This window comes from Sinohyriopsis cumingii, chromosome 11 (assembly GCF_028554795.1).
Source record: "Sinohyriopsis cumingii isolate HCF-2022 chromosome 11, ASM2855479v2, whole genome shotgun sequence".
NCBI classification, from domain to species: Eukaryota; Metazoa; Mollusca; class Bivalvia; order Unionida; family Unionidae; genus Sinohyriopsis; species Sinohyriopsis cumingii.
This window is the reverse complement of record NC_142971.1, coordinates 55,052,582-55,196,760: the sequence shown is the minus strand read 5'-3', so window position 1 is coordinate 55,196,760 and position 144,179 is coordinate 55,052,582. Positions and strand designations below refer to the sequence as shown.

Genomic DNA, 144,179 nt, shown 5'->3' with positions numbered 1-144,179 from the left:
TCTGATGAAGATGGGGATATCATGTGAGCCTGTCTGATGATGATGATGGGGACATCAAGAATCAGCTGAGCTGCTCCTTTTTGAAGCCTGTGAATTCTGTCTATTTGGGAATTAATATAATTTCCCCATAGCGTTGAACATTTGTCAATCATATGAAGTATATAAGCATTGTGGTAAAGAATTCTGGAGTCCTTTGTCAGGTACTTTTTTAGTTTACTATGCAATTAAATTTTGGAAGTGAGGGACCTATACACATTGCCTACTTGTTTTTCCCACTTACGATGTATGTCCGTGATTATTCCTAATAGCTTCCCATTGTTTATATTTTCATCTGCCTTATTTTTAGTGTACACTGATGTACCTTCTTTAGCTTTGCAAGTTTTGAGATGTTCCCACAAGCATGCATTTTGTCTTAAATGACTCAATTATTTTCATCTTATTTTTTTTTACCATTCCTCATTTTTGATGTTAGGTCTGAGCTTAGTTTGCATTCCAGGGTATAGACATTGCTACTTAATGAAGAAATTGTTGCATCATCTGCAAACATGCTAGTATTTGTATGTTGAGTATAGAGTGAAAGGTCATTGATAAATAAGAGAAGGGACTCAGTACCGAGCCTCAGGGAACACAATGCCTTATGTAATAGGGGGTAGAGTGGATATTTCCCATAGTAACTTGTTGCTTCCTATCACGTAAATATGAACTAAACCAATTTAAAGAGATTGACACAATTAGTTGCATGAACTAATTGTCCCTGTAAGGTTCTGTTACATACAGAGCATATAGTTGCACTCCCAGTACAAAAAATATAATTGATAATAAGATACATTTATATGTGGACATAAAATAAACAAAATAGTTTGTAAGAACATGCTTCATGTATATTGTTGTTGTTGTTGTTGTAGGGTTTAACGCCATTTTTCAGCACATGATAGGCTATACATGGCGGCCAGTATTAATGGTGGAGGAAGAACCCGGGAAAACCCCAGAAAGAACCACCAACCCATGAGAAGCTACTGGCAAGCTTTCTCACATACCCACATTAGCCGAATCCGAGACTCGAACCCACACAGACAGAGGTGAGATGGCAGTGATCCGTAACGGAGAGCACTTTAGACCACTTGGCCACTTGGGGCCCCACTTCATGTATACACAGTACAAAAAATTATTGATAATAAAATACATTTGTATATAACAAACAAAATACTTTGTAAGAACATGCCTCATGTATATACAGTACAAAACATTATTGATAATAAAATACATTTATATATAACAAACAAAATACTTTGTAAGAACATGCTTCATGTACGTATAGTACAAAAACAGTGTGACAACAACATGGAAGGTTTGAAAATTTAAACTTTCAGTTGTATTATATTTCTTAATTCATAGTTTCATAATTGGAACCACTGAGTTAAATTGTAATTAAATACATTTATATTTTGTACATTCTGTAATTGCCTTTCAAATCTATTCCAAATTAGTGGCCTTGAATATTGAAAATGTTTCCAAAACAGTTCTTATTTGGTTTTCAACCTGATCTTGTAATGTTGTCCTCTAATTAGCATTAAATGTCACTCAGCTGTTCTTGACAGCAAACATAATCAGACATGCCACACCGGACTAGAAGTGAGATAATACACCAACAAGGCATGCCACCCCAGGTTAGAAGTGAGATAATACACCAACAAGATATGCCACACCAGACTAGAAGTGAGATAATACACCAATAAGGCATGCCACCCCAGGTTAGAAGTGAGATAATACACCAACAAGACATGCCACACTGGACAAGAAGTGAGATAATACACCAAACAGGCATGACACACAGGACTAGAAGTGAGATAATACACCAACAAGGCATGATGCCCCAGGTTCAGGTTAGAAGTGAGATAATACACCAACAAGGCATGCCACACCAGACTAGAAGTGAGATAATACACCAACAAGGCATGCCACACCAGACTAGAAGTGAGATAATACACCAACAAGGCATACCACACAAGGCTAGAAGATAATACACCAACAAGGCATACCACACCAGGCTAGAAGATAATACAACAATAAGGCATGCCATACCAGGCTAGAAGTGAGATAATACACCAACAAGACATGCCATACCAGGCTAGAAGTGAGATAATACACCAACAAGACATGCCACACTGGACTAGAAGTGAGATAATACACCAACAAGACATGCCACCCCAGGTTAGAAGTGAGATAATACACCAACAAGACATGCCACACTGGACAAAAAGTGAGATAATACACCAAACAGGCATGACACACTGGACTAGAAGTGAGATAATACACCAATAAGGCATGCCACACCAGACTAGAAGTGAGATAATACACCAACAAGGCATACCACACCAGGCTAGAAGATAATACACCAATAAGGCATGCCATGCCAGGCTAGAAGTGAGATAATATACCAACAAAACATGCCATACCAGGCTAGAAGTGAGATAATACACCAACAAGACATGCCACACTGGACTAGAAGTGAGATAATACACCAACAAGACATGCCACCCCAGGTTAGAAGTGAGATAATACACCAACAAGACATGCCACACTGGACAAGAAGTGAGATAATACACCAAACAGGCATGACACACTGGACTAGAAGTGAGATAATACACCAATAAGGCATGCCACACCAGACTAGAAGTGAGATAATACACCAACAAGACATGTCATACCAGACTAGAAGTGAGATACTACACCAACAAGGCATGCCACACCAGACTAGAAGTGAGATAATACACCAACAAGACATGCCACACCAGACTAGAAGTGAGATACTACACCAACAAGGCATGCCACACCAGACTAGAAGTGAGATAGTACACCAACAAGGCATGCCACACCAGACTGGAAGTAAGATAGTACACCAACAAGGCATACAACACCAGGCTAGAAGATAATACACCAATAAGGCATGCCACACCAGGCTAGAAGTGAGATAATACACCAACAAGACATGCCACACCAGACTAGAAGTGAGATAATACACCAACAAGGCATGCCACCCCAGGTTAGAAGTGAGATAATACACCAACAAGACATGCCACACTGGACTAGAAATGAGATAATACACCAACAAGGCATGCCACCCCAGGTTAGAAGTGAGATAATACACTAAGAAGACATGCCACACTGGACAAGAAGTGAGATAATACACCAGACAGGCATGCCACACTGGACTAGAAGTGAGATAATACACCAATAAGGCATGCCACACCAGACTAGAAGTGAGATAATACACCAACAAGGCATACCACACCAGGCTAGAAGATAATACACCAATCAGGCATGCCATACCAGGCTAGAAGTGAGATAATACACCAACAAGACATGCTGCACTAGACTAGAAGTGAAATAATACACCAACAGCTGGTTTATGCTACACCTACACTACATATTTGTTAATAGCTATGACAAAAATACTCTCATGACAGTCTTGTCTCCCCTTCACAACTGTACTGATGTTCTGTATTTAATAAATAGTACAGATCACCTTCTGGAGTTATTCTTAGAAAACAGATAACATGGTGGCAAGACTGAAATTGTCAGGACAAATTTGACTTTTCAAGATCTGAAACCTGGCAAAAGTGGTTTCAGTGTTTTTTATGCTTTTGGCAGGCAGCTGGACTTAGTGAAAAAAGAAAGAAATTGAATTGGATACCTTGACTTACTCCATTGGAAATGAAGCTGATGACATCTGGTTTTTGTTTAACCTGACAGAGGAAGATCAAAAGAAGTTGAAGCCCATGACAGATTCATATCTAGGCTATTTCATTCCAATGAGGAATGCACTCTTTGAAAGGGTAAAATTTAATCATATGTTATGCATATTTGATTTAGTTTGATTTTGTTTGCTTGTTAGTTTTAATGTTTTTATATATTCCATTACATGCTATTGTAATGTAACTTTATTTACTGGATTTGACATTGTCCAGAAATTCAGTTCAGTTCTGAATGACCTGACTGTTATTGGTAAAGACCTAATAATAGAAACACTGTATCTAGTTTCTAATCTTGATTCAGAACCAGTGATAGTTTTGGTAAACAACCTTTTTATATTTATTTTAATTCTTTCTCAGAGTAAGTATATTAAGTGGCATCAAGGCCATTGTTATGTTTAGGCTGCTACAAAATGCAACAAGAAAAGAGTAAAGACAACAAGCTTTGTAAAATTTAACAAATAATTTATTTCCCACAAAAACAAGGTGAAAATAAGAAAAAGAACTTATGGTTCTATAACAATCCAAAAACAATTCAAGAATAATCCAAAAGTTAAAAATAGAAATAATAGTAATAAAATGTCCAAATGAAAATGAGTTTGAACCCCAATGAAATCCCAAATGAAAGGCAATGATGTTTGCTGTGGTCAGGGTCGTACTGATGTGTCAACAGTTCTTTGTTGAATAACAGAAAATAATATTCCAGTCTTTGAATTCTGTGTAAATTTCTATAACTGTCTTGTCCAAGAATTAATTTAGAGCACAAGTATTTCCAGGGAAAAATAATCTCTTGAAATAAATAAAATAATTGAAGAAAACAAAATAATTAGCCAAAACAAACCTGGTCACAACATAAAAGACTTGGACTTCTCCAGTGTTAAGGCACAGAATAATTATTTTTTCTCAATACATCAATAATAAATCTAGCTACGACACAAAACTGATACCCGGATGTGGGTCAGCCCTTTGGAGAAACCAGAGTTTGAAACAATTGCTACATGTTATTGTCACATATGGCCTCGATTTCACTTTATGAATTTTACTGTGAGATCTTTTTTTTTAAAGTTGCTTACTTAAACTCTTACTGATTCTGAATCAATTTCAGGAACTAGGTAAGCATCCAATACTAAGTTTATATTTTCAGTGTTTACGAAAACCAGTCAGCTCAAACTGGACGGTATTTCTTGAAAATGTCAAATCCAGTAAATAAAGTTACATTATTGTACCATGTAATGGAATTTTAAAAAAAATTATAACTAACAAACAAACAATGAAATTAAATCAAATATAAATTAAGTCAAATATACATAACACTTCTCTCATAAAGAAAAAGACAGATTTACATAATAAAGCTTTCTTTTTACCATATATTAATTAGAATTATACAAAGTATACATAAAATAATACATTTCTATACACGGGAAAGTGCATTTGCTATAAATTATATTTTCCCTTGATGTGCCTGATGTCAATATTATATTCATGCAACAACAAAAACTCCACCTTAGTAGTCTTTGATTTTTTTATTTTCCATCTTGCTGATGAAAGTAAGGGGGTTGTGATCACTAAACACAATAATCGAAGAAGGAGCTAACTAATATAAACTTCAAAATGTTGTAATGCAGTATCAAAGCCAAACATTGCTTCTCGATTGTTGGTGCTTATTTAATTTTGTAGAAAAAAATAACACACTGGATGATCAACACCATTTTCGTCTTCTTGAACCAATACTGCCTTAACCCCCACATCACTTGAATCAACAGATAGTTTAAACGATTTGCTGAAATTTGGAGCTGTAAAAACTCGTGCGCTTTTAAGTATGTTTTAAGTTATCAAAAGCCACCTGACACTTTTCAGTCCAAAGGAACTTGATTTTCGTGCTTAATAAATTTGTTGGGGGTTCAACACTTATGGAAAAATTGGAACAAACTTTCCGATAGTATCCAGCCATACCGAACAATTCGCATCAGTTGCTTTATACTAACAGGCACAGGGACTTCAGAGATAGCGTTGACCTTAGCATCTATGAGTTTAACTTGTCCGTGTCCCACAATATATCCTAGAAGTGATTTACTGGCACGGCAAAACTCACTTTTGGATAAATCAAACCTGCATCTGTCAAAGAATTTTCGAATTATTGCTAAATGTTCTTTCCAGGTGTCGTTGTAGATGATGACAGCATCAATGTAAGCATCACAATTATCTAGACCAGAAGTAATAGAAATGAATCTGGTTTAGTCACACTGTTCACCTTCCTATAATCAGTGCACATACGGAAAGTTTTATCTGGTTTTAGAACAAGTATATATGGTGAACTCCAGTCACTTTTACTGGGCTCTATGAAATCATTCTCCAGCAAATACTGAATTTCTTTTCTCAAGTATTCCTCTTTGAGAGGGTTCATCCTGTACGGGTGTTGTTTCACAGGTTTGGAATTTACAATTTCAACGTCATGGAACATGTAAGAACAGCTGGAAATAAGTACTCATATTTAAATAATAACTGTTTAAGTTTATTCCTTTCTTGCTGTTGCAAATGTGAAAGTCAGTAGAGACCGATTTAATTCCTTCGCTTAAATCCTCACTGATTGGGACAGGTACAACTAAATTAACTGCATGATTAACCTGGCTATCTCTCTCAATATACTGGTACTCCTTTAATTTACTTACATCCCTGGAGTAGTATTATTATAATATAACTAATTCATTTTCTTCTTAACTTTGTAAGGGCCGTAATTCCTAATCTGAAGAAAATTCTGAAACCGGATTAACATGCACTGATACAATCAAATGACCAGGAGGAATTTCCGGAGAAAAGTTATAAAGAATATAATCCTGGATTGCTAGCGACCCCCATGTTTGTTTGGATTTTTCAAGTGGGGAACTAGCACCCGCTATATCTACCATCTGCAGCATCACAAACGAGATTCTCATATAAAGTCGATGTGATATTTACAATACCCGGTGATATAAGACGACCAACACCATCTGAATCATTGTTATGTTTGAAAAACATTGCTGATATAGATTCATTTTTTATTTTCCCAATGCCGCGGTGATCCGGAGTAAATATTCATCGATGACTTTATCGAGATCTTGTTTTATCGTATTATCATCCATTGCTGGAAATTTGAAAGTTGGCAAATCCGCTTCTGTGATCTTATAATTCTCAAGGAAGATTTTCTTAGCCTCTACCTCCTTTTCTAGGGTATTAAAAGGAAAAAAAAATAGTAGTTTTTTTATTATATCGAGACCCTTATTTCTTTATTAAAATATCATGTTTAAAGTTTATGTCAGATACAATATGGTTTAGATGTTTCGCTTCAATAATGTCACTGATGTCTGTGGATCTTGCTGAAAACTTACGTACGTGTCGCTGAAACAACACGCGTAGATAACTTAGTTTGCTGTGATATTCATGCATTAGCTCATCAAATAACTCTTTACTGATAATCACCACTTCAATATTGAAAGTGACTGAAGTTTCTGATTCTCTGCTATAGAACCACCGAGTAGGTAGTGATTTCGGATCAGTGTTATATCGCTCCGCAGTTATCACTGTCCGATATCTCCAAGTATAACTGATTCTAGACTTTGGAACATTTATAACGTCTAATTGTCTGTCTGATAATTGGATTTATGTGGTTGTGGTGGTAGTCCAGACGTTGGTGATGCCGCTAAAGGCCATCCCAACATAGTTCTGATCGAAGACATATATGTCAATGGCATAGTCTGGTATTGATATTTCAACTGCCGGACTGAGTGTTGGTTCGTGGACCGTTATGCAATCTTTGATTCTTTTTCCGTTATTAAATCGATTCTGGGTTGAAGCTCATCGTTGATCTGCTCGATTTGATAGCTTCCTGTAGGTATTCCAACGACGTCCATTCGGGCGTCCCACCATCCTGGTTCCCTTGCGCGAATCCCTGTGAATTGTTAGTTGGTGATCAATCAAATAATTTTGCTCTGATATTTGGCCAACTGTTTTAAACTTCCAATTCTGACAGCGCGATTTCTAAACTTCGATGTGATCCTGATGATCATGAGGGTGCTTGTATTGGGGTAGGAAAACTAATATCAAATTTCAGCTGTGCTGATGATGCTGATATCATGGTGGTTATTGGTGGTGTTGTAGTCATGCTGTTATTTCAGCGGTCATTATTATTTGCACAGTTTCTAGATGTGGTGGTGGCGACCGTTGGTCGCTTGTCGATGACGTCAACATCGGAGACATTAATGACTCATGCACCTTATGATAAATATTACTCATTGCAATAAAGGTGGCACTCTACAGTTTCGTATTTTGCATAGAGTTAAACTATTTTAAAAAGACCTTGTCCATCTTAGGTATTGTTCAAAGAATCTTTAATTCCTTTAATGTTGGCGTATGACTGATGGGTGTAATATGGGTTATAGAGTATACAGCTTCGCCTTACTCCAGATGTGCATCTTTAAAAAATCTGTTAGCTTCACTTGGTCATTTTTACTTCTAGACTTCAGAGGTAAATTGTAAATAAAGAGCCAATAACTTTTTTGCATTATATATATATTTGGTAATTCATCCATTGCACTTTCAATAATTGGTATTGTCTAGTCTGGCAAAATTAATTTTCCCTATTTTAATAGCTGCTAAAGATAGTGTGATCTAGACTAATTCAGGATGACTTTTTTTTAGCACAAGGGAGCAGTCATTTTAGTTATCATTGTCCTAAGATTATGTACAATTTCCATTAGTTCAATATCTAAAGAAATGTCATCCACATTACATCAAAAGTAGCATAGAGTCGTGTCAACATCCTATCCACTGTGAATGTTTCAAATGCAAACAACTTCACCTTACATACGTCACACTCTCAAAAGTACATAATAACTGGTGAGCGCCCCCACCCCTTTAGTTGGATATTACACTGTCGTTCAGCCACGAAAATATCATTGATGATAGCTGCGCATGCGCGTGGACTGCTTTTAATAGTTCATTATGTGTGTTCATGTAATTTGACAACCGCACACGTTGACAGTTTCTTCGCGATGATGTTAAGAATACCAGCAACACCGGCGATAACGGCAACACCAATTCCTATTCATGGGCGCCCGCATGACCTTTTTGTAGGAGGGGTCAGTCAGTCACGGCCAGAAACTGAAGCTAATATTTACTAAGCGTTTTGAACAGAATGTTGTGACATATTTTCAGCTTCAATTGCATCATTAAACTAGTCAGAATATGCAGTATGATTTTTTAAAAAAATTTTGTTGGGGTGGGGGGTGGTTACGTGACCCCACGACCTATGCTGCGGGTGCCCATGTTCCTATTACTGGCACTATCACTTACGTCGCTGATAATGTACCAATTAACGTCACTGTTCCAGCACTACCGCAGATACTGTGTATACATCATTGTCGATGATACGGCTGTGGTGTGTGTTTTTTTTGCTTTGTCGATGATAGTTTTCAGCGATGCTTGCCACATGCTTGTTCATACCTGAAGGACTTTGTGAAACTGTGAAGATCCGTGTTGCAGCTCATTATATGAATGACAAGTAAACTATTGGGACGTTTCTGCGACAAATTCCAGACACCAACAATACGTCGCTGTGGTTATTGTTTCTCTTCGGGATCCAATATAAATATTTCCTCGGTATTTTGATTTAACACGCCTGACACGATTCCAGAATATCTATCGGTTGAAAGACACCTTGGATACCTTGTAAATATCCTAAATTTCGCAGAACTGAACACTGAAAACCTGTACACGCCAATGACCTGAGCGGTATGTTTGATTGTTTTTTTGTTTTTTTTGCTTTGATCATATCAATGTATACAACTACCCCTTAACACTGGGAACTATTTTAACTACGCCAACTTAGGCCAGTACAACTATGGTTTCCAGGCACATTTCGCCAGTACAACTGCATCGCTTTTGCCACCATGGCGACAGAAACGGTATCTGCCGAGTCCCTTCTTATTGATTACATTTTGTAATTTACCGGTTTCCTACCATAAATACTGCTACTGCAGTCACACATCAATGTACACCACTAGATTTGAATATGGACTTTGTTATTCCAGGGACACTCATTAGGTTTCGACCTGAAATCACTACTAGTGAACCATGGCGTCATGGAAACTCACTAACACTTCACTCAGTGACGTTTGTTCTTAGTAACTGATTAATTATTGCAGGCTAAGGAATATTTATATTGCACCGAATTCCAATAATCAGACAAGTAAAAACAAAAATTAAAGAATTCCTTAAAACGGGGCACCATAAGCAAATGCACATACTCCAAATTTATTACACTACAGTGTGGTTATCATACTGAGATCGCAGCGTGGTTAATTTATCAATAACTGCGGCGTCTGTTGGCAACGTATTTCTTTGTTGCGGCGTCATCGTCTGATACTGGTTCTAAAAGAACAATTTTATTTCTGTTAATGTTGAGTTCACCGGTCATTGTGTCACCGGTTTTAGCAACATGTTTATTGATCTCGTTTCTGATCCACTGATATATTTTAAAAATTCTTTTGGTGGTGTCATTCCGTATGAATCAAAATAAACAACACTTCCTGGATCAACAGCACAGGCAACCCAGTGAGTACCTGGGCCGGAATTTCCATCGAGATTAATGGTACCAGTTTCGATGCTATTTCGTTGTTTTGATAATTGATCTCGCATGAAAACACCTCTGAACATTTTTTAAAATGTTAAATCGCAGAGCAGCATCAAGTAAATAAAAATTTAACATGGGGAGTTTCAGCGAAACTCCTGGTAGTCTTAGACCTCGTCCCCCCTCTTTTTTTGTTGAGGTCTTTAGACCATGTCCTATGGCTTTTTTCAATGTCATCCAAACAGCAGTTCCAACAGCACCAATCACAGATGCTTTTTCAACAGCTGGAGCTGCAGCGGCACTCAATGCTCTATAGCTGCAAGAAGTGGAAATATGCCACCAGTATTTATTGTATCGTTGATCGCATTTGCAGAAAGATTATCTAATACCCGTCTCTGATCACATATACTCATTTAAGTGCCTGAGCTGAAGTTCTGTCAGCGATAATTTATTTGGCCCTTGCAATGCTGTGGATTTCAGTAATATTATTATTCCAGAATTCTTTTTTTGACGCTGATTGTAGCTTTTTAGGCTGACCAAGTGTCAGAGTATCATTTATGTGTTGATACGACATTTATACAACATTATGTATGATTTAACTGTGGATCGCTTGCTATCGAATTACATGTTTTACACAGGTGCACCACCGACCCTCATTCGTCCACCAACACTTTTGAGCTGCATTGTTTTGTCTGATAATATTACAGCGATTGCTCTATAACCACCAGCTGGAAGTCATGCTACACGAGATCGAAAATGTATGTCAAAGAAAGACTGTCTGGAAAAAAAAGTGTCCCAGTGAAAAATAATAGATTGATATACATGGATCGGAAATAATGTTGTGAAATCTCGCTGAGATATCTGCAAACCATAATCAATATTCTGATCACGCCCTGTAAAAGTCATCAAACTATAATAAGCACATGCAACATGATTGTTATCAAATTTCAATAACACTTCTTCGGATTGATCTTCATGTCCATTTATTCTCAAAGAAACTTCAGTAACCCCTAGCATGTCAAACACCATTTGATTTCGCTCATGTGAATCTCCTTGGGCGTTATGCTGAAGCGCTATGAATACATGCTTTGGTGCTGAAACTCCCTGCTGTGATGTTATCTGCAATGTGGATAACCGAGCAACATCACTTTTAATAATATCTGTGGTCATCATCAACCATGGCAGCGTTGATTTACTACCACTATCCATAAAAGAGAGCAGCCATTGTTCTTCAGTCAGCGATGGTGTCATTGTTGGAATTCAGAACAAAAGTTTTGTCAGTCGTACTTTACCGTTATCAACCGCGGCTGGATACCAGATTGCGTCGATGTCGGTAGCTTTTCGAACTAGTACCACCATGTGTTTTGCACCGAAGATAACTTTTCTCACGTTACGACAGAATCCAAAGATTTATTACTGTGGAATTACACAAGAAGTTTCTTCATCACCACTTCACATTGATTTACGTGCTTAGAATGCCTGGTTGAAATTTTCATTCGTCAACGCGATTACAGATTCACTGGCGTTCATTGTCGTGTTACTGTTCTTGGAGTGATCAGTGGTATCTTTGGAAAACTTCATTGGTGATGTCACAATACCGGACGTTGGTAACAATGTAGCAAGGGACTGACCTGACGCGCTACTCTAGGGAGAGACAAATACAGGAGAGGTATAGATATATGCAACACATACAACTATAAAATTTACTTTAAAAACGTTTTTGGCAATAAAGCAAATCTTTTCAAGGCATGTGAGTGGCCCTGAAAAAGGCCTTTGGTTTTCTTCTTATAATTTCTTATATTCCTGCACCAGCTTCTTATTTTCTGTCCTACACTCTTTGTATTCTTTTCCTCTTCCTGTTTTTCCTTTTCCTCTTCCTGTTCCTTTTCAAAGTTTTAATTCCACTTCCTTATTCTTCTTCTATGCTCTTTATCCTCCTTTTCTTCTTTTTCCTCCTTTTTAATTTCTCTTAACCTTTCCTTTGCCTTCCTTTTATTATTATTCACCATTTTGAGACGTGGTAAGTCTCACCAACATCTCCTCCGCCACCCCAATATAATGATAATAATAACAATAATAATAATAATAATAATGAGGACTTTGTATAGCGCCTAATGTTTAGAAGCTCTAAGCACTTTACAATATTAGACAACACCTATAAGATAAAAAAAAAACATATAATGCTATGATTACAAAAATAAACACCATGAAATTAGAAAACATTAAAAAAACATGCTGAGAATATTTAAGGTAGGAAACATTATTCAGTCTTTAAGTTTGTTCTTGCAGTCGAAATAAGTGAGTTTTGAAAGCCCTCTTGAATGTGATCACTGTGTCTTTGTGTCTAAGTTCAGTGGGCAATTCATTACCCTTTGCTGGGCCCTGGTATGCAAAAGAACGCTGTCCATATGACTTTGTTTTCATAGTGGGAATAATGAGTATACGATTGTAAGAAGAGGAGCGTAAGTATCTTGCTGGAGTATACACATGTGTGAGGTCGGATAGGTATGTTGGACTAGAGTCCGACAGTGAAACGTAGCACAGAGAACAAATTTTGTGTTTGATTCTGGATTGAATGGATAGCCAGTGTAGGATACAGATCAGCGGGGAGGTGTGCTCTGATCGTGGTACTCTAAGTATGACCCGAGCAGCTGTGTTTTGAATATCATCAACCACTTCTTGCAGCTTGTTCATTTTGTCCAAATTATTACTTGCCATCTTCTTTGGGTGTTCAATGTTGAATGACGCAAATGATGACTACTTGAATTTACTTTTGTCCAGCACTGACGTGAAGAAAAACGCCCTTTACCCCCAAATTCACATAGTATCTACTATCCACACAAATGTAGGCGAACGCAAACCCCAAAATGTACTATCCACACACGGTATGAAGAAGATAAGAACAATCACAGATATACTATCCACACATGGGAAGAAGAAAAAACTATTACATACTATCCACAAACCCCAGAATATACTATCCACACAAATAAACCCCAAATATCTGCTATCCTCACAAACGTACGCGAAAGCATACAAACACACACACATACTCACGTCAGGAAAGGAGTCAGTGTTTATAATCACACTACACCATATTGACACAAACTAGCAACTTGAACAGTCTCTTTTCTAGTGATTTGGTTAGCACTGAGAAGGGCTATTGTTTTGAACTCCAAATGCACCTGGTTAATGATGACACCTCCCAGGCTGGGCACCACAGACACAAAGTCGACTCAAATCGTTGATTTGAGTGGTTTGAAGCGCAGAAGGGGGATGAGTGGCCTCATCATCCTAGGTTTCACTTTGTGGAATAGTGAATTCTTCCCTCCTCCTACGCTACACCCACGAATGATGAGGTTGTGGTGCTGGTAGTGGCTGCGGTGCACGTACTGGTTGTTGTGGCTGCGGCTATAGATGACCTCGTACTGGTCGTGGAGGAATCCGCACTTCAGGCTTGACCTCACACAGAGGCCTTATCATGAGGTGAGGCAGGATTCTTTCTTCCTTCTCTTCTTCAAGCCTGGTACTGTTATGTATATTTGATTTGCTTGTATCTGATTTACCGGTAATATATATTTATTTCAATCAGTTTTATTTATTTTTTATATTTTCCATTACACGATATTATAATGTAAATTTATTCACTAGAGATGATTCTGTTTTCAGAAAATAGTTTGAATTTGACTGTTAGCTTATAAACACCAGGTGTTGATCTAAATCCTGACCTTTCAGAATTTGTAGCAACCATTGTAAACAAGTTCTATTTTAGTTGTTTTCTAGGTCATGATGGGACTTTGTCTTTAAGATATAAACATTTTTAAAATTATTTCTTAAAATAAAATGACTGGTTTTCGTCAGGGTCACACTGGGTAAACGTGATCTGTAACAAATACTTGGTTCTATAACCTTCCAGATAATGATCATGTGACTCATTACGTTTTAGAAAGATCGTATAACCCATGTTTTAGAGAATTAATCTCAGTAGAAGCTGGGTCGTTAAGCTGTTAGCTGTATGTTGTGCTGTTTGAAGTTATTTCAAATTGCTTGGTTTGGAGTTTTCAAATTACTTGGTTTCAAACGGATTAATTCTGTTATTTTTCTGAAAAATACGTGTGCTCGTGTAATAAAGTGGAACAAGCACAGCTTTTTATAAATATTTTTTCAGCTATAAGAAACCGGAGTGATAGTTCTTGTTTTTACAAGGAACTGTAGACTTCAACACTACAGATTGCAGCATACGTCATCGTCTTCTATCTTGGATTCTCATCGGGATTCAAACGTGAAATCAGTAGAACATATTGTTATCAGGATTACTAAAATGTTATTCTTGGATTAATTTTGGTTTTAATTCTATAAAACCGTAAGTTGATATTTTATCATTTTTACAGAATTTTTCCAGGGAAATAAATTATTGTATTTTTTCAAAGCTTGTTATTTTCACTCTTTCTTGTGTTACTGTTTATTCGAGCATAAAGATGTGACATAAGAAATTGGGGTAGCTCGTCCCGGATTAATTTGAATTTTGGATAGAATATTTAAGAAAACTTTGTTTTTTGAAATTTGAATTACCTGTGTGTTTGAAATCATAATGAAGTCGGCAAGCTTTTTCTAAAATGTCATCAAAAGTGGAAATCTTTCTTTCTAATCCTACCCAGGAACAATTAGATCTTTTCAAAAAGGACGATTGTATTCAACTTGCCAGAAAATACGATCTTTCTGAAGTAAAGGCTTTCTTAACGAAACAGGAAATAAGAAATAGTTTGGTTCAGTATTTGGTATAAAAAATGTCTTGGATAAAAGTGCTTTGGATTGTTTCAGTAAGTCTGTATTAGACCCTGACATATAAATGAAGGAATTAGAATTAAAATACACGATGGAATTGAAGTTGAGGAAACTGGAGCTTCAGAAAGAAGGTGAAAAACAAATGCAAATGTACAATGACATTAGGTCTTATCTTGACGAGCATCAGATTGAAATCTTGGGAAATGCTGCAAGAGCTGCTGATGAGTATTCTTTAACTCATAAAGTTCCTTTTGTAAATAAGACTTACTCTCAACAGTCTTTTGGCAGAAAAGTATTTCAGCCTAACACAAGCCCCTCTAAAACTAAAAAATGGCACAATTTCTAAAAATCAAACTTTAGAGAAGCTTGCTTCAAGATCATTGTCTCTTCCTACGTGTACCCTATTGCAAGAAAAAAGGACACGTTATTTCTGATTGCTAAAAATTTAAAAATAAGCATCAGAATCAAGACACACATATTCCAAATGTTTTATTTCTAAGAGGTCAAGCTGACAGTCATGTATTGAAAGCAATACAATTTTTGGGTCTAATAAACCCCAGTCTGATTTGATCATTGAGAATGATGAACCATTCATATAGAAAGGTTCTATATCAATCTTGGGTGATTCGGCCAATCCTATTCCTATTAACATTTTAAGGGACACAGGGGTTTCTCAATGTCTCTTGTTGTCAGGTACTTTGCCTTTTAACGAGAAGTCTTGTTCTAATGAGAGTGCTCTTAATCAGGGAGTAGAGTGCGGCTTAGTTAATGTTCCTCTCCATTGTGTAAATTTGTCAACAGACTTAGTCTCAGGACTCGTGACAGTCGGAACGGTCTGTTTTACCCGTTCAGGGCAACTCCCTAGCTGGAGACAAGATTGTGGTTAATTCACTTGTAACTGACAAGCCTTGCTTGGATCAGAAAGTCGATCAATTGAAAAAGAATTCCTTATGTATTTCCAGCTTGTGCAGTTACCAGAGCTATGACAAAGAAAGCTCTTGAGAATGATGTTGATAAGGAAAGTATTCCTTTAGCTGACACGTGTATTTGTCAGGTTTTTGATGAGGTCACGTTCACTCCTTGTTTGGATCAGTCAGAAGGTATTGATCACAGTGATCATCTTTTAACGATTCATTCTCTTTATTCTAATCAGAGTAATAAACGACAATCACTTGTCGTTGAACGGGAAAAAGATCATGAGATCTCCTGTTTGCTTCAGAAGGCCAATAATGAAACCGAAGCTACTGAAGTTCCTGTCTTTATTTCATTAAAAAGGGAATATTTTTGAGAAAACGAAGACCTCCCGAGGTACCTGCTGATGACGAATGGTCAGTGAACTATCAAATTGCAGATCCGAAACCTTTCAGACAGGAAATACTTAGTTTGGCCCATGAAACTCCATTGGTTGGTCATTTAGGGATCAATAAAACCTATCACAAGATCTGAACTCACTTCTATTTACCAGAAATCAAGTGATGTTGGTAAATACTGCAGATCTTGTTATACCTGTCAAATGGTAGGAAAACCAAATAAGAAAAGCCCCAAGGCTCATCTACAACATATTCCTGCCTTTGACGAACCATTCAGTAGAATTACGGTAGATTGTGTTGGTCCTTTACCTAAGACCAAGTCAGGTAACCAATACATGTTGACCATTATGTGTGCGTCGACAAGGTTTCCAGAGGCAATTCCTTGAAGAATATAAAATCTAAAACAATAGTAAAAGCTTTGATAGTTTTTTTTAATACTCATTTTGGCTTTTCCAAATCCGTAGTCTGATCAAGGTTCAAATTTCATGTCTGGAATTTTCCAAGTCGATCCAATTGAAAAAGAATTCCCTGATGTATTTCCAGCTTGTGCAGTAACCAGAGCTATGACAAAGAAAGCTCTTGAGAATGATGTTCATAAGGAAAGTATCCTAATTTTCCAGCTAGTTATGCATTAATTAGGCATTCAACAATTCAAATGTTCTGCCTATCACCAGAGAGCCAAGGGACATTAGAAAGATTCAATCAGACTTTGAAAAATATGATTTGATCATATTGTTCTGATACACGTAAAGATTGGGATGAATGCATTCATTTACTATTGTTTGCTGTTAGGGAATAAGTTCAAGAATATTGAGGTTTCAGTCCCTTGGAACTGGTTTTTGGACAGACCGTGCATGGACCATTGAAGTCATTGAAAAAGAAACTTCTTTCTAATGAAGAATCTGAAATTAATCTTCTGGATTAAATTTTCTAATTTTAAATACAAGTTGTCAAAGGTTAATGAATAAATTATTTAAATTACATCATCAATACTCCTGAGAGGCGTAAACAAAAACAACTGTCACATTAACATGCCAAAAGAGTATACTGAAAGAGATAGCCTGGTTAAAGATGCAATTATTTAGTTGTACATGTCCCACTCTGTAAAGATTTAAGTGAAGGAATATCATCGGATTCTACTGACATTGGAGTGACAAATCTTCGGAATTCAGAAATTAAGAATGATCTGGACCAGAAATTTTCACATTTGCAAGAGCAAGAAAGAAATGAATTTAAACAGTTATTATTTGAATATGAGCACTTATTTCCAGATGTACCTACAAGGACAAACACAATTTTCCATGATGCTGAAATTGTAAATTCCAAACCTGTGAAAGAACACCCATACAGGATGAACCCTCTCAAACAGGAATACTTGAAAAAAGAAACTCAATATTTGCTGGAGAATGATTTTATAGAGCCCGGTAAAAGTGACTGCAGCTCACCATGCATCCTTGTTCCAAAACCAGATAAATCTTTTGTTATGTGTACTGATCTTAGGAAAGTGAACAGTGTGACTAAACCAGATTCATTCCCATTACCAAGAATCGATGACTGTATTGATAAGATCGGGAATGCCAAGTATGTCACCAAATTTGACCTTCTGAAAGGATTTTGGCAGATTCCACTAACGGAAAGAGCAAAGGAAATTTTGGCATTCATGACTCTAGATGGACTTTACCAATATAAAGTAATGTCGTTTGGGACGAAAGGGTTACCGTGTACATTTCAACGTCTCATGAATATGATTACCTCTGGTCTAGACAATTGTGATGCTTACATCGATGATGTCATCATCTACAACGACACCTGTAGAGAACATTTAGCAACCATTCGGACTTACAGATGTATGTTTGATAATTAATTTATCTAAAAGTGAGTTTTGCCGTGCTAGCGTTACATTTCTGAGACACGTCGTGGGGCATGGACAAGTTAAACCTATGGATGCTAGGTTTAAGATTATCTTTGAATTTCCTGTGCCTGTTAATAAAAAGCATCTGATGCGATTTTTGGGTATGGCCAGATACTATCGTAAATTTTGTTCCAATTTTTTTATAATGATGAACCCCTAACAAATTTACTGAGTAAGAAAAACAAGTTCCTTTGGACTGAAAAATGTCAGGAGGCTTTTGACAAGTTGAAAGCCATACTTAAAAGTTCACGAGTTCTTACAGCTCCAAACTTCAGCCAATCTTTTAATCTGTTGATGCAAGTGATGTCGGGGTTGGATCAGTTTTGATTCAAGAAGATCAAAGTGGTATTGATTATCCAGTGTGCTATTTTTCTAAGAAATTAAATAAGCATCAAAGGAATTATTAAACGATCAAGAATGAATGTTTGGCTTTGATATTGGCATTACCACCTTTTGAAGTTTACATTAGTTCAGCTCCTTCCTCGATTATTGTATTTAGTGACCACAACCCCACTACTTTCATCGGCCAGATGAAAATTAAAAATCAAAAACTATTAAGGTAGAGTATGCTGTTATAGGAATCTAATCTTGACATCAGGCACATCAAGGGAAAATATAATTTAATAGCAGACTCACTTTCCTGTGTATAAAAATGTATTATTTCATGTACACTGTGTAATTTATGAGTTCTTTTAACCTTATGAATAATTACGCTGTGGTAAAAGAAAGCTTTATGTATAAATCTTTTTCTTTATGGGGGAAGTGTTGTGTATATTTGATTTGCTTGTATCTGATTTAATATCTATTTATTTCAATTTAATTGTTTGTCAGTTTAAAAAAAAATTATTTTTCATTACATGATATTATAATGTAAATTTATTCACTAGAGATAATTCTGTTTTCAGAAAATAGTTTGACCTTGACTGTTAGATTACAAACACCAGGTGTTGATCTAAATCCTGACCTTGTTTCAGAATTTGTAGCAACCATCGTAAACAAATTCTATTTTATTTTAATGTCGTTTTCGAGGTCATGATGGGTCTTTAAGATGTAAACAATTGAAACAATTATTTCTAAAAGTACAATGATTGGTTATTGCCAGTTTCACACTGGATAAACGTGATCCGTAACAGGTACTTGCTTCTATAACCTTCCAGAAGATGATCATGGGACCCTTTGTTTACGTTTTAGAAAGACCATATACCCTACATTTTGGAGAATTAATCCCAGTAGAAGCTGGGCTGTTAAACTGTTAGTTGTACGTTGTGCTGTCTGGAGTTATTTAAAATTACTTGGTTTGGAGTTATTTAAAATTACTTAGATTCAAAAGGATTAATTCTGTTATTTTTCTGGAAAATACGTGTGCTCATGTAAACAAGCACAGTTGTTTTTTTATATAAAAAGTTATTCAGCTTCAAGAAACCAGAGTGATAGTTCTTGTTTTCACAAGGAACTGTAGACTTCAACACTACAAACTGCCGCATACGTCATCGTCTGCCTTCTTGGATTTTCCCTCGGGATTCGAACGTGAAATCAGTAGAACATTTTGTTATTAGGAGTACTAAAATTTTATTCTTGGATTAATTTTGGATTTGATTCTATAAAAACGTAAGTTCATAGTTTTTCATTTTTACAGAATTTTTCCAGGGAAATAAATTATTGTATATTTTCCAAAGCTTGTTGTTTTCACTCTTTCTTGTGTTACTTTTTAAACAAGTGACATAAGAGCTACTTTCCTGGATTGCCTCCATGGCCAAATCATCCAGGGGCATTTGGAGTTCAAGCATTCTTCGTGGACTGATGAACGATTTCTGTGTATATTTATGAAGCGAGGACGTGAAGGAAAACATCCCCTATTACCAAAACTCACAAGACCAATATTATCACAAAACATAGAACTAGCCGACCTAAAAAACAAACACTTTTTTTTAATTACAAACACTAACTATGAACAAAAACACAGAATATATTTGACAAGCTACAGAAAAGAAGTGCTTATAGACAAGTAGTATGATAATAGCAGCATTGTTGGCTACTTATCTACCAATAGTCTTTTAATCCACATGACTATCCTTTTGCATTTACGTCTCAAGGTGACGTTTGCAAATCTGTGTGTTGGCAAGCAGTGTGTGTGTGTGTGTGTGTGGGTGGGTGGGGTGGGGTGGGGTGGGCAAAAGGCCTGGACCTTCATTAGAAACAAAATTAATTACAAAACTATTATTAATATTTTCATAATTACAGTCGCCAAAATGTAAGCTTCTATCATGCATTAACCTTACTAGTTGGCTTAAAAAATGTGGGCTTTTCAAGACCCTTTCCTCTGTCTCTATCAGCAGTTAGTGGAATTCTTTATTAAAAAAAACCCCAATGATCTGTACATTTTATTTCAAAATGAGAAAAGTCAGAGAATTCCGTAAAAGGTTTTTGCGGGTTTAATGTTGAAATGATAAAATGATAAATAACGTGTCTGTCATTCACTACTTTATTTTGCAAGCTTATCAAGAATAATGCTGATCTTACTTATTTAAAAGGTATTACTGAAACTAGGAAAAATTGGCATTGATATTGAACCCTATTTATGATACATGTATACTGATCTTAAGATACATTCAGGACGATTTCTCTCTTCATGTATTATGAAAAAGGCTTAATGACATGGGCGCCCGCAGCATAGGTCAAGGGGGTAACGTGAACTCCCTTGGAAACCATACTGCAAACATATATATAAATTCCAGCAAGTTTAATTATGCAAATGAAGCTGAAAATATGTCGTAAGATTCTGTTCAAAATGCGTAGTAAATATCAGCTTTAGTTTCAGACTGCTTACTATACTAATTACACAACTCGCCCAGCCGTGACTGACTCACCCACCCCACCCCACAAAAAATCCTGCAGGCACCCATGCTTGAGGATGTTTAATGTGCAACATATGTCATCAAATGATTTGGAAAACTGGTGCATGGATCTCTGGTTTGTGAAGGGTTTCCCTTTACCCTCAGATGTGCTTCAGAATCCCCGACATTAATTATAATGACCCCCAGTTTTGACATGAATGGGAATTTTGACTCCCAATCTTGCACTGCTAAGTCATACACAACTTCTGCAAATTAAAATCCGATTATTATTGAAGAATAATGTTGATTTTACTTTTAAAAGTTACTAAAATATTGAAGTGAATGTAATATTTACCTCTGTGCTAGAGAGTTAAAGCAGGATCATGTACTTTTGAAAATATCTCATACCTGGTTAGTAGTCTCTATTTGTGGTTAGATGGCAGGCTGATGTTTACATCCTGGTGTGAAGATCTGCCCTTTGTACAAGTCAGACATGTTTCTTTTGATCTTAGATTATCTCCATTTCCCGTGTTATTTATTTCTCAGATATGACTAGTATAATATCATTTTAAAAAACTCTCTTTTTTCAAATCTTAATTTAAACTTAATTTTTAATTGAAAAAGTATCAGGAACAATGAAATAAGTGAGTTAAAATTTGTGGCAATTCATGTTTCAATGTACTGAAAGCATACTAATGTAAATATCATTTATTCATCTTACATATATGTGTAAAGTTGCTTACAAAAAGAACATGGTGCACATTTTATATTCAGATTCATCTTTAAACTCTCATTTCCCCCCACAAATTTCCTTAAATATGCAAATAATCTAAATACACACACACTCTCTTTCCTTTCTCACCCTCATATGATCGCTTCGGTGGCCTAGTGGTTAGAGCATCCACCTCGGATACGGGAGGTCGTGGGTTTGATCCCCAGCCGAGTCATATCAAAGACTTTAAAAAATGGTACTAACATTAAGAGGTTAGTGTTATGACTGGTCGGCCTGGTGTCAGGATAATGTGACTGAGTGTTACTGTCATGACTGGTCGGCCTGGTGTCAGGATAATGTGACTGGGTGGGACATCATGCTACATGTCTGCGGCATGATGCCCCGGTGCTAGACATCACTATAAACTGCCATACTGCAGACATTGTAGCGATATGACTGAAAAATTGTTAAAGATAGGTTAAAAATCCAAATCGCACACACACACACACACACACACACACACACACCCTCATATGGACACACGCTCATTCATACACAATAAACCAACATGCAATATGAAATCAATGGGTAATGTACTTAATGATGCTCAGAGAAAATCATTCTCATTATCTCTGAAGCCACTGGATATACTGAGTTTGAAAGAAATTCCTAGGTATTGGAAACTTCTTCTGAATAATTCCTTCGTTTGGAAATTGCATGTTGTTTGGAAGACATGGACTTCAGATGGGGAGTGTTACCAGGTAGCTTTCATCAGAAGAGTGTAAATTGAAGCATAGTTGTTCGATATCCCGTACATTAACTTAACTTTTCCAAAAGGGATTTGGTCTTCAACACATTAACCCCTGGAGGTTTTTGTCATTTTCGCCTGAAAATTGAGTAGGAAACACATTTTGAAAACTATTTCTGAATAGATCCAAAATCACCAAATCCCAGGTGATCTTTCAATAACATATTGCCTAGTTGTGTTAGAAACATCGTTTTTTATTGACTATTTGGCTCGCGCATGAGGAGAAGGGTAAAAGTTGGAGTTCTTTTTTTTCTTTTGTTTTGCTGCTAAACGGAGCCATTATTTTTGTATCGAGACCACTCTTTATTACAAATGGCCATCTTATCCTACTTTTTGCATTGGCTCATCTGTCGGTTTGCTGTTCATACCGGTTTGCCTTAGACCTTAGACCAAAAGGCGCATTTCCGAACACAAAATCGGATTCCGACCACGGGCGAATTTTGGTAGTTAAAAGTCAGGTCCAAAAAATTAGTTTTTTTTATATCTGTATTTTGTAGTGCAACTAGATATTCCAGATTATTTGGTATCATTGTAGATCTATTCTGTCTAACTTTCTATAATACCACCCACCTTAGTGTATCCAGAGGCGTAGCTGGGGGGGGGGGGGCAGGGGGGTACATATGTCCCCGGGCGCCAAGGTAAAGGGGCGCCAAAATGAGGCTTACAACGTTACATTATAATAAGTAAACAAGGGTAATATTCAAAAATGTGATTCAACGGGGAGGGGGCTGGGGCGCCAATTTTATAGTTCGTCCCCGGGCGCAAAATATCATAGCTACGCCTCTGAGTGTATCATGCATGACCATAATACTACAGAGCTTGGCAGTAGGCTACTACCTCCTGCCACGTTAACTCGTCGTTTCGGGTTAATGTGTTAACAAAGATTTTTTTTCTTTTTTTTACAAATCGTCAAGGAATTGCTACATCTGTAATTTATATGCAATGTTGATGCACAAGTCATTAAATACGCAAGGAATATTAAAAAATTGGGTGACGTCATTAAAATGCACTGTTTAACACATTAATCCCTGGAAGATTTTGTCATTTTCGCCTGAAAATTGAGCAGGAAACACATTTTGAAAGCTATTTCTGAATAGATCCGAAAACACCAAATCCCAGGTGATCTTTGAATAGTATACTGCCTAGATGAAATCCGGACACAAAATCGGATTCTGACCACGGGTGAATTTTGGGTAAATAAAAGTCATGCCCAAAAAATGAGTTTTTTTTTTTAAATCTGTATTTTGTAATGCAACTAGATATTTCTGATTATATGGTATCATTGTAGAGTTAGATCTATCTTTCTATAATACCACCCACTTTAGTGTATTATACATGACCATGATGCTACAGAGCTTGGCAGTAGGCTACTACCTCCTGCCACGTTAACTCATTGCTAGGGGTTAATGTGTTAATAGGTGTAACAATTTGTTTAAATTTACCATACAAGTTTTCTCTGTTTTCAGTTTGGATAGATATTAACTCAAATACTCTTTTCTGAACATGTGATAATTTTGCTATGTTTTTATCATTTGAATTACCCCATACTGTCAATAGGGTTGTATGTAACTGTTATAATATAGTGACCTGTACTTTCGTGGAGAAAATGTCTTACCCTAGTGTGAAGCCATAAAACTAAATTAACTTTTATGGAAATATTTTACATGTTCAGACATGGTAGATTAATATCTACAGTCTATATGTTGAACCAAAAACAAGAGAAAAAATTTGGAACTGCAGAGATATACAGTCTATATTTTGAGCCAAAAACGAGTGTAAAGTTGGAATTTCAGAGTTGAACACAGAACAATTACAGAAGAAGATAAAAAAAGGTGGAAGTGTTAGATCACTTTTTTACCCTAGCTTTTGCATGAAACGATTCTAGAACTGTGCTGTACCAATATCCTGACAAAACTGCAAAGTCAGTGAATAACATTATCATCAAGAAGGAAAATACAATGAATCAACTGAACAAACTACACATCAGCAAGCCACCTGGCCCTGATCTGATCCATTCAAGACTTGTACAGAAAATTCAGGAAATTAAGTCTACACCCTTGACCTATATCTTTCATCTATTGGTACAAGATGGTACCCTACCTGAAATCTTGATGAAAATCAACACAACACCCATTCATGAAATGAGAGTCCAAAGGAAAAAGAAAACTATCAACCAGTTTGCTTGATGTACTTAATGTGCAAAATGATAGATATACAAGTTGTCTTAGCTGATAATTTCAAGAACACAGACTACGATCGAGACTTTATGGTGCAAAATAACTGTTACTAGTAGTTCAAGACTGGAGCAATATCCTTAATATTGGTAGTTACCTATATTTTTGCAAGACTTTTGATAATGTTTGTCACAATCTTATTAAAATCATGGGTGGAATATTGTATGGAGAGCTACTGATGGTAATTAATCAAAACACCACTCTTTCATGAAGCTTATTTAGTAAGCTGAAAATATAAACATACTGAAAATGTGAATAAAATTTATCAGTCCCAGCCTTTTGTTTCAAGACAAGCTGTAAAAATGGACATTAAAACACATCTAGTGCTCTCCAGTGCTATACATGTACCATAATACATTTCAAAACATCATAAGATAGGATGAAAAAGAATACTAATGCCATTTTGTCTCAAACTAATGTAAACATGTGTGCAGATATGAATGTTGTTTTCTTCATATGACCAATCAGGTTTTGCTCACATACACAAGTTCATTACTTAGTATTTCAGTTATCCTGACAATCAACCTGATTTCTGCATAAAAAGGTGGAAATTATGACACAATAATTCCAGGTGGAATTTACACATGGAGTTCATGCACAAGCATGAGAAAAATGCATTTGTATCCGCAAGTTTAACATGTCAGTGCCACTACAAAATGGTGCATAGGAAAGTCAATGTTCGAAAGATAATTTCTGAATGAAGTTTTTCACTTTTATAATTAGTTCAATTTATAATTTAAATATTAAAGGACTGTCTCATGGCACAAGAAACATGACTTGAACTTCAAGTCATGTTTTCAAGCCATCAGACAATCATTTCATATTTAAATTATAAATTTTTTTTCTACATTTATAAACAGTGCAATCTATATTTATTTGCTAATCTATAACTTTATTGCTAAAAAAAAATATTTTTACAAATTCGTTTTTGAAGTCTTGTAGCAAATGTGGTCACGCACAAAATAGCAAAGGGAGATAATTCAGGTTGGAAATATCGTTTTATTAATATTTATGGTGCTGCCTTGTTTTTACAAATGGAATCACCTAACTTGTGTCATGCTGGATTTACAATGCTTTTTGTGGATTACTTTCAAACTACTGTCCATACAGTCATGTTATAATGGCAAATGGGTGATTCCAATTCATTCTTATAGGAAAGGCATGAAAATAATTTTGGCATAATAAATTGATGACATTTTATATTTCAACCCTACCACCTAGAAACTGTATTGACAACCTTGCATATTAAATATATATCAAAGATCTTCACCCTTCTAATATTCTGCAATTTTCCTGCTACAGTGACAGGATTTCAAAGGCCTGTGATTTTACCCTGCTACAGTAATAGTATTTCAAAGGCCTGTGATTTTACCCTGCCACAGTGACAGTATTTCAAAGGTCTGTGAGTTTACCCTGCCACAGTGACACTATTTCAAAGGCCTGTTATTTTACCCTGCCACAGTGACACTATTTCAGAGGCCTGTGATTTTACCCTGCCACAGTGACAGTATTTCAAAGGCCTGTGATTTTACCCTGCCACAGTGACAGTATTTCTAAGGTCTGTGATTTTACCCTGCCACAGTGACAGTATTTCAAAGGTCTGTGATTTTACCCTGCCACAGTGACAGTATTTCAAAGGTCTGTGATTTTACCCTGCCACAGTGACAGTATTTCAAAGGCCTGTGATTTTACCCTGCCAATCCCTTGAAACTTCTACTTACTCAAAACATACCGTGTCTATTTCACTACTGAATGATTCATTCTACTTTTAACCACATTATGCTTATAAATCATCAAAATGCACAAAAATACTATTTCTTTCATAAATTGCCCCTCTTTAGGGAACATTCTCAGCTTTTTATAAATTACAAATGGGGCTTGCAGAATTTCTACCCTGAATTTTGATTTGTAGTGTTACGAGTCGATGGTCTTAAAATAAGTAACAGAAAAGAAAACAAGCTTTGTCAGATTTAAAAAATAATTTATTTCCCCAGAATACAAAGTGAAAATGAAAAAAAAAGAACTTAGCAGTATTGCAAATTAAATCCCAAAATTATCTAAGAATTACAGACACAAGTCTTAATAATTTAAAGTCCTGAATAAAACTCAGTACAAGTCCAGAAAGAAATCCAAAAACTGAAGGCAATGACATGTCTGTTATAGCTTATAGTGTTGATGTGCCAAAATTCTTTTGTTGAATCACAGTAATATAATTCCAGGTTTGAATTCAGTATACATTCCAGTGAATGTCTTTATCCAAGAATTTTATCAGAGCACTGTAGCGAAAATAATCACTTGAATTCAATAATTTGAAGAAACAAAATTCATCCCAACTGGACATAATATAATACAACTTGAAAGTGCTAGACATTAAAGCACAAATGGCCAAGTACTCACAATTACAAGATTATATAGTTCCCTACTTGACCTCAGGTCACAATTAGCATTTTCTATAAATAAAAACCCCACTACCTAATGGAAAATAACCATCAAGAACGATCTTGATGTTTACAAAATCAAAATCATAACCTGTAAAATTTACTTAGGAAATAACAAAACTTTACCCAAATAGACATATTTACTTCTATTATAATGATCCTGATATTAAGCTATACACAGAGAGAATAATTTAGCTATATACATGTATTAGTTGCTTACAATGAAAAAATGAAAAAAAAACGTATATCAGGTCAAGCAGAAATGAACTCAATTTTGGACAAGGTCGAGTCCAACATACAAGGTTACATTACAATAGCATGTAATAAATAAGATAAAACTAACAAAGCAAATCTAATACATGTATACATAACAACAGTAGACCCACAATCTGTCACATAGTTCACGCAGTGAAATCAGCTCACTACAGTACATAGATCATTGAAAGTAAAAGCAAAGAGCTCTTCGAGGTTACGAACAAACACATGACATGGAATAAATGTACCTAAATTGCAACTAACTTCTCTCCAGTCGACCTTCTGGACCTTGTTTGCAAATTTTATCTATGATAAAGTACAATCCATTAAGTAGCACTAAGAATTACTTGAAATTTCATGATCAATCATCGGTTACATCAACCGATCGATCATTATTAACTGATTATATGACAGAAATGATTAAAGTAGTGTATCAATATTAGCTAGGATCTAACTGATAATTAAAAAATGTAATGGGACTTAATTATTTAGGATTGTTTTTTTGTTATATTTATTTAAATTACATTTTTTAATCAAAATTGTGCTCATTTGTTTATAAAATGAAAAATAAAAAGCAATGTATCAAAATTCTGTGTATTTGTTTATAATATCACAACTCTATACTATATAAAATAAATAACAGAAAATGGTGAAAACAACAATCAAATTTAACAAATAATTTATTTCCTTATGACACAAATGAAATGTAAAAATAACTTAAATTATTGTGAATTAAATCCCAAATAATTCAAGAATTCTAACACAAGCCTTAATGAATAAAGTTCTGAATAAATTAGAGGTATTTCAAATAATTTCCAGTGCTAACGGTATTGATGTGCCTGCAGTCTCTAACGTGCTCACATACCAATGGCCTGCATTATAATGCTGTACAGTTTTTTGTTGAATCACAGTAATATATAGTCAGGTGTTTCCTCTTTTGTTTCTTTCGAAGACTATTATATAGCACTTTGTATTACCTGAGAAGAATAATTGTAGTAAAAATTTTTCACCCAAATCAAAATACTGAACACATGAATGATTGATTTCTGCCCAGATGTTATCACAGGAATGCATTTTTAGATTATGTAAAAAAAAACCTAAGACACAAAATAATTACCTGATGAGGGCCAGAAGTTCATTTCTAGAACAATGTAAGTTATAAGGTTCGTTACTAAAATTATACTAATGAACATGATAAACAATGTCCTTGAATCATACTAAGATAATGATCATAATATTTAACCTACACTCACAGAGAAATATAAACTCTGTAAGAATTGTTTACAGGCTAAAAAAACCCAAATCAATCATTCTGGTCAGGTGGACCATAAACTTGATTTGGCCACGGTCAGCAACAAAACAAAATTTTACATAACCTGTATCAATCATCTAATGAATTAAAAAAAAAAAATATGCTTAACAATAACAAGACCATAAGAACAGGTGAAAAGGTAAAATAACTTGTCAAATAAATGATGTAATGACTGGATAGTACATACATGATTAAAACCACTTCATCATGATTATTATTCGATTATGAACTTAATTAACATTAATCTTTTACAAACAGAAATTCTAGAATCCTGAAATGAGGAGTCTTTAACATGTTGACTAAGGATATTATCAATAAGCATTTGGACCAAGACTGTATGACTTCAAATTCTTATGAAGAAACGCCATCACATCCCCATTTTCTGAGACCAGTTTTTATTTATAAAATTGCCTGCTAGGATGAAAATCCTCTACGAAGGAACACTGGATGCTGACACAAAAAATGAACTGATGTAATTTATCTGAATTTCCTCTAAAACTATAATGGAATATAAAAATTTAAAAACCACCCCTTTACCCATATTTTTTATGGTTCATTTGGACATTTTTTACAGAATGTTTTTAGAAAAATATAAGTAAATGTGGTGTGATTGATCCTTTAGGGCTATATTATAATACATAACAATATTTGTTCATTTTTATAAATAATATGGCAAGACTCGCAATGAAAACATTGTAAAATCAAAACAAAAATGCTTTTGTTTGAGATTGCATACAATTGTCTTTTACTAATTAATGAACGTGTATACTTTTTTGCACAACTTGCAAATCACTTTTGTCTATATTTGTCAGATCATTTCTCTTTTTCTGGAACCCAAAGTAGGCCCCCACTTTCAATCATTCAGGAAATTCAAAGTTCGCTTTCATTTTGCTTGCCATTTTTTAAACCTGATTGCTTACATTAAGACTAAATTATGCTTAAAAAGGATAAAAAGCATGAATCAAAGAAACTATTCTTCGTATCATCATTAATTTACCAATGTCTATACAATCATTTTTATCAGTGTTATTAAATGTATTATTAAATTATCAAACTCAATAATAATTTAATAAACTTATTGTTACCATAAAGAAACTCGGTTATGAAAATTCATACTCAATTAATCAATCAAACTTCTTGAACAAAAAATATGCTTGAGTCACTTGCTCAATCAGAACAGCACTACCGTTAAAGATAAGCTTGAAAACAATTCAATTGACTCATCAGTTGCAATACAGAATATCAATGGCAACCTTTGAAAGCATTGGACCCTATCTCTATGGATCTGGTCCATACAATTGTAATGAAGAGCACCTCAAAGTCATGTGAACTTGATCCAATTCTGACAGCACTGCTGCTCGAGTACCTCGACTCAATATTGCCTTCACTAACCAATGTTATCAACACTTCTATCTCATCCTGGGAGGGGTCCTGAGTGGCCAAGTGATCTAAAGAGATCTCCATCATGGATCACTGCCATCTCACCTCTGTCTGTGTAAGTTTCGAGTCTCAGGCTCGGCCAATGTGGATATGTGAGAAAGCCTGTTGGTAGCTTCTCATGGGTCGGTAGTTGTATCCGGGGTTTTCCCGGGTTCTTCCTCCACCATTAATACTGGCCGCCATGTATAGCCTATCTTGTGCTGAAAAATGGCGTTAAACCCTATAACAACAACATCATCCTGGGAACTTCCATCATTTTTCAAAACTGCCATAAAGTCTCTGCTGAAGAAACCAATCCTAACCTTCCATTCATGTCCAAAATATTAGAAAAAGTTACTCTAAGCCAACTTGTATCTCATCTGAATTCAAATTATCTTTTTCAGTTTAGAGTAGTTATCAATCCTCTCTCTCTCCTTTGGTAGTGGAAAAATGACAGCTCTCCCTCTAACTGGCCATGACATATTACTTCACCATGTATTTGCTATTAACAACATAGCCATACTATGGTTTAATACCTACTTTGTCAACAAGACACAAATTGTGTTCATAAGTGATAAATGTTCCGTTCCAGCTGATCTATGTTCTCTTCCCCATTCTCTTCATTCTATTCTCAAGTGTCACAGATTGACATACAGTCTCAACAATTATATGCTGATGATGCTAAAATATACAAATCTAATTGTGAAATGAAGCTGAGGCTATCAGCCAAGATGTAGATGTGAAGTCATGATTGACATAAAACAAGCTGCAGACAAATGATGATAAAACTGATTAAGCGATCCTGATCACCACACATTCACACCTTAAACAATAAGTATCCACAATACCAACATTACAATTAAAGTCAGTACCAAACCTGGGTGCCACTCTTGACATTACTCTCTCATTACACTAACATGTCATGAAAATATGCAAGGGAACATATTTAGAGCTGATATGCATCAGCTCTATTTGCAATTTTCTTTCAGCTGATGCCACTAAAAGATCTGTGTGTTCACCAGTACATTCTTTTGGACTATAGTAATTCACTTCTATATGTTTCATCTCTGTATTTACTACAGAAATTTCCAAAAGTTATCAACACAGCTGCTCAGATTTTCCTTAGAGTACAAAGAACTGTGCACACCTTTCCCTGCTCTGCAACCTCCACTGACTATCCATTCGATCCAGAATCAAACACAAAATCTGTTCACTATGCTACATTTCACTGGCTGGCTCCAGTTCAATATACATATCAGATCACACCGATCTGCACAACGCATCTAGAAATTTATACTCCCCCTTTTACACTTATATCTCTGTTCCAACAGTTAAATGAAAGTCATATCAGTGTGTCTCTTTACCATTATTTACAGATCAGAGGCCCCCACATTTTTAATTTGACCCCCAGTTTTGATACCAATGTTGTTGTTTTTCACCCAGTCTGACCCCTAGTTTTGACACAAAAGGGGATACACTTCATATGGACAATATTCTTTTCCATACCTGGGACCAGTTAGGGGTCATCCATTAATTATATCAACAAAATGGGGGGGAGGGGGTTTGAAGAAGTTTGACAATTGTTGACATGGGGGAGGGGGGAGTTCAAGATAAATTGACATCAACAATGTCATTTTTTACAATAAATTTAATAAATCAAAAAATAGGAAATTAGTCGTTGCGTTGGTATGGCACACACTTGCTCGCCCGTCAACAGTCCACCAGTTTAATCCTAAACCGGTTGAGCTCTTGCCAAGGAAGTCATAGTCTTGCATCATCATATTTTGCTTTTATTCAATGTAGATTGTAGACTGTAGACAGATTAACCACATATGGTATTAATCTGAAGAAATTAATGAATCAGCCACAATGCCCATTATAACAACTGAGGAACATTTGGCTTCCCTTGGGAAGATGATAGAAGCTAGAATATAAAGTCTCGATTTTTTCATAATTCAAAGTGTTATAGTCAATTTGAAATCTGTTAAACAAGTAAAAAAAAATGTATTAAATTTATTTGTAGTCCTTTTAATTTCCATAATTCTATCTTTAGCATAAAAGCCAGCTGTATAAAATATTGTTAGTTTGTAAAGGGGGGGGGGTAAAAAAATTTTGACATAATTTTATTAGGGGGGTCACTGAAAGTTTGACAGTTGTTGACAAGGGGGGAGGGGGGTAAAAATTGCCTAAAAATTGTCGACATAATTAATGGACATCCCCTTGCATGGAACAAACTGCCCAATGATCTTCAAAACAAGGACACTGTGATCTCATTCAAGAGTGCTCTTAAAATTCACCTATTTCAACTACAAGAACAGACCTAGACTTAATAATGTTTAATTCCTTATTTATTGTCAGCATGCTTTTGTTTTGTAATTTCATGGTACTTGTTTTTGTAACCTTGTCGTATATTTGTTTCTGTTATCTAATATTGTAAAATGGTTATTGCTTCTAGAGATTAGGCACCTTATTAAGTCTACATTATTATTATTATTATTATTATTATTATGTTTAATTCCCCTGATACTGAGTTGAATATTTAGTGCAAAACATGAAATTACGAACTTCTGTTTTCATATTTTTTTTAAAAAAATTGTATAACTATTATAAAGCTGATTTGTGAATTATACCTTACAGAGCTTCCTTAGAATCAAACTTGTGTAAATTACAGACATCAACAGTGTGCAATAGCATAAAAGCAAAAATTTGATCTTCAAAAAACATTTTTAAATAAAACAAAAACAATAAATAACTCTGACTGTTAAATTATTAAATGTATGACAACCTGTTCTTTATGAAGAAACAATAAAGTTACTTTACACCCCTTTTTGGTACCCCAGTCACCCTTACATCATATACCACATACTTACTGTACATGTGCTCCTTGTTTACTGAATTGAAATCGCTTTAAATTCAATATGATATAAATTAATTTAAAAAAAAAAACTATCTTCCTTGAATAGATTGGTTTTACATAAAAAATACTGTAATACCGACCTACAATTTACCACTAATTTAACTTGAGAAGCTGGCGTCACGGCAGTACCCGGTTGAAACTCCACGGAATTCGCCATAAAATTCCTTTATATTATGGGATATAATCCGGGATAGCTGCGCAGGCGCGATGTGCAGGCTGCAAGCCGGGGAGTCATCAGTGGTTGAGCACATGGTCATTTGTTAGGTCATCCTTTCATTATTTTTCCACTCCAATTTTTTCTTTTTCTGTCTTCACATACTCTTCAAAATAGGAAGAAAACTATGAACTAATTCAAAAACGAAATTAAAAGGACAAAATGGGTATAAAGGCATTGCAAGATTTCATGGAAACGCACTGTTCAAGTGCATGTGTGTCAGTCGACCTACTGAAAATTTCTCGTGGATTTATGCCTGAAAAGCGAGGACGATTTCAAGACAGCGGCCGATTTTGTCTTGTCATCGATGCAGAGAGCTGTTTGGACAGACTGTACGGAGGCTTCTTTTCAGATTGGGTATGTGGGGGACAATGGAATCGTATGCTTTCGTTTCTTCAAAATTTGATACAGGCCTGCCACAACGCGAATTTGGATATGGTCGTCTTCTTTAATGGAGCCTTGGAAAGCGAAAAATTAAACGATTGGTTTGCTGATCAGGTTGCACAGAAGCGAAAAGTAAACATGGTGCTCAGACATCTGAACAATAAAGGAACTCCACCACCTAAGGTATGGTGGAATTCACCAGTATTTCTACGCGGAGCACTAAGAATGGCATTACGGCACTTGGGGGTGGGTGTGGCATGTTCAATGGACGATCACCTACAGGAAGTTATCGGCTTCAGCAGAGAACATGGGATGCAAGGGATAGTAGCCCAAGACTCGGTGTATGCCATTTTTGATCCTCCTCGCTACTTTTCATCACACAATCTAAAATTGACATACAAAGGTTCTCTTGAGACGAAAGAGTATATAATGGATGAGCTGGCCAAATGCCTTGACCTTAACCCGAACAGATTCTGCATCTTTGCTGCCCTTTTAGGTGGGTACAGTGAGAACATTAATGCATGTCATTCTTTTTTTCTTTCATTTTTTTATTGCCTTAATTCATTTATATGATGTAGATTTGATTTAAAGATGGTCAAGTGCACTTATTTAACAATGAAAACAAGATCGGGTTTGGATATGGCAAGTTCTGAGGTTTTAAAGGTTCATGCCTTGTATTATTTACAAACTTATAAGAACTATGTTCAGTTCATAATGTTTTATACCAGGCTGTCAAACACTCGACTCTTGGAATTATTTCCTGCAGCCCAAAATGACAAAATGATAATGCAGTTGCTTTATTCAGCCAGCCATTTTTCCTTGCTTCCGTATCATCTTTTGTGTGAGTGGCTTTTGCAGCTTGAAAAGTGATATGGCTCTCAGGTCATTGTACAAACTTGCTTGTTGATTCGAGTAAGAGACCCCTGGATTATACAATAAAACCTGTCTTGAGAGACCAGGTTACTAAGACGCAGATTGACTATATAGTGCTATTATCAACAGTAGTGAGAACACCTGTCCAGTTATTTTAAAAACACAAGAATATGAGCAAAGACGGAAGTATTGCAATATGGCAGTTATTAAGTGTCATACTGTATGGAGTTACCAGAAAGCTGGCCAAAACCTTGACAAGTTTAAGCTTTGTTTTCGACCTTTGTTGCTACAAAATGGGGGGGTTTAACAGAATGATATATATTTTTTAATCGTTGTAAAGATGGATCGATAAAGTTAAAGCACATGTGCTGAAGGCGATTTTTCACATATTCATTTATGGTGTTCTAAACAATGTGCTTCCATATATCTTGAATAAATCCCATTTGTTTCATATGGTCATTCCTGCAACGAATGGTGTGCAATCTTATTAAAAAATATGTTTAGACAACATATTATCAGGCGTATGACATAATTTACAAAGAAAATAGTTTTCTTTTATCAATTTCAGGGACAATTCGGTTCAGTCCAGGCATGCTTTTTGCTCATTGCAGACCTGGTGTTTTGAGAAACTTCTTGACTGTGATGCTGAAATACATATAATCTTTTAATGTCTTTTGATATAATGTTTGACCAAACCTAGCAACCACAAAGTGCTGTTGGAATAACAGTTTTCTTATATAGACATGGGTGGTTAAGAGTTTAATTTACATTCTGTTTTCCCAATCCTGATTAAGGGAATATAGTGATTTTCTTTTATACATGCCTTTTCCACTTTTGCTACACAGCTTTTGTCATTGCTCATAGCAATACCTATATGTTTGGTAGTTTGGGAAAACAGAATAAAGTTTGGGCCAATTCTCCAGTTTAAATTACAGCCTCTTTTCAGTCTGTTTCACCTGAAATGTTATACTCTGTAAGCTTCTCCTCAGTATGTAATCAGCATTAGAACTTTGCTGGTCCTTTATAGCATGCAATACATGTTGCAATATAGATGTGACAATACAAGATGTACTTTGATACAATTTCCTTGACAGTTTCATGCTACTTTAAAATCTTTCTGCTGTGTTGGTGTTGTCATCCTGCATAAAGGTTACTAGCACTACTTAAACAAATTCTGCAAACGGTTTGGTACTATTTGTAATTCTAGTTGTATGACATGTCCTTTTCAATCCTTAAAAAAGTATTCTGTGTGTGGTCAGGGAAAGAAGACGAATCCACACACATTAATAGACAGTATAGCAAAGTAAATTCGCTACAAGGTTTTCTTTCCCCACTAGTTTTAATGTGTCTGAATCTGCATTCACAAGCTGATACATCCACTACTCAGATCAGTGATATTATAATGCTCATTTGGGACTCTTGTTCATGGATTGCAATTAAACATGAAAAATGTTTATTTTAACTCGTCAACCGTTGAGTCAAACAGCTAGGCAGTCAGTCCCCTACAGCATACTTGCAGAGACATCTCCAAGAGCAGTGTTAGCTTTACCAGCGCCTGTATCCCTGAGACTTGCTGGCAGCACTGGCTTGCAGATTTGTACAGAGGGGGCTGTTTGCAATAAATATGTTATTGAAATCAACCAGTGGTTTGTGCCAGCTTAACATGTCATGCAGGATACTGGTCTAGACTAATACTACCACTTGAACTCGGCACCCGGGATACAGCCATTTTGTCTTGTCACTTGAGATACGAGAGGTAACGTACGACGAGTTATTGTGGCATCAGGAGTTATTGAGTTAATAAGCTGAAGATGTTTATTCAGTTTTTAGCTCTACTACTCATAATACTGAAGTGCATATTGGATGGCATGTTGTCCATAGTCTACCTCCTCCTGTTCCTTAGCACACGTATGTTATGTCTCCTCACAGACTGCCATGAAATTTTAAACTTTATCCCAAATTCTACATGGTTCTTAATGAAAATGGTGTTGCTCAAAACTTCTGAATGGAAGATCATGCGTATGTTTTGACATTGAACTTGGGGTGTTGGGTCAGAGGCAGTTGAAAAGCTGATATTTAAATATATTCCAGTATTTTGGTGGCACAATTTCAAGGTGGATTTTGCTAGTGGATTAGGAAGCCCATGTCCCCCAACTGAGAGACAACTGTTTTATGAGAATTGATGACAACTTCTGTGAATGATGTATGATCTTATAGCAGTCTCATGCTACCTTCTCGTTTTACCTTAGATCTTTGGTGCATCATCAGAGGCATTTTTGTGCTGGATCCGATTGTGATGGCACAACATTAACCTTGTATCATCTTACAGTAATGAAATATGCTGCTGTAATGTATGGGCATGTACAAAAGCTGTCTGTACCAGTTTTGGATGCCATTAATATCCATCGTAGTCAGGGGTTTTGCAAATGATTTATTGATATATCCATGCATCATTACCTACTGTATGCAAGTTATTTTAGTTCATGGTATTCATGAATAATTATTATTAGTTTTGCCTTGTTATTCTTTAAATTTATAATTTGCTCATTTGTTAGTAAAAATGGAAGAGACTATTGAGAATGTTCTCTCACTGTCCACAAATTAACACAAAGTGTCATGGTTCGTAATCTGCCCTCCCCACATACCATGCTAATTATCTTAATCCAGCACCTTTTTCACCATAAAGGATACATTCCAGATGTGTTCTACATGTATAAAGAAGTATTCAAATCCTCACATTTAAGTGAAGTTTTTACACTGAATTGTATCTTGTCTACTTTGGTCAATTTGTCAGCTACACTACAGGTGTATCACACAGCAAAATATGTTATACTGAATTCTCATTGGGGTGGTGGTTATTATTGTAGGGTTTAATGCCATTTTTCAGCACAAGATAGGATATACATGGCAGCCAGTATAAATGGTTGAGGAAGAACCAGGAAAAACCCCATAAAGAACCACCGACACATGAAAAGCTACTGGCAAGCTTTCTCACTTACCCACAATGGCCGAACACAAGACTAGAACCCATGCAGAGATCTGTAACCGAGTGCTTTTAGACCACTCGGCCACCCAGGGCCCCATCACATTGTTGGTTATTGTTCTTGTCCGGGTTAAGCAATAACCACCAATAAAATTAATTAGCTTATTCCCTGTGTGACGAGCAAGAAGTATTGGCAAGGCAGCAGAGATGCTAAACACAAAGTCAGTCATACTGCCAGGGTGATCAGTTCTGTGAATTGTGCAAATTTTGTGTGCGTTTGAGCACTTGAAGAACATTGATGATTGATAACTCACACAGATTAGTTGAAAGTTCCACATGTGAAAATATGCTCATTGCAGTATTCAATTGTTATTTAACCATTCTTGTCATGACATCTGTTTTTCAGGTAGGTAACCGTTTGCATGTCTGTGTTTGCAAGCTCAACATAAATGGTTCTTAAACCAAAATTTGATGGCACATTGTGTCCTGGAACAGTCATTATGGCATAGTTTCATCCATCCATCCATCCATCAAGAAGTTTTACAAATTCATGTTTAAAATATGTACTACCTAGAAAAACCAAAATGACAGTTTCCCAACATTGTTCATGTTTGGCTTATGATTTTGCTTTGTAAATACTTGATTATGATACTGTTGATGACAATGATTTTTACAGTTACAAAGTATATAAGATTATTGGAGCTGGGAAAGTGTTGATGGAGATACCACTGAGTAATTTTGAACCTGAAAATGGTGTTAAATGTGAGTCGGGTGTACATGTTTTATGGACAAAAATAGTTGGCATGCCAGTCAATCTCCTTTAAGTGGTATTTGAAATTAAATTTAGAAAGCAGAATACAGAATCCAAATATATTTCAGACAATTTAAAAGTAGAATGCAATTTTCATTTCTTTCTTAAGTCAGTTTAGCCCTGTGGATCAGATGCTACAGAACCATATATCTCTATCAGGGTTAATATGAAGTGAATAAATAAGAATAAAAAAAAAATGAAATTAAGAAGTAAAGATATTTATTTGAATAACTCTGTCATAACAAGCTGACTATGGCATTGATGGACGAAAATCACTAATTCGACATGATGTAAGAAAATCACTAATACGGCATGATGCAAGAAAATCCCTAATACGGCATGATGCAAGAAAATCCCTAAAACGGCATCATGCAAGAAAATCCCTAATACGGCATGATGCAAGAAATCCTGCTTAGTGACCAGGAAACCGCTAGTTGAAGAAAGTGAAGCTTGTGTTAGTGAAAAATCCTATTTGGGAATAGAGGTTTCCAAAAGATTATGTCTGTGAACTCTGGAAAATTGTACATACAGCCATAGAGCTCAGTTTCCCAACCTGTTCAAGTATGAAGCTAGCTACATTTATGCACCTTCAGAAGGAAGCACATGACAATATTCATGTATAGTAAAGGAACAGAGTATGCTCAGAAATAATACTTATATAGTTAAAGGTTTTGATGTTACTACAGCTCAACCGAAGTTGAACAGAGAGGGTGGGATTGAAGTGTCAAGTCAGTATTGAACTATGGCCATTTCCTCCTACCCCTAATTGTCTACTCCACCCTTATTTCGGTAACAAAGAGGAAGGCTCCCATCTCCCTTTAGATAAAATCTCCAGTAGCATCTCATTTAACTGTATATGGGAAACAAATTTAGAATATCTCTTTTATGCAGCGATAACCAGCCACTGACTGAAGATATTGATGGAATAAATACAATTAGTAAAAAATCAACAAAGGGGCAGATTCCAAACTGCTCAATTTTATCACCTTGCGATAAAATATTACGTACTAGGACAGGGTGTTGTAAATAGTTTTCCTTCATTAACCAAAAAAAGTACCTGTGACTGCATCAGTCTACAAGAAGTACATCATAATAGATTTTGTAGGTATTCATCCTCATTCCATGACCAGATTTGTTATAGATGAGATTTTCTCTGCACGAGGAAATCACATTTCTTTTTTGAAGATGACATCTTAATTTGTTTCTGATTTACATGAAACCTATAATTTGTAATAAGATGATTTTTTATGCATTCAAGCATTGCAAAACAAAGGCCTGGTGGTTAAAGTGAGTTTAATGAAGCCAGCTTTAAATGGCCTAAAAGGTTGAATAAAACTGACAATCAACTGGTAGTCTGTTCCAAAGTATATTTGTTTTCTCCTCATCAATGAGAATTACATATAAACTATATCTCTACAGGTAATCTGCATACTTGAAATACAACCAGTATGTAAACATACGTAACAAGGTATTGTTATTTTGTCATAGATGAGAATTGCATGTAAATGTGTGGTAACGTTTTGTCTTTAATCTGCATACAAGAAATACAACCAGTGTATCAACATACATAAAATGGCACCACTTTCCTTCCAACGATTGAAAGACCATCAAGTTCATGTGTATTGTATTGCAGGCTGTGTTTCGCAAATCATACTGATATGTGGCACAGGTGTATGGTTTCACTCTAGCAGTAGTTATGTATTACTGCTTGTATGCTCTCATCTTGGCTTTAAACTCCAAATAATGCTAATGAAGGGCATGATAGTCTTCCTTTTTGAAAATAACATAATTGAGAAAAATCAGCCTTCCCAATTTCACAAGATCTGCACTCTTGAGAGGAAAGTGCGTGTAGTCACTGACAAATACGGTGGTTGATTTTCAGTCTGTGCCAGTTCGGGATACTGTTTACAATAACTGCAAAACATCTTTCTTTATATGTCAATAAATTTACACCGGGGACAACATTAAACCCAATGAAGTTGAAAACTGCTCCATAGTTTAGTCATCTCATTTGAAATTGTTTTGCTGCCAGAGATTCTCTTTGGAGAAATAGTTACTCCTACTCAGATGCAAACATTTTATCCCTCCACTTTCACAAGAATTTTCCTTATCCAAATCTTCCTTATTACCCTCCCTGCAAAACAATTTAACAAATTCCTCTTATCCACAGAGCAAATATCAGTTTGCCTAACAACAACTTCTTAAGTGATATTAACATACATTTTGTTATTTAAGTGCAGGGATGGCTCATTGTTTCACTTGGAAGTTAATCCTCTGTATAATCAGTTAAACATTAAAGAACCATAACTATCATTTAATCAGTTCCTTAAGGAAACAAACGGTAATTTTTTCATTGACTTATTTGCTGGATTAAAGTCTGTGAGCCATTCATGAGGATCTAGTTCAGTAAACACAAAACAACAAAGCCGCTTAAAACACTGCTAATTAAATGATATTGGCTTTTTTTTGGTTTTGATTCAGTCACCTGGAGAGAAAAAAATTCAGTCAAAAAGTGATATAACATATGCATATGAACCAGTTATCGTTGACCTCCGGTGGATGTGATACAGGATATAATGTATATACGGAATGGTGAAATAATCAGGAGTTTGCTATGCCCTGAGTTCATGAATGGCCAGATAAAGGTAGATTAAGTAATTCAATCGTGAAAATAAGGACTTGCCCAGTGTAACCCCTAGGGGTACAAGACTGAGAGTCAAAAATCTCCTTGGTGTCAAAACTGGGGGTCATACTGACTAAAAAAAACCAAACTTTGGTATGAAAACGGGGGTTCAATTAAAGGGGGGGGGGGACCTCTGAAACACAAATGAGGGTATATAGAAACACTGCTTGCCCAACTTTATAAAATGTGGGGGGAAAGCGCTTGTCCCAGAAAAAGGAAGGCAATGCAGTACTAATAGTTATACACAATTTTACACAAACACACACACCCAGTGTTACAAGAGCAGGATACATACAACATGATAAGCACAAGTCTGTAATTGCCTCTGATACCCATTACTGGTTCATAAAAAATGGGATAATGGGCTCTTGAAGCCTTGTCAAATTTTACTGATGTTACTGGAGAAATTTTTTCTCCCCAAATGGAAGATTTTGTTAGACTGGCATATAGGGAGTTTAAGATTGATATTGTTAGTCATACTTTTTGAAGGTGGTCTTTTGCACTGAACCGTTACAGTTTGAATACATCGTGTGGCTATGGTCTTGTATTTAAATTTTTACTTTATTTTATAGGAAATCATATACTGCCTGATGAAAACCTCTATGAATTTGTACGTGAGCTCATCACTAAATCGGATGAATCAGGAAAAACTGTTAAGGTAAGAGTTTGAATGATGGACAGTTTTTTACAAAAGTCACCCTTTGTCTTTTTCCTTGTGGATACTACTTTAGTTGATATATTCCATAGGAGAAAGATTGTATTCCTTGGAAGAAGGGAACATCATTCTGAAGATGGCTTGCATCTGAGACCAGGAAGACTCCTATTGATTTTGCAGCGTGTGTTTAGTCTTTAAAGGCAGTGTTGCTTAGCAACCATCTTATAGCTGTGAGGTAAAGGAGTATTGCTTCTTTCAATACTTTTCAAAGAGGGTTTTACATTAGCTCATTACCTCGTGTAAGCACCTTTGGATGCCTCTACCCTGTTCACATGCGAGTTTTGACACCTCTACACTCTTCTTGTGGAATTGCGTTTGGATACCCCCAGTGTAAACATTTTTAGCTGGTTTTTGTTGCACCACCTTTGGCGAAATCCCACTGTTAGATATGACATTCATTTATGTGAATGACCATTACGTCAGATCACATGGTCCCTGTTTAATCTCTAGCTGTTGTCTGCTTTATAAAGTAACTTATTTGTATTTTCTACTCTCAAAAATGGAGACAATGGATTTCGTTAAGTACTTTTGGGAGTTAGCGTTACAACTATTAAAGCTTCAGTAACATAGGTGAAGGCTCTGATGTTGATGTAGGCATCACTGAGTTTTTATAATTTATCAAATTCAGGTGATTTAGTGATATAGATGCAGACAAAGAACAAGTTTTGAGTATGAGAAATGGCAGCTATGGTTGGTCACATGACTTAACTGGCTTGACAGTGAATGAATTCTCTCCAGATTTTAAAACATATATATAAATAAAACTTTATGAAAAATAATTGTACAACTATATCAAGCGATTTTACTCGTAAAACTCTAGTGGTTACAGCATCTGTCTCAGATGCAGGTCATGGGTTCGATCCTCAGCTGAGTCATACCAACGACTTATAAAAATGGTACTAACATGTAGCTGCCAACCCTCACGAATTTTCCAATCCCATAGCTGCCAAGTGTCCCGTTTTTTTCCGTATTTGTCCCGTATTTTGGACCTGAATACGGGTGTACGTTTTTTGGCAAAAAAATTACTTTTTCTATTTTTAAAAAAAAATGTTAAAAAAATTCCCTGCAATTTTCAGTTTAGAACGGGCACTTGGTTCCATTCTGATAGAAATGTATCGCATGTACATAGGAATATAGTTCTACAATATGATTGGTTCATTCAAAATCGAAGCTACAATGCCTGTCTTTATCGGCCATATTGGATTTTGCAAACAGTTACCGCTGTCACTGTATCTCATTTTCATAATATTCAGCTTCTAATGATGTTGAATATGAAAGCAGAATATTCAGAATTTTCTCCAGGAAAGACTAAAAAAATCAACTAGAAGGACAATTGTGCCGTCTTGTTTATATTTGTGAAACCATCTAGTAAAGGAGAAAGCTACGTTTTGCAAGTTGTGTAACGTGATTTCGCTATTGGGCGCCTATGAAATAAAGAGCACAAAAAAGCTAATAAACATCAGCTTGCTGCTTCATCATACACAACTCAGCCTGAACTTACGACATATATAAATACCAGAGAGAACCTTATGTAATTTGATCGAAATTCGGTTTATTCAATTTCTTTTGGAAATTAACCTTCCTCTTTCAGTTGCTAGTGTTGCTGGCGATTTATTTCGCACACATTTTCCAGACGGTAAAATCGCAAAGGATTACTCGTATGCTAGAATGAAAACAGTTCGATAAGAAAATCACAAAGAATTGAGATTATCAGAGAAGGTTGATACATTCAAATTGATAATGACTGGAAAAAAATAAGGTATGGAAAAGGCTACTATAAAAAGTCTGTGTCTGAGTGTGTTGCACTCTTGCACCTTCTAAATGGGCATCTGAATGGAATATGGTACAACATATGCATATTTGACATTAAATAATTATGTAAAGCACTGTCCTACATTACTGATGGTTGTATATGTTGTAAATAGTTACATATGCATTAAAATTTTAAAAATCAGTATTTGTTCCAGAAAATCAGTATTTTTGTCACAAGAAGTCAGTATTTTTTTATTCGGGGGTTGACAGCTATGCAGTCCTCAATTATTTTAAATCTTTAATAAAATAACCGATTTCCCGTTAAGCGCAAGTCGTGATATTCACAGTTGCCTAAACGGTCTGGTACTGCTGGTCACGCTATTAGTAGATCTATGGACGATTAGTACATTGGCCTGGTAGCAAGCATTTTAGCCTGTTTTAATCTGTATGTATAAGAGTAGTTTTACAAATGCTTTTGAGAGAAACTGGGGCCTAACCGGAATTTTGCTCTGCGCATGCATCACAAACACTGAATCGAGTTACCGTTCAGCATTGCATGTAAGATCTTGAAAATATCTTCACCATCAAGGAAAAAGAAATGTATTACTCAAAAAGTGAAGTTTAATTTGGAATATATCAAAAATTGGCCATGCATTCTCCCATTAAACATTGATATTCATCATGCTTTTTGCACTCAGTGTGCCATCGCAGAGACGATGTGAGGAAGCACGTCGGTTGCAAAAAACATGTAGAAGTTGGGGAAATTAAGAATTCGCAGATTTCAGCCATCAGACCATGCTAAACATTTGTTCTGACAAATGTTCCCGGACTCGAAAATCACTTCCAAATTTTCCTGGTCAGCAATTTTATTCACCAAGATCAACCAGCAGGCAAGAAGTCTGAACTGTTTAAAAACAAATTTACGATCAAGCAGTTGAGGAAGTTCAAGTCTGCCACAGTATTCTGTCTTGATAAATAAATATTTATGCATATATGTAGTGTTTTAGTTTTATATTGCAAACTTGATATAGTGTAGTATTGACGGTCAGAGTGGATGGAGTTATTGTCATGGTATTTTTCACTAATTCATGTCCAAATTCACAACTTTTTATCCCGGTTTTCACTAATTGTCAGCCTGGAAAGTTGGCAGCTATGCTAACAGCTGCCTTGCTTCTTGATCCGCATTAAGAGGTTAGTGTGAGGACTGCTCGGCCTTGTGTCAGGATGTGACTGGGTGGGACTTAACTATAAACTGCCACACTGCAGACATCGTAGCAATATGACTGAAAAATTGGTAAAGCTGCGTTAAAAATCCAAATCACACAAACACTCTTAAATCTTTCTATACATAATAGATGTGTACCAGAAATGGAAAATAGTTCAAATTGATGTTGACTGTAGCATGTACACTGCTGTAACAGTTAACTTTCAGGCATATGTGTAAAGAGTCAAATAGGTAACGTGTGTTCTGTTTATAGCTCACTGCACTATGTGATGTAGGTACATGCGTATCAGCTGCCTACAAAGTCATAAAATTCTGTGAGGTGAAGGTTTAAAGCAGTGTGACAAAGGTAACGTTACAAGGTTTTCTTATTTCGAATAATGGTTTTATTGGACAATCATGGTGTATATTTCTATAGTTAAGGTTGCAATAAATAACAATAGCTTGGCCATCATTATACTTCATAATGATTTTCACAGGAAATGAAGGTTTAGGTTTATCAGGGATGCAGTCTGCCCAAAGATCTAATAATAAAGCTCACCTAGACTCTGTTATTCTTTACAGCCAACTCCAGACAATGCTATCCGAGCAGTTGTAGATTTTGTCCGCAGCCTAGCAGATGTATCAAGCCTTGATCTTGTTGGGGCAGAAGTATTCAGGTTTGTTTTACTTGCAATTCAGTGCCCGTCTTTTTAGGCAACTGTAGATATTTTAAAAAAGGGCAATAATCTGTGTTTGTTGAATTTTAAAATTTCTTGCCATTCAGATAGTATGTCACATTGTGATGTAATAAGAAAACAATGTTTCAGAGATGCATTTGATTATGGAATTCCAGTTTGTAATTAATTTAACTTCTGTTAAATAATGCATGGAAAATATATATCTAGGTATATTTCATGCATTTGCTTTCAACACTTTGAAATAGATTTTGAATATTTCTAGTCCTAGTTTGTCCTGCTTTTTTGTCAGGCTTTTTATTTTTCCACACTTTGTCCAGAATTGCCTAGTAACTCAAATTTATTTGTTTTGTTTTAAATTTTTTGCACATAGCAAAGCGAATATTTTAAGCAACCCATGATATATTCAATATTTGATATTTTTTACAAAACAAATTGTCCAGCATGGTCAACTTTTAATGACCATTATTATCATTATCAATAAAAACCATCATCACGGCCTTAAGCAGGATGAATATTTTTCTATGAATTAAACATTTGAATATATTAAACATGTTTTGTATATGCTTAGGGTTGAAGAAAAGATGTAATGCAAGACGTCACTGGCATCTTTTTTTTTCAGTTTTGACAGTAAAAATATCCAGATGATGTAATGGCATAATTAATTGTGAAGATTGCAAAGAACAAATCATATATTTAACACACATGTTAGGATATTGAAACTGTAGGCATTAATATGTTGCAGATGTAACATAATGCCAGTTTGCTTTTATCACAGTGAGTGTGAAATAAATCAGATGTCTGTCCAAATGAATGATCAGTTTGAAGTTGATACAAGTTTTTCACAACCATATTTTTCAGTTCTATTGGCTTATTACTCATAAATGGTTTTGGTGTCATTTTATCCATCACAAGTTCTTCATTCCTTTTGGTCATTTGAAGACTGCTTTTTTGTCTTCATCCCTTGTCATCTTATCAGCCAGCAGTATCAGTGAGGGTAATTTTTAACCACTTTCTGACCTTGTTGTATGGTTTAACGCCATTTTTCAGCAAATGATAAGCCATATATGGCGGCTGGTATAATTGGTGGAGGAAGAAACCGGGAAAACCCCGGAAAGAACCATCGACCCACAGGAAGCTACTGGCAAGCTTTCTCACATACCCACATTAGCTGAATCCAAGACTCAAACCCACGCAGACAGAGGTGAGATGGCAGTGATCCGTAATAGAGATTGCTTTAGACCACTCGGTCATTCAGGGCCCCAACCTTATTGTTGGTGTCTCCTTAACACATGATGTTTGTCATGTTACATACACTTGTCTCTTCACACAACTTGCCTATACTGATTTTGATATTTGAGAAAAAATATTGTAGTATACTTTTAATAGATGTATTTGCAGAATGACTAAGATAATGTGTAAATGAGCCACGATAGGGACCATCATTTTAGGTTCAATTGTCATTTAGCCAGAGCTCTCTATATTAAATCAGTGATCATGAGACCTGAATAAACACCATTTTTGTTGTTGCCACAGTTGCCAAAAAAAAAACACTTCAGGGCCTAGATTATACAGGTTCCACTTTTATAAGGATGTTATTTATCATTCTTTTTACTGGTACAGGATAGCCTTGTTAGTACCACACAGGAATAGCCATGCAGTTGTAGTTTTCATGTTACAGAAAACCTGTCTTGAAAGACCACTGTTATGTGAGACCATGTTCTCAAAGCACAAATTTAATGATTATATAGTGTATGACCTGTTATAAGAGACCATAGTTTTGTGGCAGAAGGGGTGGTCTTTCAAGACTGGTTCTACTGTATTGCTTCAAATAATAGCAATTAAGACTTTTTTTAAAGCAGTTTTGTTATCTTGATATTCATGAGTCATCAATGCAAACCGTGTGAAACAAAGTGACTGCTTGGATTAACAGCTATGAAACAGAAAGACAAGTGCTTTCATTTGTATCGTTTCATCTTGAATCAAATATCAAACCCTTGAAACCCATCAAAAAGAGACCAGCTAATTCTCCTTCTGGTGCTGCGTTGTTGCTGATAATAACTTATCAAAGTTGGCATGGATTTAGGATAACAACTGTAAGAAAAGAATAAATCGGCTTCTTACAGACTTTGATTTTGAGACCATTAACTTTAAAGACTTTGACGCATGTTTTGTCAGTACATGAATATGGACAGCCTGGTCTTTTGTGGGTAACTTGAATGTTTCTTTAATTTTTTTGTAGAAATTCCAAGGGAAACAAGCAGGAGTTGATTGCTAAATTCAAAAAGAGTGTCCAGTATTACATGAATGGAACTGAAGATGGATTCCTGAAATACAGGCCTAAAGGTAGTAACACTTTTAACATTTGCTTTTGAATTTGTTGGTCAGATTCATTTTTGACCTTTTACTTGCATTGCCATTACCTGTTTAGTATTGTTGAAGGGGTCTAGCTAGACTTCAGTTTTAAGAAGTGACATCTTTTTGACAGAACCGGACGATATGGAAGCAAGGCAAGAAATTATATATATATATATATTCTTGTGGTTGTTGGTAGGTGTTATATCTTTCTCTTATCTAATTTATGCTCTGTGCTAATTTGAAAATTTGTTTTGCTCAAGAATAGTCAGGTTGGTTTCAACATTCATCTGTAGAAAAAAGTTGTAGTTTGATCATGGATTCCAGAAATAATATTTTTGGACTTCACAGTGTTGGTCCCTTCAAAGTACTGTTTCAAATGTAGAGACTTAAGTATTGTGTTTGAATAACAGTCATTGCCTTTTGTGAATTGGGTCAGTTGATTTTCGTCTCTGCTGGTAAAGAACTTGCTAGATATTTCCTGCATTCACAAAAGTTAATGTCGTAATATGCTTAATGTACAAGATTTACGGAATGACTTCAAACATTACCTTAAACTCTGTTGACTGGTTTGCATTTGCCTTTCAGGTAAAGTTTGTTGACCGTTTAGAGAATCAATATATTTGCATATATTCATATATTTTGTTCATGTTCTGTAAACAATTCTGTTCTACTTGCACTTGCACAGGTACTATATCTACTCGCCAGGCATCTCAGAACATACAGAACAATCAACAGGTAAGATTGGTTGAAGATTTCTCTGCTCGATTTATATCTGCATGTTTATTCACTGGAGACAAAAATGTTCTATGCCTTGAAAAGGGTTATTTGCTGGACAAAAATGTTTGGGTCAAGTGAGTGAAGGGTGAACATTTAGAATGTTAAAAATGGTAATTTAAAACAGCTATTTACTATTCCTTAGAGACCAATAATAAGACGAAGACAAACAAAATATTCCTTTCTACTTTAAGAAAATAATATAAAAATAATTAGGTTACATCTACAAAATTGTTTAACTTGCTTTTGTTAAACTCATAAATACTGGAGTAGCAGCAATTTCCATGGATTAAGTTGTTGCCCCAACCCACGAATTTAATTACCCAATGAAAAATTACCCACTTTGACAAAGAAGGCCCTCCACCCGAGCCACACACACTTCTTCTGTTTCTGTCCTAGAGATCAACAACACATAATATCTGTAATCTGGTAATAAAATATTACCTTTATATCTGTTTGTGTTATTTTAATTTGTTTAAAAAGAATTGTAAAGTATTTAATATTTGGTCCGTTTGTGACAAACTTTAAGTTATCAAGGTTCAGGTAAACTTCACAGACTTTTAAGTTGAACTCAAGGTTTACCATCACTACATCAGTCTTGAATCACCTTTGGGCTTCAGAATTTTTGTTTTCCGGGTTCATAATAGCAGTAAATGGTATTTTGTTACATCATACTGAAAACTGGTATACCTTATGGAAAAATAATGATTGCCTTTCTGAGGTCTTGGTAGGGTTGGTAGGTCTGCTAATAATAGTAATTCCGGCACATACATGATGTTCACTGGCGTGATGACTTGTATCATATTTGCCTGCCTATAAAACAAAACTTTTTGACCAGAAAATCTTAGCTTCATCTTATACTCCTAATTGAATAATATATGGATTTTGTCATCCGAATCATGTCACATAATTTTTTATATGTAGTAAAATTCTCGAAATATATGAAACATATTATGTAAAATATTTCATTTTGGAGACGAGATTGTGTATGTAAAAAATATTGGTGAATGATTCTAAACAATTGCATGAGGGTCAATATTATTAAAAATTAATGACCATCAGATGTAATTGCACTAAAGCAGCATGCATTAGTAATATACAATATATGTGCATTAGAATTGAAAAGTTAGAAGATGAATAACCATGACAAAGACACGTTCCATCACAATTTTTTTTTTACACCTCATGATCAAATAAAAATTATGCCCTATTATGAGAGAGAGAGAAAGATTGTATGGTAATCTGTATTATTGTTCACTTGCTTGATATCTGTTATCTTACTCATGTACAAAACTGCAGTACCATATTCCATTATCATTAGGTAGGCAGTTTCTTCAAGTTTTAGTTGTCACTTCAGTTGTCCAAGAATTATGTGGCCATGTAGTGGTATGTACATGCTAATTAAATATGCTTCAGCTGTAGTTAGGTTTTCTTAAGCTAACACTTGTTTGAGGTCAAGATTCAGCAGACCAGATCAGATTAGTGAGGCTACCAATAGGGAAATGAGGCCACCCATGGGTATTATGAATACAGTACCAAAATTGTCTGAAATGCTTAATCGTGTATTTTGGTGCACATTTTTTTATATCAGGGATGCAGGAAATCACCTACATGGGAGTCCTCTGTATGCACACAATTGCTTCATGGCAAATTAAAAGTAGAAACCTTGTACTATTTTAAAACACTCATGAATTCCAGAAAGAGTAATGCATATAATTATGATTTATGTACATAAAATGAAACTTGCATGACACTGATTTGTTCCAGTCACCGTTAACTATTGAAATTGCAACACTCTGTCAGATTTCATTGCCTTTGTCAGAAATGTATTAAATCTATGGCTGATGAGATTGCTTGGGAAGATTTTTATAATTATGTACTTTTGGATGATAAAGCTGCAGTGAAATGGTTGCATTTATTAAAAATTGAACTTGTATCTGGCAAGTATAGCCGGTGCTGAGCATATGTATGAAAATGCAAGTGCTTTGGAATCAGTTCATTGAAATAAGAGGATTCACTCGTTACTTCAGACCAAAACTTGTGCCAGACGTAACAGCATTGTCAACTTAACAGAAGTCTAGATAAGCGGGAGAAATTTGCATATATGAGAATAATTTTTATTTTCGAGACTGGACCAAAATGCACAACATGCACAGGCTCTCAAGATAACAGAGTTCGAGATGTACTTGTTCATCTGTATTGGATGTGTTGTTGGAGATTCTTTGTTTCAGTTGTACTTTCATGTTGCAGAAAAAAATTCAAATGTCTTTTTCAAAATTAGATGGTTGATATACAAGTGTGTGACTATTGTGGAAATGCAGCCTGGTTATGGTTTTTGACTGACAAGTTTAAAAAAAACTACTTTAAAACATGAGCTTATTGAAAGAGAATATGGATTTTCATTTTCATATTAACTTAAGTTTTAAAAAATCCATTGTAACACTCTTGTTCTGCTTATATTTTTGTTTTATACTGTTCATGACCAAGCACTCTCCCTCCCCATATTTGTTTTAAACTTTATGGGGAATACAGTACCCACATTTCATAAATTCTAGATGGTATGCAGTGCCAGAGACAGATCTAGATGCATAATGCCTTAAAGACAGGCTTGTTTTTTTTGTTGAATAAATGTACACATTTATGTTTTTTTCCTTCAGGATCTATCAGGCTATGGAGATCCCAACAATCCACAGATAATTGTGGACCCACCTCTTTTAGGTAAGAAAAGAGCCTATTTTAATAATTGCTAAAATTTTAATACAGTGGTCCCATACTATGAAACAGCTTGGAATGCCCCTGCACCCTCTTTATAACTTGGTTCAGGAGGTCTCGGAAATATCAATTCAATGCTCATATTTATGGGTTGAAAGCAGAGTTTCAGAAAAAAGCAACAAAAAAATTGCATTATTAATTTTGTCGTTGGCAAATTATTCAGTAATCTGCAGTTTTTAACATTATGGCAGAAACACTGTTGTCCAGCACAGAAACTTCATTGGCACAGCTAATCTTCAGTCTAAATAGCAATACTACATTATCTACCCTTTTTCCACTGTCATGTCTTCAGTACATCCTGAAATATTCCCACCTCCAGTTAGTAATTGGAGGTTTAAAAAGATTAGAAGAACATGGTCACAGTCTGATCCTCAGTTGTACCAATCATACAGGATATTTTAAACTTTTTTCTTGGACACTCACACTCATCTTTGTCATTTTAGGAAGTTTTTGACGATATATCCATTTTGGTGTTAGGTTGGTCTTTCTGCCCGAGCCCATGTTTTATTTGTGTGTCGGTGTCCCTTTATGTAGTTTTTAAAGGGTTTTTGCACCTTGCTTTGTGAAGTGCTTCTAGTACTTATGTCACGTCAGGGTAAGTTTACTACCCTTTTTTTAAGATCCTTTTAGTTTTCTCTCTCAGCTTATGTCATATGGTGTGGCTAAATGCAGGCTCAAGACAGCCCCACACTCGAGTCATTCCACGTATTTATCCAGTACTAAATGTACACATATTGATGGTTTTGTCCCATATTCATATGTGGGAAGACCCACTGTGGAACTTGCAGAAAGTCGCTGCACTTGAGAAAGAGGGCTCAGTCTTCCTCTATATCTCTGGACTAACCCCTTGCATTACTCTGGAAGAAGTTTCCTGCAGCACTTTTTTCTGTGGCAAGTGAGTCGCAAGAGTTGCTCATTCCTATACTTGTAACGGACACTCCGCTACACTGCTTAAAATTTTGCAAAAGAACCACAGGTACCTGATTCTGGTTTGATACTTAAATGGGTCAAAATCCTGAAAATGTTTGCTTTAATACCTGGAACATTTAAGAAATATGCAGTACATAAGGCTTGTAAGATGAGAAATTGTAGTTACTGATGCAGCCCACAATTTTGTTTGTGGTATTCGCATTTATGGCGAAACCTTTCATTATAGGTGTCACAAGTGTTATGGGTTATTTTTCAATGCGCTATCACACGTTTATTGTTGGATATAGGAGAAGGTAAGAGAGCGAATGATTTTTGTCTGGTTGGACGTTCTTATGCTTGCTCCAGATCACCAGAATTTTCAAGGCTGTGTGACTTTATTAATACACAAAAAAGATATATATATTTATAAAAATAATAAAGAATTACAACCATCTCACTTTCCACCAACATTCTTACTACATGATCCATTTCGTTCAGGCCTTTTTTACTGCCATAAAAAGCAATATTAGTGTTCAAAAGATCTGGAACATTTCTAGGTCATTACCCGAACCAGGTTTTTACATGGATTTTGTGAAAGTAGGAGAGAAATCAGCTGAGATGCATGAAGTTCTTGTTTCATATTTAAATTGACTTTCCTTTTTTACAAGAATTGCGTAGGTGTAGAAATATCTGCTATCATCTTCCTTTTGGCATGATTCTGTATTAATTCAGTCGTGAAAATACTGGTTTCCAGCTGGTACTATTAATATTGCCTAACCTTATGAAAAATTGCATGAAGTTTCATATTGTCTTTCTCTTAACGTCTTATTGGTCTGACTCGTTTGCAATGGATAATTGAAAGGGGATCTTCCTCCATCTCATAATGATGCCTAGATCACTGAAAAGTGTCAGTGTAAATGCAAATATTAAGAAATCAATTATAATATTTCTTCCGTTTTGGTATCATACTTATATCATGTACTTGTAATAAAAAAAGAAGTCGTTTTCATTGCAGTATATTATTTGATATATAGACGAGGCACACATTTTTATTTATAACTGCTCCACATTAAGTTGAGCAATTTTGAACTTTTTTGATGCTTGTTAAGGTAGAACATGCTGATTTATTTTCAAGGTGCAATTCTGCATCTTCTTGGCGACCCATTTAACTCGTCCCAGACAATTTGTATTCAGTGAAGACAAGTAAGTAGACATGCTTTTGCTGAGCCTTGCCTTGGTTCCTTCCCAGGTGTTAGGGCACTTGCAATCATAGGGAAGTCTTCACCTCCAGTGAAGGGAAGGATCAGGAGTTCATATTAGTATGATACAAAATTACATCTGTGGGTGACTATTCTACATTGAAATTGCCTTCCCTGGGTCCCATGTATGTTTTATTGGAACAGCTCTGATCATAACCTGGGTCACAGGCTTGAGATTGTTTCTTGGAATGAGATTTGTTGGCTTCATTTTGTTTGTTTTTTTTTTTATGTACGTCCTGATTAAGCAGCTTGATAGATGCCACAGTTCATGAACTTACCTGGAGTTGACATAAATAAAAGTAATTGGGTCATTTAAGGTAATTGGATCATTTAAGGCCAGTTGCTGTATATTCTGTGAACATTTACATTTATCACCAGCATCATGACATGTCTAGGAATAGACTTTACATATCTTTACAAAACAAAAAGAAAAACAAATTTCACAACTGCAACCAGACTTCTTAACTATAAAAAAACTGTGCTAGAGTTCTTCATTGGCAAGCAGGTAGAAAATGTAACCTTGTTTACTTGTCCCTGTTACAACCATCACTGAACTACTTAAAGTTCTTCAATACACAGTTATAAATACAGACGTTTACTGGACAAACTACTGACAAGAATGAACAATTTTCATTAGCAGATTCATTTTCTAGAGGTCAGGAATTGTTATTTAATCATATATTTATATTAATAGAAGTATTTTTGCATTTTATTGTTGGGCAGATGTCCACGAGATGAGCAGTGTCCACCGAACTTTGGCCACTTGTTTAGATCATATAATGGGATGATAGTGTTTTACAAACTCTGATCTACATGTGATCAGTTTTCTTGCTGTGCATATTGTATACTTGTTAGGTGTTATGGGAATTGCATGCTGTGTTGGTTTAAAAGAAAATGTACTAAATTGTGATGAGAAAAAATGTCAAGCAGTGATGAAATAGTTAAACATTAATCTGATTACATTTTAGGTGCAGCTGCTAATGATGACAACAACAAAGGAAAGAAAAATCAGGTAAAATGACATGTTAACATTGTAGCATTAAATCTTTCACGTACTGCCATCTGTAATGTTGCTATCACGTGTGCTGATGCAGACCATTGATTTACAGTCCAGTCAGAACTGTATTTATTACTAAAAGATTCGTTTACAGCATTATCAGGCAATAACATTAGAGTTTTCTTTGTATAATAACTGTAGAATAATAGCATCAAACTATGTTTTTCTTGAGTAAATTCATAATCAGATGTTCACGTAAGTGGAAGGTTCGATTGGCTGATATTTTTCTTGCCCATTCAAATCCATTTATTTGGAGCTACACCACTGCACAATTGACCCTTATTTTTAAAAGTCTTCATAAGACAGACCATTTCCTACTGATTTATTAATGTCAGTTTGTTTTCTGTATAATAACTGGTGTTCTCCACTATTGACAGTTACTAAATGTGTGCTTGATGGTCAAGGATACTAGGTAAACGAAGACAATTGGTCTCAGCACAGTAGCTTTAGTTTTGCAGAATGTAGTTACCAAATATTGTGAATAGCTTGTTTTTGGGATAAGAAAGAAGTCTTTTGATTTCGGACTTCAAAGGTCAAGGTCACTAATAGAAGAATAACTGGTTTTCTGCACATTAACTCTGGTTCTCAATGAATGATTACCAAATTTTGTGCATTTGTTGCACTTGCAGTGGGGGAGAACACTATTTTAAAGCCAAAAAATCAAAGATCAAAGTTGCTGACTGAAAAAATAAGATTGCAAATTTCACCATTCATACAGTGTAACTAAGGTTTGGAAGGAAGGAAATGTTTTGTTAAAAAGCTATATGAGATAAACCATTCTCTTAATTAATCAAGCTGTTTGGTTTAAACAACATTCCAATATTCAGTTTAGAATTAAGAGGTGCTACCCCTTGTTTTGGTCAATGAAATCATAATTCTAGTCTTTTTCCTGAATAGTGAAGTGATACAGGCAACAAATTCCATTGGTGACAAGTCTAATAGTGACATTTATACTTGGAGCACAGATTGATTTAATAGGGAATGAAGATGAGCAAGCCCGCTTTTTAAAGCAGATCTGAAAAAGAAAAAACCCACGTGCATTAGATACAAAAGAGATTTGGGTGGATATTGGTGATCATTTGAGGCACTGGAATATACACTGAACAGCAAACTTGAGCTGAAGGCAATCCAAAATACAGTGTTTTAGCTTCTTGAGTTCACATTAGTGATATCATCAAAGTTTGACTGAAATTGGTTGACCTACAGATGTTGCCAATAAACATTGTATTAATTTGTACATGTGCAAAATGGTCAATCGGATTTCCAATGCCTTATGTAAAGATCTGACAATGACCAGTTAGAGTTCATGTTCTGGTAACCTTTGAATTACCGAATGGAAATGAATCTTTCAGAAATCTGAAAAGAAAGTGAATCAAATCATTTGGTATACGTTCATGCTCTTCATCCACACTGCTCAGTCACCAAATGCGAAGATGTAAGACTTCACGTATGTGGTTGATAAAATTAGCACTTATGGTAATAGCATAGGTTAACTGAAGATGGCCTGTAAGTGGTCGCAGTCAGATCTTCGTATAACTGTGGAAATAGGATTTTAATCAGGCTGGGGAATATTGCAGATCTCAGTTCAAAAGATAAATTACATGGCTCATAAAGTCAGGTAGGCTAGTATTTTAAAAAAAAAATATAGTATAATGTTTATTGTATATAATGTACCAAGCATTTCATGTATTGAGCAAAACTGGCTCAATTTCGAGATTTATAAAAAAATGCTTGCCCTGCGGGAAACATATCCAAGGGACAGAAACAAAACGGGAATGGTCAGTTCACCTGAAACAAGGATTTTTTTTTTTGTACCTAATTTGCACAGTCGATAACATTCCACATGTTCAGAGCAGTTTGATTTGAGCATTGTTTTATAGACCTAGATGTGCCTTGTTCGAGTTTTATGTTGTAAACTCTTTTTGCATCGTGTAACAGCCCATGACAATTGCTTTATTTGTTTAGATGAAATGTTGCTTGGCATTGGCATAGATCAAGAACCAATGTGTTTTCTAGGGCAGTTTGTTTTTTACGCTTGTCTTGGGGGGGGTATTTTCATCTGCTTATTGTTGAAGATAGTTCAGCAATTTCTTTTCACATGGAGACTTAATATTCTGTTTACAAGCAGCATTCACCTCTGTCTACGTGGGTTCGAGTCTCGGATTCGACCAATGTCGGTATGTGAGAAAGCTTGCCAGTAGCTTCTCGTGGGTCGGTGATTCTTCCCGGGGTTTTCCCGGGTTCTTCCTCCACCATTAATACTGGCTGCCGTACATAGCCTATCGTGTGCTGAAAAATGGCATTAAACCCCACACCACCACCACTACAAGCAGCATAGCTCAAGAAACATTCAACATATTCCTTAGCTGCCAAACCTCACGAATTTGGCGTGAATTTCATGACTTTTTCAGTGATTCATTGATTCATACCACAAGCCAAAAATTCACGAATTTTCCAATTCTCAATTAATTTAAATCTGTAATAAAATAACCGATTTCCCGTTAAGCGCTAGTCATAATATTTGCAGTTGCCGAACCTGTACAGTACTGCTGGTCGTGATATTAGTAGAACTACAGCCGATTAGTACAGTTGGTCCAGTAGCAAGCAGTTTAGCCTATTTTAATCTATATGTATAAGAGTAGTTTTACAAATGCTTTTGAAAGAAACTGGGGCCTAACCAGAATTTTGCTGTGCGCATGTGTCACCAACACTGGTTTGAGTTACCATTCAGCATCGCATGTAAGATCTTGAAAATGTCTTCACCACCAAGGAAAAAGAAATGTATTGCTCAAAAAGTGAAGTTTAATTTGGAATATATCAAAAATTGACCATGCATTCTGCCTTTAAACATTGATATACATCATGCTTTTTGCACACTGTGTGCCACAAATTGTAGTATTGTGCATGGTCACAGATGATGTGAGGAAGCACGTCGGTTGCAAAAAACATGTAGAAGTTGGGAAAATGTAGATTTCAGCTCTGGACTATTTTAAGCCATCGGCGAAAGACCTGCAAGCTACCAATGCTGGAGCATAGTTTGTGAGCTTTCTTGAACACAATCTACCTTTATCAGCTTTACACAATGGTAAACATTTGTTCAGACAAATGTTCCCGGACTTGAAAATCGCTTCCAAATTTTCCTGTGGAAGAACCAAAAGTGCTGCAGCTCCTATGCATTCCTCACAGCAACAGTGACGGCCAAAGAGTATTTTCTCTATTGAGATAAAATAAGACAGACTTTAGGGCCTCCTCAGCTGCTGAAAATTTGTCAGCAATTTTATTCACCAAGATCAACCAGCAGGCAAGAAGTCTGAACTGTTCAGAAAACATATTTACGATCGATCAAGCAGTTGAGGAAGTTAAAGTCTGCCACAGTATCATGTCTTGATAAATAACCACAAGAACAAGTGAAGTTTATGAATACCATAATAAATAAAAATGCAGATATATTTCTGCATTTATGTAGTGTTAGTTTTTACTGTTGCGATCTTGATATAGTGTAGCATTAACGGTCAGAGTGGATGGAGTTATTGTATTTTTCACTAAGTCATGTCCAAATTCACAACTTATTTATCACTATTTTCACTAATTATGAGCCTGGAAGGTTGGCAGCTATGATATTCCGATGTATTTTGGTAAGACTATTGATGTGTGTTTATCTTGTGTACTCCTTTTGGGCAGTCTTTAAATGCGTTGTTAATTGTGTTGTTGTAGGGTTTAACACCATTTTTCAGCACACGATAGGCTGTACATAACGGCCAGTATTAATAGTGGAGGAAGAACCCGGGAAATGCCCGGAAAGAACCACCAAACCTCACAAAGCTAACTTGTGTTATTGAGTCACTGTACTAAATTTGGGCAGTCTTTATTGCAATATAATTGTATTAGTTAGTCATTGACAGTTGGATTTGTGTCACCATTTTTAGAAGCTGTGAACCCAGCAAGTCCATCTTTTAATTTTGGTTTACCATCACAAGTTCCTCTGTTTGGAGCAAATTGTAGTGTGCATGCATCGATTGCAAATTGTAGTTGTCTTCGATTTCTTTTCAGATCAAACAATCTGCAAAGTCCCTTCAGAATGTTTCACTTCCATCGGTCACTCCAGAAGTTATGCGTATTGCCAGTGACAGACATCAAAAAGGACTCATGTCACCTTGGATCTACCAAGTGTTGTCTCAGGTATATTGATCTATGCTATTCATTGTTATAAGTTTGACCAGAAGAGCTTAATGGATGGTTCTGTATCCAACATCTGTCTGTCTGTCCATTTATTAGTACAGCACAAGTTTGTTCCCATTATACATTCTGAATTACTTAGAGGATTGCCATAAAGCATCACATTCATCCCAATATCTAGTTTGATCTTTGCAGACATCTATTATTGTTACAGCCATTGTAAAAAAATTTAAAACTGCCAATTACGAATGGATTTTCATATGAACAACTGATTTTCATTAAAAAAAAGAATGCTTGTCATGTCTAGTTGGTCCTCATTCAAGAGGGTGCCGACCTGATCTTCAATATGGCCACCATGGTTGCAATCTTACAAATCTTACTGCTATTCCAACAGAACAGAAAGTCATATTGATGTCTTCTAGATGGTCCTAAATGAAAATAATTTCAATTAAATGTTCAATATGGCCACCATATTGACCATTTCTCTTTCTGAACAAAACGTAACATTGTTGCATGTTTTTTCACTGTCTTGTTCCTAAATGAAAGTCATGTCAATCTGATGTTTATTGGTCATTCTGAAAAACTTGTTATTGCTACTTTAAAAAAAAATGAAAATAGTCATGGATATAATAATCATAGACTAAACGATTTTACAGAAATTTATAAAATATTTTTCATGTAAATCTACATGAACTCGGACAATAATTCAAACACACGATTTTGTGGAGACAAATGAAAAAATAGGCACATGCACATTCTTTGAAACAAGTGCACAATCAAAAGCACTAGATAAAATAATGAGAAAGCATACTACTGTCCCAGATATCTTAACCAACTGCTCTTGCAATTTGGTGTTCAGAACATGTTAGCCAGTGGAGTGACTTTAAGGTCAATTTGGCATCTTGTTACAATAATTTGATGTCACATTGGTGTCAAATATGGCTGCTGTTGCTACAAATAGAAGCACCCATTAAATTCCTTTAAAAACTTCTTTCCAGATTTCTACCAAATTGAACAGAAAGCTTTCTGGCATAGACTCCTTCAAATTTTTTGCATATAATACTATTTTTTCCATCAGATATGTATATTGCAACTAAAACTGAGAATGTCTTTAAACATCGTTCTCATAAACAATGTTTCTGTCTGTAAAAATCACATGTAAAAAGAAAGGGTCTTGACTTGGATTTGAAACAGATGTTCATTCTCTGATTTTGAGAGAGAACATGCTTTCATGAAAATCATATTTGTTGGGGTCAGGGCTAGTGTATCATTTTGGGACTTCTGGTGGTCTTCTTCCACTTTCTTGTCATTTTACCTTCAGTCAGTGTCATACTGGAGTGAGAGCACTTACACTTCAGGCCAAATTTTACTGGTTCAGCAATTTGTCAAGCCATCTTCCAACCAGCAGCAGTGCACCTTACTATGATGGTAATTCACCTGGCAGCCTAATATGGTCTATCAGCCTATCCCACCTGCTGAGTCAGATCAGTAACATGAGGTAATGTATTACTGCTGTTCAAATGTAATGGGGTCAAACTAATTTTAATTATGTGATACTTGCCTGCTATTAATGCCCAATTCCGTAGTCCCTACCTGCTCTTTATGTCCTTTCAGTCTCAGTCCAAGTTAAAGAAAGATGATGTTCCAATTGTGGGAGTTGACTAAGGTCACAAACTTGGATTATGTTTTTAGTCCACACCTCCATTTACTAATAATAATATGAGGATAAAATGTCGTTGGACTGGACAAGCACAAAAAAACGATATTTAATTGCAATAATGGTACGTAAGTAGTACATAATTAAAATGTTTTTTACACCACCACAAGTAGAGCTGTGAAAATTTTAGTGAATGTCTACCAGGTACCTGTTGATTCCAATGATTGGTTACCCAGGTACGCAATCAAGGGGAAATTGTATTAAATGTGTTAAACTCTGAATTGCTTTGTTGATGCTGATATGAAATACATGCAAAAATATATATTTTGGTGGTGGTGAAAGTCTAAAAATATCAAGTACATAAAACAAACAATTGACGAAACTGTTGGCTACTAATTGTCATATGTTGGTGCTTATGTAGACACTTAGCTTGTGCTTTGATAATACAGTTTGGGAAATCTATGAATACGTGTCACTTGTGCAGCAAGATCAAATAGCTGCCCATTGTTACTTGCCACTCGTGGCTTAAAGGACTGGCACATGGGAAAACAAGCTAAGAGATCAAGGTCCAACATTTACTGGAAGAGGCAGAACTCTGCTTGGCACTGAAAAAGTACATGAATTATTAGCACAGATCCTTCAAAAGGATTGTCCAGTTTGAAAACAAAGTGAGTGCTGCTTTTAGTTTTCTTGATGAGTCTGGTTCCCATAGTAGTGTTTAATAGTATCTTGCCAAATCAGTAGTCCATAATTGGGAACTAGATTTAACTGTTGATACACCACCAAACAAGATTCCTTTTTTTTTCCTCAAAAACACGTGACATTTATTTTGTGACACGTCTACGTCGAAACTCAATTTTTTATTATTCAGTTAGTACAGTGCTAATGTCATGATTTCAGTGGAAGTAATAATGAAATTTCTTATCATCCTTGAGGATATCTCTAAATGCCAGATCAGGAATTTTCTGAAACTCGCTTGCCCACAATGGTCCGTATTTGTGAAATCAAGCTCTATATTTTACGAAGTATTCATTTTGCTTGGCTGCCTTGTTATCTTTGATCACAGTAATGAAAGTGTCGGTTAATTTAAGGTAGTTTCTGTTACATACACAATGACGTTTATTACAGTGTTTGATTTATCAAATGAAGTGAGTTCACCTGACATACAACCAAGGCCACTAGTTATTAAGTTATTCAGATTTTTGTGACTTTTAACTTTTCTTTCATTCCACCTCCTTTTTTATTATTCAAAAGACATAATTAAGGAGATAAGACAAAGGAGGTCAGCTTTTAATTCAGTGCAACAATACAACAAATACTTCCACAAGTCAGTTGTCAAAACACGGTCGGCACTCAATTAGGTTCTCAGAGAAACGCACGCGGACATATCTGTTATAGTAGATTGATGCATTTTATGTTTAATTACAAGAGAACACATTGCATTTATGACAATTACACTTAAAAGAAACTAAAAGATTGAACTAGAACACAAATTTCAATTGATAAAAATTGTATTTAATTTGTATTTATTTATTAAAGTACTGACTTCACTTGGCGTAAGTGACATTTTCATTGATCAAAATTTCCTTACATATCGTTAATTGTGGTGTACTAGAAATGTCGTTTGGAAAGAAAATGTAAAAAATTTTATGCGCTATTTTTAAATTTGATTTTTCATAGTGTTGATTAAAATTTCCAGGTCTTATCTGCCATTTTTTCAACGATAAAACAAGCGATGCTTCACATTTTCTGTTACCAATTTTGATTGCAATTTTCTTCGAGTTCAACAAATATGGATAAAAGAAATTTTGTATTTTCGGGTTTAAAAATATGGGATCCATGCCTGACACTGCGTTATAAATGGGTTTGCGAGTAATCGAGGGAGTGGTGTATATGGTAAACCAGGTACCCAGTGGCTCATTTTATTACACTGGTTATTATCGGTGGGCAGTTACACATTCACAGCTCTAACCACAACCCCACAAAACATTTTGGTTGTGTAATTGAATTATGGCATTGTCATGTGACTGGAGTCCTGCAGTAAATATGTGACTGTTATCAGAGTTCAGTAATTTATCATATTCTACAATTGTTTAATTAAATGGAGTATCTTTTCGTGACTTTTACATTGGTTCAAAGACTTGTCAGTTTGCTTGAATAAAATTTGAAATGCCTTCGTGTTAAATGACCTACTTCTGTTCCTGTGCTGGAAATTATCAAAGGGCCCCCCCCGCAGCAACATTTATATAGTAAAGTCATAAAGTTAACAACTTATTTTTGCTCTTGGAAAAAATTAATAACTTCAGCATCTGTAAGATGAAAAAAACTGGTATTATTATGTAGCCTTTAATTGCAGGGTGAAGTTAAGATGTACATACCTCTTGAAGATGATCAGAGTCGTGAACTGCCTAGCTGCATGGACTTTTACCGACCCATCCGGCAGACAGTGTACTCGGTTCTCCTTAACCTTAATAAACACATGATCATCCACGACAATCAGGGCAAAGATAAAGATAAGAGTAAGTTCACTACACTTTTAACAAGCATATTTGCTGGCTGTCTCCAGACATTCTTCTACAAACTCTAAACCAGATGGTTGGTTCAGTTGCATTGGATTGAGATTTGACAGGCTGTCCATTACTAGAAGTGATCATTCCTTATACTTTTTAAAAGTTCTCGTATTCTTGATTCCTATTGGCTCTTGTTCAATAGATGAAATCATCTCATCATTCTTGAATTGGGCAATGTTAATATGCAGCATATTTGGTCTAGCAGATTGCAATATGAGTTACATCATTAGTTTAAAAACAAAATCCTTTTTCTTTTTCTTCAGCTCTTGACTTTCAGGATTCCATTTATATTTTTGGAAACCTCATTGTATTTTGTTTACAAATGTTGTTAAACATAAATTTTGTCCACAAAACTTCCAACCTCTTAACATGCCTTCTTTCAGATGTTTTGTTAATGTCTAATGTATTCTCTTGATAGATGAGTCGAAGTCTTTTGATGTTCCAATCAAGGAGTGGATGGTGTGTCATGGAGGTAACAGCAAGCCAGGTTTTAAAATTGTTATGGCTAAGCCCGTGAACTGGAAAACTCCCAGCATTGAGCGCATGTGGCTGGGTCAGCAGCCTGACGACAAAACCCGACGGCTCCGAGCCTTCCTCACCTGCCTCCAGAGTGATACTCCACTGATGCTGAATACACATTATGTACCACAACACCTCCTTATCCTCTGCTGTGTACTCAGGTTAGATGTCTATTCCTCTTAATTTTTTCTAATTATAGTGATTATTTAGTAATTTATCTCCAAATTTATGTGAGGCATTTCAATTTACTTGAATATTTGGACTAGTCAAGACATCAGTGGGAGCTGAGGATTTTACATTCTTAAAACTACACTATATCTGCGAGGAAGGTTAGGCTAACTTGAATAATTGTTTTAGCGCTGCTACTGCTGCATTGTTAACACTTTAAGTGGCTCAAGTCTTCAGTTCAAGTTGAATTCCCTCCTCCAATTAGCTATTGGCAGACTAAAACAACAGCCAGACTTGATTCTAGTTTCTTGATAAGGACTATCATCCTTTTTTCTCAACATTTGTCTGCTGGCGTAGTTACCATGGATTGTTTTATTTTCTGTGTTGTGTTTGATATTTTGTCCAGTCCTTAACTTTGTAGCAATAGTCCTTTTTCTTTGTTAATTTTAAAGGTTTTAGGACACTTGCACATGAAGCTGTGCTTCTGTATGGTTGTCAACTCACTGATAACTGGTGTTGTATTATGCACAACAAATTGTTCTTTTTTTTTGTTGTTAGCTTTACTGGTCTTATGGCAGAAGAGCTTATGGAAGGATCTGTTGTCCATCCGTCCATTAGTATGTTATCTCAACTACTAAACTACTTGGAGGAATGTCATAAAATTGTACATGCACATTCATCAAAAGATCTGCTTGGTTTTAAAAAAAATGGAGGCACCCAAAGATCTGCTTGGAAGAATGTCATAAAATTGTACGGGCACATTTATCCGAGGATCTGCTTGGTTCTAATAAAATGGGGGCACCCAAAGATCCAATATGCCAGAGTTGCTGCCTTGAAAACCTTGCCACTACTGCTTCTGAATGGGATTTGCACCAGGGGAAAACTTGCATCAGTGTCATTCAGAATGAAAATGGTGCCTGTTTGATGATATAAATATGATCACCACCACAGCTTTCTTTAAAATCTTGTTATCACAATTACTTAGGAAAAGTTGTTTTTACATGAAAATGGTATCGTCTTGAAAATTTTCTTACTGCTGCATATCTTGAAATTGACTTCTTACAACGTATGGCTGGTCCTAAAAGAAAATGGTGCCAGTCTAATATTCATTTTGCCCACCACGGTGGCCATCTTGAAGTTCTTGTTGGTGTTAATCCTGGAATGAATGCTAATATCAATAAAAGGTTTTCACTCAAAGACTTCTTACAGTGTCTGGTTTATCTTGAATAAAATTGGTATCCAGTGGCCAAATCTTGTTGCTGCATCTCTTGAATGGATTGTCTTGTCAGCATTGGGTTTTCAATAAAAGACTTGAGTTTATCCTACATGAAAATGATGCCGATCTGATGTCCAATATGGTGACCAAGGCATCTTCATGAAACTCTTGTACTACTCCTCCTGAATGGAAAGATGTATCAGTATGCTACTCCACAATGATCATCTTGAACATATTGTCGACCCTAATTTGGAAGAATGGATGACTGTATCAGCATGGGAATTTTGCTAAACAACTTAGGATTTCTAGTTATGACGCCATATAGACATTCAACATGCTTGCCACAATGGCCATCTTAAAAATTTTATCAGTGTGATTTTCACCAAGGACTTAAGATGTCTAGTCAGTCATAAATTCATATGTTGCAGATTTTTGAACGCTGAAGAAATGTGTCATATGAATATCATACATGGTCGTTATGGCATTTGTCTTAAAATTCTTTTTATTGTTGCTCATCCAAAACAGAAAGTTGCATCAATTTGAGGTTTCTACCATAAGACATATTATTTCCACTGGCTAAATGGACTGTTACACAACAGTTGCATTGCAATTTTCCCCATTTAACTTTTTTGATGCAGTGTTTAGCTGTGATAGAAGTCATACACTGTACATGATGCAGGTCATAGCTGGGATCCCTCCAACAGCAAGCATGTAAAAGGACAAAAACGTTTCTTTAGCTGGTAATAGGAATGCTAATAAATATATTTCATTTATGCATCTCGAATTTCCTCAGAATATACTTTCTTAGTTGTGCAAATCTGAATGTCATGACTCTTGTCATGGAAAACTTGATACACACCGAAATTGTCTGTAATTTCAACATTTCCAACTTAATCACATTCTCCTTACTGCATTGAATTGACCCAATAAATCCAGTCCATCATAAGCAGAAAAGCAGAATTGAGTTGATCAACAGATAAACAAAATCCATCCATTCCAGACCAACAGTAAGGTTTTTCAATGTGCATTAATTCAAAATATTACTCTAAATTTCAATTTTAAGTAGATGAAAACTAAAAAATATTTAAATAGTAATGTCGAGTATGGGTTAGTGCTATGTGCACATGAATATCATTACTATGTATTGATGAATGTACAGTTGTATATTTATTTTGAATTACACCATAAATTCAGTCACTTTGTTTTTTTGTAGTGTATTCCTTTATTATTAAGCCTTGGGTAGGAAGATGAAATGATTATTGAATAGAAAGGGTAATGCATTTGTGTGGGAAAATACGAGCTCGCTTTTAAGTCTTGTGGGGAAACAAAGATTTTGGTATGTCAGGTTTTGTTTTGCAGGTACATGTTGCAGGCAGGAAGAATTTTACAGAGACAGGAGCTGGATGCATTCCTTGCCATGAGTGTGTCTCCACTTCTCCATGATGTACAAACAATGCAGGATCTAAAAGTAAACTTGAAGTTGGTGGGGTTTAGCTCTACTGGGGATAAAACAAGGGATTGTGGAACAGCATGTTGTCTGTAATCCATTGTCTGTCTGTCCATCTGCACAAATTTGATTTAGTATTTCTAAACTGCTTGGAGGATTGTCTTCAAACTTTGCACAAACATTCATTCCAGGATCTGCTTGGTTCTAAAAAAAAAAACTACACAATGGCACTCAGAGATCCAGTATGACTGCCAGAGCTGCTGTCTTGTAAATCTTTTAATTACAACACCTGAATGGATCAGCTATCTTTAACATCATGTTGTCAGTATTCTTCCAAATAAATCAAAACTCATGTAAATATTGGGTATTCACCATTTTACAAATATGTGGCCTAAAAGTAAATAACAGAAAGAAGTGAAAGCAACAAGTTTAATAAAATTAACATTTTATTTCTCCAATTTAAGAGGAACTTGGAGTATTGTGAATTCAATCCCAGGTAATCCTAAATGTTCTACAACAAGACCAAAAGTGTATTGTGTTCAAAGTGAATTCCATATTGAAGGTGCTAATAGTCATAAATATGTTGATGTCCAACACTCTTGATGCATCACAATGATATAATAGAGAATGTCTTTGAAGGAATTCACAATAATTCCAAATAAATGATTCCCCTCTAATTATATCTGAACATGACATTAAATGATTCTACAGAGTGAATGAATACTTGTTTACCGCATCCTTATGTATATGGACTGTAACCTGACCTATGATGCAATAGTATTTTCTTGAAAAACTTGTAAATACTGTCCGGTTTCAATAACATTCCGAGTTTGTAATAAGGTTATGCCTTGATTGCAAGTCAAAGTTAACACATTTTTTTAAAATTAAAAAGGTTTGGTAGGCTTGATTTCTACCTTCAATCACAGACAAAGGTCAAGTACAAAATATAAATTTAATATACATGACAACCAGAAGACTTTTAAAATCTGTTTGCTTCTAAATGAAGATGGTGCCAATCTGACATCCAGTATGACTACAATGGCAGCAATCTTGTTTTTACTATTCCTTATAAAGTTGTGTCTTGCCAGAATTATACTTGATCACACCTGCCAGCCCTCACGATTTTGGCATGAATTTCATTAAGTCTTGATAGCGATTCACGGATTCATGCCACATGCAAAAAAATCATGAATTCCCAAATTCTTAATTGGCTTAAATCATGAATAACATGAATTTTATCCCATTAAGTGCTGGTCAGAATGGCAGCAGTGTCACTGATACCCATTACGGTCTTGTATTGCTAGTCACGAGGTTAGTAGTACTATATCCAATTTTTACAGTTTGCCCTGTAACAAGCATTGTAAAGTATATAATCTATAGTTGGAACAGAAGTTTTACAAATACTCGTGAAGAAAATGCCCTAGCTGATTTTTTTAAGCGGCACATGTACATACTCGTAGCAATTGTAATTTTTTAAAAACAAAACACCAAATGAAGACAGCTTTTTTGATTGTATGAATTTCTCAGATATTAGCATGTATCATAATTTGCTTGAGTTGGTATTTTGTCTGTGCATGTGCCAACACCACTAATCGTTAATCTTTTGACATTTCATCATTTGGATTAACACCATTTTGTAATGAAGCTGCATTACAGTAAAAACATTTTCACTTCAGTGGAAAAAGATATGTATTCTACAAAAAGTGAAATACAGCTTGGACTACACCAAAAATTGGCCTTGCATTCACGCATTGATGTAGACTATGCTTTTTGTACAGTAGTATGCCACAAAATTTAGAATTGGGAATGTGCACAGAGGCTCATATCATTGCTTACAATTTACCTGTTATACATGTACTGTATAATAATATATAATGTTATATAGTTCATGTATGACATATAAATTGTAAGCAATGATATGAGTGGGCATGTAGCAGAATGATGTAAAAAAGCACACAACTTGCAAAAAACACCTAGATATTGGAAAAATGAAGAGCACCCAGCAGATTTCAGCCCTGGAGTACTTTAAGCCACCTACTTTAATTCTGCAAGCTACCAATGCTGAAGCATTGTTGTAAGTTTTCTTGTTGAATATAACTTGCTTTTCTAAGTTGGAGATAAGCAACAGTGACAGTGAAAGAGTATTTCCTATTGTAAGGAAAAATAAAACAAACTTGAGTTCCTCCTTAGGTGCTGAAAATTTGCAACAGTTTTAGTCACCAAGATTAAACAGCAGGCAAGAAGCCTAAACTTTTTTGAGATTTTTTTTTTTACAATAGCCCAATTGAGGAAGTTCAGGTCTGCCACAGCATCATATCATGACAAATAGCATAAAGTTTGTATATATCAGTAAATTTGTACATGTAAGTAGTGTAAATAATGTATTGTTTTTATTTTGGGATTTTCATATAATGCAGTACTGACCAACAGTGTGGATGGAGTTAGTGTTGTGGTATAATTTTTCACTAATTTGTTATACCTCTTTTCACAAATTGCGAGTCTTGAGGGTTGGCAGCTCTGTTTGCCAACCATTATTCTCTTGGCATAATCATTACGCTTTCTTCCACAGAATTGTCTTAAGCTCACCTGTATATTGATTACGCTTTTCAGGTACATTAAAAAATAATATAAAAATAAAGCAATAGAAGTTTTATTTTTAATTTATATTATCAAGTTAATTCCACTTGTCGTAAAATAATAAAATATTGAGAATATTCTAAAAAGAAAGACTGATGTGTAAGAAAAGCACAAGAGCTTATTTGTCCATCATAGAGCTAAGTGTACTTTCATAATTTTCTATTTATAGCAACTACATGACCTATTTCCAAGAAAATAGACGGGTTTCTTTAATTTGAAAATATGCCTCGTAGATTCATTGCATTGATAATGAAATTAGGTAATGGACCAGTTTATACATTTAAAAAAAATGCTGCCAGATATTAAGCGAAATGGACTTGTGTGGGACATGTGGATGAAAATTCTTAGAGCAGACAGGTCTTTTTCAACCTCAGAACGTGTCCGTTCAGAAAAAGGACAATTCAACACTATAAATTTGTAATGAAGATTATGGTAGTGATGCAATACAGCAATCAGATTGAAGACAGATTCTGTGGACTTCACGATCATTTGGCAAAAGTTAAAGACATGTAGACTAATTAAAGTGAGTGTTGAATATACATGTACATAATTTTTCATTATGTTTTGTGTTTGTATTCTGGTTTTAATTAACATGGATATTGCCCATTTGTGCCAAATATTTTGACCTGCAGATCCAGGTTGGTAGTAAAAATTACTTTTAATACAGTGAACTGCATTTATGGCATGTAATATATTAGTTATGAGATCATAACATCAACAAAGTAGGGTTACTAATGTTGGTAATAATAATATGTAGATCATGCTTTAATGGTCATGTTACACTTTACCACTTCTGTTACCAAAGATGTTTGTAGAGTTGGCATGTATACAGAAGTCTGAAGAAAATCAAGTTTGTCCTAAATAAAAATTATACCAAGCATCATATTTATTAAGTTCAAAATTCATCTGAAACAGCTGTCGCAGATATAATCACTTATTTCTGAAAGCCAGAAAAATATTGACAAAACCCACTTGCCTTCTACAAATTAAAACAAGGTGATTAACTCGCATGGTTTGAAATCTGCATCCACCCACCACACACATACCTATCAATTCCGTGCTAATTATTTTATCCTATCATCATGTTCAGACACCAGTAACATATATTAATGTAAATGAAATGTTGCAGATCTGTTCATTGTATATGATTTAAATCCTTTACTGATCTTTTTGATGGATACTTTTACGCACAGCTTCTCTGTGGCTTCATCTCCTGTCTACTTGGATTGAACTTGAAGGTTACACTTCCAGTGCGTCAAGCAGTGAAATGTTTCTTTCAGTTCTAATTTGTAGTTATTGTTTGTTCAAGTCCAGGATAAAAACAATGGCCACCAGTGAGAACAAACTAGTTTATTCACTAAATGATGCACTGGAAGCTTTATGTTAAAACTTGATCCAAATAGATACAAAGTAACAGATTGGTTTTGCACAAAAGTGGATATTAAATGACATCCACCCCCTTCCTATAAAAAAAAAAATCCATTTTTATAAACACGTTTCAGTACCCCTACTTTCATATCATATCTTAGAGTTGTGGGTTATCTCATGAGTACTTTATTCTGAATTTATTTTCATGCCCAAGACTTCTGCAAGTTAAGTCATTGTATAGGTGGGGTATGTGAATTACATTCTGGGTTATTCTGCTGTTTCAGCTGCCTCAGGTCAATGTGCGAGGGGTTCATCTTGCCTCGCTCTTCATGTCTGGCATTGAGCATGCTATTTTTGCCAATGATGTATGTGGTGCTCCCATTCCTTGGACCATGTGCTGCCCTTGGAACTTCTTTGATGGGAAGTTATTCCACTTCAAGCTACTAAAGGCCAACAACAACACTCCTCTTATAGACATGTGCGATGGACAGGTGAGCATTGAATAAAAGGGTTTAATTTTGATGGACAGGTGAGCATTGAATTAAAGGGTTTAATTGTGATGGACAGGTGAACATTGATTGAGTTTAATGGACAGGTGAGCATTGAATAAGAAGGGTTGAAATTCGATACTTTGCCTCCATGACAATAGTTCATCAATAATGATACTTGATGTGGATATTGTGAACTTAATAGTATTATGACATGATTAAACTTTTGTGACTGGTTATTTTACTGAATTGTTTGCCCACTGTCGTTTTTTAATTCATCATTTCTTTATTAAAACTGATTAAAGAATGAGACTTCTCATACTTCATTGCTAAAATGTGTGTTACATACTACAGTATAAACCCTTGTCTTAAACATTGGTCCCTTGGACCCATATTTCATGCTTCACTGAGTCTAGTTAAATTTTGTTTTACTATTGATTGAATAATTACACTAGATGATTCTATTTCTTTTGCTACCATACTTGTACAAAAAAATGTTTGCAATGACTTGTATTTAACACTTGCCTGGCACGGGTTAAAAAGTTTGCACTTGGCTCCTGACCACATAGTTTTTCTGGATACTGTGTACATATTGTCTAATGATATGAATCTCTGTTACTGCCATATTCTTACAACAAAGAAATTCATTGTGACCTGTATTTCACAGAATGGCCAAGTGGTCTTAAGACACTGATCTTTACATACCTTTCATACATGTCACCTCAGTTCACATCTCAGCTTGGCTGACTTATGTGAGAAAGCTTGCCGGTAGCATCCCATGGGTTATAGTATTCTACTTTCACCAAGTATACTGGCCATCATGTGCTGAAAAAATGGCTTAAGATCACACAGAATCTTGTCTTTTTTTACTGGCTTTGATTTCAGTACAGTCATTTATCTCGTGACCACACAAGTTTTTGGCATACTGTATGCATACTTTTCAACATAGAATCATGGCACTTTCAAAAAGAGTTCAGTGACCTATTTTTCCTATATTTTCAGTTATTTTCTGAAATTTTGTTTCAGGTTCATTTTTTGGGACCTTTTCTTGATCCATCATGAAATTTCATGCATCTGTTAATTCTGTATCCTTGCAGCCATAGGAGGCCAATATCATGAACATGTTATTCCTCAAGTATTTCTTTGTATGACCACAGATTTTCCTTGAGATATATATTTTCCTGTTCTCAGTGGCTTCCTTAATTTTGAAGGAAGAATCTTTATCATCATTTGTTTTGTGGTTATTGGTAATCAGAAACCAGAATGTCAATGGGCATTTTCTACACCTTGGTAGAGTTGTCGTTTTGGACACCTGAAAGGTCTTGTTAGACCTCTTTCATTGATCTCATAACTTCCATTACTGCTCAAAATCTTTGAGACCATCAGAATAGGTCTCCTTCATTTGCTGGCCTAGTAAAACCAGCAAGTAAGTGTAACAACTAAATAAACAACACAGTTTCAAAACCCAATCTGGAACATTCACAAGTCATCGAGGAAGTCTACTGATTCCATCCTCTTTCCCAGACAGGGGGAGATGTGCACGGTTCATGAGATTCCACACCTATTGAAACCAGTATGAGCCATTTGCTCTTTTTTCAGAGGTCTGGTCAGGCATCGTGACAGATTGGTGGGTCCTTCCCAGAGTAAAGGAGAGTTCACATCTGTGTTTCACAGAGCACCACCTTCTTTTAAGAATCCCCATCTTGGCACATTAGAGATGGTGCACAAAGATGCCAGCCTTCTACTCCTGTATTTGTCTAGTACCCGAAAAAGGTCGACTATTGATGCTCATTGTAGATCTTTATCGCCAGACAAATTCTTGCAAGAGGAGCACTTCAAGATAGACACTGCATCATCATCAGTCTGGAGCACCATCAGGCCCAGAGATGGAAAGATTTATCAGGCAGCAAATTTATGTGAGGCATATCGGCTTACTTGAACATTTGGGCTAGTCCAGACATTAGTGGGAGTTGAAGATCCTGCGTTCTTAAAACTTCACAATATTTGCCAGGAAGGTTAGTCAAACTTCATTAATTGTTTTAGGTACTAATGTTGCATTGTTAACATAATTTGGTCTCGAGTCTCCAGTTCAAGGTGAATTCCCTCCAATTAGTAATTGGTAGACTACAACATAAACCAAACATAAACTCAGATTGATGCCTTAGTTTCGTCATTAGGAGTATCACCTTTTCCTTGGAATGTCTTCTGGCTAAATTACCATGAAATGTTAATTTTTGGTGTTGTATTTGATAAATTAACCAGTCCTTTTCTAACGTTCCTAGTATCATTCCATGGATAATTTTGAAGGTTTTAGGAAAACTATTTGCAGGTCCTTTCTCTATCTCTATATGCTTTATTCATACCAGGATCTGCTTGGTTCTAAAAGAAAATGTTGGCACACAAAGTTATGGCTGCCAGAGCTGCTGTCTTGAAAATCCTGTCACTACTACTCCTAAAGGGATTGTCAGCCCAAAAATAATGTTGAAACTAAGTCTGATCTATGTGTAGGATTTACAGAAACAAACAACAAGCAAGTGAACTCCTTGTCAGTGCCATTTCAAAATGAAATATAGAAACATCAGAACACCAAGCCTAATTAAGATGCAGATTATTTAAAAGTAGAATTCAGTTTTTGTTTTAATTCTCGAAGAATTTAGACCTGCTTGGTCTTGTGCTACAAAACTATATAGCCACATAAGGTTGAAGATAAATTGAATATATGAGAATCTAAAATGAAATTGAAAAGATATTTATCTGTTTAAAAAATGTTTCCGTCTTAAAAAGGACACTGTGCCATTGATGGACTGGAAAACTTAATGTAACTTGAAGGAGCAGACAGGAAACCAGGCATAATAGTTGGCAAAGCACTGATTTAAGAAATTGCTACTTTGGCAGATCTTACTTTAGTGAAAGTATCCAAAAGATAATACCCATGAGCCATGGCAAAATGTAAAGAACCATAAAGAACAGTTTCCCATGTTGTTTAGATTGGCTTTGCTAGCTTTGAATATGTCCTTTCAGACAACAGATTTACGGAGGATCTCTCTACTATACATATTCATACACAGATAAGGTACAGTTTAAACAAGCAGCATCTTCAAAAAGATTTTTGCTTTCAGTAGAACTTTAACAGTGGAGAAGGAAGAGAGATGGATATTTTGTTTTAGATAAATATTGAACTAGAGCTGTTTACTCATCCCCCTCTTTTCTACTCTTCCCTTATTTTTGTGACCATGGGGGAGATCCCTCTTTAGACAAAATCCGGACAGCATATCTGCATGCATAGATGTTCTGTTTGTTGTCTGTGTATAGATGCATTGTAGGACTTTGCAAACAGTTGCCACATGTTTACTACTAAAGTATGAAATGTCCTTCCTCTCATTCCATGGTGGCTTCAGGTGTCTGAATGGTCTAAGGCACTCAAGTCTTGGCTCAGCCAGCATGAGTATTTGAGAAAGCTTGCCAGTGGTTTTTTCTGATTTTTCCTAAACCAGATATATTTTCTGCCATGTAGACTCCATTGTGTACTGAAAAATGGCCTTAAACCAACAAAATTCAAACCAGTTATCATCCCAGGATGACACTCTCCAATCCCACAAGACTGGATGACTTCAGTCCTAAGCGGTTCAGGAGTCAAGAATGGTATTTGTGGTTTAGAGATTCTCAAATGGCCTTGGATCCCTGATACACTTTTGAGTGTCCTCTTACCAGTTCAGGGTTCATACGGTCTTTGAAGGTCTTTGACAGTTTGGGAAAAATGAGGTAGCATTCTCAAGGCCTTGAAAGTTTTCGAAAATCGAGCAGATTATCCTGAGGTCTTTAAAATCTTTGAAAATTGAAATAAACCTGAGCATTTTTATTTCTTTCAGATGTAGACTAGTTTTCCTGGTTTCTTTTGATGATGACCTGTTCAGTTTCATTTCATCATGATACAGCATTGCAGTATTTTGCATTCATTATTTTCTCATATGACATAACTTGTATCCAAAATGTTTGCAAAAATATGTCATGGAAATCTATGTTTGGGTCTTTGAAAGTTTGGGAGATTCTTTGAACCTGTCATTCAGAATTCTGTAAGAACCCTGCTGTTAGAGATAAATCCTTGGCCCCTCTTGTGGGAAGAAAAGTACCTATGTCTGAAACTGATAAGCATCTTTCCAGTATGGATGAGCAGCACCCTTTCAAGGGATGTAAAGTGCTCTTGACCAATAAATGTGAGTTGCACCTTCCCAAAGACGGGGCATTCACTCCCACTATAGATGATGAGGACTTGGGTTCACCAGACTGAGTTTTGTTATATCTTCTTTATAGGACCAGTCCTTGACTGGAAAGCACTCTTTTGATCAACTGGTCTTTCGGTTTTGATGAACACCTGAGCTGGTCCCTAGATTTGGTTTGGTTCCCAGAGTTCCCAATTTACAGCTTCTAACCCCACCCATTTTTGTACACATCCACATCAGATTTGGGCTGGTGGTGCTCACCTAAAGCTGGAGGAGGTGTTCATTTAACTGTGGTCTCCAGAAGAAGTAACTCCTAACATGAATGAGATAGGAAAAGTGCAGGCAGTGTTCTTCCCAGTTGGGATTTCAACCTGTTAAGGCGTCATTCACTCAAGATCACCTCTAGACAACACAGCATTTGTAGAATACTTAAAGCATCGAGGAGGTACACATGCCCATCTCTCTGCATGGAAGTTTGGAAAATAATTCAGTGGGTAGTCTCCTTGGTAATCACTCTCTGAATCTGCATATTCCTGGCAGAGAGTCTATACAGATGGGGTCCTCACGAAATTGCCTGTACTGTGAGGTGTCACTTTTTCAACAGGGGAGGTCCGGTAATGGACTCATTTGCTACAAGACTGAATAACAGGGCCCATCATTATATCTCCAATACATCGTAAGAGGTTCTTTTCATCTGACATATGGGATTTTCACCCTAATACATCATAAGAGGATTTGTTCATCTGACATATGGAATTTTCACCAAGTTTTCATAGTACAACCCTTCAAAATAATTCTGCAGATCTTTTGTCAAGTCTTTATCTCTGTCTTGGCTCCTCATGTCCCCTCTGGCCCCAATGGTCGTGGTTCAACAATCTATGCTGCCTGTTGGGAGATGAGGACACCAGGATCTGCTGTCACTGTACAGAGGGTCCTTCTTACACAACAATCCTCAGATTCTTCACTTCCTGCTTGGGTCACATCAAACCAGGACCAGTTGTCAAGCAAGGTTGCCAACTGTGTTACCTAGATTGAAAGGCAATGCACATCTGAAGTCTAAGATGCAAAGTGCAGAATCTTCAGTAATTGTTACAATAGGATTGCATTGCACCTATCTCTCCCTCTTTGGTGGCAGTCACTGACTTCTATTCCTTTTCGAGGAAAAAGAATGGTTAGTGTCTACCATTAAGAGCTATATGGCAGCATGTTCTAATATACTTAAGTCTTTGAGGATTCCATCAATGGTTTTGATCCTCATCTTTATGATCTCGCCATGTATTTTGTTCATTATTGTCTAGATGGAATCTTGCGTATGTTTGGGCTGCATCAAAATGACCTTGTGAACTTCTTCAAGAACCTTGCTCTTTTCCACCCTTCCTTGCCATCAGGGAGGAGGAATGACATCCATATATAGGCTGTGGAAGTGTTATTAATGCATCAGTGCAAACCGTAATTATGGCTTTTTCTTTCCAACTTGGGTTTCTGGTTAAGAATCTCTACCATGTCTGTGCTAGAGATTATTAAGATAGGTTCCTTTGCCCGTTTGATGCCATTCAGGTAATAATTGCTTTTGTCGAAAAGAAGGAAAGGTATGAATCATCTTCTTTAAAGGATTCCTTTGATATTTTGGCAGCCACCATTTCCATTTGGAGTGTCCTTGCTATCAATGAGCTTGTCAGTCCTTTACTGAGAGGGGTATTTTTCTCTTAATATTCAAGAGGTTATGCATCTAGGGCCAACTTGAATTACTCCTCTTTGGATGATGGCATGCAAGCTACTTTCTGGTGTTTCTCTGCATTTTCACCCTTATACTGACTGCTTCGGTGGCCAAGTGGTTAGAGCATCTGCCTTAGATGCAGGAGGTTGTCTGTTCAAACCCTTGGCAAATCATACCAAAGACTTGTAAGAATGTTACTAATAGCTGCCTTACTAGGCACTTTGCATTAAGAGGTTAGTGTTAGGACCGGTTGGCCTGGTTTCAGGATAATGTGACTGGGTGGGACATGATGCTACATGTCTGCAGCATGATGAACCCTGTGCTAGACTTCACTATAAACTGCCACACTGCAGACATCGTAGCAATATGACTGCAAATGTTTTAAAGCTACATTAAAAATCCAACTCACACTCCTTTTACCTTTGATTTTTGGTGCACTAGAGCACTTGTTTTTTGGTCTAATTGTGACAGCACAACCTTGTTGCCAAGCCATGAGGAAGATAATCCTTGGATTGACTGTTACTAAGGAATTAAACTCCAAAGGAATAATTAGCTTGAACTGTGGAAATGCCATCTCAGAAAGGAAAATTTATTTTACACATGCAAGCACTCCCAGTTGATATTGTTTTATTCTGTGCATAACATAGTAAAATAATAAAGTTGAGAAAAAGAAATGTTACTGAACAAAAAAGGTGAAATTCTGTCTACAGCAAATATGCATATTTTATGCATTTCAAAACATTCTTTTTTTAGTTTCATTTTCAAAAATGATTTTATTGGTATAAAAAAAATGATGTGCCCTTTGTAATTAATAGGTTGACCAGGTTCTTCGGGTTGAAAGGATGCGCCAAGCGATTATGGAAGAACTACACGTGGAATTTGCCAGACCATTGCTTCCCACTGCATCTCTTTACACCAGCTATCCACTGCCTCCATATGCAGCCCCTCCATTTCCCTATCGCCCTGCAGGCATGAGGGCCATGCCCCAGGGACCACTTGGACCTTTAGGGAACAAGACCTCGGGCAGAGGAAGAGGAATTCTGGGTAAGTGACAGTATTGTGACAGAAGAAAATTAGTTACGTCAGAGAATAGGGGTGAAGTTAATCCAATCTTTTATCTTGAAACAAATTAAGTTAATAGGTCACCTGACCATAAGACATCCTAGTGATTATGATATGGAGTGGCATCTGATGTGCATCATGCAGTGGCCATTGCCTAAACTGATTTCAACCAAAGTTTACGACTATCAGTGCATAATGGCCTTCAAATTTGTACAAATGTTGTTGATTTATTGTCACTTATGGCCATCTTTGATGGACCTACAAAAGGGAATAGAACCAGATTTGAAAGCATCGGGAGCCCAAAGCGCTTACCTTTACAGATCTCTGACATTTCATCTCTGTATAGGTTTGAGTGTGAGGTTCAGTCAATATAGGTATATACGAAAGCTTGGCAGGAGCTTCCCATGGGTCAGTAGTTCTTCCTCAACCAAATACACTGGTCACCATATATATTATCGTGTGCTGAAAAATTATCTTAAACCCATAACAGCAGCAGCTGCATAGAGCATAGAGTTTTAAACAGATGATACCAATCCACAATCTGATTTAACTGCCATTACTAAATGTAAAATTTTTATCCATCTGGTCAGCAACCACTCCTTAGAATTTCACCAAATTTGTCAGTTTGCATTCTGGAATAAATTACATTGTACAAATCATGCCAGTCTGATGTCAGACCTGACCATCTTGAATCTAATTTTTAGTTCACAAAAATGGTTTTTCAGATTTGACTAATTATTCTAATACGAAAGGCATTCAAATTTGGTAAAAAAAATTATGCTGACCTTCAAAACTGGCTCAACAGAGTTTGAACAGAGACTGTGATAGAAATGAGGTCCTTAAGAGCTGCCTTTATAGACCTGCCAACCCTTATGATTTTGGTCTCGTGAAAATGACTTTTAAAATATCTTGCAGGATCAAAGTAAAAGCGATTGTTGTAGTAAAATCCAGATAACTGGCTCGTCCGATTTTTACCTGGACCTGGGTTTCATAGTAGATATGGTGGAGTTAGTCAGGGAACCAGACTATCTTTACAGTAGGACTGCAGACACTTTAAACTGCACATATTTTTTCAAGCAAAGTGTCTGCATGATCAAACTTGATTATAAAATGTTTTTAAAATGGTGTCTCCAGCAGGCAATACATTTGAAGATGAATGGGAAAATATTTTTTTTTAAGTGTTAATAATTGGAAGAAAAAAAAAGGAGCATTCAAATTCCTGTGAATAAAAGCAAGAAGGGATAGGATTACATTTATTGAACATCACATGATTATTTGAGTATGTCTTGTGGCATGAAGAAAAAAAACGAATTCCAAGAATTGTGCCAGGTTGAGAGATGGCAACAAGACCTTGAGCTGTGTAGGGTATGGAATTGAAATTTGTGCAACTGTACTAGAGACAAATAAGGTCTACATGTACTTAACATACTTTTTTGTTAAACATAATGTTTACGGTTACTGCATCAGTTTTGAATACTAAACTTTTTAAATACATGTTTTCTAACTTTACAGTAGCATTACATGATATTTTGTTGTACCTTACTGAAAACTGGCTGCCACTGCTAAAAATAGAAAAACTTTGAAACAATTTGCTGGACATAATTTGTTTAACTCCTTCAGCCACGTGTAGGCATGGTGAGGCTGTACCTTACTTCCGAGCTCTGCAGCATCAAGATGTTCTAGTTGCATTACAAAATACAGAGGGGAAAAACCTAATTTTTTGGAGCCTTTATTTTTTTTCACTTAAAATTCACCCGTGGTCAGAATTAGATTTTGTGTCTGTATTTTAGACCTTTTGGCCTCAGATCTAAGGCAGATCAGTCTGAACTGCACACAGACAGGTGAACCTTTGCAAAAACTAGGATATGGTGGCATTTGGAATAAAGAGTGGTCTCCATAAGAAAATGATGTGTCCATTAGGCAACAAAAAAAAGAACTCCCAACTTTTACCCTTCTGCTCAAGCACGAGCAAAATAACCAATGGAAAATGATGTTTCTAAACAACTAGGCATTAGGCTAATGGAAAATGTGTTGAAAATTATATTAGGATGTATTCAAATTGATGTATTAGGATGTATTCAGAAATAGCCGCCAAAATGTGTTTCCTACTCGTATTTTAGACGAAAACTACAAAAACCTCCAGGGCTGTATGAGTTAAAGCACCTTATCATGAAGGCCTTTCAGATTTCTACAGATGAAATCAATCCATTGTAAATTTTGTCAACAGTTTCATTAATTTAAGAACTTTTAAACTGCTTCCACTTTAAACAACTTCTGAACGGAATTCATACAAATTTGATGGAACATATTCTGCCATGAAGGGCTTTCAGATTTGTACAAATACATTATGGAAAGTGGCTGCCATAAAAAAAAGTTTCAAATTCTTGCTTGAATTTTACCAAAATTTAACAGCATATTAGTATCAAGGGCTCTCAGATTTGTACAAATGCTGCCAATCTGCTTTCAAATATGGTTCTCAGCACACACAAAATGGATAAAAACTTTAAATAACTTCTTAAAACCACCAAGCATATTTTTGACCAATTTTAATAGCAAGATGGCATGATGGGCTTTAAATGATACATCACCAAATGTGCTGCTATTGTTATATATAATAATACTAATAATAAAATTTCTTAAAAAGTACTGATAAAAGAAAAACCTTGAAATACTCTAAACAGTTTTTGACCAAATTTGTGAGCATTCTGGCCTAAAGAATATGATGTTGGTCTGGCATCAGATATGGTCACAGGTGCAACAAATGGAGAAACCTTTCAACAGCTTTACAAAAAACTGCTAAACAGAATTTCAGAATTTTGCAGAAAGCATTTTGACATGAAGGACTTAAATTTTATGCACTTAAGGCAGATAGACCAAATGATATGGTCACCTAAAAAATCAAAAAAAAAGGTGCAGTGACTTTGCAAAAAGCACTAAACAAATTTTTACCAAATTGGTGTCAGAAGTTGTCCTGGCATGAAAGAAACTTGGGTAATTTTTAAGTTTACATTTCCAGTGCTGTTCATGCAGCTAAACATTTCTCTGCATCTCTTTAAGTACTATGCTATTCACCCAAAATAATGTCACCTTGACCTACATTTCGCATCATACTGACTTAATTGTTGTCTTTAGCTCATAAATGATAATGTTTTTGCAACCACCATGTGTGTGTACATACTTTATAATATATCATTTGGTGAGTAGAAGCATCTTGACAAGTGATACTGAATAACAAAAGTGGGTTACTTTGACCTATATTTCATGTTTCGATAACATTGATATCAGTATAATACTTGCACTAAGTTTATGCTAAAACCGTCAAACCCTTACCACAAATGATGTCACTTTAACCTACATTTCACATTTTACTTGCATCAAGTTTTTGAGGTTCGGTGAAAACCAGATTGGTAATTTTTCTGTACCCTATATACATACTACGATACTAAGATTCATGAATTTGGTGAGGGTATTTATCTAGATGAGCACTACACCCTCATCACAAAGTAGATCACTGTGATACATGATTAATATTTCATGCTTGTTCACCTTGGTCATCAGCTCTAGATCTGTTTATGCCAGAATAATCAGAATCGTTGATTGTATCAACCCTTGTTAGTATCACACCCATGTAAAAGTCATTGTGACTTATATTTCATATTTTACTGGCTTATATCAAGTTTTTGCATTTAATTCATGGCCACATTGGTGCTTAATCTAGTGTATAATGCTACTACCTGGAATCTAAACAAGGTGGGAGGATGTATCTTGCAGAGTACTATAAGGCAGGTCACACTAACCTAAATTTCACTGACATTGGATCAGTTTGATGTTTTTACTGTTCATACTTTAATCACAGAACTGTACACATCTCTACTTGTATATCACATTTTACTGGTTTACTTTGAACTGTTGCTTATAATTCATGATCAGGTAGTTTTTTTTTTTGTTTTTTTGGCAGACTCTAGAAACTAGAACTCAGAAACTAGTTCATGCATCTTTAAGGGTACTACAATGTACCATTTAATAGTAGGTCAGTATTTTATGCTTCACTGACCTGTGTCAAAGTTGGTGTTCAATTATCATTTTTGAGGAACAGTTCATGCTAGAACCATGATCACATTTTTGCATTTTGCTCATGACCAAACAAGTTTTAAGGCATTTTGTATGCATGCTGTCCCAATTAGAATTATGAAATGTGAGTGGATTCATTTTGGCAAGTGCTAACAGACAGTATGGTAACTGATGCAGGCATCGTGAAAAATCTTAATTCTACTCTTTCTTAATTGATGATTATGTTATGTTTTTGTTCTTTTCACTAAAAGACTTCATGTTATGTCTGTTTTGTTGTCCTATATAAAACTTTTGCTAATCATATGTTTGGAGTTTAAATATAGCAACAGTCAGCTTGGAATACTCATCACCACTCATCCTGAACTGATGGTTTTATCAAGAAGAGTTTCACTAAAGACTTCATATAGTGTCAGATGTCAAAATGCCTGACATGTATGATCACTATGACAGCCATCTTTAAAATTTTGTACAGATGGTCATATTGACATAAAGCTTTCACTAAAGTGCTTTGTGGTGTGTACTTGCTACTGCATCTGATTGGTTCCAATCTGACCTCCAATATAGCAGAATTGTCTTCCTATTGTTACTTGCTGGATTTTATTACTTAACCTGTGTGTGGTGAACCTGAAGAATATCTTGCATAATCTCACTGTTTTTTATTTTAAAATGTTAACATTTACTTAACCAAATTTGGCATGTGGTTATATTCTGACATTGACACAAGTTAGTTGAGCTTCTTACCGTGATGCCAAGTTCAGGGTCAAAGACCCTGAATGAGAATTTTGTATTGTACTTGACAGCTATCTTGTGAGCATGTTAGGTGAAGAAAATAGGTTATGAAATTTGTACGTCAGAGTTTCTCAAAATATCAAGTAAGAATAAAAATCTGCAATTAGAATGCAAAAATGAATTTGTCTTGGATTCCTATAAACTTTTTTTGACATTAGAGCATCATCTATTATTAAGTGCATCTGACATGTAAAGTTCATATAGTGGTAACATTTAGAATTCTGGGTCCACTCAGCATGTGTGTGTGTGTATGTGGTGGTGGAGGTCCTGAGCAATTAAGCCTCTTGTTTGAGTTGTTAGAATCAAATAAAATTTAACAGTGCATTCCCCATTCTCCTTGGTTTTCATGCAGTGGAGTAATGACTATAAATTAACTGCATAGATCATAGTTCTGCTACTGCTCTTTACCAGCATTACTGTGAGTTTTCTTATGGTGTGGGGTTGAACATGCATCAGAATGTAAAATGTATTGAAAATTTCAGGCGACTTGATCATTTGGCATCACCAGTATTGCTTGGAATATGTATCTGACAATTATAAGTTTTGGGTTTTAATCTGTCTCCACCACAGGTCGTTCTCCAATCGATGCACGGGGTGGTCAGCTTGAGATAGCTGGAGTTGTTGTAGGTAGCTGGGGACCCAACCTTTCCAGTAGTGGTCGTGGCAGAGGTGGAGGATCTACGAACTTGGCACCCCGAGTTATGTCTGTGGGAGGATCAAAAAGGTCAGTTGCAACACTTGATCAGTGTTACTCTTTGATGTTCCAGTACATGCAGGTTGAATCTGCTGATAAGAATTTCAAGTCGTGGTTTACAAAATATGGCCAGTAAATTCCTGGAACATTTGTTTGGTGTCTGTAAATCAAAATTAATAATGAATTGTTTAGAAAATAGGACAGTTGTGCCCATTTTCAGAAATCCAAAAGACAGTCAAATTTATTTGGTAAATTCTAATTTAATAGCAGTAATACATATTTGCTGTTATTACATTACTTTCCATTTTCCAGGATGCTAAGTCCCCATTCAAGGTAAATGTTACCACTTCTAAATTACCAATTGGAAGCTCAGAATTTGAAAAGAATATGGCCACAGTCTGATTCCATACTCGTAGTCGACATTCACAATATCTTTCTCTTTTTCCTTGGATTATTGTGCAAATTTGTGCGCATCAGCAAATTTCATCTTCTCAGAATGTGAATGGGGTTCTCAGTGTAGAACAGTATTCATACACAGAATGTGAATAGGGTTCTCAGTGTAGAACAGTATTCATACACAGAATGTGAATGGGGTTCTCGGTGTAGAACAGTATTCATACACAGACAAGGAACAGATTAAGCACAAAAACAGTATTGTTTGTGTGATGAAAAAAAGGACATTTTAAAGATTTTGATTACAGTAGAGCTTTAACAGAGTGTAGCAGGAAGAAAGAGAGGCTGATATTTCAGTGTTAGGGAAATGTTGAACTCTGGCTGCTTCCTTCCCCTTTTTGTTTTGCATACCACCCTTATTCTGGTGACAAGGGGGAATCCCCTCCCCTTTATATTAAATTCTGGTGGTATCTTTGCGTATTGTCCGGATCACATTTTCCCCAGTCCTTGTATTGTGTTCCTTTTTGGTGAAATTAAAGGGTTTTGCTCTGCAAAGTTGTGCTTCCATTTACTGTTCTCCTGTCTTAGTACGATTATCAGGGTATCACCTTTCAGCACATGAATATGTTGTACGGTACGGTATGGGTAAGTGTGGTCGCAGAAAGCCCCATGGGGCAATTGCACCACACATGTACATATGTGGATGTGTTGCGTTCATTGTGGCTGTGGACAGATTTTGTTTGACATGGCAGAAAGTCACCCCACTTACTGAGAGATGGAAAAAAGGTCCTACATCCTCTTAAATCCTGAATGGCCCCTTCCCATTCTCCACTTTGTGATGTCTAATTGGTCTTAAATGAAAATGGTGCTGATCTGATGCCCAATATGGCTGCCAAAGCCATGTCTTTTTGGTCTGAATAAAATTTGTGTCATCCACAGCTGCTAATTTGGAAATCATCGTTGCTCAAGAATATCAGAAATGGTTTCCGAGCTATGCAGTAAAAAAAGAAGAAATGATCTTGAATTCAGGAAATTCTTTTTGGCTAGTCTAGTCAGTCTCTTCAAGGGTTACTGTAAACTCCTTTTAATGCTTACCTAATATAGGATAAGTATTTGCATTTAACTTGTAACTGCATAGATTTTCCATCCATACCTACACAAATGTCCTTTCTGACCAGTGCAGTTAATTATAAGAATAAACGTCCATTGAAAAACTTGACGTATTAATGGCTCTGTTTAAAAATTGTGCCTCAAAGGCGTCCAAAATAACTACCATGGCATCCATCCTGAAAATCTTGTTACTACCCCTCCTGAATGGATGTACTAATAGACACGTGTTTCTTTCTCTTAGACCTCTTATAGTGTCCATTTTGGTTCAACATGGTACTGATCTGACACAAGTCCATAGCAATCATCTAGTTGGTAATCCTGGAAAAGGCTATGAATCATCATTGGTTATCCTATGAATGGATTTTGATAATGAGATGGAGTTTCATTATAAGACTTGTGATGTCTTGTGGTTCCTAAGTGAAAATTGTGTAGATGCAACTTCTAACATGCATGGTGGCATTTCCAATACTGTTCTTGTGATTGAGATATTAATATGAAGATAACAGCTTACATGTTCAGATAATGTTTTACAAGACATCATATGAGTAGGATACTGGTAAATACACTATTATTTCTCCACAGGAGGGATGTTAATACTTCTTGTCACTGACAAAAAGTTAAGATGTAGACCTTGTCAGCAAGTTATTTACTTCCCCTTTTTTTAATGGGGGTGCTGTACTTCCAGGGGTTACTTTTATCGACTTTGATTACATGTTACGATAAACTATTTAAGCGATGATGCTTTGGAAAGGTGTTATATCTTGGAACTTAAAGCTTACCTGAGACAACATGGGCAGAATGTTAGCAGGAAAAAGGATGAACTTCCTTGGTTCCCCTCTAATATGACCACCCCTTCTGCATTGGAAAAGTGGCCTTATAAGACAGGTGGACTATATTTGTGAGATGGATATGTATGTGTATATAATAGGAAAGCTACTTATAACTTGAAGCAGTTAATATCTTCATTTAAAAGTAGCATTAATTATTAAAATGTTCTTTCTGTTAGAAACGACGTTATTTCAAGGTTACATAAATTAATAGTTCTTATTCTTAGGCGTGAAATGTGAGTAGGGTATTGTTGGCAAGCACGTTACAATACCATTCAGAAAGGTGATTTAAATCTTGGTACATGTGTTACATATTTAAAATAATAATCTTTCCATTCATACCATGTTCCCACTGCCACAGAATATTCTCCTTATCTTTTACAATCTTGTTTATTTGAGTTTCCCAACAAAAAATTTCGGCAAGTGAACTTTCCCCATTGTCGTCAAGTCGAATAACTTAAAACTTTTTTGCTTAAAGTATTATTTTGTTTACATAAAGACATGTTAAAGTTTTGCAATGATTTATTCCTATATTGCTAATTGCACAGAACTGCAATTTAAGATTGCAGATGAAACGTTTGTAAACGAATGCCTTGTTCTAACAGAAGTGATACATGCACTGTCACTTGACTTTTTGGTCTTCGCTTGGTACCATTTTGTTTAATGTTAATTTCTGTGTGTTAATCATTAAAATCTATATTTAGCCTATCAGACCATCAAGTTGTAATCGTTAATTACAAACAACAACCAAAAAATTACATCCACCATAATCATCAATTTATTTTAAAAAAACACTTGTGTGAAGCCGAAAGCTCTACCAAAACATAGTTGATTGCATTTATTGTAAATATAATAACCTTAGTGGTACATGTACTTAGCCAACACTTCAATAATGAAAATCCGACATCTGGAAACAGACATCGGGAAAGAGAATCGGATTACTTATCTTCCTGTAATTAAATATTGGTTCTGAACACGCATTAAATAAAACGTGTGTGTTTTTGAGGAGTACATTTTACATTTTTGCACTAATGTGTTGTGCACTGGTCACAATAGAGGGGTGGCCTTTCTTGAGGGGTACTTTTGAACACACTCATCAGTGGCAAGGGATTCTGGCCGTAAATAGTGGGTGGCTGCTGGTCATGGGGGCTGTTCATGAGGGGGACCACTGTATTCAAACAAGCAAAGGGGATTACAGTGTTGGACCTACAAGATGAGAATTTTATTTTGTTGTATGATCAGAAAATGCCTTCTCATGCCATTGTCATTGAATAATTGGACTATAGATCTGTGGAACATTCCAGTTTGTTTTTTTTACAGACAATGACATTTGCAATTATTTAGTTTTGAAAATGCTGGCAAAGCAACAGTTGAAGAGTGAAGAAAAGGACAATAATTTTCCAATCTCCTCAAATTGGTTTAAAAATATAAATCTGCATATCCTGTACTTTTTTGTTGCGGTATTGAAGTATCTGATTTCCAAGCAAGAAACAATAACCCAAATGCATTGTTGAAAATAAATTAAAAATACGTGTCCTATCTCATATGTTTTACTTAGAGAGAAAAATAGAGAAAAAATGTGCTGCTTTTCCTTCACAATATACCCCACCCACTCTTTTTACTCCTTTCAGTTTGGTTGAAGGCAGCAATTATTTCTTTTGTATATTAGACCTCCATTGCCATTTAATCTTAAAAAGTAAGCATGCATATTCCCCCCCCCCCAAGTGCAGAGACAATTGGCCATTAGGGGCAAGAATCGGTATGATTTTGTTGTTTGGACCTTGAAGCAAGCACCATATATCAATGCATTCCATTCGATTTAGAATTGTGGAATATTGTAGCAGAAAAACTAAATTCTTTCTATTTGAAAAGAATTGTTCATGAAATGTACATAACAAGTGTGCTTAGAGTTGTTTTATAGGCAGGTGTTTTTAAAAGTCAGAATTATTGCCACAGAAATTTTGAAAGTAATATCATCATGCATATGGTCATAGCAGACTGCTGTAACAGCCTGTGGAAGTAGAAGTGGCACTTGACATCTGCGCAAAATATGCACAGAAGAGTTCCTAATAGGGGGAGACAACAATTGTTATTGAAAAGGCCTATAGAGTCCGTGTTTTATTTTATTTTGCTTTTTTGCTATATAGCTAAACCTAAACTACATAAACTACATATATTTTTTTGGTAGCATATTACTGCTGCTAACAATGTTAATGCTATACGATTCATATTTCATAAATTTGACATGAACCAAATTTGAGAGCTGAACCTACCTTCAGAGGTGTCAGCATACAAAGGCCACTGAATTCTAGAACTAAAAATTTAGCTCAAGAGAAAAAAAGAAATTTTATGAAGGAAAATAGGGCTTTCAAAATATGATTTAGGTGAATGGTTTTTTGGAGACAATGTAAATCAAAGTTTGTCTGAATTTATTCCCAGCACGAGAAATAATGTTTACAGTCACTGCCTGAAACTATTAAAATTTTTGTAAGGGCAGGCTATCTATTTTCCAGTTTAAATTTGCCAGACCCTTCTCCTTTTCCCACGTGATAAAGTTTCTCCATATTAAAATAATGTGCATCTTGCTGGTTACAGGGGCAGAGGAATGATGCGTGGGGGTGGCCCAATGAGAGGTCCAATGATGCGAGGTCCTTTGATGAGAAGCCCTATGATGAGAGGGCCCATGACCAGGGAGGACATGATGGTTGGCCACATGATGCATGGGATGATGGGTGGAGATAGCATGAGCAGACCTATTAGGGGACGGGGAATGCCTATGTATGGTATGGGGCGTGGATTGAGAATGCCAGTAAGTCTAGACTATTTAGTCCCACATTACTAAAACTCCAACCTTTTTCTTTTATGACTATATGGTCTTAAACTAAGTAACAGAAAGAACGAAAGCCAACAACATGTGTAAAATTCATCAAATAAATTTATTTTCCTAGAATAATTTTCAGAAGTACGTATGGTATGTGGATTAAATCTGAAAAAGTATAAAGTTATATCACAAGTCCAAGGATATAGATTATTCCAAAAGAATTCCAGTGATGTTTGAAAAATAAATTCCTATATTGAATGTGCTGATGTGCTAGTAGTTTCAGATATCTAATGTGCCTAGTCTTGATGTATCAAAAATAGTGGTCGAGTCTTAAATCTATGAGTACTTTGTTATCCTAATGAATAATTTAAATAAATTAGGTCCTCACAGCTGAACACAACTAAAATTGATTCCACAAAGACTGATGATAAGATATGGAATGAGTAATTCTAATATAATCAATATTACTATAAAAACCTAAGACACAATTTGAAGACCAGGATGAGGTTCATCTTAATCAACCAGAATCTTAAACTTGACTCTAGTAAGCATTTACCTACCATTGACATTAAACATGTAGGCCGAACACCTGCCCTCAGCTGTAGATTAAGGTCAATCACAGAATATATATATATATTGAAAATAATACATTCCATCAATGCTTTGGTTTGGGACAAAGGAAATCCTACCCAAGGGTCAGAATTTAAAGACAGAAAGTTGCCAAGTTCCTCCACACATTATTATATCTCAAGGCTGGGATTTCCTATCCCAGAACAACACATGAAATAACTTTTGCTAATTTCTAACCAGAAAAAGTGGCCATTTCCAGAAGTATTTATATCACTCACTGCCATCTCATCTGCCAACATGATTCAGGTCTCAGCCTAGGCTAATGTGGGTATATGTGAGAAATCTGCCAGTAGCTTCCTGTGGGTCGGTGGTTCTTGCTGGGGTGAGCACAGTATGTTATAGATCATCTACTGTTGGCAAAAACTTTGGAAGAAACCATTTCAGTTTTTAGGGCAATGGTCTTTGTCACTGGGACTGAAGGAAGAAAATGGCTTAAGTACAATTAGTTCTTAACTGTCTACAGTTAAAAAACTTTGTGAATAACTTGCACTCTGGCAGGAAGAAGCCTATTGATTTGGGGGTCACAAGTTCATAGGTCAGCGTGACTGTATTAAGTAAAAAAGGTTCCCAAACAATAACATTATTTTTACGTCACATTCCTTGACTAAACTTTGTACATGGCTATGTGGCTGGCACTCGGTAAAAGGAAGAAGCCTACTGATTTTAGTTCAAAAGTTCAAGCTGTTGAAAAGGTTCATAATTTGTGAGTGACAAGAAAGAAGTCTATAAAGTCAAATTTATTTTAACTGCAAGAAAAATGTTATTTTTGCATAATAATGTAAGTATCTTGAGTTCGTGGAGGGGTTGTACCTGGAGTTTGAAAGAAACCTTTTGATCTTGCGGTCAAAAAATCATGGTCATAAAAATTGGGCTTTGTAGAGTAACTTTGGTCCTAGATAAAGTTCCTTCACCAAATTTTGGCAATGGCTTGCACCTAAGGTAATTAAAAATGTAGTTCATTACTTTGAAAGGTCAGAGGTAACCTTGAGAAAATAATGATCTCAGTGCAATAGAATTAGTTGAAGACAAAAGGTGTCAATCATTGTGGTCAATATCATTGAGACCCCTTGGTCAATAATCTCCAAGTCAACCATACCATAAATTTGTTTACATTAAAGACTGTTAATATACAGGGTAGGCACATACAGTACTCTTGTTTGCAAATTAATTCTATTTATATTTGCCTTCTGCTTGAAATTATTTTATTGTCTTTAACCTTTTACCCTAGGATCCCCGATACTACTCCCGTGGGCGTGGAGGTGTGAGAGGCATCAGACGCCCAGCAGTGCGTGCCAGGCCCAGAATAGCTGCATTCAGGAGGGGCAAGTCTGGAAAGCCTGCCAGGGGAAGGGGAACAACTGTAGAAGCTTCAGGCGGGTAGGTACATCTGATACAAATACATGCCATGTAACTTTCCTTGACCTGCTATCTATGTCATAATTGTGGCTGTTCAAGGAGAGGCTGTAAGATTGTAAAAACTATGGGCGGAAAGTTATGCAAAACTTGAGCATTTTTGCATTTAAGAGTTGTTGATGGGACATCTCCATAATCATTTGTTGAATCCCACCCAATCCTCGTGTCAATTTCAGAATATCATAGTAAAGAAGACTGCTGCGTAAGAACGGTGCACAAGTTCATTTGTCCATCTCAGACCATGTGCTTTCCTTATTTTCTATTTATAGCAGCATATGACAATTCCACGAAAACTGACTGGTTTCTTCAACTTGAAAACATGCCTTACAAAGTCATTAAAGGAATGATGCATTTAGGTAGCATACCAGTCTAAGCTTCTAACGAAAATGTACAAGATGTTAAGTGAAAAAGGTTTTATCGATGTGGCTTATGGATATATGTCTGAAAAATGTTAAAGCAGATCTTTTTAAACTTTAAAACCTGTCACATCATAAAAAAGACAAATCAGTGGGACTTGAGAGATTTAAAAAGATGAGCCTGATGTAATACACCACTGATTGAGCACATGCTCATTGCAGAATTTATGGACTAAAAGGAAAATAAGCTTCTAGAAAAGTGTAATAATCAACACAGTAGAATAAATAGGAGTATTCAGATTCTTGTGAATAAAAGCTGGAAAGGACACAATTACATTTATCGAACATCACGTGCCAATTTGAGTATGTCTCGTGGTGGGAGATATGAATGTTGTCATCATGTGAAATGGAAAAGAATTTCCAAGAATTACAAGTTGAGAGATAGCAACAAGCCATTGAACTGCATAGGGCTTGGAACTAGAGTACGTGCACTTGACTGTTGGTAAATAAAGTCTATGCATACTTTACAAACTTTTTCAGTTGAACATAATGTTCATCATCGATACATCAAACTTTAAATTGTTTTCCAGCTTTATAATAGCAGTTATTGATATTTTGCTACACCTTACTGAAAACTGGTCAATCTTATGGGAAAAAAAATCAACTGCCTTACTGAGACCAACTTGTGGGGGTTGGCAGGTCTGTAAGTGTACATTTTTCATCGTGTCCTGTAATTATATCATGTAATATATAGATTACATTTTTTATGCAGAGATTATGCTTTATTGCCACTTACATTACCAATAATTACACTTGTGCATCTTTCAGAGTTGGCATGTATGTATAGAATTTAACAGCATACTGGCATGAATTCAGTTAGAATTTGTGCAAAGCCAGTTTGCCTTCCAATATGTCGGCAGATAACAAAAATAGAACATTTAAGACTTGGTTTCAAAAATGCTGAATAAAATTTGACCAAACATGACTGTTGAGTTATCCTTGTGTAAAGACCTTTGTATTACACAAATGGTGCAGGTCTGTCAACCATTATGGCCACTGTTACTTAAATCAGAAAAAAAAGCTGAATAAGTTCAAAATTACTTTTTCATGAGATTCAACAGAAATGGGCCAAACCTGAGAAAAAGCATTCTTAAATGAAAGCCTGGAATATTGTCACTAATATTAAAACGAGATTAAAATACTTGAAAGGACTCCTTTCCTTGGCAGTCAACAGAAAGTGAAGAATGAAAGCATTCTAGTTACAATATTTGTTGCCAGTTTTGTTGTTGTAGGGATTAATGCCATTTTTCAGCACACGATTGGCTTTAGATGGCAGCCAGTATTAATGGTGGATGAAGAACCTGAAAAACGCCAAAAAGAACCACTGACCCACGAGAAGCTACTGGTTGCCAGTTTTGTATTTGACTTGTAGGCAGATGGCATTTAGATGGATTATGTATCTGAATTGTAGGCAAATGACAAATCTTTGCCTCTTTTTTTATTGATATAAGACTTTGACCAAAGTTTGCCTATTTTGTTAACTTTATTTCCTTTCTGCTGATAGAGTAATAGACATTTCCTTTATTCTGATTTTTCAGAGGCTCTGCTGTAGTTTCTGTGAAACTGGAATCACTAGATGAGAAATGTGTTAACACCACTGCCATTTTTGAAGATGCTGAGGAGGGTGTGTCAGATGCAATAGGCAAGGCTTTGATGCAGAATGGGATCCAGAGTCCAGACAGTGGGATCCATGCTGACAAGTCTGGATCAGAGATTAACATAAGTTTAAATTAACTGACAGTCGTCTAGTCAGCCAAATGTTAGTTGTCAGGAGAATAGTCTGTAATGTGAACACTTTAAAAAAACAGTAGCAGTTCTGAAAGCCAAGAAGATATAATGAAATAACACAAAGTATCAAAGCACATGAATTGGATGGACAAGCCACAGCTGTTTATAAATGGGGCATTATGCCACAAACAAAAGAGTAGTGATTGAATATTACCATTCACAAGTGAAAAGAATTTGAAAAGGAAAAAAAATATTCTACAAAATGCATGAAGTGGCTTTCTGAACTGTATGCTTTTTTTGTGTTGTGCACTTGTTTTATTACTTTTCATTTTGGTAATGAAATTCTCACTTGAAAAACAGACCAGAATGCTTTAGAAGGTCAGTATTATTTATTCTCAATCTACATTGTGATTGTTGTGGATTTCCTTATTTGGATATTGCACGATTGAACTTTGAAAGAATCGACCATCTGCTGTTTAGCAGTATTTTCATCATCTACTTCTTGCCTAATGATGGAAGTGTCTACAACAGTGTCTGTATTAAATTTATTTGGGCAGTTAATGGGAAATCTTTTATGCTAAACTTTCTCATTGTGTGTCATGAAATGTTTGGTGCATCATCTCCAAAAGGAGTTGTGGTTTTCTTGTGGGATTTTCATGACTGTCGAACATGGATTTGGTCTGTTGAAATGCTGTTGTCAAAATTTCCATAGCTGTATGTACTTGGATCCAACTGCAAGCAGCATAGATTTATATTATGCAGCAGGAGATAAGGGTCTTGTTTGTATGATGTGCAAGCTGATCTGGGTCTATGCTTACTATTAGGACTAATGAGCAGCACAAACAATATAGACCCTGATCTACCAGCACTTTATGGTCCACCTTGTTTGCAGCTGGATGCAACTTAAATGATACTATATAGTTAACCGTATTTATAAAACTTGCATAGGGAAATTTTGACAGCATTAATTTTATGGTTGAACTTGCTGTGTTTGACAGTACTTTGTAAATGTATAGCCAGGTTTAAATATAGTGTTATAAATAAAGCCATTGTAAAGACTGGACGCACAAGACCTAATACTAACTCAGATCCATCAACACAATATACAACAAATTTAGGCTTTAAAAAGTGGAGGTCGATGATTATGAACCATTTAAAACATTAGCTTGCTTACTTCATATATATTTTGCTTTGTCTGGTCTTTTTTCTTTTTTTCTTCTATTATAAAAATTTCAAAAGGTGACTAATATTACAGATTATGCTGTTATAAGAAGAAAATAAAGATTTATTTTAATTTACTTAAATGGGGTGGAATACCTTCTATCAACCATCACCATGGTAAAAATAGGGTTGAAGGGTATATAGGTCTCATTTTGGTGTCCTTGATTTGCACAGTTGCAATTAAAAATTATCAATAATTCACTGGCTTCCACCTTTTCTTTCAATTTAAATGGGATATAACTGGTACAAAACTGTAATTATGCACAAATTTTTTTATACGTGTAATTGTTTGCAGTTTTTGTGTTTTGCTGAATTTCTGTGGTTCATTGAAGAAGAAAAAACCTGACTGTACTTACAAACCAAAATGTTCATACCTTAGTCTAATATATTTATACCTTAGTTCAAAGATGTTCATAACTTAGTTCCTTGTTCAGTTTCCTTTATATTGATATCCACTTTTGTGGTTAGTGCTATTGCATTTATTTTTTCTTCCACATATACAGTGAGCATGTTACACATTTCTCCTGACAACATAGTTACGGACAACAGGGAAACAAGCAGCTGTATGGGTGAGATTTTGAGTATGGCTGAGGTTCATTTATTTTTGACCATGTTTTTTTTTACAAAACATTATTTTTATACATTCATATTTTTTGTACAATCTGGCAATGTTTTTTGCAGAGGAAAGATTTTTACACAGAATGTTGTTTTTTTCATGTTGGTTATGGAGTGGTTTTTTTCCTGGAACACACAAATAATGGCTAACAAGAGAGAACCTCCATTTTAAAAAAAATGAGAAAAGAGTCATAAAAAACATAAAATGACTGGCTAAATTTTTAATAATTCTGGGCGACTTCCTAAGCATCAGAAAAAAATTACGAAAATGCTCATGCACTGATTATTGAAATTCTCAGTCTTGCACTGATATTCATATTGAATATCCAAAACTTGCTCAGTACCCCTGCCCCCCATGACTTACTGTCACTCAAAACTTTGTATCAATATTCACTATTGTTGATATTAGCAAATAAATTGGTCAAAACAAATCCATTCAGTACCTAATACATGTTGGCATATATGCATTTTGGGAGTGTGTAAATTTCACCCCATTTTGGTTTCCTGATTTTGTGAATTGTTACACACGTTTTTTTGGAGGTGGTGTCTTTTTATTGGTTAAAGACTAGTTCTTTATTGTGTATACATTAGCATTCAATGGCAGAAAGGGATTTCTTGCAAAGGTGACCTTTCACTGCTATTGAATTAGTGTAGCCACGAACATAATTGCCAGAATTTATTTTCTCCTTTGAATACATTCCATGATCACATTAAGATTAGAAATAAGCCAGCTACATTCCAAATCCAGCATTACTAAATGACAAATTCCATATTTCCTTCTACATCATCTAGACCAAGGGCAGTGACTCTTTACCATTATCTCCCCATGTCAATTTTTTCAAAACTTTTCTTCCATACACAACAGCAAATTATAAACGCACTGAGGTATTTTTATCATTTCTTTTATTTTATCACGTGGGAAACTTCTTTTAAATATATTAAATTCAAGGAATACAAAGCAAGATGAGACTCGCACAAGTTCTACTTGATGTGCAAGTTTGTTGTCAGTGGATACCTGATTAGCTTTTCCGCAAAAATCAGCAAAAGGCTAAGAAAAGAGTGGGGAAAGCACACAAGACCAGTACGAATGTACTAAGTACATCAGAGTACAGAATCAATTGCAACTCTTTTGAGGGACATTTAGCAGGGTCCCACCACCCACCCTATTAAAATCTTAAGAATGATGTCTTCCACCACTATAACATCAGCAGATTGGAGGAGTCAAATGCATACATGTTGCAGTTGGATATGTCAGCCTTTCAACATGTGCATCAACTGATACAGGATGAGGCAACACATTTCCTGATATCAGGGCAAATTTTCTTCACTTTCCATCTTCACTCGTGCAGATAATTTAAATAGGGCATTATTCCTGCATTTGTATGCAGCCCAGTGGGCACAAATCTCAAGTTTACCATTAGACCTGTAAAACCAAGGCCCATGGGGCATTTTATGGATCCAGCATGTAGTACTTTCTCAGCATATGATCTGACAATTTAGCTAGACAAGGTTTATATATGTAAAAGGACAGGAATCTTTGTATTTAAAAAAAATGCATCTGTATGGCCAAGCAACAGCTACATGTACAGATAGGACAGGGACAGTTGCAGAAAATCATCATCCAGCCAAACCTTTGATACAACCGGTACTGGAGTTGACCAGTCTGGCTTTCCTCGTGTCCAGCAACCAAGCCAACCATTTTCCTAGCTAACCAGTCTTCTGCTCAGGGGTGACAAAATTGCCTAGCTTAGAGTGCTTTTCTTACTTTCGCTGCCTACTGGCAGAGTTTTAAGAGTGGTTTATTTACCTCAAGACATAGTTTTTCCCAAAATGGAAGCAGATCCTCACAAGTAATTGCACTATGAATGTGAAGATACCTAAGAACAATGGCCTTTCTTCAGTCTGACCATGGAGAGGACAGAGTTTAGTTTTAAGGTTGCCGTCAAAAAATGTATGGAGTGTTACCAGTTGTTAAATACCCTCTACCCCCTTCCACCTGCATGACTGTAAAAAATCCAAGCATCTGTTGACATTGATGATGAGGAAGTGCCCTTGTTTCTGTCTGCTTCCCAGTCAACCAAACTCAAGAATAGCAATTGTCCAACATGTAACCTTGGAAATGCTTAAAGCCAGGTACCAACCACATTGTCATCACAATGGTACAGGACTTATTCCACCATCTACCAAAATGAACTCCTGCCAGAGGATAAAAATGTAAAAGCAGCTGACATTTCTTCCCAACCATACAGTGGATAAGAATGTATTTCTAGCCACATCAAAGCTGGTTTGAAACACTAACATGTCTTCTATGTTTGTGAGTGTCATTGGCAATTTTCCAACCGGAGGAAACCAAGTTTCTCAATCCTCAAACTTCCTGACACTGACAATTTGTCATCCCAACCATTGTTTCCAGACTCTGGGAGTTCTGTTAACTTGGGACCAACCTATTCCCTCAAATCAGATGGGTGATTTAAGTCATTTTATTTATCCAACCTCTTATTTCTTCCTCTCCTCTTCCAACAGATGTGCCATTAATTGGGAGAAGTTCCATATTCTTCAGCAGGAGATACACTGACCATAGGCTGTAGGAGATCTTGTTATCCCATCATTATTTCCTAAAATAATGCCTGAGGTATAGGTAGGATGATCACCATTCCCTCTATCCACTACCTATTCTGTTGTGATCGAGAATGTATTCAAAGGAGAAGGCAGATTTTATGCTAATGTGTTTCTCTGAGAATACTTGACCCATCATATTACTTGGAAGACCCTCCCAATCGCCCCACATTGGTAGATTGCTCAACTTGAACTGGCAACAACTAATGGTGACAAGGGGAGCTAATGGGTAAGAGTACTGCCCATGGTCTACATGTATATGATGATGGCAAAAAAAAAGTTTCCTCTTTAAGTAAAGCTGGATTCGGAAGGTATCAGGTTCATATTCCTAATGTTAATGTGATTGGGTCTTGGAGAACATAATAGACTGAAAACAATCTGCTTTCTATACCCAAGGGTGAGATGTTTAAAAGTTGTATTGAAATTTTATGATGGTGCTAGCTGTTGTGTCTCCACTAATCATATAACCGATGGCCATTATTTTTGTGTTCAGTGGTGAAAGAGGGGGCCTCTTCTGTATGGAAATTAACTCGGTGAAGATAAAATGTTAGGTTTCTCACTTAATTTCACTAACAAGTCATTTCATTGGGATTGGGAGGGATTTGATAATTAGAGATTGTGTGCAGCAGTCTTTGTTTACCTGTTCAGAAAATAAGCATGGCTAATTTTGTCACCCAAAAAGGAGGAATATTGTTACTGTAAGAAGTAAAATATCTTCCTCGTATAAAATGTGAGGAGTTTTATAAGAGTGAACTGTCCATATATACTAACTACTTGAAAGTGGACACCAAAAAATATTTAAGCTATTGAGACAGATCCTGTATTCTTTAGCTTGTGGGATTGCTGAAGTAAAAGAATTAATGTGCTGAATTGCATCATAGTAAATGTTAATGAAGATAATGAATGAGGTTAGCTCATATAAAATTGTAAGAAATGATCAGGAGATTATTGTTTACTGCAGTGAAGACTTCACTTCTTTCAGGAGTATTGGGTCATAAAAATGAAAGTAAGTAATAATAGGCTAAATTTTTACTCCATATGATATTAAAGTAAAATTGCTGGGCCTTTAGTCAGTCATTTCACTGCCAAGGAGTTGAGAGTGATTAAATTTTGCTCTTTACAGGAGTTTTTTTATCAACAGATCACTTTGATAATAAGAGCTTTTACTCCTGGCAAGAATTGATAGAGTATGGAGCAAAAAATTCTTCATTATATCCAGGATTTGAAAAATTCAATAATTTATGGAATACATATTTAAAATAATTGGAAATTAAATCAGTAAAGATAAACTGACAAGTGTCTACTATGATTTATAAGCAGTCACAGGGGTAATATTTGTAGCAAGTGTCTACTCAACATCTAGTTCTGAAAAGAACAGAACTTGCTTAAGGAAATCTTAAGCAGTAAGTCATTATTTTTACCCATAGATATTTAATTGATCAAATGGCATGAAATAAGTATAGGTATATGTAAAGTTGATTTACAACATGTTGTGCATCTCCAAATGGTGAGGAGATTGAAGTAGAACAAAATGCTGTTTACAATATTGTCTCAGCTAGTATGTCCAAATAATGTTTTCAAACTAGATTTATATAGATGTTCAGTTGATAAAGTAAGAATAAATCTCAAAGAATTTAAAACTGGTCATCTGCAAAAGTAGTATTAAAAAAAGGAATAAGGCTCTTAAAGCCTTTGAAATAAGAAGATTAAGAAATAACTTCATAGAAGCTGTGATGATGATGCACACACTTTAACTATTTCTTGTGTAGCAGAGCAAATGTTTGCCAAATACATTCAGGCATGGGATTGGTCCTTTCTTGCATGAGGACTTTGTTTAAAATAGTTAAGTATATGAGTTATCTTTAAGGATTTTAACTAATTTTCCAGGACTTGTAACAACACTATAATGGATTTTGTATTTTCCTTATTTACTTGTATCTTATGAAAAAAAAATCACTTTGTATTTTGTACCTGGCATTACCGATTAACATTGGTATTATTTACATTAAATTTATGGTAATTGGTGCAAGCTAAAGATGCATCATCAAAATGAAACAGCTGTTGTGTTTAAAATGTATACATTTAAGTAATACATGATGCAGTTTTTTATGATGAGAAAAAAATATCAAAAAAAGTTGTTGGAATGGTTAAGTATGCAATTCATTTGAAAATACTTGGCCATTTGCAAGGGGGAGAGAGAAAAAGAAAGTGTTGGTTTTTAGTTTCATACCAATTTAAAAGTTTGATGATGTCTTGCACTTGTACCACAGCTGTTGGAAGGGTGGGAGGGTATGGGCTAATCAGAAATATGGACACATATTTCAATCATTTGAAATATCAAAGGCCTAACTATTAGTATCTGTAATGCCAGGGATTTTTTGTCTTTGAAGAAAAGCTTTTGATTTGATTGCTGTAATGAATTATAAATATTAAGCTTTTTCAATTATAAGTACAATTACATATTATTTAAAATGTGCTTGTATTTAGGGAAGAGTTTGTAGCATAGGTATTAAACTTGAAAGAATAAGTTAATGTATCCATTTAAAGAATATCATGTTCTTGTTCCCCAATTTTCTTTTTACCCATTTAAGGTGGATAATTGTAAACCCCCCCCATTTTACTGCATATTATTGTAGCAAAATTACATACTTTAGGAAATTGGCTTGATCTGTCATTGTTCAAAACTGTGACTGCGCTGTTTATGCTTTTGAACCCTTGTGCAAATAACTAGCATTCACAGAATGTTTTTTTATAATAAAAAAGATCCTTTGTGATAGTCTATTGGATACAAATCTGTACAAATCAATTACACTATGTTTACTATGTCTGTAATTAATGTACCCTATCTTCAGTGATAACTATTAATGCGTTTTGTTTAGTTAGACAAGGAGGTACTCTTGGTGTTTTATTAATATTTCAGTCTATATATCTTTAATTGTAAAATACTACAAGCATGACATCATCAGTGCAGAGAAGATTTACAAGGAAGAATTGATAAATGTATTGAAATAGGACTTCTGGCATTTTTTTCGAAACTATAATTGAATGAGCACTGCACTGATAGACAGAAATGCCTTGTATCTTTATCATAATGACATGAATAATTTTATGGATTGACTTAAGAAATGAATATTTAACTGTAAGAAAGAAGGGTTAGCCCATAGGATCATGGCATTGGTATGAGAAAGACTGTTATTTTGAATAAATGTTGTTTTGTGAGGGCTGTTTTATTGTTTTGTCTTGCTCCAAAAGAGCATATGGAATGGTCTGTTGCCCATATGTTACCACAAGTTTGTTGTTGCTTCTAATTTAACTACCAGTAGGACTGGCGTGAAACTTCATACGCGCAGTCACAGACCTGCCAACTCTTAGGATTTTGCTGTAAGTCTTTTTTTCATGAAAAATGACCCTTAAAATATGGACTTGCGGCATACTACCAAAAACTACAGAAAAATGAATGTTGGCGAAAAATCTGGATAATTGGTTCATCTGTGTTTTATTTGGATACGGGTTTTATCTCGGAATAAATAAAATTAGTCAGGGAACCAGACTATACAGCAGCACACCAGAGGCTTTAAACTGCACCTATTTCTTCATGCTAAGTGTCTTCATGATAAAAACTTTATTTTATAATTTTCAAAAATGGCGTTCAGAAAGCTATGCATGTTCAAGACATGGGAAAATAAGCTAGAAAAGTGTTGATCAACAAAGAAAAATAAAAAAAAGTTTTCAGATTCTTGTGAATAAAAGCTAGAAAGGAAACAGTTAAGTTTATTGGACATCATGTGCCAGTTTGAGTAAGTCTAGTGGCAGGAGATATGATTGCCATTATGTGAAATGGAAAAGAAATTTCCAGGAATTAAGTCGAGTTGAGAGAAAGCAACAAGCCACTGAGCTGCATAGGGTTTGGAGCTAGAGTTTGTGCACCTGTACTAGTGGTAAATAAAGTCTACACATACTTTACAAACTTTTCAGTTGAACATAATGTGTATCGTCAATGCGTCAAACTTTGTAATTATGTTTTCCAGCTTTACAATAGCAGTTATTGATTGATATTCTGTTACACCTTACTGAAATCTGGTCATCTTAAGGAAAAAAATAAACTGCCTTACTGAGACGGACTCTTTAGGGTGGCAGGTATACAGTCATTCCAAGGTTTAGTTGGTTCCAAGTGAAAATGCTTCTATTCCATACATCCAGTATGGCCACAGAAACAACCATATTGAAACTGTTGATATCGTTATTCCACCAGAATGGAAGGTTATCACTTGAATACTACCTATGATATCTTGTTGGTCATAAATGACAATGGTTCTGTCAAGACATCTAAATATGGCCACCACACTGACCTTCTTGAAATTGTTTCTCCTCAGTGGATGATCATATCATCATTGGAGCTTGACTAATTGATGGCTTATAATGTCAAGTTGTTCCTAAATCACTAATTGATGGCTTATAATGTCAAGTTGTTCCTAAATCAACATTGTATCTATCTGATGTATAATATGGCCACCACAGCAGTTGTCTTCAAAATTTTGTCAAGATTGTGTTTTCACCAGAAGACTTGTGATGTCTATTACGACTCGTGGTCATAAACTCAGTAACAGAAAGAAGCAAACCAAAATGTTTTGTAAAATTAACAAATAATTTAATTATCAAAGTTATAAATAAAAATTTAAGAGGAATTTAAAAGTATTAAAAAGTATTAAGATTTGAAAATAAACTAATCCTAAAACGTTCCATTCAAGTCTAAAAGATTATAATGAATTTCAGATCCTCAAATGCACTGGTCTGCCATCAATCTTGATGTATCACGATGGTATTGTCAACAGCCCCTTTGAATAAATTAAAATAGTTCTAGAATAACATTTTAGTCCAATGAGCATTTTGTAATTCCAATGAAGAATCCAAACAAATGTTTCCTCTCAGAGAATATATAAACATTAAGTAAATCTGCGTACAGGTTTTACAACAAGAGATATAGAAAATTAGACAAAATTGTGCAGCACTGCATACTTGTATACCAGCATAAGGCAGAAAACACATTTTGCTCCTACTAGCTGCATGACTTAGCTGCAAATATCCCACATCCTGAAAGAACCTACCTAACCTAACCCATCCAATGGGAAATAACTATATTATTATACGAAACCCACCAGCTAATGGGAAATTACCCCAGACTTGTCAGGTTTTATTGTTCATATTTTTATTAATGATTGTAAACACGTGTCAACAACTATTTACAGATCCTAGAAATCTACACTATTAATATCTTAAAACAGAATGTTATACCCATGTACAACAACTGACCATCTAATATCCTGATAATAGATAATCATTACAGTTTACAGTCATGAATTTTTTTAATACAGACTTCATCATGTATCAGGAATTACCAAAACTAGATATACACAACAGTTGGTAATAAATGAAAATGGTTCCAATTTCACTATGGGGCACCAAATAGTCCAGTAGTATAGGTGCTTGCATTTCGCCTATCACGGCAAGTTCACGTCTTGGCTTGACTAACATAGGTATGTGAGAAAGTATGCCAGGTAGCATCCCATGGATTGCTTTTTACTAAAGCTCTTCACCAAATATATTGGCCACCATGTATAGCCAGTCATATGCTGAAAAATGGCATTAAACTCCACAAAACTAAACCAAACCTGAGATAAAGACTAGCCATCTTGAAAATCTTCTAGTGTGTTTGTGTGTGATATGAATTATTAATGTAGCTTTAAAAAATTTTCAGTCATATCACTACGATGTCTGCAGTGTGACAGTTTATAGTGATGTCTAGCACAGTTTATAGTGATGTCCCACCCAGTCACATTATCCTGACACCAGACCCATGACCTCCCACATCTGAGAAGAATGCTCTAGCCACCGAAGCAGTGAAAATCTTAACGCTACTCTTAAATGAAAGCTGTATCGACATTACGATATCTATATCGCCATGAATGAAAATAATGCCAATCTCGCCTTGAACATAGCTGCTACAATGAATATGTTGAACATCTTGTTACAAATTCTCCTGAATGGATGGTCATATCAACATGGGGGTTTCAACAGAGGTCTTATAATGGTATCCATTATTTCTTGAATAAAAAGGGGGTAAAGCTTAAATCCAGTATGGCTACCACTGTTGCTGATTTGAAATCTTGTCACTCAAAAATATAAGGCTTGGTTTCAACACTCGTCAGTTAAAATGTGGCATTCTCCTGAATTCCTTGAAATTCTTTTCAGATTGAAGTGCATCAGTTCTTCAAGGAACTCCTGAAAAGCTGTGACAAGATCTAGTCATCAGTTGTCTGCAGGCTTTGTATTGTTATTGTGATAGGCTCAGGATGTGCATTAGTTCGGAACATTAGTCAGAAAAACAGCAAAAATGGACTCCAAAAATGACCATGACCATGTTTTTCAATCTTTTATGGCTAAATAAATGTCCTCACCATCACAGCTAGGTGGAGAGCTAGACATGCAAGCTATTGTTTTAATGTAAAAACCATGATCCTAAATAAAAATGGTGCTGATCTGACATCTAAGATGGTCATTTTGAATTTTTTCATTGCTGCTACTCTTAAACATGAAGTAATATTGATATTGACATGACTAATAACTCCAAAACCAATATCAAAGTTTTAGCATTAGTGACTTTTGACCTCCAAATCAACTATATATGCCTCTAGTGCAGTCCACTTTTAAGAAGTTTCCTGAAAAATGGCTAAGAAAAATTGTAAATATTGTGTCGACACTATTGAATACAATTTAACAAAAAAAAATTAAAAAGCTGTTGGCCCAAGTTTAGAAGAAAAAAAAGCTGTTGATAAGATTTCAAGTTACAAAGGACTTTGAGCAAGCAATTTGAATGATGCTGATTGCAGGAATGATTGTCTGATGTTTTTGCAGTATCTAAACCATACTATCATTGCTAGTAAATGCTATTTGGTTTTATGTGCAATACAAGAATTCCATAGTCAAACATTCAAATACCTGATCAAACAAAAACTTTTCCAAAACTGAAAAGTAAATCACAAAGAAGGGTATTAAAGGCCACCAATCCAATTCAATATAAGTGTAAGGAACTTGATGACCATCTAATTTTGGGATAAAATATTATTTTATTAATTATGGAAACATAACCAATTTAGTCTTTATTACAAAAACAATGGTCTCGTTTTGGAGGTGATCAGAAAGGTGAGTTCTACTGTACATTCAGTGAAACCTTGATCAAAATCATTTTTATTTACTCTGAAATCAAAACAATGTATCATTCAGGATAAGTCTCTTTATTTGGGTATAACATCAAGACTTCAATTTCAGTATCAATGATGTTACTTTACTTCCAGTTTTTCCTCCAAATTGAAATGTTGGGTACTGTATTTCATCATGTACTAGAAAATCTGAAAAAGAAAATGAAAATTATGTTAAATTTTGTCATAAGAACTCGGAGATATTTTAGAAACATTTTGCTGAACAGTAGCTTAACATTTAAGAAAAGGAAATGTATATTTCTGTGATTCAAGGTTTGTACAGTTCTTCATTTATTTCTTTTTGTTAAATCCATATACTTTCCCAAAAAATCAATAGGAACTATATTTGTGTTTGCAAAACACATATGTCCCCAAAAGGAGACCCCAGAAGTGCCAAATATTCAAATATTTAAAGTGAAAAATTCTTTTAATTAATGAAAAGTTAATCAAGATGATTACACATAATGCTAAACGTGGACCTGTAATGGTCAGTGATAAATTCACGATTATTTGCATATAAAGTTACCTACGGAGGTCGACTCGGCCATGTTGTTCAGGGTCTATTTAGAAGGATAGCCCGAAAAGCAAAACCAATTGCAAAGCAACTGGAAACTATTGACATTGGTCGTGATCAAGGTATTGGTGATGTTGCTAGTAAAGCATTCCTGGCAATTAAGGATAGACTAGCACGATTAATATGACAAAAACAGAAGCCAGTAAAATTAACCAGCACTGAGGTTATGCCTGAAAATGTTAGTAAAATAATAAATCAAGCTGCAAATCAAAAACTAGCAGAGTTGGCTGGTGTACCCATGTCAGACAAAAAAATATAACTGCTAATCTGATAGCAGGAAGTGGTCTTCGTGTTAGATTATAACAATTATAATAAAATGTTTAAACATACATCATCGGATCAGCATATGACATGGACGCACCGGTTGTCAAAGATGAATCTGTGTGTGATTATCAATATTATTCTTGTGATGCAAGGGAACCAAATCGACATGGACGAATCGAACTGCAAGTTCAGGATACAAGCAGATATTTCTTACAGCTGAAGCATTTATTGAAGTTCAGGGTAAACTTATAAATAATGATAATAATCCATATGGTATTGCGCAGGGTGGGTTTGTTAACAATGGAATTATGGCATTATTTAACAGTGCATGATATATTATTGATGGTCGGGAAATTGAGGTTTGATGATGATACAAAGATACTGGGGTTATTCCAATACAATGATGATTATTCAAGATCTGCTGGTCCATCGATGATATTTGGAAAAGATATAACTGATCACACTGGCAGACCTTATACTTTTGGAGACCAAAAAAATCACACTGCATCTGCTGAAATCGACATTGAAGATTTATTCTTTGTAAACACGAACTATAATTTGGGATTTGCAACATGTAAAAATCAAATTAGTAATCAAGAAAGATTTAGTTGAAAATACTACTGTTATACATCTTGGGGTTTTGCAGAAATGTTAGTTTACTTTCTGGTCAAAACATACTACTGTTCTCATTCGTAAATCCAGACGTTGACGCTATCTGGCACGCTGAAGGCACGCTATCTGGCACGCTGAAGGCGCTAATGCAGGTGAAACCATGGCATTTCATGGAAATGTGACACTGACACAACTTTCGTTGTGGATGCCATTAATGTTGCCATCACTCGCTAAAAAACAATGGCTGCTTTCTTTTATGGACAGCGGCGGCAAATCAACTTTATCATGGTTGACAATGACTATAGACTCGATCATGAGCACAACTGTTGGTGCATTTGCAGGGCAGATCACACAACAACAGGGAGTTTCAGCACCACAACATGTATTTATAGCTTTTCAAGATACCTGACGAATGAATTCTCAATTACGAAATCATATGGTTTTTGATAAGCTTGGAGTAAGTGAAGTTTCTTTAAGAATAAACGGACATCAAGAACTGTCTGAAGAAGTGTTGTTGGATTTTGAAAATAATCACGTTGCATGTGCTTATCATTATTTGATGACATTTATGGGGCATGAATGTTGATTCTGGTTTGCAAATATCTCAGCTGGATTTCTCAACATTGTATCCGATCAACTACTTCTCACTAGAACATCTAGATTTTCTAGACAACCAGTCGTTGACATACATTTTTGAGCTCAAATAAGTGCACTACCAGCTGGTGTTACTGATTATAGAGCAACAGCTGTTATTCTTGAAGGTTTTGGTAGATGAATGAGAGTTATTGATGCCCTAGTAAAAAATATGTAATTAAATTGCTCATGATATTATAAATGTCATATCATCATTACCAGACATGCATTGAAATGGAACTCTTAAGGCAAGCGGAGGCAACCAAGAAACACCTGGCAACGCGACCTTGACGCGGACATCACTTAGATGGGTCACACCTGGAGTCAGCTTGAAGGGATGGCACAGGACAGAAGCCTCTGGCAATCTTTTGTGGGTGGCCTATATCCCAGCAGGGGTGACCGGCAAAACTAACTAACTAACATATCATCATGTTAGTGTCAGTCTGACTCTCGGTCAGATTAAAAAGCTTCAATCAAAATCGGCAAAGAACTGTGGAATACAAATATCACTAAAGAAAGATCAGATCATAGGTGGTCAAAATAAACTATCATTGTCAGAACGTCAACTCCAGCATTTCAATGATGCAAACAATCGACAACAGGCATTAAACTTGATCTTTCTGCAAGCGCCATTAAAGATTCAATTAAGACTGGCGGCATATCTCCACTTCTTGCAGCTATACCTCATTAATAGCCACTGCGGCTCCAGCTATTGCAAAAGCAGCTGCACTTGGTGCTGTTGGAACTGCTGCTGCAATGGCATTAAAGAAAGCAACAGGAAAAGGAATAAAGACTTCTATAATAATAAAAAAGGGAAAGGGTCTAAGATTGCCAGGAACCCCTCAATGGTATGGAAAAGGTCTAAGACTTCCAGGAACACTTCGCTGATTCTTCCTATCTCAAATTTTGATTTAATGCTGCTAAAAAAATGAAATATTAAAAATTTTAGAAGTGTTTTTATGAGTGATCAATTACCAAAACAACCAAACAATATTGAAACTGGTATCATTAATCTTGATAAAAGTTCTGGTTCAAGTACTCATTGGGTTGCATACACGACTGAACCACGTGGAATTGTTTATTTTGATTTGTATGGGTTGGCTCCACCAAAAGAATTTTTAAATTATGTAAACACAATAAAAACTCCAGTCTGGTATTCAATACAGACAATAACAGATCCGCCAATATGTGGGCGCAAAGTAATTGCTGTGTCATCGTCAACAATACCACCTCATAAAGTCGTGCACAAGAATACAAGTAGACAGTCCGTTGTTTTAAATAGATCTTAATAGTATAATGGTAGAATAACCCATGAAAATGTGAGTAAACAGATTAGTGATGAAATATCTGAATTATTAACTCTTGCAAATGTAGATCCAAATGAAGTGGTTGTATTTTAAGATAAGGAAAATTAAAAACAAGCAATCTTTCATTGAAAGATATTATCGTTAAAATTAATGGAGTAACTGAAAATAACAGCTGTGTTTGATAATAATGGAAAAATTAAACCTGGTGTTATTATGTCAACGATATCAGATAATATTCATGGCTGTGTACAAAAATCCGGTGATAAAATGACTGGTTCTCTCAATATGGCTAATAATAAAATTACTGATCTTGGAGAACCAGACAATGATGCTGTAATGAAGGAAGTATATAAACAATAGGAACCTTCCAATGATGAACTCATTAGTTTCAGTTAACAATGAAATGACAACATTCAGATCTGAGTATTCTAATCATGAACAACCGTTTTTAACTTTAAGTAGAAATATAAATAGATCCATTATTGAATTTTTTGGAAGTTCACCAGTCATCAACATTAAGATCTCTGACATAATTTTTTTTACCGACAGTTCAGTACATACAGTAGCATCTGGACAAGCATTATGGTCACCACTCAATAAATCTATCAAACATCGCGCTGAGGTTACCAGTATATACAGGCTCTCAGTACTTGGTGTTAGAACATTTACGATTTCTACCAGAATTTCACGGTGTTATCCACTCCTGACTCCATCAGGTGGATCTCCTGGATATATGCTAGTTATGCTACAGCAAACAACAAGGAAAGATTTGTAGTGGAACCCAATGAGAAAAAAAACTTGGCTTGATTTATTATTGGTGTCTTGAATTAGTTGCTAAATTTCCACCTACTTAAAATATAATGAGCATTCCGATCAATGTTTAACATTTTAGATACAATCAAGCACTTTAATGGCAAAAGAAAATTAAAAATATTGTTGACGAGTATACAGTGAAAGTAAAAAAATATCACAGATGTGTAATTGTGTATTCGGTGTCTGTTGTTATCGCTGGAACTGACGTATTGCTATCAACAATAACAACGACATTGCCAGCTATTATAACAATTTGTGTTTCTGCTGCAACAACAATTGCTGGTCTTCTTAATATCATCGCAAAAACACATGTACATGCACAAATACTAAATTGCATGAGTATGTAATAAAATTACACGCACTGACTCTAGCATATTCTAAGTTATCTTCAATGTTATCATCGAGTCTCAGCAATGGTATAATATCAGATTTTGAATTTACACAGATGATTGGAATTTACAAAGATATAATGAGCATAACAGATTCTAAATCTGATTTTAAATAATAATAATAATAAAAATAATAATAATAATAATGTCAACCCCGAATGAGTTATTACAGAAGACTGTCGTTAATACAATACCATCAAAAACTACGATGATATCAGTAAGCTCAACTAATCCTGAATTTAGTATTAACTTTCCAATTGCAGTTCCAGTGAAAGAAATATCACTAGTACAATTATGAATATATTACAGCTGGCCGAATCATCAAAATCATTCAGTGGATTACAAGCAAATAATTCACTGGTATTCGCAAATAAAAATACACAAGATGTATCTCCCGACTGGCAAGTTGTTGGAATTCCCACGGGCAATTATCAGATTGAACAAATTAACGATGAAATTTGGCACAGAATTAAACCTATTTTAGGAAAGGAATCTAAAATTGCTATCACTGTTCATGAACCAACATCATCAGATGCAACAGAAATATATTCACTAGATTACGCTGTAGATTTATATCAGTCATCAATGAGAAGTGTGTTAGGATGGCCAGAAATTCCGCCTATTCATCAAGGACCACCAGAACCACAATGAGATGAATTCTTCACAGACAAGAAAATATTCTTAATGAATCCAGAATATCAAAAAATATATCCCTGGAATAGTGGATATCGTGATTTTGAATTTGATGAAAAAGTTTCTGGCCATCCAAAAGTTTTACCTACTACCAAAAATGTTGTTGGAGTTCCTGCTATCCTACCAGAAATTTTATTTAATTTTTCTGAAACTCCAAAGAAGAATTTATTAATTTATGTGCTATAGGAATTAAAAATGAACATCAAATTATATTTAATACTCTATGAAATTTATTTTCCAGTATCATACAATACTACAATAATGACGTAAAACAGCAAATTATTGAAACAACACAACATCTGAATCAAGTTATATCAGACCTTGAGTATGTCAATTTAGTTTTTATTGAGTCTGTAATCTTGGACAATACGGATTTACAAGCAAGCCCTGTAAACAATTATTTGCTGAACGTTATAAAATAACTGAAGCAGAAATACCAACCTTTGTAATACCAGAATTTAGAACCGATGAACTAAAAAAAATCAGTCAATGATCTTATCAATGAAAACTTTCCCAAAATTGTTGAGTAATGGAGAAAAATAGCCCCACCAGCAAATATTCTCAAACATAACAATGATCCATATGATAAAAGTCGTCATATTTCACCAGGAATTGTAAATATAACATCAACAATATCAGTTAATCATGTATGTGATGCAATTGACACCAGCTATCACATAGATCTTGAGAAATCAAATCAGGCTCAACAAGGATATATTCTGTATATATTTATGCCTCAAGTACCTCCTGGAAATTTGATTGTACAAGAACCTATTAATCCGGTTTATCTGCGATGTCATAATCCGCTATTATCAAAGATACATTTCAAACTTACTGACCAATCCGGACACTTGCATGGTTTGAGATATGAAATTCTGAATATAATTTTGTATTTAAGATCATAGATCATCACGTTCGTGATTGATTTTCAATCCTGGTTCATAAAATATATATAACAGAATTTATTTTTTACTGATTCTTGTTCAGATTTCAGGTATATGATACTTAAAATAACGAAATTCAGTCAGATTTTATAACTGATGTGGTAAAATGTTATTCAAAATAACAAAAATTAAATAGATTTTATAATTTGATGGGTATATTACCCAAATTAAATCAGATTATCAACCAATTTCATCAAATTGATGGGGTAAATAATATTCAAAATAATTAAAAAAATCTAATTGAGAAAAGAAGAAAAAGATGTAATAATGATTTCACTTTTGAAGTTGTCAAGGAACAAATAAATATATTAAAACAATTTATTTTTTTACTGATTCTTATCCAGATTGCAGGTAAACGGTACATAAAATAACGAAAATCAGTCAGATTTTATAATTAGATGGGGTGAATGGAACTTAAAATCATGAAATCAGTCAGATTTTATAATAAGATGGGGTGAATGGAACTTAAAATCATGAAAATCAGTCAGATTTTATAATTAGATGAGGTGAATGGAACTTAAAATCATGAAAATCAGTCAGATTTTATAATTAGATGGGGTGAATGGAACTTAAAATCATGAAAATCAGTCAGATTTTATAATAAGATGGGGTGAATGGAACTTAAAATCATGAAAATCAGTCAGATTTTATAATTAGATGAGGTGAATGGAACTTAAAATCATGAAAATCAGTCAGATTTTATAATTAGATGGGGTGAATGGAACTTAAAATCATGAAAATCAGTCAGATTTTATAATTAGATGGGGTGAATGGAACTTAAAATAATGAAAATCAGTCAGATTTTATAGTTTGATAGGGTGAATGGTACTCGTAATTGCAAAAATTCTACTGAAAACAGAAATTACATAATAAATATTATGAGAATTATGAATTAATATCATTATCGAATGATCATTGCATATCTGTTAAACAACTGATTTTCAAAGGGTCAAACCTCACACAGTTCTCTAAGTGATTTTGGTGATTGATTTTATCACCGATATTGATGAAGCCCCATCTGTAGATGACCTTGATGTATTTATTTAAAATCTCGTAGTTTATGATGATGTAATGCTGGACAAACAATCAAATCTAGCTCGGGTATTTTCTCGAGGCAGGTATAAAAACACAAATGTGATTTATGTTACTCAACAACATACACAAATATCTAAAGTAATTAGAGATAACTAATATTTTGGTTGTCTTTAATGGAGCCTTTACATGTATGACTTGATCACAAGAAAGAATGAACATGTTGCAAAATGATTCAAAGTCCATCAAGATGAAGTGAATGGGAAAGGGTGGTAGAAATCTAAAATTACTGAGTTGTGACCTTGACACTGAAGATAGGAGCCCCAATGTGGTATGTGAGTCACCTTCTAATGATGATGTGTATAATTATTTCATCACTTAATCTCAATTGGGGCCCCGAGTGGCTGAGTGGTCTAAAGCGTTCTCCATTACGGATCACTGCCATCTCACCTCTGTCTGTGTGGGTTCGAGTCTCGGATTCAGCCAATGTGGGTATGTGAGAAAGCTTGCCAGTAGCTTCTCGTGGGTCGGTGGTTTTTCCCAGGGTTTTCCCGGGTTCTTCCTCCACCATTAATACTGGCCGCCATGTATAGCCTATCATGTGCTGAAAAATGGCGTCAAACCCCACAACAACAACAACAACAATCTCAATGGCTTTACAATAATGGTGTGCATGTGGAAGCAAGGTGGAAAACATGAGCGATGAAGATTTAAGTCTCATAATCTCAAACAGCTTTAAAGTTATAGAGCAAAAATTAATTATGGAAAAATGAAAATAATAAGCCATCACCTTGACAATGAAGATGGGAAACATAACAGGTTTCATTCTTTAATCTCAGACATCTTTAAAGTTATAGTGCTGAGGGAAAGCATGATGACAATGTAAAATATGTTGTGCCCATGACCTTCAAGATAGGACCGTTACTGAAGGATGTGACACACCTTCTACCAAAGATGTATAAGTAAACCAAAACAAATCCCTTATTCTCAAAGTCTTTAAACTTATAGAGGCAACTAGAAAGTCTGACAGAATACTAAAAATATGGAACTGTTACCTTGAAAACGAAAAAAGACCACCAATTAGTATGCAACAAAAATTCTAATTGTGCTGTAAAAGTATACAAAGTTTCATTCCCTAATCGCATGGCATGAAAGTTAGTGTGGAAATGAATGTGTGGTGGATGGAAGCACAAATATATCCCATAAGACAACAAAACCACTAGCCTAAATCTCAATATGAGCGAGAGAGAAGGCAGTGAGAGGCCTGAATCACAAATCCACGCTCAAGCCACTATCACCAACATTAGAAGAATAGACACTGCTACATCACACTGTACCAACACTGGATCAGCAGAATGGAGACTGCTAGATCACACTGTACCAATATTGGATCAACAAAACTGAGACTGCTATATCACACTGTATGAACACTGGATCAACAGAATGGAGACTGCTAGATCACACTGTACCAATAATGGATTAAACAAAATAGAGACTACTATATCACACTGTACCAATGCTGGATCAACAGAATGGAGACCTAGATCACACTGTACCAATACTGGATCAACAAAATAGAGACTACTATATCACACTGTACCAATGCTGGATCCCCAGAATGGAGACTTAGATCACACTGTACCAATATTGGATCAACAAAATAGAGACTGCTATATCACACTGTTCCAACACTGGATCAACAGAATGGAGACTGCTACATCACACTGTACCAACACTGGATCAACAGAATGGAGACCTAGATCACACTGTACCAATACTGGATCAACAAAATAGGGACTACTATATCACACTGTACCAATGCTGGATCCCCAGAATGGAGACTTAGATCACACTGTACCAATATTGGCTCAACAAAATAGAGACTGCTACATCACACTGTACGAACACTGGATCAACAGAATGGTGACTGCTAGATCACACTGTACCAATAATGGATCAACAAAATAGAGACTACTATATTACACTGTACCAATACTGGATCAACAGAATGGAGACCTAGATCACACTGTACCAATACTGGATCAACAAAATAGAGACTACTATATCACACTGTACCAATGCTGGGTCCCCAGAATGGAGACTCAGATCACACTGTACCAATATTGGATCAACAAAATAGAGACTGCTATATCACACTGTACCAACACTGGATCAACAGAAAGGAGACTGCTACATCACATTGTATCAACACTGGATCAACAGAATGGAGACTGCTAGATCACACTGTACCAATAATGGATCAACAAGATAGAGACTGCTATATCACACTGTACCATTGCTGGATCAACAGAATGGAGATCTAGATCACACTGTACCAATATTGGATCAACAAAATAGAGACTACTATATCACACTGTACCAATGCTGGATCCCCAGAATGGAGACTTAGATCACACTGTACCAATATTGGATCAACAAAATAGAGACTGCTATATCACACTGTACCAATGCTGGATCAACAGAATGGAGACCTAGATCATACTGTACCAATATTGGATCAACAAAATAGAGACTACTATATCACACTGTACAAATTCTGGATCACCAGAATGGAGATCTAGATCACACTGTACCAATACTGGATCAACAGAATAGAGACTGATAAATCACACTGTACCAATATTGGATCAACAAAATAAAGACTGCTATATCACACTGTACCAACACTGGATCAAGAGAATGGAGACCTAGATCACACTGTACCAATATTGGATCAACAGAATGGAGACTGCTACATCACACTGTACCACCAATGGATCAACAGAATGGACACTGCTATATCACACTGTACCAATAGCATTAGTTCAACAAAATAGAGACTGCTACATCACACTGTACCAACAACATTTGTTCAACAAAACAGAGACTGCTACATCACAGTGTACCAACGCTGGATCAACATAACAGAGACTGCTAGATCACACTGTACCAACAACATGGGCATAACAGAATAGAGACTGCTACATCACACTGTACCAACAACATGGGCTCAACAAAATAGCGGGGGACCCATGTGGTCAAGTTGCCTAAAGTGCTCTCCATTACGCATCACTACCATCTATCTCACCTCTGTCTGTGTGGGTTCGAGTCTCTGATTCAGCCAATGTGGGTATGTGACAAATCTTGCCAGTAGCTTCTCATGGGTAGGTGGTTCTTTCCGAGGTTTTTCCAGGTTCTTCCTCCACCATTAATACTGGCCGCCATGTATAGCCTATCATGTGCTGAAAAATGGCATTAAACCCTACAACAACAACAATAGCAACAACAACAACAAAATAGAGACTGCTACATCACACTGTACCAACAACATGGGCTCAACAAAATAGAGACTGCTACATGACTGTACCAACATTGGATCAACATAACAGAGACTGCTACATCGCACTGTACAAACACTGGACCAAAAGAATAGAGACTGCTATATCACATTGCACCAAACTGGATTAACAGAACACAGACTGCTACATCACACTGTACCAACAACATTGGATCAACAGAACAGAGACTGCTACATCATGCTGTACCAACACTGGATCAACAGAATAAAGACTGCTATATCACACTGTACCAACAGCACTGACTGCTATATCACACTGTACCAACAACATTGGCGTAACAGAATAGAGACTGCTACATCACGCTGGACCAACATAATGGAGACTTCTAGATCACACTGTACCATATTGGATCAACAGAATAGAGACTACTATTTCAAAGTTTACCACAAATATTGGCTCAAAAGAACAGAGACTACTACATCACACTGTACCAACATTAGCTCAAAAGAACAGAGACTGCTATATCACACTGTTTTAACATTGGATCAACAAAATAGAGACTGCTATATCACACTGTACCAACAGCATTGGCTCAATAAAATAGAGACTGCTACATCACACTGTACCAACACTGGATCAACATAATAGAGACTGCTACATCAGACTGTACAAACATTAGCTCAATAAAAAAGAGACTGCTATATCACACTGTACCAACATTGGATCAACATATTAGAGACTGCTACATCACACTGTACCAACATTGGATCAACATATTAGAGACTGCTACATCACACTGTACCAACATTAGCTAAACAGAATAGAGATTGCTACATCACACTGTACCAACATTAGCTCAATAGAATAGAGATTGATACATCACACTGTACCAACATTGGATCAACAGAACTGAGACTGCTACATCACACTGTACCAACAATAACTCAATAGAATAGAGACTGCTATATCACACTGTACAAACAACATCAGCTTAACAGAATAGAGACTGCCACATCACACTGTACCAACAATAACTCAATAGAATAGAGACTGCTATATCACACTGTACAAACAACATCGGCTTAACAGAATAGACACTGCCACATCACACTGTACCAACAATAACTCAATAGAATAGAGACTGATACATCACACTGTACCAACATTGGATCAACAGAACTGAGACTGCTACATCAAACTGTACCAACAATAACTCAATAGAATAGAGTCCGCTATACCAACAATAACTCAACAGAATAGAGACTGCTATATCACACTGTACAAACAACATCGGCTTAACAGAATAGAGACTGCCACATCACACTGTACCAACAACACTTGCTCAACAAAAATGGCAAGATGCAATAGATCAGAATAAATGATATATATGTAATTGTACATAGTTTATATACATGTAATTGTACATAGTTTATATGCATGTAATTGTACATAGTTTATATATATTTAATTGTACATAGTTTATATGCATGTAATTGTACATAGTTTATATACATGTAATTGTACATAGTTTATATATATTTAAATGTACATAGTTTATATGCATGTAATTGACATAGTTGATATACATCTAACTGTACATAATTTATGTACATCTAACTGTACATAGTTTTGAACTTATAACAAAATTCTGCTTAAACATACCTTCTGAACTAAATGGAGGCATTAAATTGGTTTTGTTGGTTGTTGTTAATTGGTTATAACAGCACATTACTGGCTATATAATGCCAGGGGAACAAAGTGCTTTTTCCATGGTCACAATGCCAAATTGACTGAAATCATAAACATCAATTTATAACCCAATGGTCTTCCAGGCTCCCTATAAATGGTTTGGACCATCAGAAATTGGAGGTTTTTGGGGGGATGTATTAAAGAACATAGTGCAAACTCAGGTGAACCAAAACTTTAGATAAATGAATTTCAAATTATAAAGGTTCTGTTATATTCAATATTTCTTACATATACTAAATTTAACCATGCTAAAATTATATGTCTAATGTATTGATCTGAAATACCTGTTCCAAAAAAGGTCAGGAGTTGGTCCTTGGTCCAGTTACAGGATGTAATTATAAAGTAGCCATCAGGTTCGATCATAGATTTGATGGTGTCACGGTACTGCTCCCGGCCCTTGAAGCAGTTCTCAGGCATCAGGCTGATAGCGTCATATGTTCCCTTGTCTACACAAACCTTGTAATGGTGACTCAGACAACTACATTGGCTTTTAGCCTTCTCATCAACCAAGTCCCCAACCTAGAAAAAAAATATCAAGGACTCTTTCTGCAAACATTATGACATGAAAAATCTGGAGCTACATTCAAGTTTTCATAACACTTACCAATCTGCTTAAAACACACTCTGTATTTATGGAAGAGCAATCATCACTCCAGAAAACAAGGCTATTTTTTTCAGTTTTAATGTAACCATAAGTAGCTTGACCATTACAACAGTGCCTAACTGTTTTAATGTAACAATAAGCAGCTTGACCATTACAACAGTGCCTGTTTTAATGTAACAATAAGTAGCTTGGACTGGAAGCCAAATATTTTGGTTAGTCTCAGATCACAACAAGGAACCAGAGGATGCTTAAGTAGACACACTGAACTATTCCATTGGACTGGAAGCCAAAGATTTTGGTTAGCCTCAGATCACAACAAGGAACTAGAGGATGCTCAAGTAAACAACACTGAACTATTTCACTGGACTGGAAGCCAATGATTTTGGTTAGCCTCAGATCACAACAAGGAACTACAGGATGCTCAAGCAAACACACTGAGCTATTCCATTGGACTGGAAGCCAAATATTTTGGTTAGCCTCAGATCACAACAAGGAACCAGAGGATGCTTAAGTAGACACACTCAACTATTCCATTAGACTGAAAGCCAAAGATTTTGGTTAGCCTCAGATCACAACAAGGAACTACAGGATGCTCAAGGAAACACACTGAGCTATTCCATTGGACTGGAAGCCAAAGATTTTGGTTAGCCTCAGATCACAACAAGGAACTACAGGATGCTCAAGTAAACAACACTGAGCTATACTGGAAGCCAAAGATTTTGGTTAGCCTCAGATCACAACAAGGAACTAGAGGATGCTCAAGTAAACAACACTGAGCTATACTGGAAGCCAAAGATTTTGGTTAGCCTCAGATCACAACAAGGAACTACAGGATGCTCAAGTAAACAACACTGAGCTATACTGGAAGCCAAAGATTTTGGTTAGCCTCAGATCACAACAAGGAACTACAGGATGCTCAAGGAAACACACTGAGCTATTCCATTGGACTGGAAGCCAAAGATTTTGGTTAGCCTCAGATCACAACAAGGAACCAGACGACACACAAGTGAACACACTGAACTATTCCATTGAACTGGAAGCCAAATTTGAAACACAAAACTGAAAACAACATTCTGAGGTAATATTTGAATGTGCATGATTCAGTGAAAGATGGCAATGGTCGAATGATTCAATGAAAGACGGCAATGGTAGAATGAATCTATTGATTTATTTATCACTGCACACATTAGCAGAATATTATGATTATAGAGAACAGCAAGATGAAATGCTGAGTGACAGAACAGTTGCTGAAATTTGTGACCAAAAACTACAAGTAAATGATCATATCCAGACTTGACCTATGAAAAATCAAGCAATTACACACATCAATACAAAGATGTCAACAACCAACAACCTATATTCAGAGTGGATAATAAATAAAATTAAGAAATGGAAGTAATAAAAGATACATGTTATCTCAGAGATGGCCTTGAAATCCTGGACCAAACAGTTTTCAAACTTCTAGCCAAGAAAAAAGTCATTTGTTCTAGATGTGACCAGACACCATCACACAGCAAATGCCTAGTGACAAAAATAAAATGACAAAAATGTTCCTAAGTGTGCAGAAAACAAATTAGGTAAATTATGTTTGTCCAATAAAACTTACCTGATCACATTATATTAGGATAACTATTTTAACAACACCACAAAACCTGCAATGACATGTGCTCACTGACACATGAATCTTGGTACATCTTAAAGACAAAACAAATGGTATACTCAAAATTTATGAGAAGATAAATCATTTCCCTATTAATCTGATGAGGGTAGTGCTCGATGCAAGTTTGCCAGGCCTGGTAGTAAGGGACTACTTTGTGCTGACACGATGCAGTTTAAGCAAATACCAACTTTTGGAAAGAAAAGGAAAGGTCAGAGGAAAATCCAACTAAAGGACCATAAACCAGACTTATGAACTTGTCAAACTACCAGTCATCATAATCCCTCCTAAGATTAACCATTCTGTCTTTAAAGGGATTAACATCATGAAGACATGATTTGTTCAAAATGTTCTATCTGTTGTGAAAACTGCACAATGCCTATTCAGTTATGAGAAATTTTCAACCTGCATCCACAGTAGCACAGCAGGAACTCTTAAATCATCTGTTGGAGTTATGATAACATAATGACCAGTGTAAATGAGATGTTTTATTTTTCCTTATATAAAGTTATTTGTTTTTCCTGGGCAACAAGGCTCTAAAATATGTTGAGTTAACTCTTTTTACAGCTAACATCAGGAGAATCAGTCATTGTTTCCCTTGTGAACCTGAGGCAAATATTGTCAAGTAACAATGGTGGGTTTCTAAAGCAAGAATTTGTACTTCTGAATTATGAATGACAGTGATTTTTAAAAAATAAAAGTGTTGTCAATCTAGATACATAACTGACATTGTTTTGTGAGAATGACTAGTGAAGATTCAGCAGGACTAGTGAAGATTCAGCAGGGCTAGTGAAGACTCAGCAGGACCAGTGCATTCTCTCTACTAGCCCTTCTGTCTGCAAGGAAATTTTTGTTACATTCTAGGCCTGCAACATAACACTGAAATTACCACCACACACACACCAAACTGATAAAGGGCCAGGTCTCCTCTAAGGTCAGGAACACCTTTTTCATGTCAACTGGGTCCTCATAAACTGGACCTAATAGGAGAGGGTGGGGTCTTTAATTGGTTGCTGCTGTTGTTGTTGTTGTAGGGTTTAATGCCATTTTTCAGCACATGATAGGCTATACATGGCGGCCAGTATTAATGGTGGAGGAAGAACCTGGGAAAACCCCAGAAAGAACCACCGACCCACGAGAAGTTACTGGCAAGCTTTCTCACATACCCACATTGGCTGAATCCAAGATTCAAACCCACACAGACAAAAGTGTGATGGCAGTGATCCATAATAGATATCGCTTTAGACTGCTCGGTCTATCGAGGCCCCCCTCTTTAACTGGTATGTGCATGTCTGAAAAAGTACTTACTCATTTGAAAAAGTTTGAAATCCTACAGATATTAGAAACTAGTATATCAATTAGCATCAAAATATACAAAACGGTTGACAAACTATATATATTGGTTATAACAGACAGGAAAAAGGCTGAACTTAAAGGCAGAAATTCCTTTAAGATTCTGAAATCCATAATTAACTTTAGACACTTACCAGATAAACAATTTCATTTGTTCCCTCTGCTTCTGACAGAGACTTGGCCAGAGTGATTGCTCCTTCAGAGTAATCCACTCCTGTTAGGTTTCTGAATCCTCTTTTCCACTGCAAAGATACTCTGACAATGAAATTCTGTGCATCAGACTTTAATGAAAATCATTAAACTGTTGGGTCCATGGAAAGCAATGGACAAAAGCAGACATCAGTTTAACTATCTACTTTCTTACTTTTCAAATTAATGGTAAATTATTTTTGTTTCAGGAGGATATTACCTTTACATACTGTTTTTTTGTAGGTAATGTCAAATGGAGATTTTCATTTCTATCAATTTAATAACAGCTGTTCTTGTTGCCAGTGGTTTGAACTAAAGTAAAATAGGATCTGTACAAGTTATGAGTTCTCTAAACTATTGTACAAAAAAGCAGTACAAGTCCCAAGTGGAATAGTCTACAGTACAGCAAGAGCTGTACAAATTGTCTAACCTACTGTACAAGAACTATATAAATGGTCTAATGTACTGTAAAACAAGAGCTTCCACAAGTCTCAAGTAACAAGTGGTATAATCTACAATGAAACATAAGCTGTACACATTCATACTGGTGTAGCCTACAGTATAACAAAAGTCATACAAGTCCCAAGTGGTCTAGTCTACAGTACAACAAGATCTTTACAGGTCCCAAGTGGTCTACAGTACAACAAAATCTTTACAAGTCCCAAGTGGTCTAGTATACAGTAGAAGATCTTTACAAGTCCCAAGTGGTCTAGTCCACAGTACAACAAGATCTTTACAAGTCCCAAGTGGTCTAGTCTACAGTACAACAAGATCTTTACAAGTCCCAAGTGGTCTAGTCTACAGTACAACAAGATCTTTACAAGTCCCAAGCAGTCTAGTCTACAATACAACAAGATCTTTACAAGTCCCAAGTGGTCTAGTCTACAGTACAACAAGATCTTTACAAGTCACAAGCGGTCTAGTCTACAGTACAACAAGATCTTTACAAGTCGCAAGTGGTCTAGTCTACAGTACAGCTGTACAAGTCAAAAGTGGAATAGCCTACAGTATAACAAGAGATATCCATTTTCAGATCCAAATTTTAGTACTGAGTGAGGCTGAAAAAAGTAAATCCATGTTTCATCACCTTAAACAATCTCATTTAAATATCTCTGGTCACTCATATCTGGCAAGCAGCTGTTTGGTCACTCATATCTGGCAAGCAGCTGTTTGATGATTTTAATCCAAGACTGATTTTGATCAGAGATCAACAAACGCATGACCCATCTTGCACAAACCTTTCTCTGCTTCAAATGACATGCTAATACATTAAAAACAGCTGACAAATTGATAAAAGATATAGCTTCCACTTTGTATCAAGCATCTTCATCAACTGCCCCCTTCACAGCAGTCACTTCTCACCCACCCATTGCTGACAACAATCTTTAAAAACACAAGTCATCTTCCCTGGATTCGCAGCCTTCACTAAATGAGGAAGCAACCTCAAACCTGTTGGATGTGAGAGAATTATACATCTATAAACTTGATCCAAGTTGACCCTGACATCAATCCATCATACCCTAAAAGACCCCAGATTTTACAGTATGTTCTTTGCTCAATAGCAGTAATGTTCTCTTTCAACATTTTTATGTCGGTCACTTGTATGTTATATCACATACATCTACCTGCAGGTATCTGGCATATTGCATATCAATGTATATAGAACATTATTTTTTTCGTTTTATCAGCATTAAATTTAATGGCCAGTTCAAAGAAAGAAATAAGTTATAATAAAACAGTCTGATCATGTCAAATGCCCCTTGTAACTTTATATCCCAAATCTGATGAAAATTGGATCAGAAATACATACTCCAAATGGCAACCAGGTCAGCTGATCAGACGCAATATAACCTCATTATTACGCATGAAGCTACCTTGTTCTCCAAGCTTTCCAAGAATTTGATGATAAAAACAAACTCAGCCAAACAGATACAAGATCACTTCATTAATATGCATAGATATTGCTTGAAATTGTCAGAGATATCGATGACATTAACCTATAGAGCTCAAAAATCTGTTCAAAAACAGGTTAAAAATAGTCAGTCCTGATTGGTAAGCATTATGTTGATGGACAGATGATAGATGGACACCAGACAAATGGCCATATTATAAGGTCACACAAAGTGTGTTCAAAACTGCTCCACACCAATACATCCATTTTAAAAGACCATTTCAAACTGTCAATATGTCATTATGAAATGTTCAAAAGACAAAGAAAAAAGATCCATAAAACAAAATGTCTACTCTACAAACTGTACCACAAATTATGTTACATGACATTTTCAAAAGTGTTGCAAAATCTTAAACAATGATTCTTAACAATTACACCACCAATGATGACAACACAAAAGTCACTAAGCTTGACAATCTGGTCACAGTGGCCTAGTTTTTACATTTTTGGGTTTTTCACTTGACATTAGAAAGTGATGCCTATATTTCTATCTGCCAGTGCAGGCAAGACAAAACTGTACCAGATCTATCAACATCATGCCATTTCCACAACCCAGATCAATGATAGAATTCTTCTTTTCAATGTCTTCACATTCTTCAATCCAGTCACAGATCTTGTCTTGCGTATCTTCTCCAAACCTAAAAAAAAACAACAAACAAATTAAAATGACATACTGTGCACCATTCTGACACAAGAACAATGCTAAATACTTTGAAACCTGTCATAGTGAAACTTGCCATATCATAAAAACATCCTGACACAACAACAATGCTAAATACACTGAAACCTGTCATAGTGATTATAATAACAACATCCTGACACAACAACAATGCTAAATACACTGAAACCTGTCATAGTGATTATAATAACAACATCCTGACACAACAACAATGCTAAATACACTGAAACCTGTCATAGTGATTATAATAACAACATCCTGACACAACAACAAAGCTAAATACACTGAAACCTGTCATAGTGATTATAATAACAACATCCTGACACAACAACAAAGCTAAATACATCAAAACCTTTTATAGTTAAATTCGCCATATAATAACAACATTGCCATATAATAACAACCATATAATAACAACATTGCCATATAATAACAACCATATAATAACAACATTGCCATATAATAACAACCATATAATAACAACATTGCCATATAATAACAACCATATAATAACAACATTTATAAATCCCTTCTCTACGGAAGATACTTTACTTCCATTACTCCAACACCAGAAGTCTTTCACATGCTGATGTACCTAGAAACAATGATCAATAACAATCTAAATTACAATAATCTCACTTTCACATATTTCAACTCTATCTGAAGGGGGAGCCATGGATGCTTAGTTAGTAAAGTGTCTGATTTATTATCAAGGGTTGTGGGTTTGATACCCACCCTGGCCAGTCCATGTTGGCTGCCTCGATATGTCCTTGGAAATGACACATCCCTCTGGCATCATATAACCAATAATGTTTTAAAAGTGCCATTTTGCCAATTAATCATCTACAATAAGAATGCCTGTCCAGAAAGTTCACAATTGTGAATCTCTCAGTTGTCCTTCATAGATAGGTTCCAATATACATTATCCTACACAAAAGGCAAGAAAGAGACCCACATATGATTCATAAAAAAATATACAGGAAACACAAACACTACTGTACTGCATAGATGCTTATGATGCTGAAGGAAGACATTATCATTATTATTATCATTCTTATTATTATCATCATCATTATTATTATTATTATCTAGTAGTAGTAAAGGAAGTCTTTTGCCCAGTTTACTACTACTTCAACCCAATACACCTATGTAGGAAGCGTGTTGGAGGGCCCTGTTGGAATGACTGTAAACCAGTTGGGAGCGAGCTGGTCAGGGGACCCACTGAACATGAGCAGATTACCTGGGGTTATTAGGCTGGCAGTGTCCACCCTACTCTAGACCTGTGCAAAATGCGTGTTCACCTATACATTAGCTAGCATCATCACTGTCTTTCTGTCCATAGAAACACTTAACACACTTTTTGTATTTATTCAAGAACTGATTATCATAGCAATACTGACGCATTCACAAGTGCTACAGGATGATGATACAGCTTTCAAAGGCACATTCATCCCTCCTTTCCGCAGTATTCACCCCTCCTATCCTCAGAGTAGAGTGGCTGTGCAGGCATTCATTCCTCCTATCCTCAGAGTAGAGTGGCTCTGCAGGCATTCATTCCTCCTATCCTCAGAGTAGAGTGGCTCTGCAGGCATTCATTCCTCCTATCCTCAGAGTAGAGTGGCTCTGCAGGCATTCATTCCTCCTATCCTGAGTGGAGTGGTTCTGCAGAAGCTCCAGAAATAACTTGAGCAACAAAAGTTTGAGAGCAGAGTATGGAATCTGTGCAATGCTGGGGGCAAGGCAAATTACAGATGTGAGTGGGTGGTGGCAAGGCAGATGACAGATGTGAGTGGGTGGTGCAGGCGGCACCTCTTTTAAAACTCTTCACAATGGCTGTCATAACAATTAAAGTAGATTCTTGTTTGGGTTTAACACCATTTTGCAGCACATGATAGGCTGTACATGGCAGCCAGCCAGTATATCTGTTGGAGGAAGAACCACTGACTTATGGGAAGCAACTGGCAAGCTTTCTAGCATACCCATGATGACATATCCAGACAGTCTAACCCATATAGACTGGGTAAGATGTATTGTGAACTGTAAAGGCGAGTACCTTAGACCACTCAGCCACCTAGGCCCACCTAAAATACACAAAACTGGGTGTAGGCTAGGTCTGTCATTTCATGAGTGGGTGCATAAAAGCAAATGAACACTGGTGTTTTCCTATTGAAGTGAACACTGGTATTTACTGAAATGAACACTGGTGTTTTCTTATTGATGCTTTTGTGCCTTGGACTTTGGCAACACTGTTCAAAGTTAGGTTTGGAAATTTTTATTGAAAGGCATGTGGTCATTGCAGCAAATGTAACAGTGGCATTGACAATTCATGGCTTTCTACAACAGATTTGCAGGTCAAGGGGCAAGGCCAATGACAAATGAGGTTGCTATCATTCCTTTAAAATTCATTAAACTATAAAGTTTATTACTTTCCTTGTGTGGCCCCATGTGGCCGAGTGGTCTAAAACGCTCTCCATTATGGATCACTGCCATCTCACCTCTGTCTGCGTGGGTTCGAGTCTTGGATTTAGCCAATGTTGGTATGTGAGAAAGCTTGCCAGTAGCTTCTCTTGGGTTTATGGTTCCTTCTGGGGATTTTCCTCTACCATTAATACTGTCCACCATGTATAGCCTATCGTGTGCTGAAAAATGACATTAAACCCTACAACACCACCAACAACAACTTTCCTTGTGCTGTTTGATCCCAACATAAAATGAATTTTGTCATATAAACATAGAAGTATCACAACACTGACTGATTCTCCGCAGTCACACATCATTCAAAATATCAACTGTAAGGGAAGTTATGATACATTTCATGATACCACCAAAATATTTTGCAACGGATGTACAGTGCTGCTCATAGTCTGCCAAAAATTTTACAGTGCATACATGTCCAACCATTGTGAAATACAGTAAGATCCCGGTCGTTAGATACTGTCAAAGCTAACAAGTGTGTATGCAGACATACTTATGGAGTGCAATTAGTGAAAACAAATGCCTATTTATATTGTTTAAAGTTAAGGCAACCTTGGTGGTGCACTGGGAACAGGTCTTGTGGAATCATCAAGCTCCCATTTCCATGGTAGCAAGTAAAATGAAAACAAAGAGATTAAGATAAATTCTCTAGATTTTTGATGACATACTCATGAGTTTTCAGCTTTCCTGTATGCTATTGGCTCTTTTTTTGCCACTTCAGTGATTACAATTTAAATGTATGTCTTGTGCAATGCAGCCCATATTTAATTTTTCAAGGTTGTGTATTTGTAGACTTCATCTAGTATTAGCTTGAATTCCTTGTTGGTGATGACATCATGTAGCACCTTGAATATGTCGTCTGTAATTGTGTTGAACTCTGTATTGGCCAAGATGCAAATGTCATCCTGTTTTTAAGCTTTCATGGATAGTTGCTGGCAGATAAAATTCTCCCCTACATATATCAGAAGACAGCTTAAAGCAGTGATCTCAATCAACATTGGGGCAGCAATGACTGTTGACAATATTCCATCCCCTATCACACAGTACCCTGAGACACAGCCATCAACAGAATTCACTGCATTTACCTTGCATTTATACTTTCTGCAGTGTGATATGAAGATTTTATTGATCTGGGGTGGGGGGGCAGATAGTTTTCCTGCAGACAGACATTTCTAAACTGTCAGCATGGCTTCCTGACAAGACAGCGGTGAAGTCAAGAAAGTATGAGTTACCTAAATATCATCGGAGCTGAAAATGATATGGCATTCCGCATGACAGCACACTCACCAGGAGTCACTGCTACCATGTGGTCTGTCTATAGGTTTTTTTCAGTGACTGTTTTCTTTCCTTTAATGCAGTACCATGTGGCTTTTCAATAACTATGTTTTTTCCCTCTGGTGAGACAAATAATAGATGATGCTACACGCCCCAACAGAAAAGTTATAGGCAATAACTTTATGCAAACAAATGCCATGTTCTCAGTGTAATCCCACCTAAGTCTCCCTGAGGGCACAATGTTTGGTTGTTGTTCCGACTGTAAATAGAATTAATCCTAACTTCTTATTGGCTTAGAATTCACTGGGTAGCTTTGCATCCTTGTTCTGCCAAAATCAGAACCGGTAAGGTCAACTATAATGAGGCATAGATACTCTTGTACCAGTGGTTTTTATTCCTTACTGATGTCATGCCCTTGATGCGGGAGCTGCACCAATTCTCCATTTTTATTCTTGATTACAGGCTTGGATGGAAGCACCAATGAGACTCTAAATAAACTGTAACAGCGAAAAAGTCATTTACTTTTCCTTATTGCTTGCAAAAGCACTAATTTTCCAAGATGAGACTGTTGTAGCCAAATAGGTTATTAAAACACAACTTGCACCTTTTTTTTTTCTGGGTAGATTCACAGCTTGATGTTACATGCTTTTTTTGTGGTACTGTAATACTTATCCATAACGTGGCAGTGGTCATGCAGATTATTGTTTGCTCATGTCAGAATGCTAGGAACAACTTCATTACCACAGATGTGGCAGTTTATAGCTTACTGAATAAATGATTATGGAAATCTTGTTACTGTCAAAATTCACTGGCAAATTCAGCGAAGCAAAGAGGCTGTATTTATTTAATTAGGTATCGTAGTCATCTGGGCCACTAACTTAGATTTTGCAAAGCTAAAGCACCAAGATAAAAACTCTAGAAGGTTGACTGCATGCCAACTTCTATGATGTCTTAGATTGAAATGTTGTATCTGAACAAAATCACTCTAATTTCATGTGCTGAAATACTCATGAGGCGACACTGATCTTTTGAGACATTAGAGTATGTCAAGTGTATACAGAACCCACTGAAGCCATAAAGACATGGCTTGAGAAGTGATATCCTGTCCTCGTGCCTGCACGAGAAGAAAGAGTAGTTTGCAGTTGCAATGAATTATCTCTGTGCATTTCAAATAGTGAGGACACAGAGAGGATTTTGCATGGTCACTTCTCTTGACTTATCTATAAATAAAAGGCAACATATGACTTGCCAATTGCCAAATTATGGTAGCTGGTTCTTGCCATGAAACCTGGTTGTGTCATGAGGATCCTGAACCATCTGATCTGAAGATATTTCAGGTTGACTGAAATGTAGCTTTTGGGGTGGGGGGATAAAACTAATTTTAATTATGCAATACTTAACTATTACTATTGCTTAGCTATCTATTTTCATGTGAACAGAGTGGAGAAAAGGTCAGTATAACCCTTTGACCTTTTGCACACCAATCTACCACAGGCCATGTGCAGAAGATAGATGTATCATTATGGCATCTTTTCACAGATGACAATTACGCATGATATCAGAGTGGGGTGGGAGAAGGGTATTCGGCAATAGTGACATTGCATAATTAAAATTAGCTTTACCCCCCCAAAAAAATTCATTTTAATAGCAGCAATTACTGATCTTGTCACGATTGCTTAGCTGAATTTGTCAGTAAGGTGGGTAGGCTGATGTCAGACTCATCAAAAACAGAGAAATTAAATGTACTCACCATAGAAGGAGAGGTCACCTCTATAGAATATTCGTGTCTCTCTGAGTAACACGCTGTATTATAACAATGGGACCCAGAGAAAAAATGCCTGCACTCTGTTGTGCTAATAAGCAGAGGTAATAGAGGAAAAAGTATCCTGGGAGTGCCTAAATGCTGCTTTCCTAATATCCTCCAGAGTGGAATGATTAAAGTAGGCCAATAAGGTAGCAGTGGCTCAAACCTCATGCACTTTAGTTTTCATAAAGGTGAGGTCTCGATCAATGAGAGGCTCATAGGCTCATTTGATTGTCTTGACAATCCACCAGAAGACAGTGGAAACAAATGTCTACAAAGCCCTTAATAGGGACAAAGAGATGTTTCCTACCCTTTCTTTTTGCTTTGGAGACATTAAGATAAAAGCAAAGAGCACGCATGGGGCATAACAGTCTATCTAGATCATCCCCTGCACATATTTTATTGAGACTGGAAATCTCTGTGGGTAAGAGGGCTACTGAAAGGTAACTGATTTTTTGCAAGGAAACCAGGTTTGCAGAGAAGGGAAATGGAGTCATAGTTCCCATGACCTAAGACAACCAGAGTCAATAGACAAGGCATGAATTTCACTTCGTCTCGCGAAGCAAGGGTGAGAAGAAACACAGTTTTGAGTGTGAGATCCTAAAAGGAAGCTTCACTCAATGGTTCATATAGTGTTTTGGTAAGGGAGCAAGAGACTGGTCTCTGAAGCTCAAAAACTTTATAAGATCGGTAAGATGCAGATCTCAGCAGATGTCTGTGCCCTGTAAGAATTTAAGCGTATGGAGATGGCAGCTCAATAGCCTTTGATAGTGGATACTGAACATCTTTTGGTCTCCAAGAGGAACAAAAGGAAATCAGCAATGGAAGTTACAGAAGGACAGATAGGATCAACGTGTTCCTACTGCACCAATCACAGAAGATTCTCCACCTGGCATCATAAACTTTCGGTGTAGAAGTTTATTTTCTAGGGCTGCACCCCCCCCCCCCTTCCTGCCCAAGTAGGAAAGGAAGGTGGGTTAGAAAGCTTCCTCTTGGATCTGCAGCGATATGGGCTGGATTGGACTGGGGTTGGGCATGATTGAAAAATTTGGCAGAAAGTCTCTGAGGATGATTTGCCTGACATCGTTCCCTGGTCAATTGCAGTGAACAGGAGTTGAAGTACAAGATCTTTGTTGGTGATGGAGTAAGTCTTGAGAAGCCACAGTAGAAATGAGGCCCTCAAAGAGGGTCTCAGCTTCTAGAGGAACAGCTCTTAGAAGATCTTTACTGTGGTTAAGCAAGACCTTCTACGAGTCCAATGCAGCATCATGGCAGATGTGCAGAAATTCCATCAATAATGCCAAGGCAACAGATAGTGCATGCTGGGATGTTTTAGCCACAGGCTCCACTTCTTGGTCTAGTTGTAATGCAGCCGGATTCATGGAGGCCTCTCTCAGCATACTAAAGGAAGCAGCTGAGAAAAGGTCAGCATGGAAGGCTATATTTATAAGTAACTGGGTTTTCTATTCCTTAGCATCAATTGTTTTGATGGGAAGGTGTGTCTAGGATCCCAAAGAAATACCGACTTTGGCCGCATCAGCATCCAATGGAAGAGGTTTAATAGGTCACTTCAGGGAATGTACCCAATAGCTTGAACAAGAGATAAGGAGTCTCAATGTAAAGGGAAGAACAGACCACCCTCTACGTTGCCAGGCAATCCACTGGATGTTGTGAAAACCTCCATGATATTTCCTCAATCGTAGATGAATGTGGGTGAAGTAAGAGGTCTGGTTGAAAGGATCTTTTGGACTGTGTGCCTGATAGTTTGGGGCACAAGTCAGGGAGTAACAATGGACCAGACCTCCTCTTCTTCCTAATCCACCTGAGATGAGGGAGTGGGCCTGAGAGAAAGTGTCATTGCAACAGCTTCTGTTTCAAACTCACTGGAGTCCACAAGAATGGAGAGAACATCATCATTCTCATAGTCAAGGAAACTCTGAGTTGGAGAGTGGCTGGGCATCATTATGTCCCTTGATAGATGGGCATAGGAGTACTATATGTCACAGTCCCTGGCTGATCAGGAGGTGCTGAGGGGAGACAAGAACGCCTCTCGACCCTTGATGATGTAACACCTGTAGCCTTCTGAAAAGAAACCTCTTGGTAAGGTGATGGTGGGACACAAGCCTCAGCATCACTTCGATTGGTGTGGCAAAGGTCCAGTAGTCCCTGGGGGCATAACGGACCAAGGTCCCTGCAGTGGAAGGCCCCACATCCCATAAGGGTTCATAGGTATAATGGGGTTGGGTGGATACTGAAACGGTCCCCATCCCTAGCCTCAATCCTGTGTATGGATTGTAAATCCTGCACAGGGTGGGATGGTGTAGGGGGGAGAGGGGGAAGCTTGGTCCTGGCCCTTTCCCCGTACTGTGAGATCGCTGAGTGACAGATGCAGACGACATCATTTTCACTCTGTGCATCATAGGTGTGATGTGTTGTCTCCATAATGGCCAACATGCTGCCAGAGGCACAATATGTATTGCGGTGCTCAACTTCCCTAATGGGAAGGAGCAGCCGGCTAACGTGGTGCTCAACCTCCTTCAAGGGTGGGTGCAACGCAGTGTCAGTGCTCAACCTCCTTACAGGAAGGGTGCAACCCACTATCTTAGTACTCTACCTTCCAAATGGAAGGGTGTAACCCACCATTGCAATGTTCTACATCACTACCAGAAGGGTGCAACCCACAAAGGGAAATTGTATTAAACGTGATCCTGAATTGCTTTGTTTTAAATTCATCCATGCCACCCTCACCCCAAAAGGGATAGCGTAATTATTACTAATATGAGTGGCAAAAGAAATGCAAAATGAACATAAAAAGATTATATATATATATATATATATATATATATATATATATATATATATATATATATATATATATATAAAACTGTACATTTATTGTTGCTACATGTACTTACCTGTATCTGCACTAAGTTGAAATTCTTGTCACAAATTGGCTAAGTGGATTATTACGAGAATACAGACACAAAACAAAACAAAATGAAAAATTATTTATAGACAACATTCACTTTTGACCGGTTTATTCACATGGTTAACATCCACCGAAAGGTCGTCAAGTCCACAAATTCTAAATGCTGTATTATATCATGGTCAAATTCCTCTTTCAAAAATTTGTAAAGCACTATTGATTTGTATTTTTCCTGATAAAACATGTTCTTCAGTTTAACAAAATCCCAAACCTCTAACAGTTTTAGTCATATAACATCCATAGTCACATCCATAAAGTTTCACTTAATATTTGGTGCCAAGTTTTTTTAAAATATAGACTGGTCTGTTACATAAGTGTATATAAAATTGTACAAATCAGTGACAGATGGTTTCAAAATTCAAGGAACCCATCTGTTTTCATGGAAATGTGTCATATACAGTTACCATAAATAGAAAATAAGGAAACTGTTTGATGTACATAGCAAATGGTCATACACATTGAAAATATAATAATATAAGAACAGTAGCTAGAGGTCTATGATGGATAATTATCACATGCCACAATCCTCAAATTGTATTCATTATTCTGCGTCTTGTTCGTCCCTGATGTCACCATTTATAATCTTTGATGTGAACAGGGAAACGTGTTGTTTTCATGTTGTTTCTTTTTTACATGAATGTATACCCTACAGCTACTTTTATTACCCATGTAATTGTGAACCTGCAGATACCAGAGTACCCGTTGACACCTTTAACCCATACTCTACCTGCACCAGGCCCTGATCTGCTAGCACATTGTGTGATATCAGAGTCTGATCCGTCAGCACATTATGTGACACCAGACCTTAATCCTCTAGCACATACTGTGACACCAGACCCTGATCTGTCAGCACATTATGTGAAACCAGACCTTAATCCGCTAGCACATGCTGTGACCCCAGGCCCTCATTTGTCTGCACATTACGTGATGGCAGTAATAGATATATAATTTGAATACAAAAAAATTAAGGCATGTAATAAAGTCTCCTCAAAAGCCATTATTACAATCACAACTTCGCTCATGAAAGGCTTGCACTGTGAGTTTACTTACCAAATTATCACAATCACAACTTCACCCATGAAAGGCTTGCACCGTGAGTTTACTTACCAAATTATTACAATCACAACTTCACACATGAAAGGCTTGCACCATGAGTTTACTTACCAAATTATCACAATCACAACATCACCCAGGAAAGGCTTGCACCGTGAGTTTACTTACCAAATTATTACAATCACAACTTCACACATGAAAGGCTTGCAGCATGAGTTTACTTACCAAATTATTACAATCACAACTTCACCCAGGAAAGGCTTGCAGCATGAGTTTACTTACCAAATTTCTCCAACATCTCCATGATCTTTGAAATTTTCAACTTCCCTTGAATAGGTGTTGTCCCAGCTACAACAACATAAAAGCTTTGTTATTACACTTAAACAGCCACAATACTAATGCTAAGTTTATAGTAACATAATCAAACCAAATTTATTTGTCTTGGAATCCTAGATAAAGATTGATGGCAACTAAACAGAACTGTTTTAAAGGAATATATGTTTTCTAAATTTTATATTTTAAATTATTATTTTGCTAATATCAGTACCTGTGACCAAAACAAACAACTGTCTTATACTATATTTGTTAACTTTATGTTACAATGTGACAAAGATAACATCACTGAAATGATTTGTTTTTGCTACTCTCAAGTAAAGTACACAAATGGGTAAATTTAATAGGGTAAAATTAGTAAATTTAATAAATTTAATTTAATGTGTTACAAATCTGTAGCAATGCATTTTTCAATCTAGATCTATAAGAGGATATTAATTTAATTTAATTATTTATTATCAATTTAAAAGAATTAGGTGAATCTTAAAAACTAATTTTTTACCTACCATTTTTAAAAAAATAAATTATATATATATATATATATATATATATATATATATATATATATATATATATATATATCTGTAAATTATTTGCAGAAAGACACTTTCATGTCCTTTGCCATTACAAGGATACCTTAATTTTGTATGTTACTAATTAAATACAGAAGCAGTGTGGTTTACAAAATATGTACCATAACTGAACTTAAGGAAATCCACTTAGGGGTGAACCATTTCATTTTCAAGGTGGGGGGGATGATATTGTTTTCAAAGCATATTTCAGCCTACATGTAGCTTAAAAAAGTATTCTCGCTGTTTTGTATCATTTCTTTGGATCATATTAGTTGAATAAATTATCTCTACATAAAGGAAAACAAATAGCTTGCTTGGAAATAAAATCACAAACATGGAGGAGGTGGGAAGAGACGGTCAGGGAGATAAGCTTTAAAGATGGTCACTGTGGTGTCCCATATTGAATGTAAGATCATCACAATTTTTTATATAAGACCAACTAGACTTGATAAGAAGCCTTTTATTATAAAAACCATGCTGATATGACTTTGTGTTAATGAGCAGCAGTAGTATAGGTGGCGCTCTACAGTTTCGTATTTTCCATAGGGTTAGGATTTTAAAGAAAAAGAATTTCCCCAGCTTTCCTCACTGGTTATACTGGCTATTTAAAAAAGACCTTGTATATCTTAGGTATAATGCAAAGAACCTTTAATTCCCTTTATTTTGGTGTATGATTGATGGGTGTAATATGGGTTAGGAGCAAACAGACTTCATAACAAGTCTTTTGGTGAAAACCCCATGTCAACATGGCTTTCTGTGCAGGATGTTTAGCAATAACAAGATTTTCCAGATGGCTGCAATGGTCTCAATACTGGAAATCAGACTTGCACCATTTTCATTTATGACCAACCAGACTGCGATGACTGTGTATAGTTTCATGGCAAAATCTCCAGGAGTAGTAATATCAAGCTTGTGCTAACAGATGGATAGAAAATGGATAATTCCATAAGCTAATCTAGCTTAAAACTAGCACAGCTCAAATATCCCAGCCCTTCCTCCCTTCTAGAAAATCAATGGTCAGTCCCAAACTATAGGGAATAGTTTATATTTGGTGGCCTATTGTTATGTATATTTAATTTGTACTGTGCGACTGATCTTTATCCATAATTAAGGGTAGGAGCTTGGGCCTACCTGAGTAGTGTCCTTTTATTAGAAACAAAATATTGCATAGCTAATTAGCTAATTCTTGTCTATGAATTTAGAATACATATTAAGATTGTTATTATTTGGAGTAAACATGTTTATGTGGCTTTTGACCTTGGAAGTTTCTAGAAGAGATCTTGTTATGAATGTGATTGGAAAACTACCCTCATCCTGGTTCTCTTATCATGTCTTCTTTTTTTCTTACATAGGGGAGAAGTAAGCATAATCATACATAACAATCAACCACCTGAAAAGTACCCAACTCTCAAACTGAAATCTGCAGTACTACAAATTATGAAAGAGTTGATACATAGAAATCTAAAGGCATTGATAACATACCTCCTAAAAGCTCAAGTTATACACGTCAGTTTTATTATTTAGGAATCAGCATTTAAAATAATTGCAGGTAACCTCAAATTACACAAACTCTGATCATACTGATAAGGACAACTATAGACCAATCAACATTTTCCTTGTACTTACAATTTTTTTAAAGGCTTCAATGTAAACAATAACTTAAGTATATAAAATACTTCAAAAGAAGAAAAAAAAAACTAATGAATTGTAATCTGCTCACACTGCAAAACTGCAACTATAATCATAAACACCCAAATCTGGCAATGGTACCAAGTGTAAAGACTACAAGGTATGCTAAGCTCTCTTTCATATCTGATGCCCATACCTGTCAACTTTTCAAAAGCCAAGTAGGGAGATTGAATAAAAAAAGTAGGGAGATTGGGACCTAAACTTGGGAGGCTTCTCATGGCATTTTGTAAGCCTCATTTTCATGAAATAAAATATTGACTGATCTTCCAGGTCCAATATGCCTTAAATTCTCAAACAATATGTTGTTTCTCTTTGTCATGCACCTTATGTTGTTTCTCTTTGTCATGCACCTTATTTTCCCCTAGGATAAGCCCTCTTCATATTCATATTTAATGATGGTAATTAACGTCTGTATATACAGTAATGACAGGTGTTCATTCATTTCTTTGGTCAGATGTGACAGCATTCACAGTGAGCATTCATACGATTGAAACTGGAAGCTGACAATTTTATTGTTGTTGTTTATTTTCTTGTTGTGGTTTATTTTCTGATTTAAGTCATAGGGTTTAAAATATCTGTAAACTGACATGGATAATGCTTAAACTTAACATTCTATTTACTGAAGAAAACAATTCTTTGTGTGATAATTATTTCGTCACAACAATATTCACAAGTGATAAAATAGAACATCGCTTCTGTGGACTTTATAAGATACATCTATTTATGTACAATTTTTTGTTTTTAGAAGTGAAAAATGATATAATGTAATAATCTGGAGTTCTCTGCAAAAACCAGGAGATATTATTAAACAGGAGCTAGGCATGGAATGACCCAAAAATCGGCCTGTCCAAAGAAACGAGAACTATCCTTCATTTCAAAGAATTGAACAGATTGTTTAAGACATGAACCTGGTTGGACTGCTTTGTCTATCTGGTGATCATTTTAACTTTAAGGTTACAATATATATATATATATGTATGTAAAGTACTGTTTGTTATTTGTTTGTGTCCATATACATGTTGTTCTGCTGTACATATGGTGATTGGGTATTATGCAAGTTTCTTGTTTTGCACGTGCCTAACATGCAACTGCCAACTATCAAGTTCCACTGCTCCACTGTTCACTCCTGTCTTTGCAGGAGTCAACTTCAACATTTCTGGGTGCACTTAGTTATTCAATACTTTGTAAAATGTATCGAAGAAAATGACATGGCGCTGGTCATTTTTCAGTAATTATATTGCGATAGTTTTATAATAATTCTGTGCCTTATCATTTTGTGAACTAAGTGTGATAAGATTCGTTTACTTTCAATTATTTATATATTTCATGTGTACATGTTGCAAATCTTCTTCATTGTCTTCTCCTTGTTCTTCTGGCTATTCTTTTAGTTATGATGTCTGATCAAATTACAAGCACCCACGAATGGGTTAACTTTGTTATTTCTCCCATATACCCACTACACTATATATATATATATATATATATATATATATATATATATATATATATATATATATATATATATATATATATATGTCTTGAAAATTAACTTGTAATCATCCTCCTATGTCATATTTACAATGTACACCTTTTTTGCATGATACATATGCTAATGTCTGGTCTTTTAATGTTACCATTGACAGTGTGCCTGGTTTTGACAATAAAACTGTCCCCACATAAATTTAGTGTACTCCTTTCTGTGATGTGCTATATAATCATAAACATATCAACATATAAAACAAATAGCAACAATTAAATTATAATTGCATGTTATTTACTGTTGATCATCTGATGTCGACGGCTCTTAATACTGCCATAACACTCAGTCACAATGTCTGGTCCCATGATCTGATGACTCAAAGTCACGATCAAACTCCTCGTTCATTTTATACCTTCCACAGACCGACCAATTATTGTATGGGGGAAGTGTCGATGGCAGCATAATATTGCCAAAACGTTCACACATCTTTGGTCACGAGATCTGATGCCTTTACGAACACACTCCCGTTCATTTTGTACCTTCCACATACCGACAAATTAATTTATGGGACAGAGGGAGTCGTGACGACAGCAGCATAACACTTCAGTAACACTCACAAAGCTTTGGTCCCAAGATCTGATGACTCAAAATCACGATCACCTTCCTCGTTCATTGTCTAGGCCTACCTTCCATAGACCGATTACAGAAAGAACATGTCGTTAGAAAAGTAAAGGAAAAAAAATTAACTCTCCCTTCGCCATGGGCTTGAAATATAATATTCTCGCTGTGGTTTATAAATGAAAATACTATATCCATTTTTATTTGAAAAATGAAAATATCTGTAGATAAAATAAAAAAGTATCGCTGGTTCCTATAAAACTTCACGCCATAAACAGTATCCTACCCAACTTGATAAATTATATGGTCGGTCCCTTATATGTAGGGCATGCTCGATTGAAAAATCTTTCAATACCCAAACAAGTAGACATTTGGTTACAATTATTAATTTCCACGAATTTGCTTTCAGAATATTTTAGAGCATTTCTCCCCCTCTAGCTTACTTTAGAGCCTTTTTCCCCTCTCTAATTTGCGTGGCGATACTCGGGTTAGATTTCGGCATTCTTTGTATTTAGTTAAAGAAATCTATTTATTCATTGGAATCTGCATGTGGTGGTCTGTATTATAACGTGTCTAGTAATTTCATACCCATGTCGTTTCGTACCCAAATGAGTCGTTTCGCACCCAAGGCGCTGGTTGTTTCTTACACAGTACCCCCCCCCCCCCCGTCCCCCAATGACATCCCTGTTCGTATCATATCTAAAGTACAAATATAACCACCAATACCATATATAAAACAAGATGTTTCATACGTATTTCAAACTAAAGCTGTTCAATGTTTCCTTACAGGTGTTACTATGTGAGAGTGAGGATGTTCGGATCGACAAGATGAAGCATTAGATAGATAGATAGATAGACCTCACTTGTTTACTGGGGATTTACTTTATTTTTCGAAAATTTAAATTTGTTTTACACAGGCAATACTAATTTAGTATAATGATCAAAAGGCAAACTTGGAGTTATATACAATGAATTAAAATGTATCGTTAGACCAAAAAGAATCAACTAGAAAATTAATTCAGTAGTTCTCATGGACGCATACATTGTTACTATTTGTCCTTGCTTGCTCTCCTTTGTCGGTTACAATTGACATATGTTCCACTCCTAATTGTTTGTCGTCAGATATTGTACAATTTACGTTTGAGTTCTATCTCAGTTTATTTTAATGTTGTTCCATCTATTTATATCAGTAAATGAAACCACATTTATAATGATTCTGTGCAAACAACATTTGACAAGAAACGACCAGCACGTTGGGTACGAAACGATCAGTACGAAATGACTACGAGCCTTATATAACTTGGTGAGTGGTGCGTCGGTGCTGGTCCGGAAGTAAAATTGGTGACACATTGCACGTTGTCTTGTTTACGGTCTAACCTCTCAAAAATGCCGAATAACCTATGACAAAACTTTAACCATGAGTTCATCTTTGAATATGTTTTAGTCTATGCTTTATGATGATTTATGGTGGTTTGGTCATACTGGAAAATAAAGTATTCACAAACAAATGTAGGGACTATAAGAAACATCGATTTCTATTGTTGGGTACACTCTAATTGGAAGATATTGGGCACGCCCTAATTGGAATACATTAATCCTGCTTTAATAATAATAATGAGGACTTTGTATAGCGCCTAATCTTTAGAAGCTCTAAGCGCTTTACAACTTTAGACAACACCTATAAGATAAGAAACATAATAATGTTATTACAAAAACAAACAACATGAAATTAGAAAAACATTAAAAAAGTAAAAAAAAAACATGCTGAGAATATTTCAGGTAGGAACCATTATTAGATCTTTAAGTTTGCTCTTGCTGTCGAAATAAGTGAGTTTTGAGAGCACTCTTGAATGTGATCACTGTGTCTTTGTGTCTAAGTTCAGTGGGCAATTCATTCCACGTTGCTGGGCCCTGGTATGCAAAAGAACGCTGTCCATATGACTTTGTTTTCATACTTGGAATAATGAGTATACGATTGTCAGAAGAGGAGCGTAAGTATCTTGCTGGTGAGTACACATGGATGAGGTCGGATAGGTATGTTGGACTAGAGTCCGTCAATGAAGCGTAGCACAGAGAACAAATTTTGTGTTTGATTCTGGATCGAATGGATAGCAGTGTAGGGTAGAGAGCAACGGGGAGGTGTGCTCTGATCATGGTACTCTAAGTATGATCCGAGCAGCTGTGTTTTGAACTTTTTGAAGTTTCTGGAGTAGATATTGAGATGAACCAGACAGAATTGAGTTACAATATTCAAGTCTTGAAAGTGCTAATGAACACACAAGTGTTTTAGTGGCATCAGCTGAAAGATATTTGCGAACTGAGCTGATGCGTCTCAGCTCAAGATATGCAGCCTTGCATATGTTCATGACATGTTGGTGCAATGTGAGAGTACTGTCCAGAGTAACACCTAGATTTCGTACTGATTGTGTGAATTTAATGTTGGCGTTGCTGATATTTATTGTTTGAGGTAAAGGATGTGAATGAGAAAGTCTTTGTGTTGTAATCAGAATGGCCTCAGTTTTATCATCATTCATCTGCAGCTTGTTACAAGTCATCCATGATTTCACATCAGAAATGCACCTCTCTACACCTTGGATGGTAGCATCAACTTCAGTTGGGTGGCTAGTTTTGTATATTTGCGTGTCATCAGCGTACAGTTGATGAGACACTGGATGATGATCTATGACACTTGAGAGCGACTGAGTGTACAGAATGAAGAGAACAGGTCCAAGAACAGACCCCTGTGGAACATCACAAAATAGATCAACTTGGTTGGAGTGTATTCCATTTGCAGATACAATTTGTGTCTTGTTGACCAAGTAGGACTTGAACCACAGTAAGGCTGTATCATGAATGCCAAATATATGCTGGAGACGGTGAAGTAATATATCATGGTATATTGTGTCAAATGCTGCAGACAAACCAAGGAGGGTGAGGACTGTAATCTTTCCACTATCCAATGCAGAGAGAATGTCATTAACTACTTTTAAAAGAGTAGTTTCAGTACTGTGGCAAGGGCGATATGCAGATTGTACATTGCTAAAAAGACTGTTTGAATTTAGATACAAGCTGGGATAGAACAACTTTTTCTAAGATTTAGACATATTAAAACAGAAAATCTAGATTTCTAGGCGTATTATCATTATATAAAGCAAAGCTTTTTTCTCTTTCACAAATTCATACGTTTATTATAATTATTAGCAGAAACAGGATACATTATATGAAATGAGGCAATGCTATTTACGTCACGGGTGTGATCACTGTGTCTTTGTGTCTAAGTTCAGTGGACATTTCATTTCACGTTGCTGGGCCCTGGTTTGCAAACGAACGCTGTCCATATGACTTTGTTTTCATAGTTAATTCCAAAGTTTTATTTTTCTTTCTAATTATATATATTTCGAATCGTAAATCTATTGCTCCCCTATGACATACAGGATAAAGAAGTATAACGGTACCAATTGTACAACCCCAGGTGGGCGGGGTTTAGGTGTATGAACATTATATTTATAAATAAATAACAAAACTAACTGTGATTGGTGCATTATGTAAGAATTGTACTTTCTGTTAGACTTAAAAACGTCGAACCTCTTAGCAACATGTGAGATTATGTTAATTCATATCTAGATCATATTTTGTATTTGTTATTACTTTTTTTTAAAGTGTAGTACACATGGCTGAAATTGTCTGTTGTGACTAGATAACTCTTACCCCGTCTGGTTCCAGCAGAGTTATCTCTCTTAAATGCAATGGAGTACTTGGCTTTATCCTTGTCAAATTGACAATCTAACATTGATCTTTATGACAGTTTGCGACATGCATGCTGAGGTAGGATAGAAAGTATCTTTATTTCATAAAACATTAGCATTGAGGTCTATCGAAAAACAATTGGTACCGAGATACCAAGAAAACGACACTCAACATCTAACAATCCATGCCGAAGTATTTCGAGTAGGTGACTTAGACTGGTCTATACACAAAATGGGATTACTATCAGAAGGATGAAGGCACCAGTCTGTTGCAATACGTCATTTTCATGTCACATGATGGATCGCCATTGCTTGTAAGAGGGTGTCGATCGGGTCTTCAGTTCAAAACTTCATTTGTATAGTATTGGAATCCGTATAACAGCAAACATACGATACAGGTAAATATATTATAATAATATATCATCTTTATTAACATATATCTCTTTTGACGGACTTTGATGGCAGAAACCTGTTTAAGTTGAGCTTGAAATAGACGAGGCGTTAATACTTAAATTTTGCTGCTGTAATTTAAAATCAGCTGTTGTTTCAATAAAGGGTCAAAACGAAAGTATCGGGATGTAACAAGAAATAAACCTATCTTTTTCAGTTTAAGATAAAAATTCACCTTTGTTGGCCAAGCGGAAGCAATGTTAGATATAGAGTTAATCCCCTTTGTTTCAAGGATACTATTATTACAGTCGTGTAGCATCTATTGATAAAACTGGCGACACCCATGACACGTGAATTTCAGTTCAAAGGTATCTACATAAGACAGACACAAGTGTATCCACTAAGATTAGGTTGTAGTACATTGTATATCAACTAGAACTAAATTTATAAAACATTCGACAAAATAGGAATATTTTACTTCACAATTTAGCCAATATTGTTCACAGTGTTGACACCAACAAAAATAACAAAGCAACATGTTAAGCCAGCAAAACAAAATGTTAAGTGATCAACATCAAAACCCAGGTCGTTGTTACAAGGACTTAATCCCGCCGCAATGTAAACAGTATCATGAAAACAAAATTATTTTTGTGTGTTCAAGAAATGGGGTATTGGAAGAGATTGTCAATTCAAATTCAGATCAACACCATCAATGACTGTTTACTACTGGTCTGGAACATGGACTTTTTGTAATCCACTATGAATGTACTGTAGTCCCATAAATCGAATGGTCAGTTCCTTACAGTACACACACACACACTCAGAATCAAACTAGTTCAGTGTTGTGGGGCCTGTCAGAGCGTGTTTGTTTTGGGTTTTATTTTAAACTTCAGGCACCCAAACATGCTTCATGAAATACATGGTTTTCATTTGTAAAAAAAAACAACTAAATTATATTAGTTGATGGAAGTTATATTGAGATTGCAGAAACAAGTCCTTGCAGGAAAGAAAATAACATCCCCTGGATTGAATAGTCATTACTTAGAGATAGATAAATTGTTTTATCAGCATTCAAGGGACATGTAAGTTAAAGAATATGCCACTGTGCACTTGTCTAAGGAAGTTAACAGTGCATATGTTATTGAACTTTGTTTAAGGCACACTGCTATGATCTTTTGCATTTACTTATAAAATGGTTATCCTTCATGAAAGTTGTAGTTAAAATAATAGGATATGTTAGTGAATGCACATTATGACTGGTGATATCTGTCTGAGCTTCACACATATTACAAAATACTTAACAAAATGAAAACAGAAAGTGGGATACTATAACAGGACTTGTTTTTTTGGAGATCTGTTTAATCTCAGCCACATCACTGCTTCATTTTAAGATTTTTAAATCCCTTATAAGTGAGTCCCTGGGTGTCATTGTGGTCTAAAGCACTCGCCTTTACTGACCATTGCCATCAAACCTCAGTCCACATCAGTTTGAGTCTGAGACTCAACCAATGTGGGTATGTGAGAAAGCTTGCCAGTAGCCACCCATGGGTCATTGGTTCTTACCAGGGCTTTCTCAAGTTCTTCCCACACCAGTTATACTGGTGCCATGTATAACCTATTATGTACTGAAAAATGGCATTAACCCCAAAATAACAATTCCATAGAATTCATCATTATGTATTTTTTTTCCTTTCGTCTTGCAGAGTTTTATTGAAGTGTTTCTTTACATTTTAAACTTATTTGTTTTGTCCACCCAAATAGGAAGGGTATAATTTTTTTAAACAGTGAAATCATGCCATAGCATGATTTCTAACAGCACAGATTTGGATATAACAATTGTGGCATGGTCCCTGAAATTATAAGTACAAAAAAAAAATATTTTTTCAAAGCAAATAAAATCCTGTGTATCAAGTTCATTGTCATTTTCTGAAAGAGATCATATACAAATTCAAATTTAACATGATTGTGGTGTGGCTGCCGGAATTTTGCAAAGTTTTACCAATTTCTTGATGTTTTGTGCCACAACAGACATAAGTTTGATTGGATTATTTGGCATGATATGATGTATTCTTGAAGAAATTTGCCTTATTATTGCCTCTTTCTTTTTTGAATAAAGTTGTTAAACATTTCCATTGTGAATGTTCATTTCTGATGCGGCAGTTTATTTTTTTTAAAGCTGTCAGCTCATAAGTGTTTATCTTATTAATATTGATCAAGAACAAAAAATCCATTATAGACTAGTTGCTGATTTCTGAAATTTTATAGGTCATACATAAAGAGTCATATTGTGGTTTGTAAACCAGACTAAAGTACATGCAGTTTGTCCAGCATTATGAACAACTATCTTGAGAACAGATACAGACACCACCGACCTTTTTGTAATAACTTGTAACAACGATTACTTGAATAATAAAGACTCTTCTGATCAAACACAAA

General features: G+C 35.8%; 3 protein-coding genes across 3 annotated transcripts in view; 2 read left to right on the top strand and 1 right to left on the bottom strand.

Moving 5' to 3' along the window:
- Nucleotides 1-33,501: 33,501 nt before the first annotated feature.
- Nucleotides 33,502-100,543, top strand: LOC149788484 (constitutive coactivator of PPAR-gamma-like protein 1 homolog). The gene is made up of 17 exons (XM_089974471.1): nt 33,502-34,386; nt 41,813-41,898; nt 45,494-45,588; nt 47,849-47,952; nt 48,650-48,699; nt 51,396-51,456; nt 54,647-54,690; nt 58,786-58,914; nt 62,925-63,087; nt 63,557-63,818; nt 66,401-66,509; nt 70,778-70,984; nt 77,734-77,962; nt 83,411-83,564; nt 88,460-88,673; nt 90,544-90,692; nt 92,683-100,543. Exons 1-17 carry the CDS (start codon nt 33,669-33,671, stop codon nt 92,876-92,878), a joined length of 2,970 nt encoding a protein of 989 aa, XP_089830597.1. The 5' UTR covers nt 33,502-33,668; the 3' UTR covers nt 92,879-100,543.
- A 4,057-nt stretch (nt 100,544-104,600) lies between these two features.
- Nucleotides 104,601-137,743, bottom strand: LOC149788483 (EEF1A lysine methyltransferase 2-like). The gene is made up of 6 exons (XM_089974470.1): nt 137,607-137,743; nt 133,198-133,263; nt 123,164-123,281; nt 120,638-120,745; nt 117,174-117,408; nt 104,601-104,730 (listed from the first exon to the last, which is right to left on the bottom strand). Exons 1-6 carry the CDS (start codon nt 137,660-137,662, stop codon nt 104,633-104,635), a joined length of 681 nt encoding a protein of 226 aa, XP_089830596.1. The 5' UTR covers nt 137,663-137,743; the 3' UTR covers nt 104,601-104,632.
- A 3,851-nt stretch (nt 137,744-141,594) lies between these two features.
- LOC149788482 (ras-related protein Rab-7a) overlaps nt 141,595-144,179 on the top strand; it is a 19,010-nt gene continuing 16,425 nt past the window's right edge. The window contains exon 1 of the mRNA XM_089974469.1: nt 141,595-141,751. The gene's annotated coding sequence lies outside the window, so the exon portion shown is untranslated. The remainder of the gene's footprint in view (nt 141,752-144,179) is intronic.

Coding starts and splice junctions, on each gene's coding strand:
- LOC149788484 (XM_089974471.1), top strand. CDS start 33,669: ATGGGTATAAAGGCATTGCAAGATTTCATGGAAACGCACTGTTCAAGT. Junction 63,819..66,400: donor ATCCTCTGCTGTGTACTCAG/GTTAGATGTCTA, acceptor TTTGTTTTGCAG/GTACATGTTGCAGGCAGGAA. Junction 66,510..70,777: donor AAACAATGCAGGATCTAAAA/GTAAACTTGAAG, acceptor CTGCTGTTTCAG/CTGCCTCAGGTCAATGTGCG.
- LOC149788483 (XM_089974470.1), bottom strand. CDS start 137,662: ATGAACGAGGAAGGTGATCGTGATTTTGAGTCATCAGATCTTGGGACC. Junction 120,746..123,163: donor GCATGATGTTGATAGATCTG/GTACAGTTTTGT, acceptor GTATCTTTGCAG/TGGAAAAGAGGATTCAGAAA. Junction 104,731..117,173: donor CCTGACCTTTTTTGGAACAG/GTATTTCAGATC, acceptor TTTCTTTTTCAG/ATTTTCTAGTACATGATGAA.